Genomic DNA, 144,179 nt, shown 5'->3' with positions numbered 1-144,179 from the left:
AACAAAGAAGTCAAACAAGCTTATATTTGGGATTCTGATGGGGTAGGACAGTTGAACTAAGCTCATGAGTCATTTTTAAGTTATATTCTTCAAAACTCAATGGGTATATTTCAATCAATTCCAAAAATGGCATGGCAAACAAACCAGTAGGTTGAGAAATACACTTTAAGAGCAAACAAAACGCAGATAAAACATTTATTTCCATAATTTGTCTTGATTTGAATAAAGGAAAAATCTCAAATTTTAAATATAATTTAATGCCCATTCAAGCCAGATAACCAATTAAACAGCTGGAGCGCGTAGCCTTGCCATTCCATTGTGACAGAATCAGAACAACCTTATTACTGCCACTTTTAATGAGTTTGGTACACATCCGGTGGATAGAGAGCCGTTTATTATGTTCAACCTAGGAGGGCCAAGCACCAGAAGCAGCTAATTCAGTAGTTTAGTTGGAATAGGGTCCAGTAAACAGCGTGAAGGTTTAGAGGCCATTATTATTTTCCTCATTGTGTCAAGAGATATAGTACTAAAATGCTTGAGTGTCTCCCTTGATCCTAGGTCCTGGCAGAGTTGTGCAGACTCAGGACAACTGAGCATTGGAGCAATACGCAGATTTAAAGAGGAGTCCGTCATTTGCTTTCTAATGATCAGGATCTTTTCCTCAAATAAGTTAATGAATTTATCACTGCTGAAGTGAAAGCCATCCTATCTTGGGGAACTGCTTTTTACTTTGCTTTGCGACAGTATAAACAGTTTTTTTGGGGATTGTTCTTATTTTCCTCAATTAAGTTGGAAAAATAGGATGATCGAGCAGCAATAAGGGCTCTTCGATACTGCACGGTACTGTCTTTACAAGCTAGTCGGAAGACTTCCAGTTTGGTGTGGCGCCAATTCCATTCCAATTTTCTGGAAGCTTGCTTCAGAGCTTGGCTATTTTCTGTATACCAGGGAGCTAGTTTCTTATGACAAATGTTTTTTGTTTTTAGGGGTGGGACTGCATCTAGGGTATTGCGCAAGGTTAAATTGAGTTCCTCAGTTAGGTGGTTAACTGATTTTTGTACTCTGATGTCCTTGGGTAGGCGGAGGTAGTCTGGAAGGGCATCTAGGAGTCTTTGGGCTGTCCGAGAATTTATAGCACGAATTTTGATGATCCTTGGTTGGGGTCAGAGCTGTCATGACGTTGGCCTCTTTGGGTATAGCAAGCCCCATCCCCCTCTCCCTGCCTCCCCCTTGCCTCCTTCAACTAGGTGACTGTGGTCAGAGAGACGTCGTAAATTCCTGAGGATCTCCTCATGGACACACAGTATAGAGAGAGTAAATTTTCATAGAGAACAAAGCAATTCATTCCACCTCAAAGAACTTGAGGTACGAACAAATTTCATGTTCCGGAGAAAGTATAAAAGATCGGTGAAGAATCCAGCTATGAACTGGTCCGTTTGTCACAACTTGGTGAAGCTCATAGGAGACGGTGTGGCCACATTACCATAACGCTATTTATATAATAGCCTTAGATATGAGGTTTACATCTAATTGTTGTATAAGATGAATGAGTGAGTATGATACTGTTTGTATAATTGTGTAATATGATTTTGGACTGTTTAATGAGGAAAAATACAATTCCCTTTTGATTTGAACTAAATCAGAGGACCGCCCCTGAGCCCAGTTAGGGTCAGACATCCTGGGACAGCCCTTTTCGGCCCTTCCGAATTAAACCCCCACTCGGGTTTTCGATCAGCAGACCGACTTTACCTCAATTACGAGATGGCTAAAGGTTGCAGACCATGTTTCTCTCAATCAAGGGAGTACAAAGTTTGTAGACCATTGCTGTATCTTTTAACCATACCACGTGGTTAAACTCTTAGACTATTGATACCGACAGAATAAGAACAAGTCTTTGATATTAATTACTAGTCTGCAGCTATGAACTCGGTATCATTGACAGCGAAGAACGACAACCGTCGAAATATCCATACTATAACGAATATATATTGATTGCAATTGTTCCCGAATGAGTGAGCATTCATGTTTAAAGAATAAGCATTTCAATTGTTATAATTATTAACTCTGTAGCGACTTCTTAGTCGACCCCCACTTCCCCTTTTGTCTAACAAGCTGCCATGCCAGTTTAGCCCACTAGGGTACATTCTCCTATCATTTCATGTAACCACATTTACCTTGTTTGTTTGTTTGTTTATGTATTTCTGTGAATTACTTAGTTAGTAATAAATCAATTATTTAAGACAATTGATGTATGGATGACTCATAGTGAAGACTGGGTTTGTGCAGATAACCAACAATTTACGACATTTGGAATGAGACTAACGTGAGGTAAAGTAAATAATTCATTAATCAGAAGACTATGGATCAGATATGAACATATTTGAAAGGTCATAGTAGGAAATTCTAACCTTGTAATCTGAATATTTTTCCTTGGTTTCCCCCGACTTCCTAGTTAATTAGTTACATGATTAAGGACAACAAAGTCAAGGTATTGGAGTGGCCATCACAAAGCCCTGACCTCAATCGCATTGTAAATTTGTGGGCAGAACTAAAAAAGCGTGTGTGAGCAGGGAGGCCATCAAACCTGACTCAGTTACACCAGCTCTGTCAAGAGGAATGGGCAAAAATTCACCCAACTTATTGTGGGAAGCTTGTGGAAGACTATCCAAAACATTTGACCCAAGTTAAACAATTTAAAGACAAATCTAAAAAATACTAATTGTGTGTATTTGAACTTCTGATACACTGGGAATGTGATGAAAGAAATAAAAGCTGAAATAAATCATTCCCTCTACTATTATTCTGACATTTCACATTCTTAAAATAATGTGGTGATCCTAACTGACCTAAGACAGAGACATTTTACTTGGTTTGAATGTCAGGAATTGTGAAAAACTGAGTTTAAATGTATTTGGCTAAGGCGTATGTAAACTTCAGACTTCAACTATATATACTTCGCCCAAGGTAACCCCGCTATGTACCCTGGCAAATGTCTTCTCCAACAAGTCAACTTTTTCTTTATCAGTTACGGATGTTGTTTTTTTTACCCACAGCCAAAACTGGAATTCAAGTGGACATGCTTCTTCCAGTCATCTTCTTCAACATAGTCCATACATCCCCCAGCCCAGTACCCCTGCCTACTGTAGAGCAGAACAGTCTCCATGTATTTCTCTAGACAGACTTAATGACCCTACGTGCTAAACCACGTGTTTGATGTTATTGATACCTTTTCTATGATTCTGCTCCAGCCATTACCACATGCCTTTATCGTCCTCCCCAATTAAAGTGACACTAACCTCCTGTGCATCACGCATTCATATACAGTTAGGGCAGGTATATTACAATATACAAGACCTTTTCTTATGAACGTAGCACAACCGCCATCCTGTCCAGTTGATCTATTGAACAATAACAAGGAATAACAAAATCAGGATATGGTCTAAACCATGTTTCTTGAACCCATATCACATCAGATTTGATCCCTCCATCAATTACATATTTCTTAAACTCCTGTCTGTTAGCAATAAGGCTTCTGTCATTCCACTGAAGGATGACAAGAATCATATCTATAATTGTTATCGTACTGAGACATTAGTGTTATTAGGAATCAACATATCAACAATCATGGCGACAGTAACATCTGTTACTCTTAAATCTCTGGTGCTGCTTCCACAATGATCTTCAACCTGGCAGTTCTTCTTTCCACAAACGCCGTCAGGTTGATAACCTTTCCAAGGAAGGCTATGAAGTCAATCTGATTAACTATCCTTTGACATGACACATTTGTAAGAGCATGATTTCTGAACAGGTCTCGTAACCGTGTCAGGGCTAGCTTAAACAACATTTCCTACAGTAGGTCCACTTATTCCAGGAGTAGCCCTATTATCTCCAACATTCTGACTAATAGTTCCACCAATCTGCCTTGCAGCCTCTGCATAAGATACATTATGAGTGATGTTATATCTTTCGGCCTCTCTAGCCTCTTTCTGCACCTGGCATCCACCAAATGCTGCACTATGCCCTGACAATGCTCACACAGTCACCATAATCATGTTCCCCTCTACACTTCGCACATATTTTCTGTCCTTTGCACTGAGCAGCTACATGTCCCATTGTTACTCTAACTTCCGCGACGCATATAAGGCCCTGCCCCGCCCCCCTTTCGGAAAAGCTGACCACGACTCCATTTTGTTGATCCCTGCCTACAGACAGAAACTAAAACAAGAGGCTCCCACGCTGAGGTCTGTCCAACGCTGGTCCGACCAAGCTGACTCCACACTCCAAGACTGCTTCCATCACGTGGACTGGGAGATGTTTCGTATTGCGTCAGATAACAACATTGACGAATACGCTGATTCGGTGTGCGAGTTCATTAGAACGTGCGTTGAAGATGTCGTTCCCATAGCAACGATTAAAACATTCCCTAACCAGAAACCGTGGATTGATGGCAGCATTCGTGTGAAACTGAAAGCGCGAACCACTGCTTTTAATCAGGGCAAGGTGTCTGGTAACATGACCGAATACAAACAGTGCAGCTATTCCCTCCGCAAGGCTATCAAACAAGCTAAGCGCCAGTACAGAGACAAAGTAGAATCTCAATTCAACGGCTCAGACACAAGAGGCATGTGGCAGGGTCTACAGTCAATCACGGACTACAGGAAGAAACCCAGCCCAGTCACGGACCAGGATGTCTTGCTCCCAGGCAGACTAAATAACTTTTTTGCCCGCTTTGAGGACAATACAGTGCCACTGACACGGCCTGCAACGAAAACATGCGGTCTCTCCTTCACTGCAGCCGAGGTGAGTAAGACATTTAAACGTGTTAACCCTCGCAAGGCTGCAGGCCCAGATGGCATCCCCAGCCGCGCCCTCAGAGCATGCGCAGACCAGCTGGCCGGTGTGTTTACGGACATATTCAATCAATCCCTATACCAGTCTGCTGTTCCCACATGCTTCAAGAGGGCCACCATTGTTCCTGTTCCCAAGAAAGCTAAGGTAACTGAGCTAAATGACTACCGCCCCGTAGCACTCACATCCGTCATCATGAAGTGCTTTGAGAGACTAGTCAAGGACCATATCACCTCCACCCTACCTGACACCTTTGGCATTTGAAAAACTTTATTGGAGGTGGGACAAACTCTAGCACTGAACGCCAGGAAGGTCATCTGTACTTTCGTAAGCAAAACCTTCTCAAACATGAATTGTACTTAAAGGCTTTCACTTCTCTTCCCTTCTTTCTTACTGCAGCCTTTTGGCTTCAACCACTATGCCCCTCTGTACATTTTATTTTATATAATGGACATAGATATTGGAACCCCAGAAATGACAAGGCCAGTATCCAAGTGCATTGCTGGATAGTTCTCCCTGCAATAACTGTCACCATAATACAAAAAAATAATCATAGTTTAAGATTGCTGAAAACAGGGAAAGAAAACACAAGCCTGATCTACCCCACTCTTGATGGCTTTGGTCTTAATATGAGTAATGGTTCTGGTCACCTCTCTTGGCAAGGGCATCAAAGTCTAGTGTAATTTTTGACGTAGAGATCTTCAGAACAGCTGACAAGTAGTTGTTGCGACGAGGTCCCACGAGGGGGTCATGCCCAACAGGGGTGATTTCCAATTACAACTTAACACAGGAACCAGGGTCACCCTTCCTCTTTGAGGGGTTTACCAGAGCTGGAATGTAGGTCCATAATATGGTGGGGCCATAAAGGCCACCAAGGACAATAGCTCATCTGTAACCCCTACCACCCCCCCCCCCCTTCAAAACATCAGATTACCCTGTGATCTGCCTGGGTTGCTACACAAGAGGGGCGGGGGGTGGGGTTGGGGGTGGTTATGTGAACACTTATGGGGAAATCTCAGTTTCATCGCATATGAACATTAAATGTGGTGCGTTCTTAGGACCAACAGAATGGTCCTATGTCACACTGTCCCGCCAGTAGAGCCCTGCTAGAGCTGCCACGGTCAACTGTAAGTGCTGTTATTGTGAGGTGGAAACGTCTAGGAGCAACAACGGCTCAGCCGCAAACTGCTAGGCCACACAAGCTCACAGAAAAGGGACCGCCGAGTGCTGAAGTGCATAAAAATCTTCCTTCCTCAGTTTCAACACTCACTACCGAGCTCCAAACAGCCTCGGGAAGCAACTTCAGCACAGGAAGTGTTCATCGGGAGCTTGACTAGGCTATGAAGATGGACTGGAGTAAATTGGATTATAATGCCCGGAGGGAAAAAGCAGCAAAGAGGGTGAGTCTTCTGTCAGCTCAGAGAGGTCCTGGAAGGTGCTCTGGAAGTTGATGGTACAGGTCAAGACCCCAGCGTGGAAGATATGGACATGTCTGATGTAGAAGTGGCAGATTGGGAGGTGTCAGGTGTTAACAATTTGTCAGACAGTGAGAGAAGTGAGACAGACAGTTCTACTGGTGATGAGAGTGGTGGCTTGATGTGCAGACTGGGCTGTAGAGTTTAGGATCCCGTTGATTGCTTTGTCTGCCTTGTTGCTAATTCTTCGATTTATATACCATACTTTTCTTGCCAAAATGTGTACAAAATTGAGACACAGGTTGGTGGCTCATTTCACTACTTTAGAATAGTCAATGCGCTTAACAAACTATTGCAAAGACTATTGTCTTATGTTCCGGACAAGCATGCTTTTAAGTTGCAGCTTAATTTTGATGGCCTTCCTCTTTTTAAGAGCTCTGCCATTCAGTTATGGCCAATACTCTGAATAATCCAAGGAAAAGTCAAAAAGTCTGTGATTATTGCTTTGTTTTGTGGGTCTGCAAAACCAACTTCTTTGAATGAGTACTGAATGAGTACTGAATGAGTACTGAATGAGTACTGAAGCAAGCAGGTCACTGAGTTAAAAAGCATAAGTGGGGGTTTTCTTTTCATGTGATTTCTTTATTTCTTAAATGTGTCTTCTGTAATATGTGATGCCCCAGCTAGAGCATATATAAAAAGTGAAGTCCCACACTGGATATAGTAGGTGTGACAAGTTCTACCAAAGGGGTGTCTACACAGGCAACCATGTGGCATTTCCTGAGGTTAATGCCAGGCCTAGAATCAACGAGGGCTTCAAACAGTCAGTGGACGAAGAACACTTCCATAACCAGTCTCCTCTTTTGAATTCTAACATGGTAAGAGTCTTCCGTTATGACTACATGCATTTAGTTTGTTTGGTGCTCATGAGACACCCGTTGGATCTGTGGATGGGAAGTAGTGGTCCACTGCGTTGTCGTATTTCATCCTGTCAAGCTTTCTCTATCTCGGAAACGCTTGTAACTTTAAGGGAGTACATCCCTATGGAGTTTGCCAGAAAACCTTTTCCACTTTCTGACAGATTAAGATGGAAAGCGACAGAGCTGCATCACTTTTTATTCTACACAGGTCCACTTGTTCTCAAGGATGAGTTGCAGTCTCCTGTGTATGACAACTTCATGCTCCTTTCTGTTGGTGTATATCTTTTAGCAAGTCCTGAGTATTGTTTTACAATGAATGACCTAGCCAACACTTTGCTTGTCTCATTTGTTCAGCATTTTGGACAACTGTATGGTCAGGAGTCATCGTTTATAACATACATGGCTTAGTACATCTGAGCGAAGATATCAAAGTACATGGACATTTATATCTGATTTCAGGCTTTCCCTTTGAAAATGCATTCGAAAAACAAACAAAAAATGGTCCGAAGGCTACACGGTCCTTTAACTCAAGTGATCTGCTGACTACCAGAATTTGATAGGTTAAAGTCTAGTTATGATGTTAAAGAAGAGCAGCAAGAACTATCATTGAGGAAGCCTGTGCCACAGTGTTTTGTTTGAGTAGTGGATCAGTCCAAGGAGCTGTTGATTGATGGATTAGCTGTCAGAACCTCAAAGAGAGATGACTGTATCAGAATTGATAAAGTTGTTTCTGTCATGAATGTAATTTCTACAGAAGGCAAAGAGTACATTGTGGGGAAAGAATACAGACTGAAAGCACAATTTTTGAGTATCCTCTTGACTCCAGGGAGTTAGAAATCTATGTGGGTTCTAACCTGTCCTCAAGAATTCAGTGCTTTCAGGTAAAACACCTGAAGAAATATGTGTGGTTGCCACCATATAACAGATATGTGGTTTATCCTCTTTTGCACTCAGTCCTAGGACTGGAACTTGATTCAACCCCCTGTAATATATTTTTTTGCAAGTATACCTACTTTAGCCCAGAAAAATGATGTTACTACTAACTTAGTTTATGGGTGCATGTGAGCATATTTAATTTTTATAGCCTGGAACACAGCAGGGGTGTGGTTGAAGCCAAAAGGCATGACCAGATACTCGCTGGTTGTGTTGAAGACAGTTTTCCACTCGTCTCCTTCCTGTATCCGCACCAGGTGGTAGGTGTTCCGTAGGTTCAGCTTGGAGAACATGGTTTATCCCCTGAAGCGGCTCGAAGGCCGAGGAGATGAGAGGTAGAGGGTAGCAGTTCTGCACCATGATGTTGTTGAGACCTGGTCCTCGTCCTTGTCGTTAAGACCTTTGTCCTTCTTCTCCACAAAGAAGAACCCTGCCCTGGCGGGGGAGGCAGAAGGACGGATTAACCCAGCAGCTAGGGAGTCCTCAATGTAGGTCTCCATAGCCTTGGTCTCTGGACCCGACAAAGAGTACAGTTGTCCCCGGGACAGAGTGATGCCTGGGAGAAGATCAATCCCGCGGTCATATGGTTGGTGCGGCGTCAACGACAACGACGTACTCTGCTGGAATGGTGTAGAGGTCCGGGGCAGCTTCCGAGCATCCAGGAAGATGACACGGGGCAGGCTGCGCTGATTTCAGGCAATGGGTGTGGCAGAATAGGCTCCAGCCCATGATTGCACCGGCAGACCAGTCAGTGAGGGGATGGTGTCGCTGGAGCCAGGAGACTTAATGAGCAGGAACTGGAATGTCTCGCTTTGTTTCCTGACACACGTAGGTTGATGGAGATGGTATTGTGGGTGGCCCGGCCAATAGAGCGCCCGTCAAATGCTCTAACATCCATGGGAATGGAGAGGGGCTGGGTGGGGATATCCAGCTCGGAAGCCAGGGTAGCATCCATAAAGCTCTCATATGCCCCAGAGTTCATGAATACCAGGAGATATTTTGACTGGTTTCCCCACAGCAACATGGCATGAAAAAGAATGCGAGTAAGGGGAGAGGAAAGTTCTCGATATAGCCCACCAGAGTACTCGCTCCTACCGGTGAGCCTGGTCTTTTAGTGGACAGGTGGACACGAAATGACCAGTAGTCCCGCAATACAGGCAACTCTTAGTGTGAAGCCTGTATAGCCATTCAGCTGGAGACAGCCTAGCTCTGCCAAGTTGATTGGGCTCAGGAAGAGGTGAATCGTCAGTCTTCAGAGGATCTCATGAGAACTCGGTTAGTAGCCTCGTGTTTTCTCGGCAACAGAGCCGTCTGGGACTTCCGGGATAGTGGAAGTGGAATCGACTCTCCTCTCCTTCCTTCGTTCCCGTAGTCGTCCATCGAGCCGAATGGTCATGGCGATGAGTGAGTCGAGATCCATCGGTTGTTCCCGGGCTGCAAGCTCTTCCTTAACTTTATCCGATACTCCGTGTAGGAACGTGTAGGAATGTGTCGAACAGCGCTTCCAGGTTCCAAACACTCTCTGCTGCCAACGTGCAGAAATCCACCGCGTAGAGTCTTGACGTAGCTGGAGCAGCTTACGAGCAGCATCTCTCCCAGACAATGGAGAATCAAACACCTTCCGAACTTCCTCCGCGAGCTACTCCAGACTGAGTCAGGTGGTGGATTGTTGCTCCCACACCGCCGTGGCCCAGGCGTGTGCCCTCCCGGACATCAGTGTAATGATGTACGCTATCCTTGAGCGGGCCAGGGAGAACGAAGAAGGCTGCAGCTCGAAAATGAGGGAGAACTGGGAGAGGAAAGCCCAGCAGTTTCCGAAAACTCCATTGTAGCGCTCCAGAGGAAGTAAGCAGGGTTCTCGGGACACTGGGGTGCCAGGGAGGCGGCGCTGCTAATAGCCAAGTTACTGAGGGGCTGGGAGGTTAACGTCGTGGTACTGCCTTTTAGACAAGCTGCGGAATTGCTCCAGCAATGTGTTCAATGCATGGTCATGGCGTTCGGCCAAGGTCTGGAACCCCTCCGACGACACAACAGTGGTAGGCCGGATCAACGACAATGAAGAGACTATAAGGAGGAGGTCAGAGACCTGGCCGTGTGGTGACAGGATAACAACATCTCCCTCAACGTGATCAAGACAAAGGAGATGATTGTGGACTACAGAAAAAAGAGGACCGAGCACGCCCCCATTCTCATCGACAGGGCTGTAGTGGAGCAGGTTAAGAGCTTCAAGTTCCTTGGTGTCCACATCACCAAACTAACATGGCCCAAGCACACGAAGACAGTCGTGAAGAGGGCACAACAAAACCTATACCCCCTCAGGAGACTGAAAAGATTTGGCATGGGTCCTCAGATCCTCCAAAGGTTCTACAGCTGCATCATCGAGAGCATGATGGTTGCATAACTGCCTGGTATGGCAACTGCTCGTCCTCCGACCACAAGGCACTACAGAGGGTAGTGCGAACGGCCCAGTACATACATCACTGGGGCCAAGCTTCCTGCCATCCAGGACCTCTATACCAGGCATGTGTCAGAGGAAGGCCCTAAACATTGTCAAAGACTCCAGCCACCCTAGTCATAGACTGTTCTCTCTGCTACCGCACGGCAAGCATTAACGGAGCGCCAAGTCTAGGTCCAACAGGCTTCTAAACAGCTCCAAGATTGAAGAAGAAACGTGCCAGACCTCACAATCTCACTAACTCTTCCACACATGGGGTGGCAGGGTAGCCTAGTGGTTAGAGAGTTGGACTAGGAACCGAAGGGTTGCAAGTTCAAATCCCCGACAAGGTACAATTCTGTCGTTCTGCCCCTGAACAGACAGTTGACCCACTGTTCCTAGGCCATCATTGAAAATAAGAATTTGTTCTTAACTGACTTGCCTAGTAAAATAAAAATGTTACTTTAATGCAAATACCTGGGAGACCTAGGAAATTATACAAGTGATGGCTCCATAAAATAAACTAAATGAAACATACAAAATATGACCATACATATTTGTGCGTGTCAAGGTTGACATCTCTGATCTGCTTGCCTCAATAAATTAATGCTAGAACATTGGTAGCCAGGGTTAGATATTTGTATTTAGTCTCTTAATAATTGCATAACTGTGCAAGTTCGACACATGTTCTCTTTTGTTTGCATGTGAGCATGTATGTTTTTGTCTGTCCTGTCAATGTTGCGTGATCACAAATGCCTCAGCACGCATAGAAGGTTACTTTGCCTGCTTGCAAATGTGTGCTAAAAGTGGGGATGTTTCATAGTATTTCTGATTATGTTATCTACCCACCACCAATTAACCACTTTTTGGTTTTTTACAGAGAACCATTGAGCCACCACTGCAATATAGGCCTAAACTCAGGAAAAAGTGCTATCTAAAACCTAAAAGGATTCTTCCGTCTGCAACCATAGGAGAACCCTTTTTGGTTACAGGTATAGCCCCTTCTGTGCCTACAGTAGGTAGAACCCTTTTGGGCTCCATTCCACAGCAGGTTCTACATGGAACCAAAAATATTTTTACCTGGAACTTCTACCTGGTGACAGCCAAATAAACCCATTGGTACCCCTTTTTCAAAGAGTGTACTCAACAAGTTCAACCTGTTAAGCTTACAATATTTAATTCTGTACTCAAACATCTTCCTGGTATTCAAGATAACATGCAACATAGCACCACAGTCTTTGAAGGTTTTTGTCAACCTCTTTTCAGACTTGCAGTGTTCCAAGAACCTCCACCAGGGGTGACTGTAGACTGTAGTATCCTAAAACGAATAAAAATAAGACACAAGAGGGCACCCCATACTAATTTTAAACCCCAAGGGGTCTTTATTTTCATACTGCACGCTCTCACTCCCATCACTATCTCCTTTGACATCTTCCATTTATGACATTCCAAATCAAATCAAATTGTATTAGTCACATGCGCCGAATACAACAGGTGTAGGTAGACCTTACAGTGAAATGCTTACTTACGAGCCCCTAACCGACAGTGCACTTTCAAAAAATATAAATAAGAATAAGATACAAAAGTAACATGTAACTAAAGAGCAGCAGTAAAAATTAACAATATATACAGGGGAGTGCCCGTACAAAATAAATGTGCGGGGGCACCGATTAGTTAAGGTAGTATGTACATGTAGGTAGAGTTAATTAAAGTGACTATGCATAGACGACAACAGAGAGTGGAGAGGGGAGGAAGGGGAGGGGGACAATGCGAGTAGTCTGGGTAGCCATTTGACTAGATGTTCAGGAGTCTTATGGCTTGGAGGTAGAAGCTGTTTAGAAGCCTCTTGGACCTAGACTTGGCACTCTGGTACCGCTTGCCGTGTGGTAGCAGAGAAAACATTCTATGACTAGGGTGGCTGGCGATGGCGCCGGAGCAGAATGCAGACGTTTTATGTGTCCCCAACCAATTGTGTTTTTTTGTTTGTTTATCTGCGTTGTTTGTAAATTATTTTTTTACTATTTTTGTACATAATGTTGCCGCTACCATCTCTTATGACCGAAAATAACTTCTCGACATCAGGACTGCGATTACTCACCACGGACTAGCAGAACATTTCAACATTGAGGGGCACATCACACTCATGTATTTTCTTAGAACTCACACACACACACCACACACACACACACACACACACACACACACACACACACACACACACACACACACACACACACACACACACACACACACACACACACACACACACACACACACACATGTAGCATCTTGTTTACATTTCTCACATTGTAGGCATCCAGCTGAGGCCTTGGATGGATCATGTTGCAATGAGATGGGCCCAGGGGTATGTACATACAATCCTTTTCAGTGTGGTGGCAAATTAGTTGAACAGGAGAAGAGGATGTGGTTGTTTGTGGAGGAAGAACAGTGTGAGTGGTAGGTAGAACAGCTGAAGTGATGCTGATTGGTTGCTCTGGCTCATCACTTCTTGACTAAAAGAAAGATAGATTTAGAAATGTGTTGACATTGCCGTAGTTCAACAGCTGAAAAGCCTTTATTAATATATTCCCAAAGATAGCAAGACATTCAGTATTCACTGAATGAAGTAGCCTATCCATCCTCATTTACAATTTAATTAATCAATTAAATACATTATACTAGCACATACATACATGTATACAGTGGGGCAAACAAGTATTTAGTCAGCCACCAATTGTGCAAGTTCTCCCACTTAAAAAGATGAGAGAGGCCGGTAATTTTCATCATAGGTACACTTATATCATGACAGACAAAATGAGAAAAAAAAATCCAGAAAATCCATTGTAGGATTTTTAATGAATTTATTGGCAAATTATGGTGGAAAATAAGTATTTGATCAATAACAAAAGTTTATCTCAATACTTCGTCATATACCCTTTGTTGGTAATGACAGAGGTCAAACGTTTTCTGAAGTCTTCACAAGGTTTTCACACACTGTTGCTGGTATTTTGGCCCATTCCTCCATGCAGATCTCGTCTAGAGCAGTGATGTTTTGGGGCTGTTGCTGGGCAACACGGACTTTCAACTCCCTCCAAAGATTTTCTATGGGGTTGAGATCTGGAGACTGGCTAGGCCACTCTAGGACCTTGAAATGCTTCTTACGAAGCCACTCCTTCGTTGCCCGGGCGGTGTGTTTGGGATCATTGTCATGCTGAAAGACCCAGCCACGTTTCATCTTCAATGCCCTTGCTGATGGAAGGAGGTTTTCACTCAAAATCTCACGATACATGGCCCCAGTCATTCTTTCCTTTACACGGATCCGTCGTCCTGGTCCCTTTGGAAAACAGCCCAAAAGCATGATGTTTCCACCCCCATGCTTCACAGTAGGTATGGTGTTCTTTGGATGCAACTCAGCATTCTTTGTCCTCCAAACACGACAAGTTTAGTTTTTACAAAAAAGTTATATTTTGGTTTCATCTGACCATATGACATTCTCCCAAGCAAACTTCAGACGGGCCTGAACATGTACTGGCTTAAGCAGGGGGACACGTCTGGCACTGCAGGATTTGAGTCCCTGGCGGCGTAGTGTTACTGATGGTAGGCTTTGTTACTTTGTTCCCAGCTCTCTGCAGGTCATTCACTAGGTCCCCCTGTGTGGTTCTGGGATTTTTGCTCACCGTTATTGTGATCATTTTGACCCCACGAGGTGAGATCTTGCGTGGAGCCCCAGATCGAGGGAGATTATCATTGGTCTTGTATGTCTTCCATTTCCCAATAATTGCTCCCACAGTTGATTTCTTCAAACCAAGCTGCTTACCTATTGCAGATTCAGTCTTCCCAGCCTGGTGCAGGTCTACAATTTTGTTTCTGGTGTCCTTTGATAGCTCTTTGGTCTTGGCCATAGTGGAGTTTGGAGTGTGACTGTTTGAGGTTGTGGACAGCTGTCTTTTATACTGATAACAAGTTCAAACAGGTGCCATTAATACAGGTAACGAGTGGAGGACAGAGGAGCCTCTTAAAGAAGAAGTTACAGGTCTGTGAGAGCCAGAAATCTTGCTTGTTTGTAGGTAACCAAATACTTATTTTCCACCATAATATGCAAATAAATTTGTTACAAATCCTACAATGTGATTTTCTGGATTTTTTTTCTCATTTTGTCTGTCATAGTTGAAGTGTACCTATAATGCAAATTACAGGCCTCTCTCATCTTTTTAAGTGGGAGAACTTGCACAAATTGGTGGCTGTCTAAATACTTTTTTGCCCCACTGTACATATATAGCACACACTATTGTAGAACAGGCTACTGTTGTATCCACACTATATTAGGATACCGTTATGATTTCATTTTCAGGCATGATTTTAGATATTTGATCGTAGTTGTATGTTATACCTCATTTCCCTTCTTCAGTGAAAAGTAGTTATGCATCCCCCATTCAATTCAGTTTGAGTGTGAATGTGTAGGCCTAGTGACAGTGGAAAAATTAACCCACAGCTCCAGCACACAATGGCATGTAGGAGTAGTGTTTTATAATGTAGAATATGTATGTTTCCCATAGCACCACGTGTGTATATTTTCATTTACAATTGAATTCATCCATTAAATAAATAATACTAGCACATCAAATTATGTTATTATTGTACACTAGACTACTCCCCTATCGACACAGTAAATCAACTCGTTTTCAACAAATAAATCAAATTTGTCTTGTCAACACAGTAGGCCTAAATATTTCCTAATGATGTCACAACTTAAATATAGCCTACTTATTCTTCAGTTGGATCAAGGACATCTTGGTCATTATTTTCATGGTCTCTAAGGAAACTATCTGGGGTAGACTCTCTCGAAAAGTGCGTCTGCCGCTTGTAAACAAACAACAAACTTCTGTGTCGCTGCCGAGCTCTTAAATACCGTGCCAATCTCTTACTCTATGAACGGTCACTGCTATCCAGACGTCTCTACCCTGAACCCTAAACTATAACCCTTAGCTAACACTAAACTCAACTCTTACCTTAACCATTTTACATTTCTACTTGATTGAGGTCCTGATATCCCAAGAATTCTAAATAGCATGGACCCTCTGGAAAAGCCTATCAACTCCTCTATTCAACTGAAAACTATGGACACAACTCTTATTGGTTGTCTGAAGTAGGCTACTTACTGGAACTGGTAACAACACAGTCTGTGATTGGCTAACAACATTTAGATCTGAATACAGCAAGATAATACCATCCCATGAGGTGTTGAGGGAAAGACAGATTACCTATAGATTGGACATAATATTTTCTAGGAATTTAGCAATAACCCGGAAATACACAGCCGTAGACTACACTACAGCTCAAGGTGGCTACTGTGGAATTTTGGCTTTCTAACATTTATGGTTGAGATTGAATTAATATAAATATAAATTATGCATTTTATGACTTTCAATAACACACAGGTGTCACGCAGACATTAGTAAGGCATTGGTATGATGACATGTTAGTTACACGTTCAATGGTAGGCGAAAGCCACACGGTTAAAACTTAATGCATGCTCTTCAACCGATCGCTGCCCGCACCTGCCCTCCCGTCCAGCATCAGTACTCTGGACGGTTCTGACATAGAATATGTGGACAACTACAAATACCTGGGTGTCTGGTTAGACTGTAAACTCTCCTTCCAGACTCACATTAAGCATCTCCAATCCAAAATTAAATCTATAATTGGCTTCCTATTTCGCAACAAAGCATCCTTCACTCATACTGCCAAACAATCCCTCTTAAAACTGACTATCCTGCCGATCCTTGACTTCGGCGTTGTCATTTACAAAATAGCCTCCAACACTCTATTCAGCAAATAGGATGCAGTCTATCACAGTGCCATCTATTTTGTCACCAAAGCCCCATATACTACCCAACACTGCGACCTGTATGCTCTCGTTGGCTGGCCCTCGCCAAACCCACTGGCTCCAGGTCCTCTACACTGCTCAAAAAAATAAAGGGAACACTTAAACAACACAATGTAACTCCGAGTCAATCACACTTCTGTGAAATCAAACTGTCCACTTGGGAAGCAACACTGATTGACAATAAATTTCACATGCTGTTGTGCAAATGGAATAGACAACAGGTGGAAATTATAGGCAATTAGCAAGACACCCCCAATAAAGGAGTGGTTCTGCAGGTGGTGACCACAGACCACTTCTCAGTTCCTATGCTTCCTGGCTGATGTTTTGGTCACTTTTGAAAGCTGGCGGTGCTTTCACTCTAGTGGTAGCATGAGACGGAGTCTACAACCCACACAAGTGGCTCAGGTAGTGCAGCTCATCCAGGATGGCACCTCAATGCGAGCTGTGGCAAGAAGGTTTGCTGTGTCTGTCAGCGTAGTGTCCAGAGCATGGAGGCGCTACCAGGAGACAGGCCAATACATCAGGAGACGTGGAGGAGGCCGTAGGAGGGCAACAACCCAGCAGCAGGACCGCTACCTCTGCCTAGTGGTCGCAGTTTAAATGAGAACTTGTTCTCAACTAGCCTACCTGGTTAAATAAAGGTGAAATAAAAACAAAAAATTATGTTGCCTAGGTTTGTTAACATGCAGGTATCACGCAGACGTTAGTTAGGCATTGGTATCGTCATGTGAGTCAGACTTTCAATGGTAGGTGATAGCCATATGGTGGTACTGTGGCCTAGGCTGAATTTAGACCTTTAGACCTTTATCACCACCCATAGGTACTTGCTAAGCAAGCAGCTGACTGCCCTCCTGAAGCATCTTACCAGTCAGTGCCACGCAAAAAACGATCTATTCGCTGGTGTGAGTCCACTTTAGGCTGAGGAGTAAGTTTCCCACATCCCCATGTGCTACAAAGTCGATAACGTCATTTGGTTTCTCCTCCCCGTAAAATGTTGTGGGTAACAATGCAACGCATCAGATTAGGGGAGACCGAGTTGGTTGGGTCATGGGGTGAGGGATATCCAATGAGTTGGTTCTGAGGCTGTTGGAACCAACTCGGATGGTTGTTGGTTTTATTTAAATTGAGCTTTCACGTCACCTCATAGTCATAGTGTATATACTCCATATAAATTATAGTCTCTCTGTGGATACATCACCACTTTCTATCAACAGTTAAGAGCAACCTGGAGATCATCTAGACTAGCCTTATTATCACTCACATGGAGAGAAAGAGAGAGAAGGTAAGAGAGAGTATGAATGAGAAAGTGGTGCCTGTGCCATAAGACCGCCTCCTTCACTTAATATTCTTTATTCCGTTAATGGAGCCTGCCTCAGTAATTGATGGCCAGTTTGTGGGTGGATGTTGACTTTGTCGTAACCCGGCACAGGGGAGGGATGGGTATAGAAACGTACATAGTTTCTTATGCTGGTGTAATCACTTCAATTAATCATAGTTAAACATTTTAAAAGCGCCAATCTGCATGAAAATTTGATTTCTCGCTGTGGGTTCACATTTTATTGGTATTCACGCTTTTATTGGTATTCTGCTGAAAGTGTACTCTGAGCTACATGTGGAACTACACTTCCACTTTATAACCAGTAGGTGGAGCTATGAGTCACTAGAAATCCAGAGATTTCTATATTTTTATCTGTTAAGTGCCTTTTCCACTGGGAGTTGAGTAGAACCAGTGTAGCAAAAGTGTGTGTGTGTGTGTGTGTTTGTGTGTGTACTCTGCTTTAGAACAAGTGTGAGCATGCAGTGCAACAGGGATTCTCTTCAAGTGTGTGTTCAGTACAGAACAGGTAAACAAATCAATCCTGGGCAGGAAGCGGGCGTGATTGTCCCCTACTGTACCTCCTCCAATCTCTCTGTAGTCTCTGTAATCTGCACAGTTCCATAGTAAGGTCCCTTCATCAGTGTTATGCACATATTTAGGCTTTAGGCTTTAGGCTTTAGCTCTCTGATTAACTCCGTGAGATTATGGTATATCTGTTATATTTAAGTGACACAAGGCCATGTCTATGCCTTTATACTGTGAGACAATGATTATGTTGACATCTGCGGAGCCACACCTAATGTCGTAGAAAATCGGTTCAAATATGACACTTGCAAGAACCTGTGAAATCAATATAGGCTTTTAATATAACGTAAAGCAAGCCGGAGTGGTCCGCGGAACACACCTTTCAGAGCACTGGCTCTGATTTATACACATACAACATATGAGTCCATCCCACATGCAAATGAAGTTACTTCCCTCAGTCCATCTGCCACCATTATATCCCAATCTGTGTGCATCCTGCTTGTTCAGCTGTCCTAGGCGCCTATGTGTCGCCTTCTCTTCATGTGGTTATTTACGATCAGCAGACTATGTGTCTCCATCTTTAGTGTGTCCAGTTGCCCTAGGCGCCTATGTGTCGCCTTCTCTCATGGCCTTACTCTGGCCTCCTGTCCTATACAATAGACAATGCATTTTACCAGAATGGCAAATGCACTCTAAGTGTATCTTTCTCTTGTGGTACAGTATTATGTTCCTCCATATATGTACATCATTCTCCCATACTAACCAATCATAGACACGCCCAACAACACACACACACACACACACACACACACACACACACACACACACACACACACACACACACACACACACACACACACACACACACTAGTGTTCAACCAGGGGGTAATTGACTGTCTATGCTCAGCTGAAGATGTCTGATGGCCCCTCCAAGGTGTCTCTCATCAGTCTGGGTAAATCCAGGGGCAGGAAATGGAGAGAGGGAAGAGAGAGAGCAAGGGGGTAAAAGGCAATGGATGGATGGATGGAAAGATGGAGTGAGTGTAATCAAACCATAGGGAGAAGGTCAATGGAGGAAAGCCCACTCACTGCATCCCAATCTCTCCCTCACCTTCTCTCTCTCTACCCCTTCGAGAGTCATTGAAAACAGAATTACTAGACCTAGAAATCATTCCTTTGCTCACAAGCCATTGTCCTCATAATGATGTCTACCAGGGTAAACTATAAGAGAGTACATTTCTTCAGCACTTGGAGAAGGGTGGAAAAGGGTCACTGCAGATGAAACGGAGGAAGAGGAACACAGAGAAGAGCGGGATGCACACACACACACACACACACACACACACACACACACACACACACACACACACAGAGCGTTGCCCTGTCCTCGGTAATCTTATTCCAGCTCAGCTAGAATCAGACTGGGGGAAATCATAGCGAGAGTGAAAGGAAGAATAAGGTTGCCTTTTTACTGTATTTTAAAGGTCAGAAAAGAGGATATTACCTTCTGATTCAAATCTTTAGAAAATTGGGCTGGAGATTGTGAGTGTATTCTGAAGGCAGAGTGGAGTGAAGAGAGAGATGAGTGATTTAGACCAGCAAGCCCATTAATAAGTGAAATATGGCAGAGAAATTGAGACACAAGATGGAAGCCACAAATTCTAACCAAATAAAAAAGGTGAATGGTCATGAAAACTAAGGGACAGTTGTGATTCACTGCTGTTTTAATGAGGCTGTTGTTTGAGACCGCTCCAAAAGATAGGGCTCCAGAAAGATTGTCTTCTCTCCTCTATTGTACTCTCTTTTCCTCCCTTATACTTCTCAACATCCCTTCCCAAGACATATTTTCTCATTCAGTTTATTTTACTATTCTCTCTCTGTCCCTTCACTCTCTCTGCCCTCCTCTCTCTCTTTCTATCTCTCTCCTTCTTTCCTTCCTTCCTTCCTTCCTTCCTTCCTTCCTTCCTTCCTTCCTTCCTTCCTCTGTTCCAATCTTTTTTAACCCAGGCCCAGGCTTCACCAGGCTGTCACCCAGCAGTGTGTGGGTATCTGTCTTGCAGAGTTATTTTAGGATACGCTCCTGTATCTGTCGTACATTGAGCAGTAACAGGTTGCATTGAGGCAGAAAGAGAGAGGATAACTCAGCCTCATCCCACATTGCAAGATGGAAAGAAACATTTATCATCCTCTACATGTGTGCTTGTGAGTGAACATGTCCTATTTCTCTGCTCTCAAAATACACTACATGACCAAAAGTATATGGACACCTGCTCGTTGAACATCTCTTTCCAAAATCATGGGCATTAGTATGGAGTTGGCCCCCCCTTTGCTGCTATAACAGCTTCCACTCTTCTAGGAAGGCTTTCCACTAGATGTTGGAACATTGAACATTACCTGACTTTGCATGAGGGCATTGTCATGCTGAAACAGGAAAGGGCCTTCCCCAAACTGTTGCCACAAAGTTGGAAACAGAATAATCTGGAATGCCATTGGAACTAAGGGGCCTAGCCCAAACCATGCAAAACAGCCCCAGACCATCCTCCTCCACCAAACTTTTCCGCTAAACCCACATTCGTCCGTCGGACTGCCAGATGGTGAAACGTGATTCATCACTCTAGAGAACGCGTTTCCACTGCTCCAGAGTCCACTGGCGGTGAGCTTTACATCACTCCAGCCGACGCTTGGCATTGCACATGGTAATCTTAGGCTTGTGTGTGGCTGCTTGGTCATGGAAACCAATTTCATGAAGCTCCAGACAAACAGTTCTTGTGCTGACATTGCACAAGGCTCAGCACTCTGTGATTTTACGCGCTACACGCTTCAGCACTTGGCGGTCCCGTTCTGTGGGCTTGTGTGGCCTACGACTTCGTGGCTGAGCCCTTGATGCTCCAAAACATTTCCACTTCACAAAGCAGCACTTACAGTTGACCAGGGCAGCTCTAGCAGAGCAGAAATATTATGAACTGACTTTTGAAAAGGTGGCATCCTATGACAGTGCCACATTGAAAGTCAATGAGCTCTTCAGTACGGACCATTCTACTGCCAATGTTTGTCTATGGAGATTGCATGGCATTCTGCTCAATTTCATACACCTATCAACATTGGGTGTGGCTGAAAAAGCCTAATCCACTAATTTGAAGTGGTGTCCACATAATTTTGCTGATGTAATGTATACTGTATATGGACATAGTTTAGTGCCTAAAATAAGGGGATAAATACATGTAAAAAAAAAAAATTAAATTGTTTATTTCTTATGTATCTCAGGTACAGGACAGACATTTTAGAACAAACTTTCTTTGGATTTTTGTGGATCTGTTTCATCTCATAATTTTTGTATTGATTTTTTTTTGTACCTTAAGGGGTCTTAAAATTCAAAATCAAATAGCTAAATTATCCTTGTCCATCTTATCCATCTTAAAACAATTTTGTCACCAAAGCCCCATATACTACCCACCACTGTGACCTGTATGCTCTCGTTGGCTGGCCCTCACTTCATACTCGTCGCCAAACCCACTGGCTCCAGGTCATCTACAAGTCTCTGCTAGGTAAAGCCCCGCCTTATCTCAGCTCACTGGTCACCATAGCAGCACCCACCCGTAGCATGCACTCCAGCAGGTATATCTCACTGGTCACCCCCAAAGCCAATTCTTCCTTCGACCGCCTCTCCTTCCATTTCTCTGCTGCCAATGACTGGAACGAATTGCAAAAATCTCAGAAGCTGGAGACACTTACCTCCCTCACTAGCTTTAGCACTAGCTGTCAGAGCAGCACACAGATCACTGCACCTGTACATAGCGCATCTGTAAATAGCCCATCCAATCTACCTCATCCCCATACTGTATTTATTAATTTATCTTGCTCCTTTGCACCCCAGTATCTCTACTTGCACTTTCATCTTCTGCACACCCTACCATTCCAGTGTTTAGTTGCTATATTGTAATTACTTCTCCACCATGGCCTATTAATTGCCTTACCTCACTCATCCTACCTCATTTGCACATGCTGCATGTAGATGTTTCTATTGTATTATTGATTGTATGTTTGTTTATTCCATGTGTAACTCTGTTATTGTATGTAACAGTATAAGTTTAAACCGTCCCCTCGCCCATACCCGGGCGCGAACCAGGGACCTTCTGCACACATCAACAACTGACACCCACGAAGCATCGTTACCCATCGCTCCACAAAAGCCGCGGCCCTTGCAGAGCAAGGGGAACTACTACTTCAAGGTCTCAGAACAAGTGACGTCACTGATTGAAACGCTATTTAGCGCCCACGCTAACTAAGCTAGCCGTTTCACATCCGTTACACATGTGTCAAACTGCTTTGCTTTATATGGGCCAGGTCACAGTTGCAAATGAGAACTTGTTCTCAACTAACCTACCTGGTTAAATAAAGGTGAAATAAAATAAATAAAATTACATATGGCAGGGCTTGGACTCTAGAGGGTTAACTAGTTCATGTTAGAAGCCTGAGTTACTTATGGATTTTATCTTTACACATTTTGAAGTGAACACTGTAAATAATATGTGGGAAATGATACCATTGTAATCAAATACCTAACAGTTACTGCAGGTTCCACACAGAGAAACATTGGGATGAATCCTTAGAAATGAAGACACGGGAGCACGTCACTAGAAACTAGCAGTGTCTAAAGGTATTTTTTACTGTAAATAACACAAAAGCATTTGCTACATTGGTTCTTTAATTAATAGTTTTGCGTCTTCAGGTAGATTGTGGTACAGTACAATAAATTATGTCACCACAAGGGGACGTTAGAACGCTGATTATGCTTTCGGGTTCAGTGTAAAGCGTTGGAACCCAGGCGCTAATGGTTTTCTCTCCTCACTGAAGGAATGACGTGAATTGATGAACGTGTGATAGAAACCACATAGAAACTGACAATTGTGCACTTGAATTCACGATTGAATGTGAATTAACGGAATGATGAGGATGAAAAAGAGGGTGATTGAATTTAGAACAATAGCAGAAGAATTGACCTTCCTCTGTCCCGTGTGCACACCTGGAAAAAGACACCTCTTTTTTTGTTTCTACTTTGTCAGAAGAAGCTGTATCTGAACTGTGGTCTATTACTTGCTATAACTGTTGTTACTCTGAAATGTTTAATGTTTAATTTAATTCTAAGAGAAATTAAGATGTTCTGTTATATTCTTAAAATATATGGGTTGACAGAATATACGCAAATGATGTCTGCTAAATTAACAAGTAGCCTTGGCAACTGAGCACAGATAAATAAATAAAAAAGGTTTGTTTTATTTATTACATTTACATGTGGAATATCACCAATTATACAACGGGTGGGTTTAATGCTGATTGGTTAAAAGCACATTCCAGCCGGTGTCTATTCCACAAGTAACCACCGGATAAATATATGACATTAAAATGCCTATTTACTCTGTTCCATCTGACTGCGCAATGTCATCAGCCAAGCCAGGCAATTTATAAACTTGATCGCCACTATAAAAAGTATATAGGCATTGCCCAACGTTTCTTTTAGAGGAACATGTCATTTTCAACAGCGGAGATTTGTATAAACATTGCTGAATGTCTATATTGTTTTAATATTCAATTTCGATCTCCAGCTGTTTATAGTGGCGATCCAGCTATAGTAATGAACGTGTAGGGTTCGGGAGTCGGGATGAGACAGGTAGGCAGGCAGGGAGCGTTTCTTAGCCAGTCGAAATAATGAATCACCTGGCATCATTGTTATATGTATACTGTAATGAAACAGGTCGAACCCCCGACCTTGTAGCCCGAGGTCCGGCGCGCTATCGACTGTGCCGCGCTTATAAACCCAGGGTCGTTACACTACTCCCTCCTTTCAACGAGCGCGTCCTCGCGCTAGTTTGCGACTCACCTGCCAAGCACACGCACTGTAGTGGATGCAAATTTAACCGGTGCTGTAACGCTGCGTTGTGTGTGGTTGATTGAGACTATAGACGTGGACTTTTGAGATCAGGTAGTTTTAATCAAGCAGAACTCACTCTCTGCATCCTGCATCTGCATCCAAAAGGAAATAAAACATTTGTAGAGCACATATGTTCTGAGAATCGTCGCCTCTTTCTCTCAGTGCATCAAAATTATTTTCGAATACAAAAATTAATACAGTCTCGCGTCCTCGCGCTAGTTTGCGACTCTACGTTTTACAGGAACGCGCTCACCGGCCAAGCACACGCACTGTCGTGGATGCCAAATCCGATCAATTCCGACACCAATGTAATCTAATCTAATCTACCAATGTAGTCTCGAACCCTCGACCTTCTAGCCCGAGGTCCGGCGCGCTATCGACTGTGTCACAAAAGCATGCTCGTGCGGCAGAGTCGATTTCCGCGTTTATAAACCCAGGGTCGTTACAATACGTACAAATAAATGTCAATAGCTTGCAAGCAAGGGATAATAACGTTGCCAGCCTGTATGGCAATGGAACATTTAGAACGAACGACTTGGTCGCGTCCGTAGATACAGAACAAAAAGGCTGAACGACTGGGTCGCCTCTCTGGCAACCGAAACAATAAAATGAACTTAACCCTAGATTTGTGTCGGCACTGTATCTTGTGAAATGATGAAATAGCATTAATAAATTAATCAAGATAACGTTTTTAATTAAAATATGTCAATCATTATTTAAATATGTTGGTAACCTGTTGTATAAAAGTTATAATGCCCCTGAAGCCGGTGTTTGGAGGATATATTGGTTTATATACCGGCTTCAATGGCATTATCACTTAAATAGATAACAATAGAATGAAGGGGTTAACCAAGGTTGCGGCTGGCTTCCGGGTTGAATGTATCGGGTGACTAGCTATGAGGCAAGATAGTATCTAAAACAATTGGATACCACGAAATTGGGGAGAAAACAGCAACAAAATGAAAAGCTGAAATCTCTAAGTATTGAATTATTTTGTTATGCTAAATAAGTTCGGGAGTAAAAATGTGCTTACATCATGATTTTACATGAGGCAAGATAGTATCTACTAAAACAATTGGATATCATATCTGTAAAAACAAGTATCTGTAAGGTACCGCAGTGAATTTCAAACACTGATTCAACCTACAGGGTGGTTTTCCAATGCCTCCCTGGTAGATGGGTAGAAAAAACAAGCAGAGAATGAACTAACTCAGTTGCCGTTTGGGCTCCTGAGTGGCGCAGCGGTATTAGGCACTGCATCAATGTAACAGTATAACTTTAGACCGTCCCCTCGCCCATACCCGGGCGCGAACCAGGGACCCTCTGCACACATCAACAACAGTCACCCACGAAGCATCGTTACCCATCGCTCCACAAAAGCCACGGACCTTGCAGAGCAAGGGGAACTACTACTTCAAGGTCTCAGAGCAAGTGACGTCACCGATTGAAACGCTATTTAGCGCGCACCACTAACTAAGCTAGCCGTTTCACATCCGTTACACATCTCAGTGCCGGAGGCATCACTGCAGTCCCGGGTTTGAATCAAGGCTGTATCACATCTGGCCGTGATTGGGAGTCCCATAGGGTGGCGCACAATTGGCCCAGCGTCGTAAATAATAATTTGTTCTTAACTGACTTGCCTAGTTAAATAAAGGTTAAAAAATAAAATTATAAAAAATATATGTTAACTCTCAGGGATTTCACCATGAGGCCAATGGTGACTTTAAAACAGTTGCAAAGTTTAATAGATGGGATAGGAAAAAACTGAGGATCGATCAACAAGCTTGTAGTCACGACATAATGCTAACCTAATTGACAGAGAGAAAAGAGGGTAGCCTGTACCGAATAAAAATATTCCAAAACATGCACCCTGTTTGCAACAAGGCACTAAAGTTATACCGCAATAATGTTTGGGGGAAATCCAATACAACACATTACTGAATACCACTCTCCTTGTTTTCTAGCATAGTGTTATGGGTATGCTTGTAATTGTCAAGGACTGGGGAGTTGTTCAGGAAAAGAAATGGGATGGAGCTAAGCACAGGCAAAATCCTAGAGGAAAAACCTGATTCAGTCTTCTGGGAGATGAATTCACCTTTCAGCAGGACAATAACCTTAAACACAAGGCCAAATCTACACTGGAGTTGCTTACCAAGAAGACAGTGAATGTTCCTGAGTGGCCGAGTTAGTTTTGACTTAAATCTACTTGAAAATCTATGGCAAGACCTGGAAATAGTTGTCTAGCAATAATAAACAACCAAAAAATGTTTTAAGAATAATTGGCAAATCTTGCACAATCCAGGTGTGGAAAGCTCTTAGAGACTTACCCAGAAAGACACATAGCTGTGATCGCTGCCAAAGGTGATTCTAACATGTATTGACTCTGGGGGTTGAATACTGTATCTAGTCAAGATATATTAGTGCTTTATTTGTAATTTCTTTCAAAATTCCACACATTTCAAATAACAATAAGTAGTTTTCCGTGTTCAACACAACTATTATGTCCAATATGGCTTGGTTGAAGGAGTTTATCATTGTTTGGTAATGCTGTAACCTGATGTTGTCCCAACTGAGCTCGAGAGAGAAAATCCCAGCATAACGTAAATTCCACATATCAAGATAGAAAAGGGCTAATTGTAGCAATGAATCATATTTTATGTTCTATTTACAACATTAGACTGTTGTTCTACCGTACATACGTAAATGCAGCCACATACACTTGAGGTAGAGGTTTTGATTCTCATTATCTGAGGTCTCAGCCAAATTACCCTTGCCCTGACTTCCAGATTGATCCAGGGTTGGGGGTGTGATCTGTCTGTCAGTCGGTCTATCTGTCTGTGTATTTGTTACAACCTAGGTTGTAACAATATTATACATTTTAAGATAATGCTAGACTGTCATTTTGGCAAAGTGGTTGTATGCTAATATTACCGTGAGAAAGACAAGCAGGTTTTTTGGTTGCTTACCAATGTGTAACTTGGATGGCACCAATGAGTTGCAAATATTTGCAGAAAGGCTGACAAGTATTGAGGTATGGACACCCAGCAGGGACTGTATAATTGCATACGCAAACAGACGCATATGTTAAGCACCTGTGTTTCACCACATAAGGTCTTTCCGTCCAGAACTGTTTTCACAAATCTGAGTGACTGTTTCCTGACACTCCCTGCGGGCAGCCGCTCCACCTGTGTATCTAGAGGTGGGTAGGGCTTTTGAACCAGTACCTTGTCATTGGTCGTAGAACCCAAAGTACAAACTGATGAACGAACATTCCACAATTCATCAAACCCTTTTTTGAGGATTCTAAATTCTTTATAGCTACATGTATGTATAGAAAAACTCTTTAACAAACATTTGAAGGATATTGTTAGTTTGAGAGATTAACCAAGCCTTGCATAGTATTAATTCATTTTCTCAGAACTAATATAGATAACAGAATTAAGATATCAAGTGGGAATGAAAAGCTTCCACTTGTAAAGTTAATATATGCAAACAGAAATTTGCTTGACATACAAACTAAATAACTAAAAACATTTTTGTTTTTGTTGTTGTCTGCATCATAACATCACACCAAATGTAGAGTATACCATATGTAGTTACCCCACTTTGTTTAGCTATGTTTACGTATTGTTTTGTCTGCTTGGTTACAATAAAGACGTAGACTGACGCCCAGGTTTGTTTGGCTCTCAGTGACACACCATGTACATTGGCAATCTCGTCCCAGAAAGAAATCCAGACTCCACCCATGGAGTTTTAACCACAGACCTATGGGTTCCAACTGTAAAATCAAAATCTCTGTGTGTAAAATATCGACACGGTGTGGAAAGAGGGACACGTTGCTGATCAGGGTTTTCACTGAGCAAATGTTGTATTAGGCTGAATTTATACTCCCCTAGACATACTCAGTAGAGGCTTTGTGACTTCACCATGCACCACAAAGAGGGCTAAGTACAGAGATGTTGTTGCATGCTGTATGTTAAAGCTTTAAGTACTTGTGTCTTGCTACGGTGAACGTTTGGTGGAGTATAAACCCAGCCTTAGCAAGACGTCATACTCACTAGCATGGGCTGTGCATTTCCCCTTAGGACTAAATAGCCCTGTCACAGATATGGATTAAGACATTCCAAATCAGGAAGGAGGAAGTGATAGTGATTTTTAGTAGGTATTGTTTGATGCATGTATATTTCCTTCTTCTAAATGGAGTCGGGGATTATTAATCATTCACAAACCTTATGGTTTAAAGAAATAAATACTTTTAGCTCTGATGTTGCATCTTTACTTTTTCTGGGATTTTGCATCTTTGGGACCTTGTCTAAGTTACCGATGTTCTTTTTGACTTGAATAAGTCTAAAATAACATATATACAGAGACTTAAGAAACCTTGAATCCCATGCAGTTATGTATGTACTCTCCCCTACATATTTATTTGGACAGTGAAGCTAAAACTTTTAGCTCTATACTCCAGCATTTTGGATGTGAGATCAAATGTATTATTTGAGTCAACTGTTCAGTATGTCACCATGTCACCACATCTTGACTTGTCCAAATAAATACGAATGGGAGTGTATGTATAGCAGGATTGTTTGCAGGATTTATTGAATAGCTAAGTCTCTGAGACTGTCAGAGTGATACTCCTTTGCACTACGCTTGAGAAATTGTTGTTCTGATATCACTCATGGCTAAATGTAAGGCCTGCTGACCTCTCACGGAGGTCCCCCATCAAATGATTAGTTTCAATCATAATTATATGATAATTATATCACGTCAAGGACATCCAATACATCTTTATAACTTATTAAATGGGTGCATCATTATGAGTGCCGGGATCCAGATCCTAATCTTGAAAGTGTAATGCTGACTAATTTTGGCAGTGCAACCATTTGGTTAGTCTAAGGAGTGGCAGTGAATGAATTGGGAATGACCAATCAATGGCACATTTTTCAGGTGATTAATGAACTATGGAGTGATTCAATTGTCACACCTTCAACCCTTAGCATACAATTTCTGTGCCCCCACAGAAATCAAATTAAGATAATAAAAAATACCCATCAAAATGCGACTAAGTGAAGAGGTTGAGTCCAATTTCTCTTGTCTTATATGGCTAGACGGGCTGACATTTCTTCCTAATTTCAAGATGAATTGAAAGTTGCTATACAGTACATACAGCAAGACATAAAGCAAGACAGGCTTTATTAAAGGGGAAGTTCAGGATTTTACAACTTGTCATTAGATGGTTCCTCATCCTAAAAGTAGTCTGTGGGCCAGGAGAAACTGTAATCCGTTCTCTAAACAGCCACTACAAATTTCAGCTAACTTTAGCCACTGCTAGCTAAACATCTATGAAAGGGATGGGGGCATGTGTGCAATTGTCAAAATGTCAAATACATTGAAATAAACTTAATATTTAGTTTGATGTCACTAAAAGGTGATTAAGTCATTTTAAAAAACATGCACATGTAAAGGATGTCACACTGCTTGCTATGTCCTGATTCGGCTCACACCGAGGCTCAAACCCAGGACCTCTGCCTTGCTAGTAAGCATGACTGCCCTCCTATTTGACCCAGGTCTGATATTTTTCTTGGTTCAACTCTTACGCAACTACCTTTGATGTATGGTATATGTACAGTCCTGGATATCTGTACCGATGACACAACATTATTATTAAGTTAATTACTGGCCATAGGGATACATGGCATAGAGTTGTTGTGTCCAGGTGTGAATGGCCCTTTGGTGTCTATTCTAGTGTTTAGTCTCCATGGCTCTATGGCCAAATGACTAAAGCCAATTATTTTTGCAACATGTTATGGAAAAATGACACATTATTCTTCTTGTGGCGTTAAACATGAATGCTGGAATAATATACAAACATATTTATTTGTTAACACTTCACTTTAAGGTAGACTACACATACAGTATAAAACCACTTGTTTTTAGTTTATACGTGTGTATATAAGTAGCTAAAATGCCTTTATTGTGTCTTATTAAGTCCTTGTTTAAGTGTTTTCCTATTCACACAAGTCATGTGTTATCCATAATAAAGACATTACTATTTAATAAAGAGAAAGTTACACAGGAAACATACTCGTAGTAGCTGTCTCAATGTGGAACTAATAAAGACAGTGTGTTATTTGCAGAAACAGCAGCAAGTGCTAATACATAGTTGCCTTTCATATTTAAAGATACTTGCAGAAATATTGTCCAGAAATGACCTCATTTGACACATTAAATTCATATGGAGAGCATCACTGTCCAAATTTACATGGAGACCACTGTACAGTATACTAGCAGCAAGAGATAATACATAGTGGTCATTCTAATTTAAAGATACTATGGAAATAAGTTTAGTTTCTAATTGTTATTAGGTGCGTATGTACTGTACATGCTGATGAACTACATATTAGTTAGTGGCTAATATGTGTACCAACATATAAAATGTTACCATTTATTTACTTTCAGGATACGACTATATCAATATCCTTAATGAGAACTTGTTGTCAACTAGCCTACCTGGTTAAAAAAAGGTGAAAAAATAAATAAATAGTCTTGTCAAAGACTATTAATCTTTCTAACCCTTGTGTGAAATTAATGAAATGGAACACAGCTTTCAACAATACATTATATTAATTCATAGTTTTAATGGGTGTATTTTGAAGCCAAAAAGGGGTTTTCATGCCAAAACTCTCGTTTTGAACCTTTGTTCTGGGTCGTTCCATTTGATTTCAATCCGTTTTTGACCGCACCCCTTTTGATTTGAACAAAACTTTCCATACTTATTTGCTGTGGTAGAAGCTGTCAGAAACATTTAGGAGATATAGGTTGACCCATTTTTCCTACCCCACCCTAACATGAGACATCCATGTCTTCAGCACTGGAAAAGATAAACGGTTGAGTTTGATATCATTTAAAACCTTACAAACAGGGTTGTAAAACAATTTGATAGAATCTTGAAAATATATTTTTAAATTAAACAAAAAAAATGTAATCCACAAAGAAGGCTTCCAGTCCACACACTGTCGAACATCAACTTAAATAGGAATGGCTATTCTATTATGTATATTTCTATGATTTCAATAGGTTTTATGTGGAAGATTGACAGCATAATTTAAAACAACTGATATTCCCATTCATTTCAACATTCTGTGATATGTGGAACTCCAACCAAATTTTGCTGTCCTTTAAAAGTTAAAATGTTGATTTTATCAGCCGAAACATTACACACAAACTATATTCAAGAGCATACTGTGTCGAAACCGATGTCGAACACAAACACATCAGATGATATAAAATAGGGTCTAAGCTACAACATACGCAAAAAAAATAATTTTTGAATCAGTTCATGCATTTTGGGAGGATAATTGATGTTGAAGGTAAATAAATGCCAATTTTTATAAAAACAAAAAAAATCTTCAAGGTATTCTAATTATTTTTTTGGACTACCCTGTTTGCAAGCTTTTAAATGATATCAAACTCATGCCGTTGGTCTTTTCCAGTGACAAAGACATGGATGTCTCTTGGTAGGGTGGGGTATGCAAAATGGGTCAACTGTGAGCACCTATATCTCCTAAATGTTTTGGCATTCAGTTCCAAAAAGTTTGTTTCTGACTATTTTATTTAACCTTTATTTAACTAGGAAAGTCAGGTTACTGGCCCAACGCTTTAACCACTAGGCTTTAACCACTAGGCTACTACTTCTATGATGGGCAAAGTTTTGTTCATGTTAAAGGGTGTGCAGTCAAAAAGTTATTGAAATCAAATGGAACGACCCTTCTACAAGAATATTAACCTAAGGACATGAGATGGTGGAGTCACATTACACAGCACCACATAACCACATTGTGCATTGTGCATTGCAACAATACTAATGGCATTTTGAAAATGTTTCGTGTTTATAAAACAATTAATTACTAAAGTAAACAAGGGTTTTCCTTCATATCAAGTCATGAGCAATATTGCCATTGTGTGTAAAAACTCTTTGTGACAGGAGAAACAATAAGACATTTCAGCCTCAGTGTAAGGACAATAGATTGAATCAGTAATCACTCTTATCATAGGAACACACCTGCATTGTGTTATGTTGGTCTATTAAATTAGTCATAAGAGATAAACAAATGAACACAAACACTTCATGACCTGTTTTGGTGTTTTATTTAATCTATATATATATATATATATATGAATTAATAAATACAATTAATCTAATAGATTAACTAATGCAATAATCTAACTAATGCAATAATAATGGTTATGAACATTGTCTATGGACACTGTGTCTCCTGAATGATGGGTCAGGGCTATATCCTCCTGGGTTGTGGCTCAACTCAAGACTAGGTTGACATATACGGTTGGTTTATTTGGTTGGTCGCGATAAATATTGGAACTTGGTCAGAAGGTTAACAAATCTAGGAACCACTTGTTTATTACACCTTTTTCTGTGCAATGAGAAAATGGGGTTTAAGCCTCTCATACCGGTATTAGAGGGCCATGAAATGCTTGGAACAGAGCCAACCCTTCTGCCACACCTTCACGTCCAGAAGAACCAAGGACCTTCCCTTCACTCAGGTGGTATAAAGCCAAGAACCAACAAGTACCTTTCTCATACCACCTGTGTTCACTACCCAGAGGATGACCATGGGGACAACACAGACACCCACATGGGTGTTAATATGGATGGCTCTGGCGATTGGTTTAACTGCCTCTCAAAGTGGTAGGTAGAATCCATGATTTTGTTTTACATGAAACCTTGTACTTTAGTGTTGACAGGGCTAAACTGTATGTTACTGTATGTCATAGCACTCTCACAATAGCTCCAATGTTTATCTCATTGGACAGCCTAACAATGAGGGAATATTTGACCATGCTTTTAAGCATGAGTTATGATTGATGAATAGGTAAATGTAGGATTGGCAAGATAACTACATAACAGAGCCTGAAATACACAGGATTCCACAATGATTTACAGTACAACTTAATGTAACTTATTAACATACACTTTGATTTCAGAGGATACAACAAAGGCCACAGTTAACATCATCCCCTCAATGTCAAGGATGCCTGAGATTGCAGGTAAGCTTCATAATACATGTGCTATACAGATGTGAGCCCTGAGGATGGTGACAATGATTAACACTGCAGCCTTACATATCCACAGACAATGGTGAAAGGACAATAACCATGATGGAGACAGTCATAGCAAGTTGTGCAACAAGTTTTGTGGATTAGCTGTTTTTGAAAAGCATGAAGTAGCCTAAATAATTCAGTTCATAAAAATGATAGAGATTGGATGTACTTTGAAAATTCTTAGTTTTTAGTTGATCAAATATTGAATTTGGCCTTAGAAACGCCTTGAATAACACGTTCATAAATGCCCAAAAAATGTATCCTAAGGAATAAGGTTTAGAAATGTCTGGAGAGATAAGAAAGCTTAGGATATATTTGTGGTTTTTTTACACATATTTAACCAATTTTTTTTGTTGGCACAAAACTATCGCCATGCATCCATTCAGTGACACTTGTGGGGGTTGTAGACCAAACGGTTCGGACGCTACAGACAGAGGTTGGCACATCTGTGGTACTGACATCAGACGAGTCCCGTGACACCATGGAGTGGTGATATTAGTTCGTAGGCCAAATCGTTCGGACGCTAAAGACGTTTTCGTGAGAATACCACATTTTTAGGATGTCCCCTGGTGTGACAAACAGCTCTGTAGCTCTGCCACTTTCAACCTCAGATGCGGAAGGTCGACATACTGTAGGTGAATGTGGTGGATTGAGACGCAGCCCATGCAAAAAAACAGATATCTTTAGCTTAAAATGACAGATTTTGATGAGGATGTTTTCATTATGTTAATTAGGTTGACACACGGGTGCGTCAGTAGACTCTTATGGTGAGTGAGTGAGGCCAATCTTGCAGTCAACCAATGGACTACTAGATAAAAGCAAGATCTTACAAGGGGCAAAAAATTGAAATAATTCTGCTCACCGTTGTCTACACATTTCTTTCTCTGTATCTAAAGATAAAACCTGCTGAATTGTATGCTATCATAGCTGAATTGGTTATCCGTTTCCTCAGGAGTGAGTCCTATGCACAATGGCCAGGTCTGCAGCACGTGGGGTAACTACCACTTCAAGACCTTTGACGGAGACATCTTTCAGCTCCCCTCCACCTGCAACTATGTTGTGACCTCACTGTGCCATAGCAGTTATGAGGATTTCAACATCCAGATGAGGCGGCAGGTGGTGGACAACCAGCCCACCATTAGAAAGATCACCATGAAGCTGGATGGTGTAGTGGTGGAGCTTTCCAAGGGTTCCGTTGTTGTTAATGGGAAGAAGTAAGTTCCTCAAGAATTTCTCATGTAGCTGTATTTCTCAATCAGTGCTCAAGTAGTTGGATGTCATATTGTTGTCCCAGTCATTTTGACTTAAAACATTAGAAACAACTGTATACTGTGTAAGTATGCTCCAGCACATATTTACAGCGATTGAGATGAGATTACAGTTTTTATACTACTAATGAAAATGTCTTAAAATGAAGTCAATTGAGCTAATGTCAAATTGGTTGGTCTGACTAAGTTCTAGTTGAATCTAATGCTTTGTCTTCCTCTTCCTCCAGTGCCACCTTACCATTCAGCCAGTCTGGTATTCTCATTGAAGAGACTCCCTCCTACATCAAGATCAAAGCAAAACTGGGATTGGTAGCCATCTGGAACCAGGAGGATTCCTTCTTGGTACTACAATAATTATGCATTTATGAATATTTCTGTTGTGGAATTAGGTTTTTGCAGTGTGGTCAATGTCTACATTTGAAGGCCTGTGCTATGGTGGGCACTTGGAATGAATGTAGGCACTTGGAATGACTATAGGTAGTACTAATCTAAAGTTATTTTAAGGAATAGGTTGTCACTGCGGTTAAATGTTTGTTTTGTTACAGTCATTTCCCATTTTTGTTGAGTGTTATGCGGTTATGGAGGTAAACTGTCTCCCTAAAATGTCTAATGGTCTTCTATTTCAGGTGGAGATGGACATCAAATTCAGAAACAAGACCTGTGGTCTATGTGGAGATTTTAATGGAGTTCAGCAATTTGATGAGTTCTATAGCCATGGTACATTTTCACTGACATTATCAACACGTCAACCATAGCCTATTATTTGGAATACAGTTGACATTCAACAATAATTTGATTTATTTTTTTGCCAAAGGTATGAAATTGTCCCCTGTCGACTTCGGAAACTTCTGGAAATTGGATGGTCCAACTGAAAGCTGTACTGAAAAAACACTGCTTTCGAATCATAAATGCCCCAATCTGGTAGGTTAAACTTTATCGCTTATGATAAGAATAGGATGTTGGCTGCTGTGTACTTAACAACATTTAAAGTGGGGTCCGAAATTACTGACTCCCTTGATAAAGATTAGCAAAAAGGACTATACTGTATACTGCTACAGTATATATGCTCCATTTCTTTGAAAAATATATTATTTTATACTAATACAATTGCTCTGAGAAAGAGATTTTTTTTTAAAGTCATATTTTCTTTCTCTCCAGTCAGGGGTCAAAATTATTGACACCCCTGTTTTCAATACCTTTCAATACCTTGAGAGAATAATAGGACTGAGCCTTTTTCTAAAATGTTTTATGAGTTGGTGAACATATTGGGAGGGATTTTAGACCATTCCTCCATAGAGAATCCTTCCAAATCATTGATATCCTTTGTCTGTGCTTATGGACTGCCCTTCAATTCAAACCACAGGTTTTCAATGGGTGTCAAGTTCGGAGACTGCAAAATAGCCCCTTTTTGCAATGGCCGTCTCAGTCTCTGTTTGAAACCCACTGAAAATCTGTGGTTTGAATTAAAGAGGGCCATCCATAAGAACAGACGACGATTATCAAGGATCCTAATCAGTGGAGGCTGCTGAGGTAAAGACGGCTCATAATAATGGCTGGAACGGAGTAAATGGAATGGCATCAAACACATGGAAAACATGTGTTTGATGTATTTGATACCATTACACTAATGCCGCTCCAACCATTACCACGAGCCCATCCTCCCCAATCAAGTTCCCACCAACCTCCTGTGCTCCTAATGTGTTCTTCAACTCATAAAACATTTTAAAAAAGGATTACTGCAGTTTTCCTTACAAGGTGAGGTATTGAAAGATAGTGAAAACAACGATGTCAATAATTTTGACCCACCTTTTAGAGATTTTTTTTGTATGACTTTTTTAGACAAAATCTCTTTCTAGAAGCAATTGTATTAATATAAAATAAAATATTTTCCCAAATTTGTTTTGCATACAATATAGTTACATTTTTTAATTATTTATTTTATACAGTCCTTTCTACTTGTCTTTATCAAGGGTGTCAATAATTTCAGACTCCACTGTATATGTCCTAATTATAACATCTCTCTGTTTTTTGTTTGATAGAAACCAGTTTGTGAGCAGTTGCTCTCCGGTCCTGCCTTCAGCAGCTGTAAGGACTTGTTGGCCATCGACTCATTTGTTGAGGCCTGTGTATCTGACCTGTGCCACTGTGATAACAGCACCAACTCCTTCTGCCTGTGTAACACCATCTCAGAGTACTCCCGTCAGTGTGTTCATGCAGGGGGGAAGCCCCAGCAATGGAGGACTGAACAGTTCTGCTGTAAGCATGCCATTACTCCCCATATCAAAAATCTAATCGCACATTGGTTAGTTGCAACAGTATACTAATATTTTGAAATAACCTTATCTTTGCAGATAAAACATGCCCCTTCAACATGGAGTACCAGGAGTGTGGAAACCCCTGTGTTGACACCTGCTCCAACCCTGAGAGAGGCCAGATGTGTGAGGAACACTGCTCAGATGGCTGCTTTTGTCCTCCAGGTAGGCAGACATATTTAAACGTTCTCTGCACATCCTCTTCTTCAAAGAGATGTGATGAATGCATTGGAATGTAGCAGACTGTATACTGATAGAATGCAAAGCAATTGATTCCATATTGTGAACCGGACTCTGTTGCGTTACAAAGGCAACTACACGTTTGGTCAAAAAATGTTTGATCTGTTGTAATGGCCAGGTATACTATCTGATTCATGTGGTATTTAGTTTCCTGACACAAACATGCCAATTGATCAGAATATATTATGGCGTGTCAGAAATTATTGTCTGTCTAGACAGAAAAATACTTTGAATTCAGAATTTGGAGTAAAAGAAAACATATAGTTACTGAGTTTTGCCTTTGTAGGGCAGTATGGTGGGATGGAGACATAATAAACACATGTATGCTCTCACCCAAAGGCACCGTTTTTGATGACGTCAACAAGAATGGTTGTATCGCCTTGAGTCAATGCTCCTGCCGCCACAATGGAAAAACCTACGCACCCGGAGAGTCTTATTCAAGCACTTGTAAAGATTGGTAAGAAAACCAGGCTAAGAATTTTGACTTGAGTCTAAAAGTTATTCCAGCAGTGACAATTTGTAAGTTCCATTGAATAATTGATGTTGCCCTTAGCTCCTGTGGTGGTGGTCAGTGGAAGTGTGTGGACAAGGACTGTCCTGGCACATGTGCTGTGGAGGGAGGATCCCACATCAACACCTATGATGGAAAAGCCTACACCTTCCACGGGGACTGCTCTTATGTTCTGACCAAGGTCCATATGCAGTTTCCTCACCAAAGATCTGTGTGCATCCATCTCATCCACATAAGACATCTTAACACTTGTCAACTTTTTTCTAGTTATTATGTCTGTATTACAGCTTTGTCTCCAGCTTCTTTACTTTTATTCTAACAAATCCAGGATTATGAAGAACATCGTAATCAAACTATATAGAACAGGGCTCTCCAACCATGTTCCTGGAGAGCTACCGTCCTGTAGGTTTTCACTCCAACCCTAATTTAGGGCACCTGATTCTACTAATTAGCTGGTTGATGAGCTGAATCAGGTGAGCTACAACTGGGGATGGAGCAAAAACCTACAGGAGAGTAGCTCTCCAGGAACAGAGTTGGAACAATAATATTCATCTTGCATTCATACGTTTATCTATGGAGAAATCTGGGTTGTTCATGTTTACTCTGTCTCTTGTTTTACACTGAGATATTGATTTTTCCTTTTATTAAGGCAAATATTTGTAACAACTTATTCATATTTTTTTCAGGACTGTGATGGGATGCAATTCACTGTACTGGGTGATCTGGTGCAGTGTGGGCTTTCTGACAGTGAGACTTGTCTAAAGGCTGTTATCCTGTCCCTCTCAGAAGGAGCCACTGTAAGTATTCTTTGACTGACATGCTATCAGCCTTTGACTGCAGTAAATGTTTTTTCCCTAGTGTTGTTAGGTTTTAGACTTGAATGTATAATTTGAATATCATGAATAAGCATATGGTTAAACAATGCCCCTCTATGCAGGTGATCAACATACAACCCAATGGAAAAGCCTTTGTAAATGGAATCTATTCTCAGCTGCCCTTTTCTGTTGGTAAGTTAGAGTTGCACAATAAACATACCGTACTATCAATGTAGTCATGACTAGGCATACATGAAACTTGTGTCCTACAGTTAAAGCACATCATTGTATGGGGAATACATAATGATAATTGGGAATGTCGTGATGGCGATGTAGCTTTATCATTCAACACTGACATATATTTTAATGCAGCATCTTACTCCTTCCTCTTCACTTTGTTCCTTATAGCTGGAGTAACTATTTTCAGAGCCTCCTCATTTTTCATCATCGTCCAGACCACCTTTGGCCTCCAGTTGGAAATCCAACTCTCACCAATCATGCAGGTCTATATTGCTGCAAGCACCGTTTGGCAGCAGAGAACTTGCGGTATGTCTCATCATCCGTTGACCAACCACCACAGTCCACTGAGGTGTTCATGTTCTGGGAATGATTTATATTCCCTGTATATAAATACATGTTCACCCTACAGGTCTTTGTGGAAACTTCAACAACAACCAAGGAGATGATTTCAAGGTCCTGAGCGGAGTGACTGAGGGCACAGCCATTGGTTTTGCAAACACCTGGAAAACACGAGCCAGCTGCCCAGACATCAAGAGTAGCTTTGAAAGCCCCTGCAGTTTAAGTCTTGACAATGGTAGCAGCATGGTTTATCCCCTCTCCATGCCAGTTTTAAATGTTATGGAGAATGGTGCAAGTGTTTCTTAAAGTTGGCCTAACTAATTCCTGTGGTTTATTTTTTCACTATTTCAGAGAAATATGCGCAGCACTGGTGCTCTCAGCTGGCTGATCCTAAAGGGTTGTTTGCTCCATGCCACGCAGCGATAAGCCCAGACATGTACAAAGATGTGAGACCCCATCACCATACTATTCATTTCTTAATATTTCATGAGCATATCTAATACACAAATGTATGTATCATGTGATTACAGTTGTTATGGGGCAATTGAGAATCATTTTGCTTGCTGTTAAATATTGTTTGCACACACAATTCATTAAAACTATTGTACAGTATAATATGGATGCTGTTCTGACTGTGGTTTTCTATTCAGAACTGCATGTATGACAGCTGTAACTGTGAGAAGAGTGAGGACTGCATGTGTGCTGCCGTCTCCTCTTATGTCCACGCTTGTGCTGCCGAGGGTATCCAGCTCAGCGGCTGGAGAGACACTATCTGCAGTGAGTGACAATCACACAGTAATACCTAAGAAGATGTGTCAATTGTGGAAGAATAAGATATAAATATGCTACATCTAACAGTAATTGTTGCCATCCCCAGACAAATACTCCACCTCGTGCCCTAGCACCATGGTCTACAGCTACAGCATGGAAATCAGTGATCGCTCCTGCCGCTGCTACAGCGACTCTGACTTTACCTGTTCAATCACCTTTGAGCCTGTGGATGGGTGTGTCTGTTCTGAGGGAACCTACCTGGATGATGAGGGCAAGTGTGTTCCACCAGCCAGCTGCCCTTGTTATTACAAGGGCTCAGTGGTGTCCCCTGGAGAGGTCATCAGCAAGGATGGAACCATGTGGTATGGACCGAGTTATTTACCTACCTACACTCAAACTGTATATCAATGTAATTCACAACACATTTTATTTTAAAGGCATATTTTTTTTGACTTTATGAACCAAGGGCCTTGGGCCTTGCTTTCCTGCAGTGCGCATAGGGACATTCAAGTACCATTAACATACTTTTATTTCAGCACCTGCAAGGAGGGAAAACTCCATTGTATTGGAGATTCACCTGATCATCCATGTAAGTTCATGTATATAAAATGTCAAAACATCTCACAATTTTGAGATATTGTACTGTGCCAGGCAACACTGAATTTGAAATAAGTATATTATTTTAATGGCACTCTGTCAAATCCTATATACACATGTGGTGTGTGGTAGTAGTATGCTATTTGCAACAGAACCAGGCTATGTGCATGTTGAATTATCATCTCTCCATCCTAGTACACACTTTACAGAGTATACTGATTTTGTGAATGACACAACAGAGTCATGATACATTAATTCCCTTTATTTCCACAGCATGTGTTGCACCAATGGTTTTCGTCAACTGCTCCAATGCAAGCCCAGGAGTGAGAGGGTTAGAGTGTCAGAAGAGCTGCAATATTCTGGATATGGCCTGTGTAAGTCCCCTGTTTACTTTGTCTCCAGGCCATTTCGCACAGTGGATATACACCTGTGTACAAAACATTAAGAACACTTTCCTAATATTGATATTAATACACAATCCGTCTCAATTGTCTAATGGCTTGAAAATCCTTCTTTAACCTGTCTCCTGCTCTTCATCTACACTTATTGAAGTGGATTTAACAATTGACATCCATAAGGGATCGATGCTTTCAGCTGGATTCACCTGGTCAGTCTATGTTATGGAAAGAGCAGGTGTTCTTATTGTTTCCACACTCAGTGTATCTAATGCCCAAAGGATTGTGAATAAAAATCAAGTGTAAAATATAAACTTTCAGTTTTTTATATATTGGTAAAGTTAACATAGACTCCAAGCTATTGTGCACAGGCTAAGGCTGGTACATCAACGATTCAATTTTGTCCTTAGTGGGAGTGATCATATGATTCTATGGGCGTTTCCTTATTGAGTAAAGTATTTGTCATCAATTAATTTGAGCGAATCACACGACTGCAAGGCTTGGTTCTGTGCTTGTGGTGTGCTAGTGTATGGGGGAGGGTTATTGGGAAGGTTTTGTGGGAGATGATTGTTTGGTAGAATAAGCCAATACCTATGCGCTGGGAGTTTCTCCTGGTCTCTCTGTATTGACTAATGGCTAACGAAGGCCAAGTTTGACCTTTTGGTCCACCAGACTCTTCACTCATTCATGCATAGCCTGGAGAAGCCCACAAATCTGCTGTGAGTTTCTAACACCATTTTTACACAACAGATTTTCAAATCAATAATTTTCACTTTACAGATCAGCACAGAGTGCATTTCAGGCTGTATGTGTCCCCCTGGACTGGTATCCGATGGAAAAGGAGGCTGCATCAAGCCAGACCTTTGTCCTTGTTCTCACAATGCAGCTACTTACCAACCAGGAGACAGCATCAAGGTCGACTGCAATACCTGGTAAGCTCATCTTGCCTTATTTGGGGTTTTAGACCAATTAAGACTTCAGTCTGATATCTGTTTTTGCCACTTTCAGCACTTGTAAAGACAGAAAATGGCAGTGCACAACTAACCTGTGCCATGGAACCTGTGCCATTTATGGAGATGGACACTACATTACTTTTGACGGGAAACGATTCACTTTCGAAGGAGACTGTGAATACACTCTTACAAAGGTATGCTTGCAGGGTAACGTGATAGTCTAAGTGATCAACACCAATATGATTTGTTTTATTGTTTAAGTATTAATACATGATGACCAATAAGGGTTTGTGTTCATTTTTTAAAAGGTATATACTGTAGGTGTTTCTGGGGAGTCTGAAAAGCAATATTTGAAACTGTTTGGACATTATCTGCTGTTGCTTTGTGAATACTACTGTAGCATTCCCAACGAGATTAACATTTTCATTATTTCATTGATTGACTTACCGCATGTGTGGTTGGAGACAATGTACCATCCACCATAATACTGTGTTGGCTGTTGTTACATTTATGACTGAAATTGAGTCTACCTTAAACAGGACTACTGTGGAAACAACAATGCCAATGGCAGCTTCAGAGTCATCACTGAGAACATTCCCTGTGGAACAACAGGCACCACCTGCTCCAAGGCCATCAAGCTCTTCCTGGGGGTAACTAGATTCCTGCTTCCTGCCTGGCACATACCATTACTGAAGCCAAGACTACTACTTTTCAGTCATACATACATACATACATACATACATACATACATGATATAAAGCATACGTTACAAAATACACACATCAAAGCTTCATGAGGCTAGGCAAAAAAACAAACATTATAGCATACATTATAACAATCAGTAATTAGAGAAATTGATATTTTTTTAAATCTCTTTCAGAACAATGAATTAATCCTGACAGAAGGGAACTACCAAGTCATTGAGAGAAATACAGGGGAGGTGGTTCCTTACCAGATTCGTACAATGGGCATCTACCTTGTGATTGAAGCCAATAATGGGTTGATTCTCATGTGGGACAGGAAAACAAGCATGTTCATCAAACTGAACCCACAGTTCAAGGTACATTTCAACTTTTATTGGATGACAAATTAGATATTAAAATATGTTTCTAGTATTCCATCAACTGATATTCACAAGTCTGTTATGACTCCTTTTTATCACTCAACTGAATCTAATGCTATGTCCTCTTCAGGGACATGTCTGTGGTCTGTGTGGAAACTATGATGGCAACGCAAACAATGACTTCACTACCAGGAGCCAGGCAGTAGTTGTCAACCCTCTAGACTTTGGAAACAGCTGGAAAGTCTCTGCAAGCTGCCCCGATGCAAAGAACAAAAGGAGCCCCTGTACTGCCAACCCTTACAGGCAGTCTTGGTCACAGAAGCAGTGTAGCATCATTCAGAGCAAAGTTTTCACAGACTGCCATTCTAAAGTAGGTTTAGACTTTAGTCGTTCACTGAATGTTTTGGAATTTGATATGATCATGTTGACTAAATGATGTTCTCCAATTAGGTGGACCCCTCTTCTTTCTATGATGCGTGTGTGACAGACTCGTGTGCTTGTGACAGTGGTGGAGACTGTGAGTGTTTCTGTACTGCTGTGGCAGCTTATGCAGAGGCCTGTAATGAGGCTGGAGCCTGCATAGCCTGGAGAAGCCCACAAATCTGCCGTGAGTTTCTAAATGTCCCATTCATTTAAGTGCTGACATAAAAACAGGCTTAATCCAGTCAGTTTAAACCGCATTGAAGATAGTACTTACAGAGAGCTTTTGTCCACCACATACAGCACTGTTCTGTGATTACTACAACCCCCCTGGAGAATGTGAGTGGCACTACAAGGCATGTGGAGCTCAGTGTATGAAGACCTGCAGGAATCCCTCCGGGAGCTGCTCAACTCAGATACCACCTCTTGAAGGTACAGTAGACATTCATTTAGGATCTATTTTCGGCAACAACAATTTTCCATAACAGGTACTTAGTATTTATTTAATGTTGAAGCTAGAGTCCTTAAATGAAACAATAACAAAGTCGCCACCCCGCCTCTGTTTTGGTAAAAAGCTGAGGGAAGGCCCAGGAGAATTGTAACCACTCTCAAATTCATACAGGGCTATGGATGCAAGGGCTTTCATGATATAAATTCATGATGTAAAAATTATTGTTTTAACCATGTTTTGAGGCTACACAGTGTTTGACTTAATTTGTATTGTTTACAAACATTGTGGTAAAACAAACGTGTATTTGGGGTTCTTATGGGGTACGACAGTTGAACTAAGCTCAGGAGGCATTTATAAGTTATATTCTTCAAGAATGAATGGGTATGTATTATTCATTTATTGGTAAAAACAAAAATGGCTGTAGCAACAAAAGATTATAGCTTTAAATTACCTCTATCAATCAATAGCTTTTTGATCATTAATATTTGAATATTTTTCTTCTTCTTTAGGTTGCTATCCAAAATGTCCTCCTGCTCAACCCTTCTTTGATGAAGATATAATGAAGTGTGTGGAGAAGGAGCAGTGTGGCTGCTATGGCAGAGATGGAAAACACTACAATAATGGAGAAAAAGTTCCAACCACAGAAAACTGCCAGACATGGTATGTCTTTAGTAATACAGAGAATCTTGGTCTTGGCTAAAATTGTGAACACCCTAACTTTGTTTGAATGTTTGAATGTCAAGAATGAAACTAAGTAGAATTGTAAATGTTTCTTTTTCCAAAGCTATTGTAATTCAGTGACAGTGGACTGCAAATACGATGTACAAGGTATGAATGCATCCCTCAACAAAAACGAAAACACAGTAATAATGTTTTCAACATTCCAGTACCCTAAAATATATCTTATCATTTCAGCTTGCACTTGCACCTACAATGGGAACAAATACCCCTATGGGCATATCATATACGATACAACGGATGGACATAGCAGCTGTATGACAGCAGTTTGTGGGAAGAATGGAACCATTCAAAGGGACATGTACACATGTTCAACTACAACTCCATCAACTTCTATTCCATCTCATCCAACTCCATCTACGAATGTTCCTACCACTACATCATTCTCTACAGTGACAACAAATGTTTTCACTTTCTCAACACCAACGCCAACTGGTGGGTACCTGAAACGGAGGCTTTAGTGACTAATATGACTTGGTTATATATCAGAGTAGGCTGATGAGGGGAGGACGGCTCATAATAATGAGTGGGAAAGAGTAAATGGAATGGTGTCAAACACAAGGAAATCAGGTGTTTGTGTTTGAGACCATTCCATTTATTCCATTCCAGTTATTACTATGAGCCCGTCCTCAATGTTTAACGTTCCACCAGCCACCATTGTTGCATATGAAATGTGAACACTACAGCAAGTATCTCTTATGATCAGAATGGCTGAAGACATTGCTAACTAGGTACCTTCCTTAGATTGTGTTACATTACCACCAATCTAAAAGAAGAAAATATATTTTTTAAATTTTTGTATTTAACTGACTAACTGTAATGTAATCCCTGATTCTATAGAGCCAGCCACATCTTCAACAGAGACAACAGTGTCTCCAACAACCTTTACTACTACATGTGGATATCCATGTGTGTGGTCACAGTGGTTTGATACCACATTCCCTACACTTGGAACTCCAGGAGGAGACTCTGAAACCTACAACAACATAAGAGCAGAGGGACACAATATATGTGAGAAGCCAAGCAACATCCAATGCAGAGCCGAGAAGTACCCAAATGTTAGCATAAGCCAAGTAGGCCAAGTGGTGCAGTGTAATGTAGCAGAAGGGTTGACTTGCAGAAATGAAGACCAGTCAGGTCCATTCCCACTGTGCTTTAACTACCAAGTCCGAGTCCTCTGCTGTGATGAAGATCTTTGCACATCTAAGCCTACAACCATTTCACCAACAACTACAAGACCACCTGTTACGACGACAACAACAACTACAACAGCAACCACCTCCACTATATCAACAACCACGTTGAATACAAAAACCCCTACCTGCACAGTTTGTGAGTGGTCACCTTGGTATAATGTGGACTATCCTCAATTTGGTCCTGGGGGTGGCGACAATGAATCAATTAAAAAGATTCTAGAATCTGGAAAACATATTTGTGAAACACCAGTGGATGTCATATGCCAAGCAGTGCGATATCCAGGGGTCCCAATGTCTGAATTAGGACAGAAGGTAGAATGTAATACAAAGGTTGGATTAATATGCCAGAACAAAGATCAAGGTATTCCTCCAATATGCCTTGACTATGAAATTAAGGTAAAATGTTGTAAGACTGTGAAATGTCACACTACAACACAAGAATCTACAACTACACCTACTGTCACAACTACAATAATGTCAACATCCACATTAACTACAATAACAAGTAAACCAATGACAATCACTACTCCTTCAACCTCAACTCAACCTCTGACCACAACTACAACTCCAACAACCACAACAACACCCACTACTACGATCTTGACATCGCCTGCTCCAGCTACCACATCAACAACAATTCCTTCAACCACGACTCCTATACCCACTACTACAATCTTAACTTCGACAGCTCCATCTACCACAAAAACAACAACTCTGCCTTCTACTACAACTCCAACCTCTACTCCTACATCAACCTCAACAGGAGCATCAACTACCCAGTGCACTGGTGAAGAAAGTTGTGTGTGGTCAGACTGGATCAACCTTGGTCAGCCAACCTCTGGCTCTGAAGGTGGAGATAATGAATCCATTAAGAACATCATTGCTAGTGGTTATCACATTTGCTCAGCTCCAGAGGCAGTTGAATGTAGAGCAAAACAATACCCTGGACTTCAGATCTCTCAGCTTGGCCAAGACGTGACTTGCAATCCATCCGTTGGACTGATTTGTAAAAACAATGAGCAAGGTCTTCAGCAAAAGTGCTTCGATTACGAGATACGAGTGAAATGTTGTCAATGTCCTCCCACAACACACATCCCGACAACAACAACAACAACAACAACAGTTCTGTCGACCACGACTCCTACACCCACTACTACAATCTTAACTTCAACAGCTCCATCTACCACAAAAACAACAACTCTGCCTTCTACTACAACTCCAACCTCTACTCCTACATCAACCTCAACAGGAGCATCAACTACCCAGTGCACTGGTGAAGAAAGTTGTGTGTGGTCAGATTGGATCAACCTTGGTCAGCCAACCTCTGGCTCCGAAGGTGGAGATAATGAATCCATTAAGAACATCATTGCTAGTGGTTATCACATTTGCTCAATTCCAGAGGCAGTTGAATGTAGAGCAAAACAATACCCTGGACTTCAGATCTCTCAGCTTGGCCAAGACGTGACTTGCAATCCATCCGTTGGACTGATTTGTAAAAACAATGAGCAAGGTCTTCAGCAAAAGTGCTTCGATTACGAGATACGAGTGAAATGTTGTCAATGTCCTCCCACAACACACATCCCGACAACAACAACAACAACTACAACAGTTCTGTCGACCACGATTCCTACACCCACTACTACAATCTTAACTTCGACAGCTCCATCTACCACAAAAACAACAACTCTGCCTTCTACTACAACTCCAACCTCTACTCCTACATCAACCTCAACAGGAGCATCAACTACCCAGTGCACTGGTGAAGAAAGTTGTGTGTGGTCAGACTGGATCAACCTTGGTCAGCCAACCTCTGGCTCTGAAGGTGGAGATAATGAATCCATTAAGAACATCATTGCTAGTGGTTATCACATTTGCTCAATTCCAGAGGCAGTTGAATGTAGAGCAAAGCAATACCCTGGACTTCAGATCTCTCAGCTTGGCCAAGACGTGACTTGCAATCCATCCGTTGGACTGATTTGTAAAAACAATGAGCAAGGTCTTCAGCAAAAGTGCTTCGATTACGAGATACGAGTGAAATGTTGTCAATGTCCTCCCACAACACACATCCCGACAACAACAACAACAACAACAACAGTTCTGTCGACCACGACTCCTACACCCACTACTACAATCTTAACTTCAACAGCTCCATCTACCACAAAAACAACTACTCTGCCTTCTACTACAACTCCAACCTCTACTCCTACATCAACCTCAACAGGAGCATCAACTACCCAGTGCACTGGTGAAGAAAGTTGTGTGTGGTCAGACTGGATCAACCTTGGTCAGCCAACCTCTGGCTCTGAAGGTGGAGATAATGAATCCATTAAGAACATCATTGCTAGTGGTTATCACATTTGCTCAGCTCCAGAGGCAGTTGAATGTAGAGCAAAACAATACCCTGGACTTCAGATCTCTCAGCTTGGCCAAGACGTGACTTGCAATCCATCCGTTGGACTGATTTGTAAAAACAATGAGCAAGGTCTTCAGCAAAAGTGCTTCGATTACGAGATACGGGTGAAATGTTGTCAATGTCCTCCCACAACACACATCCCGACAACAACAACAACAACAACAACAGTTCTGTCGACCACGACTCCTACACCCACTACTACAATCTTAACTTCAACAGCTCCATCTACCACAAAAACAACAACTCTGCCTTCTACTACAACTCCAACCTCTACTCCTACATCAACCTCAACAGGAGCATCAACTACCCAGTGCACTGGTGAAGAAAGTTGTGTGTGGTCAGACTGGATCAACCTTGGTCAGCCAACCTCTGGCTCTGAAGGTGGAGATAATGAATCCATTAAGAACATCATTGCTAGTGGTTATCACATTTGCTCAGCTCCAGAGGCAGTTGAATGTAGAGCAAAACAATACCCTGGACTTCAGATCTCTCAGCTTGGCCAAGACGTGACTTGCAATCCATCCGTTGGACTGATTTGTAAAAACAATGAGCAAGGTCTTCAGCAAAAGTGCTTCGATTACGAGATACGAGTGAAATGTTGTCAATGTCCTCCCACAACACACATCCCGACAACAACAACAACAACAACAACAGTTCTGTCGACCACGACTCCTACACCCACTACTACAATCTTAACTTCAACAGCTCCATCTACCACAAAAACAACAACTCTGCCTTCTACTACAACTCCAACCTCTACTCCTACATCAACCTCAACAGGAGCATCAACTACCCAGTGCACTGGTGAAGAAAGTTGTGTGTGGTCAGACTGGATCAACCTTGGTCAGCCAACCTCTGGCTCTGAAGGTGGAGATAATGAATCCATTAAGAACATCATTGCTAGTGGTTATCACATTTGCTCAATTCCAGAGGCAGTTGAATGTAGAGCAAAGCAATACCCTGGACTTCAGATCTCTCAGCTTGGCCAAGACGTGACTTGCAATCCATCCGTTGGACTGATTTGTAAAAACAATGAGCAAGGTCTTCAGCAAAAGTGCTTCGATTACGAGATACGAGTGAAATGTTGTCAATGTCCTCCCACAACACACATCCCGACAACAACAACAACAACAACAACAGTTCTGTCGACCACGACTCCTACACCCACTACTACAATCTTAACTTCAACAGCTCCATCTACCACAAAAACAACAACTCTGCCTTCTACTACAACTCCAACCTCTACTCCTACATCAACCTCAACAGGAGCATCAACTACCCAGTGCACTGGTGAAGAAAGTTGTGTGTGGTCAGACTGGATCAACCTTGGTCAGCCAACCTCTGGCTCTGAAGGTGGAGATAATGAATCCATTAAGAACATCATTGCTAGTGGTTATCACATTTGCTCAATTCCAGAGGCAGTTGAATGTAGAGCAAAACAATACCCTGGACTTCAGATCTCTCAGCTTGGCCAAGACGTGACTTGCAATCCATCCGTTGGACTGATTTGTAAAAACAATGAGCAAGGTCTTCAGCAAAAGTGCTTCGATTACGAGATACGAGTGAAATGTTGTCAATGTCCTCCCACAACACACATCCCGACAACAACAACAACAACAACAACAGTTCTGTCGACCACGACTCCTACACCCACTACTACAATCTTAACTTCAACAGCTCCATCTACCACAAAAACAACAACTCTGCCTTCTACTACAACTCCAACCTCTACTCCTACATCAACCTCAACAGGAGCATCAACTACCCAGTGCACTGGTGAAGAAAGTTGTGTGTGGTCAGACTGGATCAACCTTGGTCAGCCAACCTCTGGCTCTGAAGGTGGAGATAATGAATCCATTAAGAACATCATTGCTAGTGGTTATCACATTTGCTCAGCTCCAGAGGCAGTTGAATGTAGAGCAAAACAATACCCTGGACTTCAGATCTCTCAGCTTGGCCAAGACGTGACTTGCAATCCATCCGTTGGACTGATTTGTAAAAACAATGAGCAAGGTCTTCAGCAAAAGTGCTTCGATTACGAGATACGAGTGAAATGTTGTCAATGTCCTCCCACAACACACATCCCGACAACAACAACAACAACAACAACAGTTCTGTCGACCACGACTCCTACACCCACTACTACAATCTTAACTTCAACAGCTCCATCTACCACAAAAACAACAACTCTGCCTTCTACTACAACTCCAACCTCTACTCCTACATCAACCTCAACAGGAGCATCAACTACCCAGTGCACTGGTGAAGAAAGTTGTGTGTGGTCAGACTGGATCAACCTTGGTCAGCCAACCTCTGGCTCTGAAGGTGGAGATAATGAATCCATTAAGAACATCATTGCTAGTGGTTATCACATTTGCTCAATTCCAGAGGCAGTTGAATGTAGAGCAAAACAATACCCTGGACTTCAGATCTCTCAGCTTGGCCAAGACGTGACTTGCAATCCATCCGTTGGACTGATTTGTAAAAACAATGAGCAAGGTCTTCAGCAAAAGTGCTTCGATTACGAGATACGAGTGAAATGTTGTCAATGTCCTCCCACAACACACATCCCGACAACAACAACAACAACAACAACAGTTCTGTCGACCACGACTCCTACACCCACTACTACAATCTTAACTTCAACAGCTCCATCTACCACAAAAACAACTACTCTGCCTTCTACTACAACTCCAACCTCTACTCCTACATCAACCTCAACAGGAGCATCAACTACCCAGTGCACTGGTGAAGAAAGTTGTGTGTGGTCAGACTGGATCAACCTTGGTCAGCCAACCTCTGGCTCTGAAGGTGGAGATAATGAATCCATTAAGAACATCATTGCTAGTGGTTATCACATTTGCTCAGCTCCAGAGGCAGTTGAATGTAGAGCAAAACAATACCCTGGACTTCAGATCTCTCAGCTTGGCCAAGACGTGACTTGCAATCCATCCGTTGGACTGATTTGTAAAAACAATGAGCAAGGTCTTCAGCAAAAGTGCTTCGATTACGAGATACGAGTGAAATGTTGTCAATGTCCTCCCACAACACACATCCCGACAACAACAACAACAACAACAACAGTTCTGTCGACCACGACTCCTACACCCACTACTACAATCTTAACTTCAACAGCTCCATCTACCACAAAAACAACTACTCTGCCTTCTACTACAACTCCAACCTCTACTCCTACATCAACCTCAACAGGAGCATCAACTACCCAGTGCACTGGTGAAGAAAGTTGTGTGTGGTCAGACTGGATCAACCTTGGTCAGCCAACCTCTGGCTCTGAAGGTGGAGATAATGAATCCATTAAGAACATCATTGCTAGTGGTTATCACATTTGCTCAGCTCCAGAGGCAGTTGAATGTAGAGCAAAACAATACCCTGGACTTCAGATCTCTCAGCTTGGCCAAGACGTGACTTGCAATCCATCCGTTGGACTGATTTGTAAAAACAATGAGCAAGGTCTTCAGCAAAAGTGCTTCGATTACGAGATACGAGTGAAATGTTGTCAATGTCCTCCCACAACACACATCCCGACAACAACAACAACAACAACAACAGTTCTGTCGACCACGACTCCTACACCCACTACTACAATCTTAACTTCAACAGCTCCATCTACCACAAAAACAACAACTCTGCCTTCTACTACAACTCCAACCTCTACTCCTACATCAACCTCAACAGGAGCATCAACTACCCAGTGCACTGGTGAAGAAAGTTGTGTGTGGTCAGACTGGATCAACCTTGGTCAGCCAACCTCTGGCTCTGAAGGTGGAGATAATGAATCCATTAAGAACATCATTGCTAGTGGTTATCACATTTGCTCAATTCCAGAGGCAGTTGAATGTAGAGCAAAACAATACCCTGGACTTCAGATCTCTCAGCTTGGCCAAGACGTGACTTGCAATCCATCCGTTGGACTGATTTGTAAAAACAATGAGCAAGGTCTTCAGCAAAAGTGCTTCGATTACGAGATACGAGTGAAATGTTGTCAATGTCCTCCCACAACACACATCCCGACAACAACAACAACAACAACAACAGTTCTGTCGACCACGACTCCTACACCCACTACTACAATCTTAACTTCGACAGCTCCATCTACCACAAAAACAACAACTCTGCCTTCTACTACAACTCCAACCTCTACTCCTACATCAACCTCAACAGGAGCATCAACTACCCAGTGCACTGGTGAAGAAAGTTGTGTGTGGTCAGACTGGATCAACCTTGGTCAGCCAACCTCTGGCTCTGAAGGTGGAGATAATGAATCCATTAAGAACATCATTGCTAGTGGTTATCACATTTGCTCAATTCCAGAGGCAGTTGAATGTAGAGCAAAACAATACCCTGGACTTCAGATCTCTCAGCTTGGCCAAGACGTGACTTGCAATCCATCCGTTGGACTGATTTGTAAAAACAATGAGCAAGGTCTTCAGCAAAAGTGCTTCGATTACGAGATACGAGTGAAATGTTGTCAATGTCCTCCCACAACACACATCCCGACAACAACAACAACAACAACAACAGTTCTGTCGACCACGACTCCTACACCCACTACTACAATCTTAACTTCAACAGCTCCATCTACCACAAAAACAACAACTCTGCCTTCTACTACAACTCCAACCTCTACTCCTACATCAACCTCAACAGGAGCATCAACTACCCAGTGCACTGGTGAAGAAAGTTGTGTGTGGTCAGACTGGATCAACCTTGGTCAGCCAACCTCTGGCTCTGAAGGTGGAGATAATGAATCCATTAAGAACATCATTGCTAGTGGTTATCACATTTGCTCAGCTCCAGAGGCAGTTGAATGTAGAGCAAAACAATACCCTGGACTTCAGATCTCTCAGCTTGGCCAAGACGTGACTTGCAATCCATCCGTTGGACTGATTTGTAAAAACAATGAGCAAGGTCTTCAGCAAAAGTGCTTCGATTACGAGATACGAGTGAAATGTTGTCAATGTCCTCCCACAACACACATCCCGACAACAACAACAACAACAACAACAGTTCTGTCGACCACGACTCCTACACCCACTACTACAATCTTAACTTCAACAGCTCCATCTACCACAAAAACAACTACTCTGCCTTCTACTACAACTCCAACCTCTACTCCTACATCAACCTCAACAGGAGCATCAACTACCCAGTGCACTGGTGAAGAAAGTTGTGTGTGGTCAGACTGGATCAACCTTGGTCAGCCAACCTCTGGCTCTGAAGGTGGAGATAATGAATCCATTAAGAACATCATTGCTAGTGGTTATCACATTTGCTCAATTCCAGAGGCAGTTGAATGTAGAGCAAAACAATACCCTGGACTTCAGATCTCTCAGCTTGGCCAAGACGTGACTTGCAATCCATCCGTTGGACTGATTTGTAAAAACAATGAGCAAGGTCTTCAGCAAAAGTGCTTCGATTACGAGATACGAGTGAAATGTTGTCAATGTCCTCCCACAACACACATCCCGACAACAACAACAACAACAACAACAGTTCTGTCGACCACGACTCCTACACCCACTACTACAATCTTAACTTCAACAGCTCCATCTACCACAAAAACAACAACTCTGCCTTCTACTACAACTCCAACCTCTACTCCTACATCAACCTCAACAGGAGCATCAACTACCCAGTGCACTGGTGAAGAAAGTTGTGTGTGGTCAGACTGGATCAACCTTGGTCAGCCAACCTCTGGCTCTGAAGGTGGAGATAATGAATCCATTAAGAACATCATTGCTAGTGGTTATCACATTTGCTCAATTCCAGAGGCAGTTGAATGTAGAGCAAAACAATACCCTGGACTTCAGATCTCTCAGCTTGGCCAAGACGTGACTTGCAATCCATCCGTTGGACTGATTTGTAAAAACAATGAGCAAGGTCTTCAGCAAAAGTGCTTCGATTACGAGATACGAGTGAAATGTTGTCAATGTCCTCCCACAACACACATCCCGACAACAACAACAACAACAACAACAGTTCTGTCGACCACGACTCCTACACCCACTACTACAATCTTAACTTCAACAGCTCCATCTACCACAAAAACAACAACTCTGCCTTCTACTACAACTCCAACCTCTACTCCTACATCAACCTCAACAGGAGCATCAACTACCCAGTGCACTGGTGAAGAAAGTTGTGTGTGGTCAGACTGGATCAACCTTGGTCAGCCAACCTCTGGCTCTGAAGGTGGAGATAATGAATCCATTAAGAACATCATTGCTAGTGGTTATCACATTTGCTCAATTCCAGAGGCAGTTGAATGTAGAGCAAAACAATACCCTGGACTTCAGATCTCTCAGCTTGGCCAAGACGTGACTTGCAATCCATCCGTTGGACTGATTTGTAAAAACAATGAGCAAGGTCTTCAGCAAAAGTGCTTCGATTACGAGATACGAGTGAAATGTTGTCAATGTCCTCCCACAACACACATCCCGACAACAACAACAACAACAACAACAGTTCTGTCGACCACGACTCCTACACCCACTACTACAATCTTAACTTCAACAGCTCCATCTACCACAAAAACAACTACTCTGCCTTCTACTACAACTCCAACCTCTACTCCTACATCAACCTCAACAGGAGCATCAACTACCCAGTGCACTGGTGAAGAAAGTTGTGTGTGGTCAGACTGGATCAACCTTGGTCAGCCAACCTCTGGCTCTGAAGGTGGAGATAATGAATCCATTAAGAACATCATTGCTAGTGGTTATCACATTTGCTCAGCTCCAGAGGCAGTTGAATGTAGAGCAAAACAATACCCTGGACTTCAGATCTCTCAGCTTGGCCAAGACGTGACTTGCAATCCATCCGTTGGACTGATTTGTAAAAACAATGAGCAAGGTCTTCAGCAAAAGTGCTTCGATTACGAGATACGAGTGAAATGTTGTCAATGTCCTCCCACAACACACATCCCGACAACAACAACAACAACAACAACAGTTCTGTCGACCACGACTCCTACACCCACTACTACAATCTTAACTTCAACAGCTCCATCTACCACAAAAACAACAACTCTGCCTTCTACTACAACTCCAACCTCTACTCCTACATCAACCTCAACAGGAGCATCAACTACCCAGTGCACTGGTGAAGAAAGTTGTATGTGGTCAGACTGGATCAACCTTGGTCAGCCAACCTCTGGCTCTGAAGGTGGAGATAATGAATCCATTAAGAACATCATTGCTAGTGGTTATCACATTTGCTCAATTCCAGAGGCAGTTGAATGTAGAGCAAAGCAATACCCTGGACTTCAGATCTCTCAGCTTGGCCAAGACGTGACTTGCAATCCATCCGTTGGACTGATTTGTAAAAACAATGAGCAAGGTCTTCAGCAAAAGTGCTTCGATTACGAGATACGAGTGAAATGTTGTCAATGTCCTCCCACAACACACATCCCGACAACAACAACAACAACAACAACAGTTCTGTCGACCACGACTCCTACACCCACTACTACAATCTTAACTTCAACAGCTCCATCTACCACAAAAACAACAACTCTGCCTTCTACTACAACTCCAACCTCTACTCCTACATCAACCTCAACAGGAGCATCAACTACCCAGTGCACTGGTGAAGAAAGTTGTGTGTGGTCAGACTGGATCAACCTTGGTCAGCCAACCTCTGGCTCTGAAGGTGGAGATAATGAATCCATTAAGAACATCATTGCTAGTGGTTATCACATTTGCTCAATTCCAGAGGCAGTTGAATGTAGAGCAAAACAATACCCTGGACTTCAGATCTCTCAGCTTGGCCAAGACGTGACTTGCAATCCATCCGTTGGACTGATTTGTAAAAACAATGAGCAAGGTCTTCAGCAAAAGTGCTTCGATTACGAGATACGAGTGAAATGTTGTCAATGTCCTCCCACAACACACATCCCGACAACAACAACAACAACAACAACAGTTCTGTCGACCACGACTCCTACACCCACTACTACAATCTTAACTTCGACAGCTCCATCTACCACAAAAACAACTACTCTGCCTTCTACTACAACTCCAACCTCTACTCCTACATCAACCTCAACAGGAGCATCAACTACCCAGTGCACTGGTGAAGAAAGTTGTGTGTGGTCAGACTGGATCAACCTTGGTCAGCCAACCTCTGGCTCTGAAGGTGGAGATAATGAATCCATTAAGAACATCATTGCTAGTGGTTATCACATTTGCTCAGCTCCAGAGGCAGTTGAATGTAGAGCAAAACAATACCCTGGACTTCAGATCTCTCAGCTTGGCCAAGACGTGACTTGCAATCCATCCGTTGGACTGATTTGTAAAAACAATGAGCAAGGTCTTCAGCAAAAGTGCTTCGATTACGAGATACGAGTGAAATGTTGTCAATGTCCTCCCACAACACACATCCCGACAACAACAACAACAACAACAACAGTTCTGTCGACCACGACTCCTACACCCACTACTACAATCTTAACTTCAACAGCTCCATCTACCACAAAAACAACAACTCTGCCTTCTACTACAACTCCAACCTCTACTCCTACATCAACCTCAACAGGAGCATCAACTACCCAGTGCACTGGTGAAGAAAGTTGTATGTGGTCAGACTGGATCAACCTTGGTCAGCCAACCTCTGGCTCTGAAGGTGGAGATAATGAATCCATTAAGAACATCATTGCTAGTGGTTATCACATTTGCTCAATTCCAGAGGCAGTTGAATGTAGAGCAAAACAATACCCTGGACTTCAGATCTCTCAGCTTGGCCAAGACGTGACTTGCAATCCATCCGTTGGACTGATTTGTAAAAACAATGAGCAAGGTCTTCAGCAAAAGTGCTTCGATTACGAGATACGAGTGAAATGTTGTCAATGTCCTCCCACAACACACATCCCGACAACAACAACAACAACAACAACAGTTCTGTCGACCACGACTCCTACACCCACTACTACAATCTTAACTTCAACAGCTCCATCTACCACAAAAACAACTACTCTGCCTTCTACTACAACTCCAACCTCTACTCCTACATCAACCTCAACAGGAGCATCAACTACCCAGTGCACTGGTGAAGAAAGTTGTGTGTGGTCAGACTGGATCAACCTTGGTCAGCCAACCTCTGGCTCTGAAGGTGGAGATAATGAATCCATTAAGAACATCATTGCTAGTGGTTATCACATTTGCTCAATTCCAGAGGCAGTTGAATGTAGAGCAAAACAATACCCTGGACTTCAGATCTCTCAGCTTGGCCAAGACGTGACTTGCAATCCATCCGTTGGACTGATTTGTAAAAACAATGAGCAAGGTCTTCAGCAAAAGTGCTTCGATTACGAGATACGAGTGAAATGTTGTCAATGTCCTCCCACAACACACATCCCGACAACAACAACAACAACAACAACAGTTCTGTCGACCACGACTCCTACACCCACTACTACAATCTTAACTTCAACAGCTCCATCTACCACAAAAACAACAACTCTGCCTTCTACTACAACTCCAACCCCTACTCCTACATCAACCTCAACAGGAGCATCAACTACCCAGTGCACTGGTGAAGAAAGTTGTGTGTGGTCAGACTGGATCAACCTTGGTCAGCCAACCTCTGGCTCTGAAGGTGGAGATAATGAATCCATTAAGAACATCATTGCTAGTGGTTATCACATTTGCTCAATTCCAGAGGCAGTTGAATGTAGAGCAAAACAATACCCTGGACTTCAGATCTCTCAGCTTGGCCAAGACGTGACTTGCAATCCATCCGTTGGACTGATTTGTAAAAACAATGAGCAAGGTCTTCAGCAAAAGTGCTTCGATTACGAGATACGAGTGAAATGTTGTCAATGTCCTCCCACAACACACATCCCGACAACAACAACAACAACAACAACAGTTCTGTCGACCACGACTCCTACACCCACTACTACAATCTTAACTTCAACAGCTCCATCTACCACAAAAACAACTACTCTGCCTTCTACTACAACTCCAACCTCTACTCCTACATCAACCTCAACAGGAGCATCAACTACCCAGTGCACTGGTGAAGAAAGTTGTGTGTGGTCAGACTGGATCAACCTTGGTCAGCCAACCTCTGGCTCTGAAGGTGGAGATAATGAATCCATTAAGAACATCATTGCTAGTGGTTATCACATTTGCTCAGCTCCAGAGGCAGTTGAATGTAGAGCAAAGCAATACCCTGGACTTCAGATCTCTCAGCTTGGCCAAGACGTGACTTGCAATCCATCCGTTGGACTGATTTGTAAAAACAATGAGCAAGGTCTTCAGCAAAAGTGCTTCGATTACGAGATACGAGTGAAATGTTGTCAATGTCCTCCCACAACACACATCCCGACAACAACAACAACAACAACAACAGTTCTGTCGACCACGACTCCTACACCCACTACTACAATCTTAACTTCAACAGCTCCATCTACCACAAAAACAACAACTCTGCCTTCTACTACAACTCCAACCTCTACTCCTACATCAACCTCAACAGGAGCATCAACTACCCAGTGCACTGGTGAAGAAAGTTGTGTGTGGTCAGACTGGATCAACCTTGGTCAGCCAACCTCTGGCTCTGAAGGTGGAGATAATGAATCCATTAAGAACATCATTGCTAGTGGTTATCACATTTGCTCAATTCCAGAGGCAGTTGAATGTAGAGCAAAACAATACCCTGGACTTCAGATCTCTCAGCTTGGCCAAGACGTGACTTGCAATCCATCCGTTGGACTGATTTGTAAAAACAATGAGCAAGGTCTTCAGCAAAAGTGCTTCGATTACGAGATACGAGTGAAATGTTGTCAATGTCCTCCCACAACACACATCCCGACAACAACAACAACAACAACAACAGTTCTGTCGACCACGACTCCTACACCCACTACTACAATCTTAACTTCGACAGCTCCATCTACCACAAAAACAACTACTCTGCCTTCTACTACAACTCCAACCTCTACTCCTACATCAACCTCAACAGGAGCATCAACTACCCAGTGCACTGGTGAAGAAAGTTGTGTGTGGTCAGACTGGATCAACCTTGGTCAGCCAACCTCTGGCTCTGAAGGTGGAGATAATGAATCCATTAAGAACATCATTGCTAGTGGTTATCACATTTGCTCAGCTCCAGAGGCAGTTGAATGTAGAGCAAAACAATACCCTGGACTTCAGATCTCTCAGCTTGGCCAAGACGTGACTTGCAATCCATCCGTTGGACTGATTTGTAAAAACAATGAGCAAGGTCTTCAGCAAAAGTGCTTCGATTACGAGATACGAGTGAAATGTTGTCAATGTCCTCCCACAACACACATCCCGACAACAACAACAACAACAACAACAGTTCTGTCGACCACGACTCCTACACCCACTACTACAATCTTAACTTCAACAGCTCCATCTACCACAAAAACAACAACTCTGCCTTCTACTACAACTCCAACCTCTACTCCTACATCAACCTCAACAGGAGCATCAACTACCCAGTGCACTGGTGAAGAAAGTTGTATGTGGTCAGACTGGATCAACCTTGGTCAGCCAACCTCTGGCTCTGAAGGTGGAGATAATGAATCCATTAAGAACATCATTGCTAGTGGTTATCACATTTGCTCAATTCCAGAGGCAGTTGAATGTAGAGCAAAGCAATACCCTGGACTTCAGATCTCTCAGCTTGGCCAAGACGTGACTTGCAATCCATCCGTTGGACTGATTTGTAAAAACAATGAGCAAGGTCTTCAGCAAAAGTGCTTCGATTACGAGATACGAGTGAAATGTTGTCAATGTCCTCCCACAACACACATCCCGACAACAACAACAACAACAACAACAGTTCTGTCGACCACGACTCCTACACCCACTACTACAATCTTAACTTCAACAGCTCCATCTACCACAAAAACAACTACTCTGCCTTCTACTACAACTCCAACCTCTACTCCTACATCAACCTCAACAGGAGCATCAACTACCCAGTGCACTGGTGAAGAAAGTTGTGTGTGGTCAGACTGGATCAACCTTGGTCAGCCAACCTCTGGCTCTGAAGGTGGAGATAATGAATCCATTAAGAACATCATTGCTAGTGGTTATCACATTTGCTCAATTCCAGAGGCAGTTGAATGTAGAGCAAAACAATACCCTGGACTTCAGATCTCTCAGCTTGGCCAAGACGTGACTTGCAATCCATCCGTTGGACTGATTTGTAAAAACAATGAGCAAGGTCTTCAGCAAAAGTGCTTCGATTACGAGATACGAGTGAAATGTTGTCAATGTCCTCCCACAACACACATCCCGACAACAACAACAACAACAACAACAGTTCTGTCGACCACGACTCCTACACCCACTACTACAATCTTAACTTCAACAGCTCCATCTACCACAAAAACAACAACTCTGCCTTCTACTACAACTCCAACCTCTACTCCTACATCAACCTCAACAGGAGCATCAACTACCCAGTGCACTGGTGAAGAAAGTTGTGTGTGGTCAGACTGGATCAACCTTGGTCAGCCAACCTCTGGCTCTGAAGGTGGAGATAATGAATCCATTAAGAACATCATTGCTAGTGGTTATCACATTTGCTCAATTCCAGAGGCAGTTGAATGTAGAGCAAAACAATACCCTGGACTTCAGATCTCTCAGCTTGGCCAAGACGTGACTTGCAATCCATCCGTTGGACTGATTTGTAAAAACAATGAGCAAGGTCTTCAGCAAAAGTGCTTCGATTACGAGATACGAGTGAAATGTTGTCAATGTCCTCCCACAACACACATCCCGACAACAACAACAACAACAACAACAGTTCTGTCGACCACGACTCCTACACCCACTACTACAATCTTAACTTCAACAGCTCCATCTACCACAAAAACAACTACTCTGCCTTCTACTACAACTCCAACCTCTACTCCTACATCAACCTCAACAGGAGCATCAACTACCCAGTGCACTGGTGAAGAAAGTTGTGTGTGGTCAGACTGGATCAACCTTGGTCAGCCAACCTCTGGCTCTGAAGGTGGAGATAATGAATCCATTAAGAACATCATTGCTAGTGGTTATCACATTTGCTCAGCTCCAGAGGCAGTTGAATGTAGAGCAAAACAATACCCTGGACTTCAGATCTCTCAGCTTGGCCAAGACGTGACTTGCAATCCATCCGTTGGACTGATTTGTAAAAACAATGAGCAAGGTCTTCAGCAAAAGTGCTTCGATTACGAGATACGAGTGAAATGTTGTCAATGTCCTCCCACAACACACATCCCGACAACAACAACAACAACAACAACAGTTCTGTCGACCACGACTCCTACACCCACTACTACAATCTTAACTTCAACAGCTCCATCTACCACAAAAACAACAACTCTGCCTTCTACTACAACTCCAACCTCTACTCCTACATCAACCTCAACAGGAGCATCAACTACCCAGTGCACTGGTGAAGAAAGTTGTGTGTGGTCAGACTGGATCAACCTTGGTCAGCCAACCTCTGGCTCTGAAGGTGGAGATAATGAATCCATTAAGAACATCATTGCTAGTGGTTATCACATTTGCTCAATTCCAGAGGCAGTTGAATGTAGAGCAAAGCAATACCCTGGACTTCAGATCTCTCAGCTTGGCCAAGACGTGACTTGCAATCCATCCGTTGGACTGATTTGTAAAAACAATGAGCAAGGTCTTCAGCAAAAGTGCTTCGATTACGAGATACGAGTGAAATGTTGTCAATGTCCTCCCACAACACACATCCCGACAACAACAACAACAACAACAACAGTTCTGTCGACCACGACTCCTACACCCACTACTACAATCTTAACTTCAACAGCTCCATCTACCACAAAAACAACTACTCTGCCTTCTACTACAACTCCAACCTCTACTCCTACATCAACCTCAACAGGAGCATCAACTACCCAGTGCACTGGTGAAGAAAGTTGTGTGTGGTCAGACTGGATCAACCTTGGTCAGCCAACCTCTGGCTCTGAAGGTGGAGATAATGAATCCATTAAGAACATCATTGCTAGTGGTTATCACATTTGCTCAGCTCCAGAGGCAGTTGAATGTAGAGCAAAACAATACCCTGGACTTCAGATCTCTCAGCTTGGCCAAGACGTGACTTGCAATCCATCCGTTGGACTGATTTGTAAAAACAATGAGCAAGGTCTTCAGCAAAAGTGCTTCGATTACGAGATACGAGTGAAATGTTGTCAATGTCCTCCCACAACACACATCCCGACAACAACAACAACAACAACAACAGTTCTGTCGACCACGACTCCTACACCCACTACTACAATCTTAACTTCGACAGCTCCATCTACCACAAAAACAACAACTCTGCCTTCTACTACAACTCCAACCTCTACTCCTACATCAACCTCAACAGGAGCATCAACTACCCAGTGCACTGGTGAAGAAAGTTGTGTGTGGTCAGACTGGATCAACCTTGGTCAGCCAACCTCTGGCTCTGAAGGTGGAGATAATGAATCCATTAAGAACATCATTGCTAGTGGTTATCACATTTGCTCAGCTCCAGAGGCAGTTGAATGTAGAGCAAAACAATACCCTGGACTTCAGATCTCTCAGCTTGGCCAAGACGTGACTTGCAATCCATCCGTTGGACTGATTTGTAAAAACAATGAGCAAGGTCTTCAGCAAAAGTGCTTCGATTACGAGATACGAGTGAAATGTTGTCAATGTCCTCCCACAACACACATCCCGACAACAACAACAACAACAACAACAGTTCTGTCGACCACGACTCCTACACCCACTACTACAATCTTAACTTCAACAGCTCCATCTACCACAAAAACAACTACTCTGCCTTCTACTACAACTCCAACCTCTACTCCTACATCAACCTCAACAGGAGCATCAACTACCCAGTGCACTGGTGAAGAAAGTTGTGTGTGGTCAGACTGGATCAACCTTGGTCAGCCAACCTCTGGCTCTGAAGGTGGAGATAATGAATCCATTAAGAACATCATTGCTAGTGGTTATCACATTTGCTCAGCTCCAGAGGCAGTTGAATGTAGAGCAAAACAATACCCTGGACTTCAGATCTCTCAGCTTGGCCAAGACGTGACTTGCAATCCATCCGTTGGACTGATTTGTAAAAACAATGAGCAAGGTCTTCAGCAAAAGTGCTTCGATTACGAGATACGAGTGAAATGTTGTCAATGTCCTCCCACAACACACATCCCGACAACAACAACAACAACAACAACAGTTCTGTCGACCACGACTCCTACACCTACTACTACAATCTTAACTTCAACAGCTCCATCTACCACAAAAACAACAACTCTGCCTTCTACTACAACTCCAACCTCTACTCCTACATCAACCTCAACAGGAGCATCAACTACCCAGTGCACTGGTGAAGAAAGTTGTGTGTGGTCAGACTGGATCAACCTTGGTCAGCCAACCTCTGGCTCTGAAGGTGGAGATAATGAATCCATTAAGAACATCATTGCTAGTGGTTATCACATTTGCTCAGCTCCAGAGGCAGTTGAATGTAGAGCAAAACAATACCCTGGACTTCAGATCTCTCAGCTTGGCCAAGACGTGACTTGCAATCCATCCGTTGGACTGATTTGTAAAAACAATGAGCAAGGTCTTCAGCAAAAGTGCTTCGATTACGAGATACGAGTGAAATGTTGTCAATGTCCTCCCACAACACACATCCCGACAACAACAACAACAACAACAACAGTTCTGTCGACCACGACTCCTACACCCACTACTACAATCTTAACTTCAACAGCTCCATCTACCACAAAAACAACTACTCTGCCTTCTACTACAACTCCAACCTCTACTCCTACATCAACCTCAACAGGAGCATCAACTACCCAGTGCACTGGTGAAGAAAGTTGTGTGTGGTCAGACTGGATCAACCTTGGTCAGCCAACCTCTGGCTCTGAAGGTGGAGATAATGAATCCATTAAGAACATCATTGCTAGTGGTTATCACATTTGCTCAGCTCCAGAGGCAGTTGAATGTAGAGCAAAACAATACCCTGGACTTCAGATCTCTCAGCTTGGCCAAGACGTGACTTGCAATCCATCCGTTGGACTGATTTGTAAAAACAATGAGCAAGGTCTTCAGCAAAAGTGCTTCGATTACGAGATACGAGTGAAATGTTGTCAATGTCCTCCCACAACACACATCCCGACAACAACAACAACAACAACAACAGTTCTGTCGACCACGACTCCTACACCCACTACTACAATCTTAACTTCGACAGCTCCATCTACCACAAAAACAACTACTCTGCCTTCTACTACAACTCCAACCTCTACTCCTACATCAACCTCAACAGGAGCATCAACTACCCAGTGCACTGGTGAAGAAAGTTGTGTGTGGTCAGACTGGATCAACCTTGGTCAGCCAACCTCTGGCTCTGAAGGTGGAGATAATGAATCCATTAAGAACATCATTGCTAGTGGTTATCACATTTGCTCAGCTCCAGAGGCAGTTGAATGTAGAGCAAAACAATACCCTGGACTTCAGATCTCTCAGCTTGGCCAAGACGTGACTTGCAATCCATCCGTTGGACTGATTTGTAAAAACAATGAGCAAGGTCTTCAGCAAAAGTGCTTCGATTACGAGATACGAGTGAAATGTTGTCAATGTCCTCCCACAACACACATCCCGATCACCACAGAATTTGTTCCCACGACAACAACAACAACAACTCAGCCACCCATAACTAGTACTTTTCCTACAACCTCATTTCCTGTAACATCTGGTGGAACAACATCACCAACAATTACATCCACTGAACCCGTTTGTTTTTGCCATTTCAATCATCGTGATTTCTCCATTGGTAAGTTTTTATTTTCCACCTTTTCACATTTGAAACCTTTTGTATTTTACCATTAGTTCAGTCATTCATAATATTCAGTTTATATTGAATTATGCATGTTCAATTGTACAAAATGTAATACTCTTCAAAATACTTTCAGGCTCAATTGTTTACAATGTCTCTGACCATGATGGATGGTGCTACATTGGTCTCTGCAACAAGACTTGCAAAGTAGAAACCCGTTCCTTCAGATGTGATGTAACAACTACCCCAGTTACCACTACTTCACCCACCACTACACTGCTCCCAACAACAACAACAATACCACATACAACAGAAAGACCAACCACCACCCCAAAATCTACAATTGAGCAACACTGTCCCCATGAACATCCTCCAAGACAGGTATTTGCTCTTCTATAGATAAAAACTTTTGTGGAAACATTCCATAGGAATTATTATTTACAAAATGGTGATTCATAAAAACACATAAAAAATTGTATGATTTTGTAGACATTTCCTGCAAGCCTAATATTTGTCTGTGTTTGTAGAACGGTGACAGCTGGAAACATAACCAGTGCACCAACGGAACATGCGCCAACGGGAAAGTTATTTATGAGCATGTACATTGTGAGACTCCGAAGCCAATAGCATGTGAAAATAACTATCCTCCGATCAAAGTGTATGACGAATCTGGATGTTGTTTCCACTATGAGTGTCAATGTAAGTTCACAACAAAGTTTTAAAAAAAGTTTAGTCTTTGTTTTACAAATTGTACTTTATCGATTGATTTTAGTTCAAAATCTGAAAAATAATCCTTACTCTTGACTGGTTTAGAGTTATCTTATAGTTAATAGCAGTACATGCACATGAATGTCTCACATTGGAAACATTTCAGCACCACACTATTCATTTAGCATAAAACATTCCATATCCGTGTCCTTCTAAATGCTAATTGTTCTCTTCTTACTAAGGTATCTGCTATGGTTGGGGAGACCCTCACTATGTCACCTTTGATGGAACATACTATGGCTTCCAAGGAAATTGTTCTTACGTCTTGGTCAAAGAAATCCTGCCAAAGTACAACTTCAGTGTTGTAATCGACAATTACTATTGTGATGCCCCAGATGGACTTTCCTGTCCTCAGTCTCTGACAATTTATTACCAATCTTACAAGATATTCATGACCAAGAAGGACGTTGATGGAGTTTTCACAAGTCTGGTAATTAAAATATCTCAAATGCTGTATCTTCAAGAAATTTTTCCTAGAATAGAGATTAGATTTTCGATTAGCTTAAATATTTATTAGCTTTCATTTAAGATGGATATACTTCCTCTATGTATTAGATATAGGAGACATTGGGTATAGAAATTATTGTAACCATTTTGTCGATCTCTTAATATTTTTGTCTTAGATTTATGTAAACCAGCAACGCATCATCCCAGCATATGAGACCAAGGACTTCCGCATCACAGACAACGGAATTGAGACCCTTTTAGTCATACCAGCAATTAATGCCAAGGTGTCTTTCACTGGTCTTATGTTTAGCATATACCTGCCCTGGGACCAGTTCAGTGGCAACACTGAGGGACAGTGTGGTGAGTACAGGTGTTTTATGGTCACTCTGTTGCCATGATTACCCCATGATGTCTCATTGTCTAACGATGGTTTTCAATCTTATTCAGGTACATGTGACAACAACCGGACAGATGACTGCCGCTTGCCAGATGGAACTATCGATTCATCTTGTCCAGACATGGCACACCAATGGCATGTTGCTGACCACAATAACAGTCAGTGCACACCACCACTACCACCACCAGAACCGACACCAACACCACCAACAGGCTGCGATCCACCCATTTGTCATCTCATTCAAAGCAAGTAAGTAGCAATTAGTATTCACAATACATCTCCTCTGTAGTATCGATAACCTCTCAATCAGAATAATCTCAGTGCGAACAGTAACTTGACATACTAAAACACGGCAATCATTTGACAAAGCCTGATGACAAAACAAAGTGAATTAACATATTTAAATATCTACTCTAACTGAAGCATGACATCTTTTCAAGGGTCTTTGAGAGTTGCCATAAGATAATCCCCTATGAGCCATTCCTTGTGGCATGTTTCTTTGATGTGTGCCATATGGATGATGTTACCATTGGCTGCACCAGCTTGCAGACCTATGCTGATGCATGTGCACAAGCAGGAGTCTGTATTGAGTGGAGAAATTATACAAATGGACAATGTGGTAAGTAGGTCACTCCTCAAGACCATAAAGCTCAGACAACCTCTCTATGATGTAGCTTATTGGTAATTAACCTTTTTATCTCACCTGCTACAGACTTCACATGCGAGAAACCCAAGGTTTATAATGCCTGCGGTCCACAAGTTGAACCAACCTGTAATGCCTGGTATGTATAATGCTGTTGTTGTTCAGTGGATGGGTATAACGACTAGGAAAAGTCTCTCAGCTATTGAAACTTTTTTTGAATATCTCTGCAGGTACAATTTTAAATTCATCCAGACTCAAAATGAGTTCAGCGTCATGGGAGATATACAATTGGAGGGATGCTATTGCCCTCCTGGTACCACTTTGATGAGTTCCAGCTCAAACTACTGTATCCCCAGCTGTGGTAAGAATGGTCAAATAACAGCATTGTATATTGAGGGTGTGGGGACCTACAGTATTGTGCTGTGATAGTAGCTACATCCTGCTGGCCTTCACTTTGGGAAGCACAAAGTGTTAATTGTTCGTTGCTACTGTAGTTGTCTTTTGAAATTGATTTTTTTTTTAAATGTCCACAGCATTTTTCAGATACTTCAATGGTGTGGGTTTTGGTTTATTTTGATTGATATTGATTTTATCAAGTGATTCCGGTACATACAGTACATTATCAAAACAAAGTAGTGGAATGGACTTCAATGACTTCGTTTTTGAATGTATTTTTTTCTCTTTGGTTCATCAGATATTTGTCCGTTGCCAAATGGAGAATGGAAAGAGGTAAAATTGTGTTTGAATTTCACTCACAGGTTTTAGTAGGGAAGAACAACTATTCATTTCTGATATACACATTAACATCATGTGGGTAGTTCACTTTTGACAATCATGTATAATAATGTATGCAATAATAATAACTATAATAATAACAATAATGTATTACATTTCTATAGTGCTTTTCATAGAACAAAGCACTTCAGTAATTTATGATTCCACACACTAAATGATTAAACCTTGTACTGGTAGTGTCCATACAAACCTTGATGTGCTTAAAATATTCCTCATTGCAGGCTAATGAGACCTGGGTGAGCAACTGCCAGGATTGTGTATGTGACCCATACAGTCTGGAAATCCAGTGCCAGCCGGTGGCATGCCAACATCAGCCTCCTCTCACCTGTGATCAGGAGGGCCAAGTTAAGGTCGTAGAAACTGTTGACTGTTGTCAAAAGGACAAATGCGGTGAGTGACTTCCTTGGATAATATTCTCTTTATGGGGGCTTTGGAACAACTCTTTAAAAACATTTATATTTTTGGTGATTACCTAATATATCCAACCAATGTGGCTACTTGCATATTTTTTAAAACAATAGTTGTTTCTTTCCAAACAGAGTGTGATGTCACACGATGCTCTACTTCCAAGATAACTTGTCCAGTCGGATTTGAGATAGAGGCAACTATGGGAGTCTGCTGCCCAACTTATCAATGCGGTGAGTATGAGTTTGCATGTGCTTGAGTGTGTGTGTACAGTATTTGTGCATATTACAGAAATCCCAACATGTTACTTGCAGTATTGAGTGATTATCCATGTTCTTTGCCCCACAGTGCCAAAGGATGTCTGTGTGTTTAACAACACTGAATATCAGGTGCGGATGCGTTCTATGCTATGTTATTTGGCCTGTCCCACCACTTATAAATTATCAACACTTTTGAATGTAACTTATTAAAAGAGGACAATGTTATTTTACTTGCATACGCAAAAAAAATAAAATAAGTTAAACTAAACAAATACCTTCATTAAGCTATCAGGGTGCCAACAAAAAATGTTTTGGTCAATCCATGTATGAGATTAGATAGGACAAAAAAAAGCATCTCAATTCATAGATTTTCCATTGAAATATTGTATTTTCTCATTCCAGCCAGGTGCCAATGTTCCTGGGGACAAGTGCAAGAATTGTGTGTGTGGTGACAGGGTGGATGCCCAATCCCATCTACATATCATTGAGTGTCAACCTACTGAATGTGACACTCACTGCCAGCAGGTAAGTGATCTCCATTGACACATCTACACACTTTAGCCTCATTATGTAATTCAACATACTTAGTGTAATGTGAGTCCTTATCCATGTAAAAATATTATAATAACACTGATTCCTCTGCGTTCACTATTGGACTACTACTGGATAAGTGTAATTTACTAGTGAGTTACCAGGATCACAAATTGGTATAAGAGAGATCATGTGCACATCATAAAGGTTTTCTCCTCTCTGGTCTGTCTTCTTCCTTTCAGGGCTATGATCATCAAGCTGTTCCTGGGCAGTGTTGTGGGAAGTGTGTACAGACAAGCTGTGTGGTTATGCTGCCAGATAATACCACACACACTATTCAGGTAAAATAGCATCAGGCAGCATTATTTATCTCTCACACAGATTCACAATTTTTTGTTACTTTTTACAATTCATAAAACATACAGTCCTATTTCCCTTGATTATTTAAAAAGAGCAACATGTAATTTTAATCTAGCACTCAAGTGTTACACAAAATAACTATCTTAGCGATGATATAGTATATCTTATCTTTTATCATTTGAAGAATCTCCTGTTAATATATTTCACATTCTCACCTCTATAGCCTGGTTCCATCTGGATACCATCTGGAGACAAGTGTCTCAAGTTTGAGTGCGTAAAGATTATGGACCAATTCATCCCAATTGAGGCTAAAACCGTGTGCCCTGACTTCCACCCAGAAGATTGCATACCCGTGAGTTACAATAACTATCTGGCAAATTATCTGGGTCTGGGAAACTGGCCCATTTAAAAACTGGACAATGTGCAAATTCATACTTGTGAAATACAGTTTAAATATGCCCAGTCGCTCAGACCAAGGCCTGTTGCGTACCTACTGTGTATTTATGTGAGGTTATTTACACCTGTTGCGTAAAGTGAACAATGCAAGAACACTGCACTGAAAAACATGTGGAGTGAGTTTGGTAAACGCTACGCCAGTGACTTAAAAATGTTCTTGTTTTTTCTTCTATTTTCTTGTTTTTAAGGGAACTGAAGTCATTGCTCCAGATGGTTGCTGCCATGTCTGTGAGTGTATTTTTAACACCATCCTTTGTGATAGACATTTGTAAATCATTCTTGCCCTTTATCAGGTATTGGAAAATGTCACTTTTGTGTGCAGGTGTTCCAACATATAAGCCATGCAACGTGACAAAGGGAAAAGTGTACCTGGACAGCAATGGGTGCAAGTCTGCAAACGAGGTGGAAGTGACAACATGCGGAGGATCCTGTGGCACCTACGCCATGTGAGTATTTTGATCATTCCTGAAATATTTCAGGAACACTAACACATTAATCCTCCCAATTAAATAGAATTGGGCTGCCTGTCTAAATGCAAACTACAAATTATATTTTCACTAATATGTTATGTTACAATGGCTGTGTTTACAAAGGCAGCCCTATGCTGATATTCTGCCCAATTATTGTCAAAAGAGCTCATCTGATTGGTCATTACATCAGAATTCGGCTGCCTGTTTAAACACAGCCAATGTTATATAATTACAACTGCTACCATCACTACATCCGCATAATAACATCGCCTCTCCTTTATGTTTTCAGGTATTCTCTTGAGGCCAACATGATGGAGCGCTCTTGTACCTGTTGTCGGGAAGTATCCACCACCAAGAAGGAAGTGGAGATGATCTGCCCAGACGGGTCAAAGTTCAACCACTCCTACATTCACATCAATAAATGTGGCTGCCAGAGGACAGAGTGCGTGACCCCAGAGGCGACCCAGGTCGCAGGGTCACGACGCAGGAGAAGATGAATGACTCTCCACTACTATCCCTTTACTGCTTAGATTAGTTCTCTATTTATGCTCAAGTTGTTCACTTTCCTGCAAAGTAATCTCCTAGAAGGAGAAAAAGTTTCAGCTTTTTTGTCAAATTTAGTTTTGTTTTAGCCATTCAAAACACATAAATAAAGTTGGCAATAGGCTATGCATACATACCACGTTCTTGTTTTCATTCCTTTTGAAAGTCTGTTGAGAAATATTTGAAATATTTGATTGCAGACACCCAGTTCAACAATGGCCTATCCTCTTCCAGATAAACAACCACAATTCAAAGTGTCAAACACTTATTTACATTTGAGATGGTGTTAGTTCAGAAAAACGGATCAGTAATCAGAAGGTTGCTGGTTTCAGATCCCTGGCGCCACTTCCTACTGTTGTCCTTGAGCAACGCACTTAGCTAACCTCTAGATATATCCAGGGACAACACTGTGGCTGACCCTGTGCTCCTCTCTATACAGTACTAAAGACACATTTTCATCTTTGATGGACTAATAAAGTAATAAAGTATTATGCACTTAAACAATTTATTTCAAATGTTTTTGATAGTGTTTGTCAAACTGCGTGAACAGAAATGAGAAGGTTCCCACCTTAGTTGGAGGGAATTAAATAACAATTTTGCTATTATAACCAGTCCTCTGTTACAGATGACTTACCTTACCAATGATATAACCTCACAAAAATCAGACAAAATGTGAAATAAACTTGATTCAAATCAAAACTAATATTGCAGAAAAGAGCACTCTGCCTGCTTTATAACATGATCATGTTGTACTGACTTGTCTACAACTGGCACAACAAGTGTCCAAAAGGACAACAAAATGTTGAGGCTGTTTAAAAGGAAAAATACTTTCTACAGTTTTTTTGAAGCCCCTAATATGAAAGAGAATGATTTTCAAAAACATACCATTTATTTAAATAAAAGTCTGTGTGGTGCTATGGGCAGGGTAGACAGATTTTTAGAAGATCATGCCTTGAGGTGGAGTGGATTAGATACACTTTTCAATGCTAATTGTATTGACGCTGAATCAACATTGAAAGTCCCACCTATGTAGGCAAACAACATTCCTGTGAGATTAAAAGTAAGCAGTAGAACAGGTAGGGTCACCTTAATAGGGACCCCATTGCACAAAGGCCATAATACTAGGACTGTTTATTAGTTTTACCCATCTCCAGGCACTGTATACTTGCTGCCAAGTCATCAAAAAGGAACTCTGAGCTCACAAAAAGTGGGTCATATGTTTGACATAATTAGACCAGGGGCAGTAAAATACCTATTAATATAATAAATAAATGAGTCAATTAATTAAGCAATTTTTTTTATTTTTTATGTAAACATTTCTCAAACATGGTGTTGTTAGGGAACCTCTCTTTACTAGCCTATATAGCCAATAAACAGTAAACATATGTTGCTTAACTGTGTGCTCCACCCTGGATAGTTAATCCTGAGTCATTTCTCCCACTTTATTCAACATGTTTTAATATTACACTTACTTTTACATAAAGGTTCCTGTATCAACCTACCTTAATCTAACCTTTAGTTACACTTAACATTAAGCTGTCACCCATAAATCATCACAGTTTGTTTGAGTTATTCAAAGTGCTCATCAACTTGCGCTGTTTAATATTACTTCAGTACGCTGAATTGAGTTTACACTCAACCTCAATCTATTTACCCAGAGCTTGTGTAATAATGGTTCTATACATAAACCAAGTATAGCTATGACGATAGAGCAGTCAAATACGCAACCCAGAGCTGCTAAAATCATCAAACATTGTTGAAGCCTTTGGGTAAGGTGGAGCCGCACACAGCCTCTGGCAAGACCAAGGTGGGGATGGGTGGGGAAGGATGGATAGGCTATTCAGTCAGCGATGGCTTTGTTAGGAAAGAAACCACCTAGGCGGTGTGAAAGACATTTAAAGGCTGGGCCAATTATCAGTCATAAATCAGTCAATAGCATTTTGGTAGAGCGCCCTAGGTACGATAGTGAGGTTTGAGCTCTGTATGAATTCCAGATTGACCACTATGAATATTCCATTGTCCAATGTAAAGATGGGTCAGATACAAAAAGTACTAACCTACAAACCTGCAACAGATTCTTCCCTATAGTAGATGAATGTAGACATGATCATACACAGATATGATCATTTCACACATACGTCGGCTCTGTCGGCTCTGGTCGGCTCTGTCAGCTCTGGTCGGCCCTGGTCGGCTCTGGTCGGCTCTGGTCGGCTCTGTTAGCAATGGATGATAAAAAAAAGTTAGATGATTGACCTCATAGAAAAAGGCAATTCTTCCACAAATGTTGATCAACTGACGGTACAATATTTAATGTCATGTGTTACATTCATGGCAGGAAAACCACTAAAACCAAGCAGGATTTAGATTGACAGAACTGCCAAAATGAAGGAAACACCAACATAAAGTGTCTTAATTGTGCGTTAGAACATAAAAACTTCAATGCGCCTCAGCATAAGTTCTACAGGTGTCTGGAACTCTATAGGAGGGATGCAACACCATTCTTCCATGACAAATTCCATAATTTGTTGTTTTGTTGATGGCGGCGGAAAACACTGTCTCAGGCTCCGCTCCAGAATATCCCATAGGTGTTCAGTTGGGTTGAGATCTGGTGACTGAAACACACACACACACACACACACACACACACACACACACACACACACACACACACACACACACACACACACACACACACACACACACACACACACACACACACACACACACACACACACACACACACACACACACACACACACAACCATGTTAATTGCTTAATTAACTCAGGAACCCCATCTGTGTGGAAGCAGCTGCTTTTCAATTTGTATCCCTCATTTACTCAAGTGATTCCTTTATTTTGGCAGTTACATGTACATCTGTGGTAAAATAAGTTAGTATCAATGTAAAATGAAATATAGAAAGCCATGCAGGTATAGCAAACTTGTTTAATGGGTTTTAAGTCAAATGTGTACTTTCTGGTCATTTAGTGTGATATTTTACATGTTATTAAAAAAATGGCACATATTTATGTTGAGACACGTAACATATTGACGTTTTTAAAATGTATGCTTAAAGTGAGGGTTTGAAGGTATGTTGAATCTTAACAATAACCATAAGCCTTAAAATGACAACCATCAATTGAACAAGGAACGTTTGACAAAAAAGTTTTAAAAAGTAACATTTTCAAACATGAATTTGGAAAAAATAGATATGCTATGAAACATAAGAAATGCTAATGTGTTACTAAAGCTCAGTTAATTTTGCAACAGCATGGGCTGTATGTGCTATATACAAACTAGTTATTCCTGTTGAGTTTAAAAACACCCCAAAAATAATAGGTTGATACGGTTGATAGACTTAGTGGCCATATGAGAAAGCTGAAGTGATTAATGTTCTAATAGTTGTGAAATAATACTTACAATAGTTGTGCAAAAATGCACATTAGTGTGTTCAAATTATTTTTTCATTATTTTCAATTTAATATATATATATATTTTTTAATCAGGATGCAGTTCCTGGATAAGCTCGGTGAGTCACACTAGTCCATGAATACTACTATGAATACAATTAGCCCGATCGCTCCTTTGAGCAACAGCAGCGAGACAAATGTTTGCATTTGGACAATGTGTGCTCAAGATACTGAGCCAATAGAGAGGATGAATGTATTTTTAATCCGCAATACATTGGCTGACTTTTTGATGGCTGTGGGGATACATTGTTTTGTTCTATCAAACCTCACTACTTATTCATTATGAATGTATCTGTAATTATACATAAAAATTTACATTACATAAAGAAAATAACATGTATTGTGTTGTGGATACCAGGAGTAGTATCTGCTGCATTTGGGATAATGGGGATCCTAATACAATACCAAATACCAGTAGCTCAAACCACTGTAGAGGAGATGCTGCCTGAGGTGAATAGATACTGAATGAGGAAGGAAGGCACCTCTCCCTGTAAAAAAAGGAATCACATAAGACTATTAAGTAACTTCTCTTGTGCAATATAGGTGTATAGGTCTATAATAAAGGACATTATGAACCCCCTGAGTTTATAATAAAATATGGGTACACAACTAATCCCAATAATAGAATACTTAATGAAAATATCTAAATCTATATATAAATGTTCATGCTTAATATACTGTTAATGTTCTGAAAAACCTCATAGACAGAACATTGAAGTCTTAAAGTCGTCATTGAGCCATGTTTAACCTTTGGCCCCACCTTTGTGTTAACCTTTAAGGTCCCTCCTCAAATACAGGTTGTTATAAAAACCAGATCCATCCTAAGCACCTCTCTCATATCACCTGTGCAGGACCTGTTCACTACCCACAGGATCACCATGGGGACAACCAAGGATGCACCGATATGGAGGCTGATATGCCTGGTACTACTGATCAAATCAACACAAACAGGTTGGTAGAATATTCATGCATTAGCCTAAATCAGAAACTGTTCTGATTATTACTATAATATAGATTTTTCTACATTTTTTAAAGTCTGACAAATCTGTCAAATATACATATTATTTCATAAATTAGACTGATTGTTAATTACAAATAGTAAATATTCAGGACAACGCCAAATGATTATGATGATTGACACTCGATAGGTTTTAAAAGCTGTAACCACAAGTTTAGTATGATTAGGTCACTTTCAGATTTGATAACATACACTATATATTTTATGTAAAATCTCATTATGTAAAAAAAATAATGTATTAGCTTTTCAGAAATGTACTAACACACAGAAAAATGATTACATGTATTATACATGCATTTTAAAGAATTCAACAGTAGGCATACAGTAACAGTTTTTACTCAATCAGTAATAACGGTTTTCCTTTTTTCTCATTTACTACGATCATATGAATACATTATTCATTTAAATGTTCATCCTATTTCTGTTCCTTATACACATTTGTTTATGAGATTGTTCCTGTCTAAATTTGAAAATGTTACACATATGTGTTGAAAAATCTGAAACTCCGTAGAAATCGTTATCATTTGTGATTGTTATCATGAGTGGTTGTAGCGTAGTTTATAGTGTTATAAGTACATAAAGCACTCCCCAAAATGGGCGTGTTCAATAAACATTTTGATTGGGAATGAAAACAAGAACAGAATACAGACAAAAACTAAAATGTATATCGTTAAATAATAGTTGTGGTAAGTATGTTTGATATTACTCAAATAATACTGACAGGAAAAATGTGATGAATAAATATGTAAAATAGCAACTGAACTGTCATTGGAATTCAATGTGTTTAGTTTACAAAGCAGATGACACTTGATAAAGGAAGCTTCAGGCCCGTTGCATGTGTCGGATGACCTGTCAGCCAGGGCTGACAATTCCAAAAGCTTTGACCACACCTACACAATTCATAGAACATCAAAGTAGTTCAGGCACAGAAGATTGACCCTCAAACATTGATTTCACAATTGTTATCCCCTTGCAGCTGTTTGAATCAATTGTCAAGTGAAATGAAGTGCCACATTAACCATGCAGCTTTTGGTAAACTAGGGTCTCGATTCAATCCCTATTGTCGTACTTGAAATGTGAAGGTAATTTCTGATTGAGCTGACATATGCAGTGTTTACCATGAACGCAAACTCTGCGAACGCAGGAACATTCTCATTTAAATTCCATTGCACGATAGCGCTTAACTTTGGCGATACGGATTGAATGGAGCTTTAGGTTCGCCGTAAATATTGAATGGTGTGCTTCATGCTTCAAATGTCCCTTCGTCTGGACATACTGCTGTGCAAATCAAATACACTTCTAAAAGTGCAGTGCAACAATCTAAATCTGCAATGATTGAATTCCATCTGGAATGTACAGATAATATTGTAAAATACTCATGAATTGCTTTTATTTCAGTGAGCCCCACCACAAGTGTAACAATCATCCCGACAATGATCACAACGATACCCACACTTTCAGGTAAATCTCTGACCGATTGCACACCGAATAAAAGACTGGGTATCCATCAATACGCTAAGATGGAACTGACATTTGTATTCCTTGTCCCTCAGGAGTGAATGCCTCACACAATGACCAGGTCTGCAGCACATGGGGTAACTACCATTTCAAGACCTTTGACGGGGACTTTTTCCAGCTCCCTTCCACCTGCAACCATGTTGTGACCTCACTGTGTAAGAGCAGCTATGAGGCTTTCAACATCCAGATGAGGCGGCAGGTGGTGGACAACCAGCCCACCATTAGCAAGATCACCATGAAGCTGGATGGTGTAGTGGTGGAGCTTTCCAAGGGTGGTGTTGTGGTCAATGGGCAGACGTGAGTTTCCCTGTCATTTGACTGATTCGCCATTCTGCAAGCACCTCTCTTGGGGATTTTATGTGCTACATTCTGTAATTTAATATTACTTATAATCATAATGTATAGGATGACCTTTAAGTATCATCTTCCTCCTGAAGGGTGACCCTGCCGTTCAGCTTGTCTGGAGTCAGCATCGTGAAGACTACATCCAATGTGAAGGTCATAGCCAAACTGGGGCTGGTTGCTGTTTGGAACAAGGATGACTCCCTAATGGTAAAATACCTGCATTTCTAATTTTCCTCTTCAATGGTTGATTAGTTAATAATGTTACATTTTTCTTTAGATTAAAAGCATATCAACTTTGCCTTCAATGGCAATGATCAGCAGTTGATCGTGAGTGAGAGACATCTGTTTTTTGCTGCTCCTTGTCTCATGTTGGTTGAAGCACTGTCTACTCCCCTCCTAAAATGTTAACATTGAAAGGCAGAATTACCTGAAGAATGAGGATGAATTAAACAGGATATGTGAAGATGTATACCCTATACACATACAGGCTAATGTTCCAATGTTTATTTGATGAAGTGTTTGCAAATATTTGTAGATTTGAATTACATTTTCTGTCACTTCCTAATATAAAGACAAATACTTTAATAAAAATACTTTGATACAAAGACTTTAATAAAAATAAAGAGTATTAACATTTAGGATAGCCAAGACTGAACATGTGAATGGTGCTGAACAGGATGAGATTTTGTGGACAAAACACATTGTATCTGGTCATTCTACAGATTGAAATGAACGAGAAGTACAGAAACCAGACCTGCGGACTGTGTGGTGACTTCAATGAAGTCCAAACATACAACGAGTTCGTCATCAATGGTAAAAACAAATCTGACCAAACTATTGAAATTTAACTACATTACATACTGTAGGTGGAAAAGCTAATTGTCAATGTCTGTGTTGTTGCAGGTGGGGAACTCTCTAGCTCGGACTATGGAAACCTCTGGAAACTGGATGGCCCTCTGGAAGCCTGTGAGGAGCCTACGCTAACTTCTGTGGAGAGTTGTGGAGATGAGGTATTCCATTTCACACCACAGAAGAAGAATACAAAACAATGTTAATAGAATTTAGAAATAGCAATTATTCCATGTGATCCAACAAATGTTTTCTATATAGTAACCTTTTATGGTTTGTCTCTATTTGTAGGAATTTTGTCAGCAGCTGTTCTCCAGTGCAGCTTTCAGTAGCTGCACTAATTATTTGGACATGGACTCCTTCATCAAGACCTGCCTGGCAGACCTGTGCCACTGTGATAACAACACCAACTCCTTCTGCCTGTGCAACACCATCTCAGAGTACTCCCGTCAGTGTGTTCATGCAGGGGGGAAGCCCCAGCAATGGAGGACTGAACAGTTCTGCTGTAAGTATGCAGATACTCTCCAACATGACCACCAAACTCTAAATGATCATGTTCACAATACATTTTAAGAAAACTGTTAATCACAATGTTTATTTTCTCAGATAAGACATGCCCCTTCAACATGGAGCACCAGGAGTGTGGAAGCCCCTGTGTTGACACCTGCTCCAACCCAGAGGCCAGCCAGTTGTGTGAAGACCACTGTACAGACGGCTGCTTCTGTCCTCTAGGTACCACATAGGTTCAACTCTGTTGTAAAAGTTAACCTCAAGCACATCATGAAAACACCACACCTTTTACCCATTATGCCTCTTATGTCAATGTGTGCAAAAGTCTTTGATAATGAAATAAGTAAATATTGAATGTTTCTCTCAGTTACTTTCTCGAGTCAATGAAGTTCTCTGTGTAAAGAACACATTAGAATAACTTAAATCTACTGAATTCTGCCTGATCTCTCACCAAATAGGTACTGTTTTTGATGATGTCAGCAACAGTGGCTGTATTCCATTGAGTGAATGCCTCTGTGTCCACAATGGACAAGTATACAAATCTGGAGAATCTTACACCAGCAACTGTAAAGAATGGTAGGCCAAGTACATCATCTGATTTAAACATCACATATCCCATGCCTCATTTTCATGAATCATGCCAAAATCTACATTGTGATTATAGAAACTATATCATCAATATTTCTAAAATACTGTGTGAATGCAGTTGTGAGATGAGCCTGTAAATGTTCCCTTTAGCACCTGTGCTGGTGTTCAGTGGGCCTGTACAGACAAGGACTGTCCTGGGACCTGCTCTGTGGAGGGAGGATCCCACATCAACACCTATGATGGGAAAGCCTACACCTTCCATGGGGACTGCTCTTACATTCTGACCAAGGTCAGTCCATGTGGTGCAGTATAGCAAAGCAATAGAAGCAAGTAGAAACTCTTGATACGTTTTCAGTGCAAACTAAGGTGAAAAGGTGAGGTAAAATAGCTTTTCCTCAAGCCATATGTTGACATAGAAATGGGTCCAAACGAGTCACTCTCATTTCATGTTTTTGCCTTCAAAATCATGCTTGTTTTCTTTCAGCAATGCAATGGAACTGAATTCACCGTGCTGGGAGACATTGTGAAGTGTGGGTTGACTGACACTCAGACCTGTATGAGGGCTGTTACCCTTGCCCTCTCCAGCAGATCCACCGTAAGGCAACTCCCCAAATATGTTTCAGAGAAAATAACACAATGACCTGTCAACTCATTTCAAAACCAAACCACTTCTTGAAGATAAATATACTGGCTTGCAAATAAATGTCCCTAAACCTTTTTGACTACACCCACAATAACCTTCTTTAAAATTGCCCTGATTTGGCAAATATTGCCAGGCTGTTTGCAATCTTTTAAAATGCTCATGCATGGTAATGTTTGTGTCTAGAGGAGATTATTCAATAAACATATATGAACCAATTAGAATTTTATAGAATCCATTATCTTATCTAATTCACAGGTGATCCGAGTCCAGTCATGTGGAAGTGTTTTTGTAAATCAGATTCTTTCTCAGCTCCCACTCAATACAGGTGAGACAATCCATTGTAATGCCAAATTAAATTGTAGTGTGGATCAGTGTATGAGCTCCATATCATTTATATTCACTAGATGAAGCCTTAATGATGTCCATCTATTTATTTCATGTATTGCAGCTGAAGTGACCATCTTCAAGCCCTCCTCATTCTACATTGTTATCCAGACAACTCTTGGAGTTCAACTTCAGATCCAGCTTTCACCAGTTATGCAGATCTACATAACTGCCATCTCATCCTACAAAGGAACAACCTGTGGTATGCTTCAGATTCATCCACCAGTTTCATACCTTTTTCTTCAGTATCTCTATTCATAAAAATCTAATAGCATCATATGGCTTCAATTATTTTCCACAGGCCTTTGCGGAAACTACAATGACGTTCAGGCAGATGAGTTCAGAGTCATCAGTGGATTGGTGGAGGGCACAGCTGTAGCTTTTGCCAACACATGGAAGACCATGGCCAGCTGCCCTGATGTCAAGACTAGCTTTGAAAACCCCTGCAGTTTGAGCATCGAAAACGGTACATATTTATTAAGCCTATAGATCAATCACTTATTGAATGATTATAACAAAGTTATATAAAATAGTATATGCTTATGTTGAAATTATGATTGTCTTTTTCACAGAGAAATACGCCCAGCACTGGTGTTCCATGTTATCAGATCCTAAAGGAGTGTTCTCCCCTTGCCATTCTGAAATAAGACCAGACACCTACAAAACCGTAAGTTAGTTAAGAAGGATATGATCTCAAAGTAAAATCATTAAACTCTCATGTGATGAGGTTATAGTCTTGACACACGTTGACTCTTTTTCCAACAGAACTGCATGTATGACAGCTGTAACTGCGAGAAGAGTGAGGACTGCATGTGTGCTGCCGTCTCCTCTTATGTCCACGCTTGTGCTGCCGAGGGTATCCAGCTCAGCGGCTGGAGAGACACTATCTGCAGTGAGTAGACAGCACGGCACCATGGAGACCTCTTGCAATGTGTCATTATAATGAGTGCTGCAAATTTATTAGAATATAATGATTTTACTGAAACAACAGTAGTTACTAAGTACAAATAATCTGAAGAAATAACTGCACAAATACAAAGATATAAGGAAATCAATATCTTGCTAATACTACTCATATCTAATTACTTTTCTCAGATAAATTTGCCGCCTGTCCCAGACAAACAGTTTATACCTACGACATGACCAGCTGTGGACGCACCTGCCGCTCACTGAGCATGACAGACCAATCTTGCCAGGTGAAGTTTGTTCCGGTGGACGGCTGTGGCTGTGCAGAGGGCACCTACATGGACGAGGCTGGACAGTGTGTTGCCCCCACCAACTGTCCCTGCTATGACAAGGGCTCAGTGGTCCCTGCAGGAGAGACTATCAGCAGAGACGGTGCCACCTGGTAAGCACCTCCCTCATACATATAAAGACAGCAGGAGACAGCAGGAGCGGTAGAGATACTCTCAATGATTGGCTATGAAAAGTCAACTGACATTTACTCCTGAGGTGCTGACCTGTTGCACCCTCGACAACTACTGTGATTATTATTATTTGACTATGCTGGTCATTTATGAACATTTGAACATCTTGGCCATGTTCTGTTATAATCTCCACCCGGCACAACCAAAAAAAGGACTGGCCACCCCTCAGAGCCTGGTTCCTCTCTAGGTTTCTTCCTAGGTTATGGCCATTCTAGGGAGTTTTTCCTAGCCACCGTGCTTCTACACCTGCATTGCTTGCTGTTTGGGGTTTTAGGCTGGGTTTCTGTGCAGCACTTTGGTATATCAGCTGATGTAAGAATGTCTATATAAATACATTTGATTTGATTTGATACGTATAAAGATAGGAGACCAAAATAAATACAAGTACAAATGAAACTTCATGGATATATTCAAAACTGTGTATTAAATCATGTCATAATGATATTTGCTGTTAATTTCATTGTCTTACTAACTGTAACTATTTTACAGTACTTGCAGACAAGGGACACTGAGTTGCACTGGGGGAGCAAGACCATTCAGTAAGTTTTATCTTTGCCTTCAATTTATTAATTTAATTTATTAATTAATTTATAAAATACATGGCTCAATATGATTTAACCCTTTACATGCATCCTTCACAAAACAGGTACATTTGAAATGAACCAAGAGGATTCAAGCAATTCATGTAAGACAATGTGATTAATGATGATGATGAATGTGGATATTTCTGGATATATGGTCATTATATTCTGCTTGTTTGAGAATTGAAAATAGTTTTTTAAACGTGTATTCTCATATATCCCCAGTATGCACAGTGCCAATGGTTTTCTTCAACTGCTCAACTGCACCTCCAGGAGCTTCAGGTTCAGAGTGTCAGAAGAGCTGCAAAACTCTGGATATGACCTGTGTGAGTCCCTTATTCACTCTAAATGGGATTGTCACATACTGTCACTATTATACTGAGTTTTGTGTTGACTGAACAAAAACTTTTGAGAATCTCAATTATGTAAAATACCCACCCCCCTCCTCCCCCGGTGTACAAAAACATAGTCCATATCTCTTTAATTTGTGTGCACTTTGTTCAATCACTTTAGATCAGCACAGAGTGCACATCAGGTTGTATGTGCCCCACCGGACTGGTGTCTGATGGGAACGGAGACTGCATCAAGGAGGAACTTTGTCCTTGTGCTCACAATGGAGCTACTTACCAAGCTGGAGAGACTCTTAAGGTTGACTGCAATACATGGTATGCCTGTTTTATGTCTTACACCTCAGGGTGGAGAAAACATAAAGAACACAGATGTACAAATAATGAAGAAAATGTCAGGCAATTTTTGTGACAGTATGTGTGTGTTGTTCACAGTACTTGCAAGGACAGACAATGGCAGTGTACCACACATCTTTGTGATGGAGTTTGTGCAATCTACGGAGAGGGTCACTATATCACCTTTGATGAGAAAAGGTTCAACTTTAATGGAAACTGTGAATACACTCTCATTCAGGTTTGTGTCTCTTTATTTGATAGAATTGTATCAGCATTGAAAAGTGTGAATTTTAACCATATTAATAATATTTTTCATTCTCACAGGACTACTGTGGCAATACTAATGGCAGTGGCAGCTTCAGAGTTCTCACTGAGAACGTTCCTTGTGGAACTAAAGGCACCACCTGCTCCAAGACCATCAAGCTCTTCATGGGGGTAATGAGCAACTTGACTTCACACAATACTGTACATTCCATCCCTCGTGTAAAGAACAATCAACAAATCATCAACCAAACATCAAGTTGAGATCCGATTTCAGACCAAGTTATGTATGAAAACATATTTTCCTCTTCAGACCAGTGAGCTCATATTGGCAGATGGGACCGCTCAAGTTGTCAGAAGTACTCCAGAAGAGCAGTTTCCTAAACAGATCAGCCTTCTGGGGAATTATCTGGTTATTGAAGTCAAAAGTGGTCTAATCCTCATGTGGGACAAGAAGACCAGTCTCTTTATCAAGCTTAGCCCACAATACCAGGTACATTAAGATACTCTGATGAAGAAATGAATTCAGTATTCAGTCAAACCTGATATTACCGAGACTTTTGTATAACCCTGCCAAGTCAATCATTTTAATTCATGATCTCTTTTCTTCAGGGGCAAGTGTGTGGTCTGTGTGGAAACTATGATGGCAACGCAAACAATGACTTCACCACTAGAGCCCAGGCGACAGTTGTTGATCCAGTGGAATTTGGAAACAGCTGGAAAGTTTCATCAAGCTGCCCAAGTGTATCCGCTGTAGTGCACCCATGTTCCTCCAACCCGTACAGAGCATCTTGGGCCCAGAAACAGTGCAGTATCATTAACAGTGATGTCTTCACAGCCTGCCAGAACCGGGTATGGATATATTCAAATAGGATTTAATAATTGTTAGATTACTTGTTAGATATTACTGCAAGGTCGGAACTAGAAGCACAAGCATTTCGCTACACTCGCATTAACATCTGCTAACCATGTGTGTGTGACCAATAACATTTGATTTGATTTGATTTTAATACTAGTAAGATATGTGGATTGTCTTTTGTGGACAAAGAAATGTGCTTCACCATGCAACTCCTGTATATCTTACAACACATTGCTGTGCTTTTAAGGTGGACCCCTCTCCTTACTACGATGCTTGTGTAAGAGACTCATGTGCTTGTGACAGTGGTGGAGACTGTGAGTGCTTCTGTACCGCAGTGGCAGCTTATGCAAAGGCCTGCAATGAAGCTGGAGCATGCGTAACCTGGAGAACCCCTCGAATTTGCCGTAAGTTTCTTCACAATCATTATTGAATGTGATTTTCAACTACATTACGGCACTTGTCAATTCATTACTGGACTAGGTTAACACATTATCGTATTGGACAGTTGATCATGAAAAGGGATCATTATTCTAGTTCAATTAATGAAATATATTTTGTCCACCATATTTTGTCCACCACAAACAGCACTGTTCTGTGATTACTACAACCCCACTGGAGAATGTGAGTGGCACTACAAGGCATGTGGAGCTCAGTGTATGAAGACCTGCAGAAACCCTTCCGGAGACTGTTCTAGTTTAATTCCAGCATTGGAAGGTAGGGATATGACCGTCTAACTCATATTTTGTCTCACGTGGATGACTTCTGAATAACAATTGTAATTGAAACTGACCCCAACAATGGTTATAAATATACATGCTTTGTGTTTGAGCAGCCTCAGGCTACATTTACACTGACTACTGTTATCCTTAACAAGACTTGACCTTTTGTAACCTCTTGGCTATTGTGGTTATTACAGGCTGCTATCCTAACTGTCCTGCGGCACAACCTTACTTCAATGAGGAGACAATGAAGTGTGTGGAGAGGGAACAATGTGGCTGTTATGACTATGAAGGAAACCAGTACACCAATGGACAGAATCTTCCGGCACAAAACTGTGAAACATGGTATGTTAAAATCATTCATTTCACAGTAACTGTGCTATTTCAGAGCATATTCTGAATGTTCTAACTGTGAAAGTATTAGGTTTTCTGTATTGCATTAATTTTAGGGAAGAGGGTGGTAAGGGGTTTGTCTAAGATGGGAAAGTCATGCTAGTTTTTCCATAGTGATGCCAATTATGGCTATATGGCAATCTGAAAACATGCCCTGCTCCCCATGCATTTCACAACTTACAGTACTTTATTACCAAGTCCTGATTATTTATACCTCTATAATAGTATTTTGAACAAAACATTTATATCTATATAATTTAAAACTGGGAATATTTAAAACATTTACATCATTGTTCTTCTTTTAAAGCACCTGCACAATGACTGGAGTGAGTTGTAGTTATGATGTAAATGGTAAGGATGACATCATCAAATAAAAATAAAATATTTAGCAATGCCCAAAGCAACATTGATTGAATCTAATTTAAAATACTTTGTTTTATTGCAGATTGTACGTGCTTGTATAATGGTAAACAACACCCATATGGAGCAACCCTCTACAATACAACAGATGGGATTGGTAACTGCATTGTTGCTGTTTGTGCCGCGAACGGAACCATTACCAGGAACATTTCCCCTTGTCAAGTGACCACAACTCCAGTACCAACTACAACATCCCCTCTGACAACAACAACTGTCCATGCAACAACCACACTAAAACCCACAACTGTCTTCCACTTCACAACATCTGGTAAGGAGAGAAACTCTTGAATGATTAAAGGGCAGCCCAATTTGTGCTAAATACCATACTGATAAATGGAAATCTTGATGGAAAATAGCAATTTGTATGGAAGATGGTAGTAGAGGTCTTCTCGGGTCCAAAACTCGAGAATCAGACCCGGACCTGAACGGATACAATCATTTAAAATGAAGGGGGACCTGGACGCGAACAGACCCGAGAACAATCAGACCCAAACACGAATGGACCCGACGACAACCAGATCTAGACCCGACCCATACTCTAACTGGTCCAGGATTAGACCAGACCTGATTGGACCCGAGTGACAAACTAATTATATTTATCAGCCAAGATGCTCCTCTGGTTAATTTGTATATGTTGTATATTTTGTCTAGGCCTTCTAGAAGTCAATAAATTCAACATATTATAGTAAAATAAATATGGTACAGGCTATGCAGAGCTGTTGTCGGGTCCATTCAGGTCCAATCAGGTCAGTCAGCTGTAAGACCCAATGACAATCAAACATGACTCGATCCGGACCAGAAGGAAAAGTTTGAATTTTGGACCCGTAGCAGCTCGGGCCCCTGGTGGAGTCTCAGGTATTCAGGTTCAGGTAGACCCTACTGTAGGTGGTAGTGATGAGCTTAATTCATATTGACGATATGTTCAAATTGAATATGAATGATAAGTATTGTAAATATGAGCTATTTGGTAAATTAAAATGTTATTATTCTAGCCAAGTTAACTAAAGGTATATATTTTTCAAAAACAGAACCAACTTCAACTTGGTCTTCTACAACAATGGAGATGACACCTAAAATCACCACAAGTTCATCATTAAATCCTTCAACTACATCATCAGGATCAAGTACAGTCACAATTCCCAAACCGACAACTGTAACTACAACAACTATGGTAACCACAACAAGTGGAGAAGTAGCTACATTGACCACGGCCGAAACGTCAACAAAGGAAGAAACAACAACTGAGACAATCACATCTACAAAGCCACCTAAAGTAGTCACCACTGGTATGGCAACAACGACATCAAATGTCACAACAAAACCACCAGTAACTTCCATTGCGTCAATTACAAAAACACTACCTCACCTTACAGGTACATTGTGGCCTTTAACATCAACAACACAGCCCTCAACAACAACAGAATCAGTCTTCACAGGTGGAATATTGACAACAGAGCCTCACTCCCAAATTACCAATACAATTACATCCGGGACATTCACACACACCACAGCATCATCATCTACAACTGAAAATGTTGAAGCCTCTACCTCAACATCACAGCCCTCAACTTCAATCACAACTACAAAGGCACCCAAAACAACTGCAGAGGTAACTACATTGACTTCCACTGAAAGTTCCACACAGCCGCCTAAAATTGCCACCGCTGGCTCAACAACTAATGCCACCACAGTAAATGTTGAAACGTCTACCTCAACATCACAGTCCACAATAACAGGTGAAGAAACAACAGGGCCAGTTGGCATTACATCCAGTCCAATGACTTCAACCACAACAACAAAGGCACCCACCACAAATGCAGAGGAAATTACACCTACCACAGGTGGAACTACAAAAGTTGAAGAAACCACAACGGAGTCAATTCCATCTACATCCACAACGCCACCAAAAGAATTCACCACTGGCCCAACAACCACTTCCACCACTGTAAGTGTTGAAACCTCTACCTCAACACCACAGCCCACATCAACAGGTGAAGAAACAACAGGGCCAGTTGGCATTACTTCCAATCCCACGACTTCAACCACAACAACTGCAGAGGTAATTACACCTACCACAGGTGGAACTACAAGGGTTGAAGAAACAACAACGGAGTCTATTCCATCTACATCCACAAAACCACCTAAAGAATTCACCACTGGCCCAACAACCACTTCCACCACTGTAATTGTTGAAACCTCTAACTCAACACCACAGCCCACATCAACAGGTGAAGAAACAACAGGGCCAGTTGGCATTACTTCCAATCCCACGACATCAACCACAACAACTGAAGAGGTAATTACACCTACCACAGGTGGAACTACAAAAGTTGAAAAAAACACAACGGAGACTATTCCATCTACATCCACAAAGCCACCTAAAGAATTAACCACTGGCCCAACAACCACTTCCACCACTGTAATTGTTGAAACCTCTACCTCAACACCACAGCCCACATCAACAGGTGAAGAAACAACAGGGCCAGTTGGCATTACTTCCAATCCAACGACTTCAACCACAACAACTGCAGAGGAAATTACACCTACCACAGGTGGAACTACAACAGCAGAAGAAACCACAACGGAGTCTATTCCATCTACATCCACAACGCCACCTAAAGAATTCACCACTGGCCCAACAACCACTTCCACCACTGTAATTGTTGAAACCTCTACCTCAACACCACAGCCCACATCAACAGGTGAAGAAACAACAGGGCCAGTTGGCATTACTTCCAATCCCACGACTTCAACGACAACAACTGCGGAGGTAATTACACCTACCACAGGTGGAACTACAACAGTTGAAGAAAGCACAACGGAGTCTATTCCATCTACATCCACAACGCTACCTAAAGAATTCACCACTGGCCCAACAACCACTTCCACCACTGTAAGTGTTGAAACGTCTACCTCAACACCACAGCCCACATCAACAGGTGAAGAAACAACAGGGCCAGTTGGCATTACATCCAGTCCAATGACTTCAACAACAACAACAAAGGTACCCACCACAAACAAAGAGGAAATTACACCTACCACAGGTGGAACTACAACAGTTGTAGAAACCACAACGGAGTCTATTCCATCTACATCCACAACGCCACCTAAAGAATTCACCACTGGCCCAACAACCACTTCCACCACTGTAAGTGTTGAAACCTCTACCTCAACACCACAGCCCACATCAACAGGTGAAGAAACAACAGGGCCAGTTGGCATTACTTCCAATCCCACGACTTCAACTACAACAACTGCAGAGGTAATTACACCTACCACAGGTGGAACTACAAAAGTTGAAGAAACCACAACGGAGTCTATTCCATCAACATCCACAAAGCCACCTAAAGAATTCACCACTGGCCCAACAACCACTTCCACCACTGTAATTGTTGAAACCTCTACCTCAACACCACAGCCCACATCAACAGGTGAAGAAGCAACAGGGCCAGTTGGCATTACATCCAGTCCAATGACTTTAACAACAACAACAAAGGCACCGACCACAAATGCAGAGGAAAATACACCTACCACAGGTGGAACTACAACAGTTGAAGAAACCACAACGGAGACTATTCCATCTACATCCACAAAGCCACCTAAAGAATTCACCACTGGCCCAACAACCACTTCCACCACTGTAATTGTTGAAACCTCTACCTCAACACCACAGCCCACATCAACAGGTGAAGAAACAACAGGGCCAGTTGGCATTACTTCCAATCCCACGACTTCAACCACAACAACTGCAGAGGTAATTACACCTACCACAGGTGGAACTACAACAGTTGAAGAAACAACAACGGAATTCCATCTACATCCACAAAACCACCTAAAGACAACGGAGTCTATTCCATCTACATCCACAACGCTACCGAAAGAATTCACCACTGGCCCAACAACCACTTCCACCACCGTAAGTGTTGAAACCTCTACCTCAACACCACAGCCCACATCAACAGGTGAAGAAACAACAGGGCCAGTTGGCATTACTTCCAATCCCACGACTTCAACCACAACAACTGCAGAGGTAATTACACCTACCACAGGTGGAACTACAAAAGTTGAAGAAACCACAACGGAGACTATTCCATCTACATCCACAGTGCCACCTAAAGTTGTCACCTCTGGCCCAACAACCACTTCCACCACTGTAAGTGTTGAAACCTCTACCTCAACACCACAGCCCACATCAACAGGTGAAGAAACAACAGGGCCAGTTGGCATTACTTCCAATCCCACGACTTCAACCACAACAACTGCAGAGGTAATTACACCTACCACAGGTGGAACTACAAAAGTTGAAGAAACCACAACGGAGACTATTCCATCTACATCCACAAAGCCACCTAAAGAATTCACCACTGGCCCAACAACCACTTCCACCACTGTAAGTGTTGAAACCTCTACCTCAACACCACAGCCCACATCAACAGGTGAAGAAATCACAGGGACAGTTGGCATTACTTCCATTCCCACGACTTCAACTACAACAACTGCAGAGGTAATTACACCTACCACAGGAGGAACTACAAAAGTTGAAGAAACCACAACGGAGTCTATTCCATCAACATCCACAAAGCCACCTAAAGAATTCACCACTGGCCCAACAACCACTTCCACCACTGTAATTGTTGAAACGTCTACCTCAACATCACAGTCCACAATAACAGGTGAAGAAACAACAGGTCCAGTTGGCATTACTTCCAGTCCATTTACTTCAACAACAACAACAAAGGCACCCACCACAAATGCAGAGGAAATTACACCTACCACAGGTGGAACTACAACAGCAGAAGAAACCACAACGGAGACTATTCCATCTACATCCACAACGCCACCTAAAGAATTCACCACTGGCCCAACAACCACTTCCACCACTGTAATTGTTGAAACCTCTACCTCAACACCACAGCCCACATCAACAGGTGAAGAAACAACAGGGCCAGTTGGCATTACTTCCAATCCCACGACTTCAACGACAACAACTGCGGAGGTAATTACACCTACCACAGGTGGAACTACAACAGTTGAAGAAAGCACAACGGAGTCTATTCCATCTACATCCACAACGCTACCGAAAGAATTCACCACTGGCCCAACAACCACTTCCACCACCGTAAGTGTTGAAACCTCTACCTCAACACCACAGCCCACATCAACAGGTGAAGAAACAACAGGGCCAGTTGGCATTACTTCCAATCCCACGACTTCAACCACAACAACTTCAGAGGTAATTACACCTACCACAGGTGGAACTACAAAAGTTGAAGAAACCACAACGGAGACTATTCCATCTACATCCACAGTGCCACCTAAAGTTGTCACCTCTGGCCCAACAACCACTTCCACCACTGTAAGTGTTGAAACCTCTACCTCAACACCACAGCCCACATCAACAGGCGAAGAAACAACAGGGCCAGTTGGCATTACTTCCAATCCCACGACTTCAACCACAACAACTGCAGAGGTAATTACACCTACCACAGGTGGAACTACAAAAGTTGAAGAAACCACAACGGAGACTATTCCATCTACATCCACAAAGCCACCTAAAGAATTCACCACTGGCCCAACAACCACATCCACCACTGTAAGTGTTGAAACCTCTACCTCAACACCACAGCCCACATCAACAGGTGAAGAAATCACAGGGACAGTTGGCATTACTTCCATTCCCACGACTTCAACTACAACAACTGCAGAGGTAATTACACCTACCACAGGAGGAACTACAAAAGTTGAAGAAACCACAACGGAGTCTATTCCATCAACATCCACAAAGCCACCTAAAGAATTCACCACTGGCCCAACAACCACTTCCACCACTGTAATTGTTGAAACGTCTACCTCAACATCACAGTCCACAATAACAGGTGAAGAAACAACAGGTCCAGTTGGCATTACTTCCAGTCCATTTACTTCAACAACAACAACAAAGGCACCCACCACAAATGCAGAGGAAATTACACCTACCACAGGTGGAACTACAACAGCAGAAGAAACCACAACGGAGACTATTCCATCTACATCCACAACGCCACCTAAAGAATTCACCACTGGCCCAACAACCACTTCCACCACTGTAATTGTTGAAACCTCTACCTCAACACCACAGCCCACATCAACAGGTGAAGAAACAACAGGGCCAGTTGGCATTACTTCCAATCCCACGACTTCAACGACAACAACTGCGGAGGTAATTACACCTACCACAGGTGGAACTACAACAGTTGAAGAAAGCACAACGGAGTCTATTCCATCTACATCCACAACGCTACCTAAAGAATTCACCACTGGCCCAACAACCACTTCCACCACCGTAAGTGTTGAAACCTCTACCTCAACACCACAGCCCACATCAACAGGTGAAGAAACAACAGGGCCAGTTGGCATTACTTCCAATCCCACGACTTCAACGACAACAACTGCGGAGGTAATTACACCTACCACAGGTGGAACTACAACAGTTGAAGAAAGCACAACGGAGTCTATTCCATCTACATCCACAACGCTACCTAAAGAATTCACCACTGGCCCAACAACCACTTCCACCACTGTAATTGTTGAAACGTCTACCTCAACATCACAGTCCACAATAACAGGTGAAGAAACAACAGGGCCAGTTGGCATTACATCCAGTCCAATGACTTCAACAACAACAACAAAGGCACCCACCACAAATGCAGAGGAAATTACACCTACCACAGGTGGAACTACAACAGTTGAAGAAACCACAACGGAGTCTATTCCATCTACATCCACAACGCCACCTAAAGAATTCACCACTGGCCCAACAACCACTTCCACCACTGTAAGTGTTGAAACCTCTACCTCAACACCACAGCCCACATCAACAGGCGAAGAAACAACAGGGCCAGTTGGCATTACTTCCAATCCCACGACTTCAACCACAACAACTGCAGAGGTAATTACACCTACCACAGGTGGAACTACAAAAGTTGAAGAAACCACAACGGAGACTATTCCATCTACATCCACAACGCCACCTAAAGAATTCACCACTGGCCCAACAACCACTTCCACCACCGTAAGTGTTGAAACCTCTACCTCAACACCACAGCCCACATCAACAGGTGAAGAAACAACAGGGCCAGTTGGCATTACTTCCAATCCCACGACTTCAACCACAACAACTGCAGAGGTAATTACACCTACCACAGGTGGAACTACAAAAGTTGAAGAAACCACAACGGAGACTATTCCATCTACATCCACAGTGCCACCTAAAGTTGTCACCTCTGGCCCAACAACCACTTCCACCACTGTAAGTGTTGAAACCTCTACCTCAACACCACAGCCCACATCAACAGGCGAAGAAACAACAGGGCCAGTTGGCATTACTTCCAATCCCACGACTTCAACCACAACAACTGCAGAGGTAATTACACCTACCACAGGTGGAACTACAAAAGTTGAAGAAACCACAACGGAGACTATTCCATCTACATCCACAAAGCCACCTAAAGAATTCACCACTGGCCCAACAACCACTTCCACCACTGTAAGTGTTGAAACCTCTACCTCAACACCACAGCCCAGATCAACAGGTGAAGAAACAACAGGGCCAGTTGGCATTACTTCCAATCCCACGACTTCAACCACAACAACTGCAGAGGTAATTACACCTACCACAGGTGGAACTACAAAAGTTGAAGAAACCACAACGGAGACTATTCCATCTACATCCACAGTGCCACCTAAAGTTGTCACCTCTGGCCCAACAACCACTTCCACCACTGTAAGTGTTGAAACCTCTACCTCAACACCACAGCCCACATCAACAGGTGAAGAAACAACAGGGCCAGTTGGCATTACTTCCAATCCCACGACTTTAACCACAACAACTGCGGAGGTAATTACACCTACCACAGGTGGAACAACAACAGTTGAAGAAAGCACAACGGAGTCTATTCCATTTACATCCACAACGCTACCTAAAGAATTCACCACTGGCCCAACAACCACTTCCACCACCGTAAGTGTTGAAATCTCTACCTCAACACCACAGCCCACATCAACAGGTGAAGAAACAACAAGGCCAGTTGGCACTACTTCCAATCCCACGACTTCAACGACAACAACTGTGGAGGTAAATACACCTACCACAGGTGGAACTACAACAGTTCAAGAAAGCACAACGGAGTCTATTCCATCTACATCCACAACGCTACCTAAAGAATTCACCACTGGCCCAACAACCACTTCCACCACTGTAAGTGTTGAAACCTCTACCTCAACACCACAGCCCACATCAACAGGTGAAGAAACAACAGGGCCAGTTGGCATTACTTCCAATCCCACGACTTCAACCACAACAACTTCAGAGGTAATTACACCTACCACAGGTGGAACTACAAAAGTTGAAGAAACCACAACGGAGACTATTCCATCTACATCCACAGTGCCACCTAAAGTTGTCACCTCTGGCCCAACAACCACTTCCACCACTGTAAGTGTTGAAACCTCTACCTCAACACCACAGCCCACATCAACAGGCGAAGAAACAACAGGGCCAGTTGGCATTACTTCCAATCCCACGACTTCAACCACAACAACTGCAGAGGTAATTACACCTACCACAGGTGGAACTACAAAAGTTGAAGAAACCACAACGGAGACTATTCCATCTACATCCACAAAGCCACCTAAAGAATTCACCACTGGCCCAACAACCACATCCACCACTGTAAGTGTTGAAACCTCTACCTCAACACCACAGCCCACATCAACAGGTGAAGAAATCACAGGGACAGTTGGCATTACTTCCATTCCCACGACTTCAACTACAACAACTGCAGAGGTAATTACACCTACCACAGGAGGAACTACAAAAGTTGAAGAAACCACAACGGAGTCTATTCCATCAACATCCACAAAGCCACCTAAAGAATTCACCACTGGCCCAACAACCACTTCCACCACTGTAATTGTTGAAACGTCTACCTCAACATCACAGTCCACAATAACAGGTGAAGAAACAACAGGTCCAGTTGGCATTACTTCCAGTCCATTTACTTCAACAACAACAACAAAGGCACCCACCACAAATGCAGAGGAAATTACACCTACCACAGGTGGAACTACAACAGCAGAAGAAACCACAACGGAGACTATTCCATCTACATCCACAACGCCACCTAAAGAATTCACCACTGGCCCAACAACCACTTCCACCACTGTAATTGTTGAAACCTCTACCTCAACACCACAGCCCACATCAACAGGTGAAGAAACAACAGGGCCAGTTGGCATTACTTCCAATCCCACGACTTCAACGACAACAACTGCGGAGGTAATTACACCTACCACAGGTGGAACTACAACAGTTGAAGAAAGCACAACGGAGTCTATTCCATCTACATCCACAACGCTACCTAAAGAATTCACCACTGGCCCAACAACCACTTCCACCACCGTAAGTGTTGAAACCTCTACCTCAACACCACAGCCCACATCAACAGGTGAAGAAACAACAGGGCCAGTTGGCATTACTTCCAATCCCACGACTTCAACCACAACAACTTCAGAGGTAATTACACCTACCACAGGTGGAACTACAAAAGTTGAAGAAACCACAACGGAGACTATTCCATCTACATCCACAGTGCCACCTAAAGTTGTCACCTCTGGCCCAACAACCACTTCCACCACTGTAAGTGTTGAAACCTCTACCTCAACACCACAGCCCACATCAACAGGTGAAGAAACAACAGGGCCAGTTGGCATTACTTCCAATCCCACGACTTCAACGACAACAACTGCGGAGGTAATTACACCTACCACAGGTGGAACTACAACAGTTGAAGAAAGCACAACGGAGTCTATTCCATCTACATCCACAACGCTACCTAAAGAATTCACCACTGGCCCAACAACCACTTCCACCACTGTAATTGTTGAAACGTCTACCTCAACATCACAGTCCACAATAACAGGTGAAGAAACAACAGGGCCAGTTGGCATTACATCCAGTCCAATGACTTCAACAACAACAACAAAGGCACCCACCACAAATGCAGAGGAAATTACACCTACCACAGGTGGAACTACAACAGTTGAAGAAACCACAACGGAGTCTATTCCATCTACATCCACAACGCCACCTAAAGAATTCACCACTGGCCCAACAACCACTTCCACCACTGTAAGTGTTGAAACCTCTACCTCAACACCACAGCCCACATCAACAGGCGAAGAAACAACAGGGCCAGTTGGCATTACTTCCAATCCCACGACTTCAACCACAACAACTGCAGAGGTAATTACACCTACCACAGGTGGAACTACAAAAGTTGAAGAAACCACAACGGAGACTATTCCATCTACATCCACAAAGCCACCTAAAGAATTCACCACTGGCCCAACAACCACTTCCACCACCGTAAGTGTTGAAACCTCTACCTCAACACCACAGCCCACATCAACAGGTGAAGAAACAACAGGGCCAGTTGGCATTACTTCCAATCCCACGACTTCAACCACAACAACTGCAGAGGTAATTACACCTACCACAGGTGGAACTACAAAAGTTGAAGAAACCACAACGGAGACTATTCCATCTACATCCACAGTGCCACCTAAAGTTGTCACCTCTGGCCCAACAACCACTTCCACCACTGTAAGTGTTGAAACCTCTACCTCATCACCACAGCCCACATCAACAGGCGAAGAAACAACAGGGCCAGTTGGCATTACTTCCAATCCCACGACTTCAACCACAACAACTGCAGAGGTAATTACACCTACCACAGGTGGAACTACAAAAGTTGAAGAAACCACAACGGAGACTATTCCATCTACATCCACAAAGCCACCTAAAGAATTCACCACTGGCCCAACAACCACTTCCACCACTGTAAGTGTTGAAACCTCTACCTCAACACCACAGCCCAGATCAACAGGTGAAGAAACAACAGGGCCAGTTGGCATTACTTCCAATCCCACGACTTCAACCACAACAACTGCAGAGGTAATTACACCTACCACAGGTGGAACTACAAAAGTTGAAGAAACCACAACGGAGACTATTCCATCTACATCCACAGTGCCACCTAAAGTTGTCACCTCTGGCCCAACAACCACTTCCACCACTGTAAGTGTTGAAACCTCTACCTCAACACCACAGCCCACATCAACAGGTGAAGAAACAACAGGGCCAGTTGGCATTACTTCCAATCCCACGATTTTAACCACAACAACTGCGGAGGTAATTACACCTTATACAGGTGGAACAACAACAGTTGAAGAAAGCACAACGGAGTCTATTCCATCTACATCCACAACGCTACCTAAAGAATTCACCACTGGCCCAACAACCACTTCCACCACCGTAAGTGTTGAAATCTCTACCTCAACACCACAGCCCACATCAACAGGTGAAGAAACAACAAGGCCAGTTGGCATTACTTCCAATCCCACGACTTCAACGACAACAACTGTGGAGGTAAATACACCTACCACAGGTGGAACTACAACAGTTCAAGAAAGCACAACGGAGTCTATTCCATCTACATCCACAACGCTACCTAAAGAATTCACCACTGGCCCAACAACCACTTCCACCACTGTAAGTGTTGAAACCTCTACCTCAACACCACAGCCCACATCAACAGGTGAAGAAACAACAGGGCCAGTTGGCATTACTTCCAATCCCAACAACAACAAAGACTTCAAGAAACCACAACGGACGACAACAACTGCAGAGGTAATTACACCTACCACAGGTGGAACTACAACAGTTGAAGAAGGAAAATACACCTACCACAGGTGGAACTACAACAGTTGAAGAAACCACAACGGAGTCTATTCCATCTACATCCACAACGCTACCTAAAGAATTAACCACTGGCCCAACAACCACTTCCACCACTGTAATTGTTGAAACCTCTACCTCAACACCACAGCCCACATCAACAGGTGAAGAAACAACAGGGCCAGTTGGCATTACTTCCAATCCCACGACTTCAACCACAACAACTGCAGAGGTAATTACACCTACCACAGGTGGAACTACAAAAGTTGAAGAAACCACAACGGAGACTATTCCATCTACATCCACAAAGCCACCTAAAGTTGTCACCACTGGCCCAACTACATCTTCTACAACTTATATAATTGTAACTTCAAGTTCAACATCACAGCCTTCAACAACAAGTACAGAAACAACAGAGCCAGTTGTCATCACAGGCACATTAACAACAACAACAACTCCTTCAGCATCGCCACAAGTGATTATTACACCTACATCACAAGCAGTCACCACCAGCCAGTGCATTTGCAATGTTAATGGGACACAGTATCTACCAGGTAACATGTTATAAATGTAATTCAGACAATCAAAATAAATGACATTTCACTAATCTTTCAATTAACTTTAATTTGCAAAACGAAATGTTCTAACACTTGCCTTTCTCAACAATCAGGGAACCTAGTGTATAATGTGACCGATGCTTCAGGGTGGTGCTTTACGGCTTACTGCAAAGCAACGTGCCAAGTTGAAGTGGAATCAAATCCATGTCCTTCCTCTACACCACCCACTGTATCACCCACAACATCAGAAGAGCCCACGACCACACCACCAACAACTCAATCCTCGCCAGACTGCACTAGCGTTCAGCCACCAAGAAAGGTCATTTTAAAAGGTTTTTAATAATAAAATGGGTGAATGGGTATATTTGTCTTTGTGGTATAGTGTTTGTATGTTCAACCCTGTGTGTGCATGTTTGAGTAATTGCTTTTCCTTATCAAATCAATGGCAGAATGGAGAATCTTGGCAGCTGAATAGCTGTACCACAGCAGTTTGCCAGGACGGCATTGTTGTCCAGCTACCAGTAAAATGCAAGCCAGTGGAGCCACTACAGTGTGAGAATGGTCGTCCACCTGTCAAGGTCTATGATTCAACTGGATGCTGCTTTACATATGAATGTGAATGTAAGTGGCAACATACAACCCAACAATCTGAATTAAAATAATACATTATTGCTCATTTGTTTTCAATGTCCTCTGTCAATAGCTTTGATTATTATCAACTCATATTTTAACATGTTGCAGGTGTATGCAGTGGATGGGGTGGATCTCACTACATGACATTTGATGGAGTATATTACAATTTCCAGGAGAACTGCTCATACACCTTAGTGAAAGAAATCAACTTCAAATACAACCTTACCATTATTGTTGATAATCACTACTGTGGAAACGCCGACAGTGGATTCTGTCCTCAGTCCCTTATCATTCATTACAAATCCTATGAAGTGATCCTAACCCAGCAGAGATCTGGTGACACAACAGAAAATGTGGTAACTATTTAAAAATATATATATTTTTTTTATTAATATCCATCATTATTTAATGATGCTGCTGCTTTATCATGCTTTATTGAAATCCCATAAATGTAAATGAAAACCAAAAATGCGGTTAACATTGTCCTGTTACTACTTTCAAGATAACACATGACTCAACCATCTAAATGTGTTTTCATTTCTACACAAATGCAGGTATATGTCAACAGTAAACGAATCTACCCAGCTTACAGAATGGGTGACATTGCTCTAACAAGTACTGGTGTGGAGGTTGTGCTGGAGATCACTGATCTTAAGGTTCAGGTGTCTTACAAGGGGTCATCATTTAGCATCAACCTTCCTTATTCCCTCTTCCAAAGCAGCACAGAGGGCCAGTGTGGTGAGTATTATTAAAGAGGGTCAATAAACATTTCACAGTTTCAAACCTTCAGTAGATGCTCCTATCTAGACCATCCTATAGAAATTGCATACAACAAGACAACTATGACTTGTCCTAGCTAACTAGGTTTTACCCTACTTAATATCCGTATTTTTCAAGGTACCTGTGATAATTCCCAGAAGAATGACTGCCAGTCACCTAATGGTCAGATACAGAGCTGCTCAGTCGCAGCTAGCCAGTGGCTGATTCCAAACCAGGACTGTCCAACTCCTCCAACAGCACCACCCTCTACCACCACGGCAACCCCAAGCACATCCCCTACCCCCTGCAAGACAGTCATTTGTGAAATCATGAACAGCAAGTAAGCAACATATCAAACTAAGTTTGAAAAAGGGAACAAGCACACAATAGGAAAGCCTAAATGACAATTCACTTCCTGATGTGTCTTATCAATTGTAATGTTCATTTACTTGTAATTACACCTGTTTTTATCATAATACAGGTACCGTTCCATTGGCATTTCTAGTTTAAGGTTGCACTCCATGCATCTCTTTAAATCACTCTCTATGATATTTTATTTCAAAGGGTCTTTGAGGAATGCCATAAAGCGGTTTCTCCTGATGCCTTCATTCAGGCCTGTAGATCAGATGTCTGCAACAATGCTATTTCTAGCTGCTCTAGTCTGGAGGCGTATGCATCTGAATGTGCAAATAAAGGGATCTGCATTGACTGGAGGAAGTCCACAGATGGAGAATGTGGTGAGCTATGAATCCAAGCATAGTAGTTATGCCACAAATTTATAGGAAGCTACTTTTGTCTTAGGCAGCTACTTAAAAAACATTTTTTGATGGTGTTCAGCATAACTGTGATCCATTTTTGTCCTGCAGAGCATACATGCCCAGACACTAAGGTGTACATGCCATGTGGTCCAGCAGTTGAACCAACATGTAATACAAAGTAAGCTTTAGTCTGATTGGATGTTATATGAATTTCCTTAATTTGTAAATAAATTATCTCCTGCATAATCCCAAACCTCTTTTGTTTGCAGATATAATGAGAAGTATTTGAACAACCAAACCCAAATGACCAATAAGACGAAGGAGGGTTGCTTCTGTCCATCTAAAACCGTCTTGTTCAGCACCTACTCTGATACTTGTGTGGTCTCCTGTGGTAAGAATGGGTTATGGGTCATTTTGCAGGTAGCTATCAATATGAAAATTAGACCTTTCTGTACTTTGAAACCTTAAATGAATCATAAATAATGGCTTACAGGCTTTATTTGTAATGGAACAGTTAACAAAATGTGTTGATGTTGAGGTGTGAAGAATGTGACGCCAACCATGTGAGACAAAACTTTTAAACACACCCTCTATTTATTTTTCAGGCTGCACTGGACCTGATGGCAACCCCAAAATGGTAAGAATTTCCTCCATCTAAATATTCTCCAGATATTCATTCTCACATAGACATATCATGAGATGCATTTCACGTGAGTCAGGGAAACGTACATACTTGAATAGATACTTTTCATTGACATAGTATAGGTCTTGGCCTCTTTATTCCTTCCAATGAACTGACCAGAAGAAAACGTTTAATCTCTGAATAACTACCTCCAACCCATTTCTTCTCACCTAATGATGGTTCATATTAACTGTCATGGTTAAATCCAGTTCATTGCAGAACAAAAACATTTGAGTTACTCTTTTCTGTTTCTGTATTGACCTGACATTACCCTGTTTTTCCATTAAGCCTGGTGATACATGGGAGAGTGGTTGCCAGCAGTGCACCTGTGACATGGACTCCATGATTGTCCAGTGCCAGCCTATCACCTGCCCCACACCAGCCACACCCATCTGCAATGAGACTGGATACAGACTGGTGAACAACGCAGAAGGCTGCTGCCAGAAATATACATGTGGTGAGTGATGGAGCAGACCCTTCAGTAAATCATTAGAAAGCCAACTCTTATTCATACAGTACTAGACCAAGATTATCTGATGTGTTCTGTAGGGTCATAGGGGTTATTTGACCCTCTATCGGCTTGTCTTTTAATCACTTCTCATTGGTTACCTCTGTAACAGAGTGCGATGCACTGCTTTGCCCCAAAGTCATGATGGACTGCCAACCAGGGTGGGAGGCAATTATAAGCACGTCCATCTCAAGTTGCTGTCCAGAGTATACCTGTGGTAAGTCCCCTTGATTTACTTCATCAGTGGTTTTGTAATTCCCCTGTTTCACTGGTTACATTTGTGTTAACTCTGACATGAGTCACTAGTATTACTGATTGATTTCTTCTCAATGTGTGTCTGTTCAGTTCCTAAGGGTGTATGTGTCTACAATAACATTGAGTACCAGGTAAGAATAAATCATTTAAAATAAATTAAATTAAACAAGCTTCTGAAAGATACACCCAGAAATAGCTTAAGATAAGCTGTATTGTGTTTGCTGCCCTCATAATTGGTCACATTCTACTGTAGAACTGCTCCCTTTGCACTCTGACCCTCCTCTATTCAAAGTCTGTTATAGTGGATGATAACTTTTGTCTCTCTCTTTCACTCCAGCCTGGTGCTGAAGTTCCTGAAGGAACTTGTGAGAATTGTATCTGCAGCTCGATCATGGATCCTAGCACCAAGCTCAACAACATTGTGTGCACAAATATCTCCTGCGACACTACATGTTCACAGGTACAAAGATGATCAATTAATTTACATATTTATAAGAAACTTGCAATAGCCTACTCTGGGGGCTGCTGCATGCTTATATAATAAGTGAACAATGATACAATGATGGCTCTCCATCCTCGTCTTAGGGCTTCCAGTATCAGGCCATACCTGATCAGTGTTGTGGGAAGTGTGTACAAACAAGCTGTGTGGTTACTATGCCAGATAAGACCAAACACACTATTCAGGTGAGTACAACAAGAGTGTATGAGGATGCATAATCTGTCTGCATGATCTGAAACTCCATCATAATTCTTCATCATCTTGTCCTTGTGCGATAGGTGAACGAAACGTGGTCACCACCTGGTGACAAATGTGTGAAGTACACATGTGAGAAAACTGGTGGCCAATATATACCAGGGGAGGTGAAGACTGTGTGCCCTGCATTCAGCCCAGAGAACTGTGTCCCAGTGAGTTTCTGTCCTATCTCACCTCCATCGTGGGGACAATCAAGACTGCAGTTACACTGTTTTCCTTTCTCACTCAGAATGTTACTATCATTCCTAGCACTCTTGGGTCATAGCGATATATGTTTCAGTAACATTTAGAATGGAAGGGAGCTCACATAATGAATACAATCTACCACTTATAAATCATCTCTCCTATCTTTCACCCCAGGGCACAGAAAAGACAGACGCAAATGGATGCTGCAAGACTTGTAAGTAACACGTCCAGCCAAAGCATTCCTAATAACCACCTATCTACTGGTTAATACTAGCATGCTATGTCACCTAAACAAGACCAACCGGAAACATTGTGTGACTACATACTGGCCAAAAATGTATATGTTGGCTGTTTCTGCTTCATCTGTGTCATACCAAACAATAGCCTAACTTTTGATGCATCTTCCCTGACCAGGCACAGAACGCAGCAATGTCTGTGAGATGAAGTACACCACCACTAGCATTGTCATCAGTGGCTGTGCGACCGCTGAGCCTGTGGAGATCAATTCCTGCTCAGGAAACTGTGGAACCTCTTCTATGTAAGTACTACAGATGCTGAATGCAGCACTAGTCAATGTCATGCAGGCCCCAGTTAGTGATAATCTATTCACTGTCTAGTGTGCCCTTTATGAACTAGGAGACAATTTGACTTATTTAATGCTCCTGTGCTCATCTTGTCAAGACAACCCAGGGAATTCAAGCCCTCTTTTCAACTTCTCTTGTGTTTATGTGAATGTGCAGGTACTCAGCAGAGGCGAACACCATGATGCACTACTGCTCCTGCTGCCAAGAGGCGACCACTAGCCAGAAAGAGGTGGAGCTGATGTGCCCTGATGGGTCAAAGGTCAAGCACTCCTACATCCACGTTGAGTCGTGTGGATGTCATGTCACAGACTGTGATGCAGGCACGACCACCGCCCCGGGGACAACGAGACCGCGCAGGAGGAGGCGCTAAAAGTCTAGGGAGACAACATGCACACTGAAATAGGAATTATCCTCATGACATCGAATGTTTAGTCCAAATTTGTTTTCTTGTTACGTTTTAATTAAATCTGTCATGCCAGTGTATTTCTACAATCGGTAGCACTTAGCATTATGTTCTTATACCTTCATTGTAAAATTCATGTATTTTCTATGATAAATGTGGTGGAGAATCTCTTTTCTCATTTGTAGTAATTAATAAACAACAGCAGCATCATGTGTATGTTCCTTTGCTCTTTGAGGAATTCTCCCAATCCTTCAAGCTATTCAGTGACCACTATAACAGTAACATTATGCTACTTAGAAGTATGTACAGGTAACTGCCAAAATAACAGTAACAACATAAAGTGTCCTAATAGGGCGTTGGGCCAACAGGAGCCGCCAGAAGAGCTTCAATGTACCTTGGCATAGATTCTCAAAGTGTCTGAAACTCTACTGGAGGGACGCGACACCATTCTTCCAAGACAATTCATTTAAGGTTATTTGTTGATGTAAAAATCTGGCTTTAAATATTGGTGGTCCCAGCTGAAAAGGTTTGAATACCACTGCTCTATGGGTTGAGTGGTCATTAACCATGGCAAAAAAAAACACACCACACACCATAACAGAGACATCAGAACCCTCATTTACTCAAGATGTTCTATTATTTTGGCAGTTACCTGTAGCTAGCTTCTAGTGGCTTTTGAAAATATAGTGACGCAACAAAACTTGCCAAGCAATCACAAGTTAGTAAAGGTATAATAAAATATGTAGCTAGAATAGGGTAGTGACGTTATTGTGTGATTGACAACATGGTGGGGTTTAATGGAGTAATATGCAGATCAGACAGTGTCACCCAGTCTCTATCTCTATTGATGCAAGGACCGACCATCCATGAGATCAAAATGATAGTTTAAGGGCCAGATTCAATCCAATCACATTTTGTCCACAATATGCACATTTTAAAGACAATGTTCCAGTAATAGCAGAGACCACATTAACGGTAAACGCAGCACGTCGGCTCAATCGGAAATTACATTCATATGTCAATTGCGCTGTAACACAGATCTTCCACAGTCCGAATTGAATGTTGGCCTTAATCATGTATTTGTTTACAATTACATCATTTACAAAGAAGTAAAACAAGTTTATATTTTGGGTTATGATGGGTTACAACAGTCAAACTAAGCTCATGAGTCCTTTTTAATGTCAATGGGTATATTTCAGGGGCGGCAGGGTAGAGCGTTGGACTAGTAACCGGAAGGTTGCAAGTTCAAACCCCGAGCTGACAAGGTACAAATCTGTCATTCTGCCCCTGAACAGGCAGTTAACTGTTCCTAGGCCGTCATTGAAAATAAGAATTTGTTCTTAACTGACTTGCCTAGTTAAATAAAGGTTAGGAACCCACTGTTCCTAGGCCGTCATTTAAAATAAGAATTTGTTCTTAACTGACTTGCCTAGTTAAATAAAGGTTAGGAACCCACTGTTCCTAGGCCGTCATTGAAAATAAGAATTTGTTCTTAACTGACTTGCCTAGTTAAATAAAGGTTAGGAACCCACTGTTCCTAGGCCGTCATTGAAAATAAGAATTTGTTCTTAACTGACTTGCCTAGTTAAATAAAGGTTAGGAACCCACTGTTCCTAGGCCGTCATTGAAAATAAGAATTTGTTCTTAACTGACTTGCCTAGTTAAATAAAGGTTAGGAACCCACTGTTCCTAGGCCGTCATTGAAAATAAGAATTTGTTCTTAACTGACTTGCCTAGTTAAATAAAGGTTAGGAACCCACTGTTCCTAGGCCGTCATTGAAAATAAGAATTTGTTCTTAACTGACTTGCCTAGTTAAATAAAGGTTAGGAACCCACTGTTCCTAGGCCGTCATTGAAAATAAGAATTTGTTCTTAACTGACTTGCCTAGTTAAATAAAGGTTAGGAACCCACTGTTCCTAGGCCGTCATTGTAAAGAAGAATTTGTTCTTAACTGACTTGCCTAGTTAAATAAATGTAAATTTAAAAAAAAAAAAATCAAGTCCAGAAATGGCATGGCAAACAAACCAGGTTGAGATCTACACTACAAGACCAAACAAATGCAGATAAAACATTTATTTCCATAATGTGTCATGAGTAAAAGAAACAAGAGCAAATGTCAAATTGCAAACCTAATTTGATGCCAAAAAAGTTTTGTACATTCAAACCAGAAAACCCATTAAACTGCTGTAGCACGTAGCCTTGCCATTCCATTGCAACAGAATCAGAACAACCTTCCCAACATCCACTAGAGTGCCTTCGAACATCCTTGTGCACATTGACCTAATAAGTAGCATGGTTATATAGACGTGACACAATAATGTTCCAAATATGTCTATGGGAATGGGACAAGTACGGGGGAAAACATAGAAGAAAACCTAGCATTTAAAATGAAAGTATTTGCTGTGTCTTCATGAAAGTGGAAGGTAAACAGGAACTTGTTAAATCAAGAGGGGATAGAGCAATCAATCAAACATAAGAGCCCAGAATTGGGATCACTGAAAATCAATTAAGTCTTTTAAATTTAAACAAGAATAATTTTTACATACTGTATGACACCCATGGAGTATGGCCTAAGCATAAAATAAATTAACTATATATTTTCTTTAATGAATCACACCAAAACAGAGGATCTTTCCTTGGAAAAATATATGCACATCTTTGAAGATTAAGCGAATACAAATAGAAAATGAAAACCCCATGTTAAAATCAGACATTTGGGGGGGCAACATCCAATACTTCAATGGATCTTTACAAGTCTCCTCTTTATGTGGGCCTATATAAGGTAGTGGTAGAACATGACATTTTATCTGTATGATAATCATACCAACGTATACCAATTTTCTGAATATCATATCATTTGGTTATGCACACCATTTTAGTTATTAATCCAGCAGGGATTTTCACAGCCTCTAACAATTTGCAATAAAGCCGGTGAATTCAGATAGGATGAAGGGAAAGGATGATTTCAGCAATATGTTTATTTCTTCACTGATTTCAATAATTTTATATTACCATGTCATTATTTGATATTGGATTACCATGATATATTCTTCCATCATAGTTAACAACCACTGACCAGTGATATAGAAACATTCAGAGGCATTTTTGGTTGGAGAAGTACAAAATCATATGACATTATCCAGAGTAGAGTGGAATGGTGGCAAATTAACCTTAACATTTGAGACGTTGATAGGCATTGGCTGTGTGGCTATGCGAGGATTTGCACATCTTCTAAGTCATCACGGTTTGTTATATTGTGATAAGTCCTCTTTCTGCTCTGAACCGCTGCATACCTAAAACTCTTGTCTTCATAATTTATAATCTTTTGAATATATATAACTATATTTATACAGATTGAGATTATATATATATATATATATATATATATATATATAAATAATCAAACACAGATAGGCTCAAGACAGTACTGGTCAATACACATATATAGAGAAGACTGGCTAGGGAGCGCTCAACAATGTCTCACAACAACTGCTATCTCAAAGATCTAAAGCTTCTGGAGGATCAATTCCTTTCATTACCCCTACATTGCACTGCATCAACATTAATTGTACATAATTCTGAGTAAAGTGGAATGTAAAATTGAGAAGCCAACCAGCCATCACAGCACTTATCAGTAGGCAAACCAATTCGTCCCAATCCCAGATATGGACTGGGAACAAAGCTATACATTGATTCATAATACAGATGGTAATGTATACAGATGTATAAATGTGTGACACCTCAGATATGGACATCTGCTTATGGTTGAAAACTGCTGGATTTTATTTAGTGTGAGTGACAGTTGAGAGCTCGCAGGCCTGAGTGCATATTTACAAACTGTGCAGGGTGCTGTTGCTGTGAATGGGCAATGTTCAGGCCGCCACAGTGGCTCTATTTGTGGCTCCACTGTTACAGCTCTTCTGTCATCTGCAGCAGAGTGTTGATGGCGGCATCCTTGTTACCTTGCTGGGCCTCAATTACAGTGCGGATCACTTCCCTGTCCAGATTGGGGAACATGTCCTGCAGTGCCTTAAGATCCTCCTCACTACAAGGAGCTTCTTGTGGGGCGACTGTGGGTGCTGCAGGCATACCCATGGGCACCATTCCCTGGTTGTATACAGTGGGCACTCCTGAGAAGAGCAAACCAGAGAGAAATGGGTAAGCAACAATCTCCTATTACATGTATAATTTAAACAGGTCAACAGTTCTTAAGGGAAACACACACTCTAATAAACATCAGCCTTGCACAGTAAGTAGATCACCTGCTGGGCCCCGATGAGCAGTGGCAATTCAACATGTAGAATAGTCAGGAAAATGAACAGAAAATGACAATGTTCTGTGGTCAGTCAGAGGCGTGGTCTGTTTCGTCCTTTAGTTTCACTTACATAAGGCAAGCTATGACCACTTCCATTTGGAAAGTAGACTAGCAATCAAAATAGAACTGGGCCTTAGATGGCTGCAGTGTCTCTGTCCAAGATTGCCTACAGTTGAAGACTGACTTGAGCCCGTTTTAATATGTTTATAATTGTATAATTAGCCTAGCAGTAGTAATTATTATGTTATGGGTTAGATGGAAAGATTTATGTGCATTGTATTTGGGAAGAGGGAAAGGGGGCCTGTCTCTGAGGGCAAAAATTATTCCATAAGGGTGGAATAGAGCTGATGGAGTTTGAGCTGATAGATCATAATTACTGTTCTATAACACTGTCTTGTATCTTTACTGTTTTATATACTCTGAATATGAATATACAGTTTTTATATATTCTTAAGAGATCTTAAGTAGTGTTAGATTTAGGGTATTTGTGTATGAGAAGTGTAATTATCTAGTGGTTTGCAGTAGCATGTAGTCGTGTTAGTAGCCTGTAGTCGGTAAGTGTGCTTTTGCAGCTGCAACACCAAGTGTGGTGAATTATTCTAGCTTGCGTTTTCTTGGAGTCCATTTGGGTTATTGTATCAAAAATAAACCTAACACTACATCACAGTGGAGAGTATGGTTCTACTCACCTGCAATGGGTATGTATCCTACCCCCTGCTGATAGACTGTGGGCATGAGGACAACGGGTGGAGACATATGCATACCTGCTGTCATGTTCTGAAAGCATGAGAGCCAAAAGGAAGAGATAAGGGGCAAGTTGTTAGATAACATCAATCAATCACTTTCAAACTGTACTACAATGACAATGTACAATTTGAGCATGTGTGTTTTATGAACTCACAGCATAAGACATGACCAGGTTGATCATGCCCTCCTTGTCATCGCCTTGTCTGCCACTGAGGCTGTACCACTCATCAACCACACTGCCCTCTCTCAGGCCTTCCGGGATGGTGACGTGTGTCCATGCAATTCTGTCATCCATGGAGAATGCCCTCTGGAAAAGTGACCAGCACAAACACCTCAAATCAGTAACTTGTCCCTAAAATCAAGGATGATCATCAAGAAGAAATACTCAAAGTATAATGCTATCAATAACTCTAGACAGGCTTAGTTGTCGAGCCAATAACAAGTTATGATCTTCTCATCACCCACCGCCCCCTAATTCCTTCTTTCTTACCTCATCAAAGATCTCCAGGTAGAAGGAGTCTACTCCAGGTGGGACAGTGCACTGGATAACTTTGTTCCATCGTGGATTCTTGGCACCATTATGGGCTGTGGGTGTTTCATAAACAGCATACCCTAGTCGGACCCTGCAGTAAGGGTCCATGCGTGTCATACCATAGTTTTTAGCTAGCTTGGCCTGGAGAAAAGAGGGACATAACAGTGATTCACAGGAAAACATTCCCACTGCATTAATAACCTTGTGTTCCACAATAAGTCTTGATTCTAGGGAAAGACCAAGCAGATGCCGTTAAAAAAAACCTACCTGCACTACAGTGATGCTAAGCCGTCCTACAGTGCCCAGGGATCCCCCATACTGCAACTGCTGCGCTGCTTGGGCATCCAACTGAACTTGTTGCTGCTGCTGGGTGGGAGTAATACGCAGGAAGTCTTGGGGCAACTCCCCAATGTATACCTAAAAAGACAAAAGGAACGGAGGAATTGTGAGTGAGGACAGGTAAACCACACTAGAGGAAGAAAAGGGTCACAATATGCAGCGATTTCTCGGACACACCGTTGACAGCATGTTAGGTGACGCGACAAACAATGGACGCTATGTGAGAATTCTACAAAGAACAGGAGTAAACAAATCTATTTTCACTAAATGTTAATAATATGGTCGTCAAAATACATGAATCATTTGAAAACATTAATGTGGCCATGTCTAAAAATCCCAATACTGTAATGTTATGATATTTACGCGATATGAGCCAAAATCTAAAGCAAGTGCCGTGCTAAGAATTCTGTGGGACAGCCCTTTTGTGAAACCCACGAAATCAGTGTGTTCATATTTGCTTTAGGCGAAAGCTATTCCTCAACCTATCAGAGTAAAATCTGTGTGACATTGTATTGCTAAGAAGTATTGGAAAGTCCTGAGGGTGTTTTTTAAATTTATTTTTAAATTTATTGTAAATTTATTTAACTAGGCAAGTCAGTTAAGAACAAATTCTTATTTTCAATGACGGCCTAGGAACAGTGGGTTAACTGCCTGTTCAGGGGCAGAACGACAGATTTGTACCTTGTCAGCTCGGGGATTTGAACTTGCAACCTTCCGGTTACTAGTCCAACGCTCTAACCACTAGGCTACCCTGCCAACCCATTTCATGGGTATTGGACATCCTTGGACTGAAATATAAGGTAAAACTATATTATTTTGGCTCTATCATTAAAAAATTTCTTCAGAGACACAAAAAAAACATAGCAGGTTACAAAGTAGAGCTTCGTAGCCAGTGTTGCCAACTATTTTTCAGTGAGACCAACTATTGGCTCCTTGATTTGTCGCTAGATGACGTTTTGCCTTGCGGCACAGCTACGTTCGCCGATTAAGCATTTTCTTCTCCCACTTTTGATTTCTGCAGTATTGATTGGGAAAAGTCGCTAAAGGATATCAAAAATGTAGAAGCCCACCGTGTCAAAACTCCCCAAAAGGCAGCCTGAAAAGTAGCTGAATTTGTCGCTAGAATATTTGACCAATAAAAAAGTCACTGGAGGGATCTGAAAACGTACTACATATAGCGACAAAGTCGCTAAATTGACAACATTGCATCGTAGCTACAATTTGATGTAGGGGTTGCTCCAAATTCCTGTTCCCCCCACTCACATTTCCATGATTAGTGCTATCTTGCTAGCTGTGTGGGAGTGCTTGACACTGTTCCATGAGGCAACTGGGGCGAGAGGCAGCGCTGTGCAGCATTGGCAGTATTATGCCACTTTTTGTGATTAATGGTTTTATTCTTTCAAGTAAAAACTACAAGAATTCAGTGGCAACAGGCTTACAATCGATAACAACATAGCTAAGTGAATTTAAAATGTGTCCCAGCTATCTTTCTGTGCAGCCGGCTAGCAGGCAGCTCACTGTCTTTTCTGAGCCTAGGCTAATTCTTTGCTGGGAATGGTGCAGTTTATACTCCCTTTACCAGAGAAATTCATCAACACCAAAAAATAACATTACAATGTAATCCAACTCAGGCGTAGGCCTACCTTAGAAGTAAGCTATGTTATTAGACTAGTAGATTTCTGTGTAACAGTTCAGACTTAGTGAGAAGTGTGTCTGTGTTTGGCTATGTGTGATGTGGTGTGTGTGTGTTTGTTGGTGGGTGCTGTGTGAGGATTCAGAGAAATGTGTGTCTGTGTTAGGCACTGTGTGTGTGTTGGTGGGGGGTGCTGTTTGAGTGTGTGGGGATACTGTGTGTGTGTGGGATATGCAGAATGTGTATGCAGGTGGCACAGGGTTGGGCCTATTATTTGGAACTCTGGGCCTATTCAGTTGGACAACTAACTACAATATAACTGTGATATATACTGCCTAACAGTTGCTAATTGGTAAATACGAAATACTAAGTCTGCTTTTTGTTCATAATTATGTAATTAATGCCAATTATATGTCCTCTTAACACCCCTGGTGTGTGTGTGCACACGGGCATGGGCTCCACATTACTCCTCAGTGTAAACTACCAGTTCTGCATAAAACATCAATATATGTTAACAATGACCACCTTTGTTTAAATCAATGGTCTTAACTTCCTGTATTTTGTGTTTATTCCATATAGATCAATTAGCATATTAAAGTATCACATTTTTATAAATTGTACAAAAAATTATTATAATTTCATAAATTGTTTAAAATTGTTACAAACTCTCAGTTTTGCATAAAACATTCAGATTTGCGAATTATATGACCATTCCTACTTTTAATTATTGGGCTTTAATTATTGTAATTGTGTTTTGCATACTGACTTATTTGCGTATTAACTGCCTAATTTTCAGAATATGGCATTTTAATTTCATACATGTAATTTTATTTGAATCATCTCTGTTGTAGATAAACCCTGAAAATGCATAACAATATGACCACCCTATCTTTAGTTATTGGACAAAAAGTGTCAGGTGACTTGGTCCCTTAAATTGAGAAGGCTTTTCAGTCCAGGGTTCAATCAGTCTGGGAAACCGGACCAACATCATCAGATCTAGCTTAGCCATGCCTCTCCATCACTGCCCTATAGAGGTGGTTCAGTAAAATGTTGCTCTCTTGCCTAGACTTCAACTCAAATTGGCTAACAGACAACAATGGTTTAGCTGTGTCCTAATAAACTCACGCAAGTTTAAATCTGGGCAAGTAACATTAGCTAAGCTGGCCATATAGGCACTAGCTACAGCCATTTGCCTCACATGCTGACCACACCGCTCACATCACATGCGTTGCAAAATAAATGTACACATACAGTTGAACTCAGAAGTTTACATACACCTAGGTTGTAGTCATTAAAACAAGTTTTTCAACCACTCCACAATGTCTTGTTAACAAACTATAGTTTTGGCAAGTCGGATAGGACATCTACTTTGTGCATGACAAGTAATTTTTCCAACAATTGTTTACAGACAGATTTTTCACTTACAATTCACTGTATCGCAATTCCAGTGGGTCAGAAGTTTACATAGTCAATTTAATGTGCCTTTAAACAGCTTGGAAAATTCCAGAAAAAGATGTCATGGCCTCAGAAGCTTCTGATAGGCTAATTGACATCATTTGAGGCAATTGGAGGTGTACTGCCTTCAAACTCAGTGCCTCTTTGCTTGATATCATGGGAAAAACCAAAGGAAATCAGCCAAGACCTCAGAAAAACATTTGTAAACCTCCACAAGTCTGGTTCATCCTTGGGAGCAATTTCCAAATGCCTGAATGTACCACGCTCATCTGTACAAACAATAGTACGCAAGTATAAACACCATGGAAACACGCAGCCGTCAAACCACTCAGTAAGGAGACGCGTTCTGTCTCCTAGAGATGAACGTTCTTTGGTGCAAAAAGTGCAAATCCCAGAACAACAGCAAAGGACCTTGTGAAGATACTGGAGGAAACAGGTACAAAAGTATCAATATCCACAGTAAAACGAGTCCTATATCGACATCATCTGAAAGGCTGCTCAGCAAGGAAGAAGCCACTGCTCCAAAACCGCCATAAAAAATACATACTACGGTTTACAACTGCACATGGGGACAAAGACCTGACTTTTTGGAGAAATGTCCTCTGGTCTTATGAAACATTAATAAAACTGTTTGGCCATAATGACCATCGTTATGTTTTGAGGAAAAAGGGTGAGGCTTGCAAGCTGAAGAACAACATCCCAACATAAAGCACAGGGGTGGCAGCATCAAGTTGTGGGGGTGCTTTGCTGCAGGAGGGACTGATGCACTTCACAAAATAGATGGCAAATGGGTCTTCCAAATGGACAATGACCCCAAGCATACTTCCAAAGTTGTGGCAAAATGGAGGGATGGGACAAAATTCACCCAACTTATTGTGGGAAGCTTGTGGAAGGCTACCCAAAACGTTTGACCCAAGTTAAACAATTTAAAGGCAATGCTACCAAATACGGTTTGAGTGTATATAAACGTCTGACGTGATGAAAGAAATAAAAGCTGAAATAAATCCTTCTCTCTACTATTATTCTGACATTTCACATTCTTAAAATAAAGTGGTGATCCTAACTGGCCTAAAACAGGGAATTTGTATTTGTATTAAATGTCAGGAATTGTGAAAAACGGAGTTTAAATCTATTTGGCTAAGGTGTATGTAAACTTCCGACTTCAACTACACATGTTATTTAATCATTGCACACACACTGCCCGTGAGCGTCTGCGTAGCCAGGCGCTAAAATAGAACTTGGTTCTATTTGTGAAGCTTAACGCGCTGCAAGTCCTGCCTCTCCCATCTCCTCATTGGTTTTTAGGAGCATATACCCACATGGGTGATTGAAAGATTAACTGAGGTCCACACTCCAGTCAGTAGTGGCAATGTACCTTAAAGTTGGTTGCCAACCACCATATAAGGTCAGAAGAAGAAGCAGCCTGGAGGAGAGACTACTAGAAAACAAACTTTTACCCTTTTATCTGTGGATTAGAGGACCTTGGAATTTCAGCTAAAATAACAACCCAATGTTTATATCCCAGGACAAATTGGCTAGCAACAGCAAGCTAGCTAGCTAGATTGCCATAAATCTTTAATGCTTTTTGACCTGTCCCCAAATTAATATAGTTGGTTCAGAGTTTGTTTTGATATTTCAATCTGCGTGTCTTAATCGCGTCTGGGGAGTGGGGACAAAATCAACATGCGTGCGGTCTGGTCAGCATGTAAGGCTCCTGTGAATACAGTAGTTAGCTAGACGGAAGATGGCGGAAACTGAGGTTTTGTTTGAAACTGTTAGTGAGTCGAGTGAAGCTAATAGTACAGAAAGTGAGAATGAGTGGGTGACAGCGGCGAAGAAAAAGCAAAACAAGAGAAGAAAAGCTATGTTGGAAAATAGGAAACCACTAGACTCGTTTTTGGTCTGAGTCAGTGTTTTGGATCAGATTTGGATCAATACTACTTGGGAAACCCATTTCACGTCTCCATGAAAATCTGGAATGTGTTGGAAAAAAGTGTGGAGTCAGTGAGTCACAAGAAGTGGTCTTTTTGAAGACATCGATGGAGTGGTTGGTGCACGTCGATTGACCTGTATGGTATACGGATAAAATAAGTTCCCTACTGTTCTTTGATGAAGAGTGTTTTGCGTCTTCGTGATTTCACAGCCGAGGCAGTGCAAGAAATCCTGTCGTTGAATGTAGCCCCATCACAGGCCCCTGAGCCTGTGTGTAGGGATGTATTTTATGTGGACTGTGAAATGATGATTTATGTATTTTTTTAGTTGAAGTGTTTTATTTTGTGTCTTTTCCCCCTTTCCCGGAATATTTTATTTTTAGTGCTTATTCAATACCCCATCCAGCTGGTGGCGGTAATGCACCATTGCCATTGGATACCAACCGCCGTTAAACCCTATCGAAGAAGAAGTAACGTTAGGTAGCTAGATAACTGGCTAGTTGACTTTAGATTTAACCAGTAGCGTGGTAATTTTCGTAGCTAGTTAGCCTAGTGTTAACCACGCAATTGTGGTTATTGCTTCTTGCAAGCTCTAGCTAAGGAGCGCAAGCTAGCTACCGTTAGCTATATGGCTATATCCAGAGACTTGCCAAACTTTAGTCTTCTAAATTAACTTAGCTGGCTGACGTAAAAACGACCCACCCAGCAAGCTAGCTTGTTGAAGCTAATGCATCTACCTGGAAGTTAATTTGCTACTGTAACTAGCTAACTTTGTTAAATTAACTAACGCTACGGTGTTGTTTGCATTAAAACGTTGCAGCTAGCTACATATAGTGATTATTGAAGCTAACGTTAGCTAAAATGGTGTTTATCCGTGTTCGTTAGCTAATTTAACGCTAGCTAGCTACTATAGCTTGTTATATTTACCTGTCCTCGTTGGGTGCTAATGGTAGTACTCATTCCGTTTTGAAGTGTGTCAGTTTCACAAATAACAAAAGCCTACTGTGACAGTGTACAGTTTGAAAGAAGAGAGGAAATATGACTAGCAAAAAAAGTAAACAACTCAAGCTCGCCAGCTATCCAATCGTGTCACGCCAAGAATCCTGACTAATCAGCTGACTTGACTTCGTTCAGCTTCTGATTGGTGCGTTTCAGGACATCAGTAAGGGTGCAGTCGCAAATTCAGTCTGATTTGGGCGAGAGAAAAATATAGTGCAACTCAATTATCCATAATAGCCAATAGCTTTTCTCCTTAATTTTCACAAAAAACAGGACAGCCAGAATTTGCTTTAATCTGTTTTATTTCTTTCCCAACATGTGCATAGAGGAAAAGCAGATGAGGACAGGAATGCATAGGCTATTCACTCCGTTATTATTTTTATTGTAACGACCCTAGTCCAGGGTCGTTACATTATATTATTATTATAATCCATGATTGTCCTCCTATTAGATTGAAGTGAGTTGTGAGTATCAAATCTTGTTCACACTGCAGGCCTTAATGCTCAAGTCAGTTTCGTTTTCAAATCCACTTGGAACACTGGCTGTCCAAACAGCAAGTTACAAGTGACCAAATCGGATTTCAGACAGCGGTCATTAGTTGACATGGCCAAGCTTGTTGTCATAGTAACGATTGGTGTGCGCACTGGCAGTGGTGTAGGCTGATTGGTGGTGGTGCTCTTACTTCTTCCTATCAATCAGAAGTTATGTAGCAAGCTAAAATGACAACAATGCCTGCCATGTACGTTTCAAAGTTGCTTTGAATGATCAAAATCATAGTGTAAGAAAACTTTTAAAGCTTCGAAGGATAAGATGATCCCACATTCAAAACAAGCCATTTTTGGTCACAGTAGTCAACTAGCTAGCTAGCCGTTTAGCTTTCTAGCACATTCACTAATTTGTTTGTAAACAATTAACAAGCTAGTTAGCTACCACATGCTCTTAGCAAACTGTCAACAAAGCAGCTAGCAAGCAACAAGATATGCCAAATAACAGTCTAAAAACCAATTAAGGGAAAATAAATAAGATTTCAGACACAAGGTACATGGCCAGGAATCAGATTTGTATCTGACTTCAAACCACCTTGATGTGGTTTGATATATCTGATTCAAGCCCCCCAAAAAAGCCATATTACATGTGTTGTGATAACTGTGTTGTTTGCTCTATAACATGTTAGTTCATATGCCTTGCCACTGTGGTATATAGGCCTACGGCCGAAACATTAATATGATGCAATGGGTGTGTTTGTAAATTCAATCGGTAGTGCTAGAGTGCGCTCAGAGTGAGCTCTGGGCGTTTGTAAATTCAGAGTGTTTCATGGGTTGATCTGACCTTTCTGACCTCAAAACAGCAATCAAGCACCCAAGCGAACTGGCTAATGTTGGCTAACTTGCTAGCTACTTCCAGACACAAATGAAAGTACACCTCACTCTGACCTGAACAAATCCAGTCATTGACATTTGCCTACAATGCCACTGTTCACGAGACTACGGGCTATGCTCCATTCTTTCTCATGTTTGGTAGGGTCCCTCGGCTACCAGTGGATGTGATGTTCCGCAATGTTTTGGACGACTCCAGTGTTGTGGATTGCAACAAGTATGTCGAGACTCTGATCACTGGGCTGAAGGAAGCTATGAGTGTTGCCCAAAGGCACACTGACAAGCAACAGAGACGACAAGGTCGGGAGTATGACAAGCGGGTTAAAGGCATCAGTTTGTCCATGGGGGAACATGTCCTCATCGCCAACAAGGGTGAAAGGGTCCGCCGCAAGTTGGCTGACAAGTGGAACCCCGAGATTTTCACAGTGACTTCAGTCAATCCATAAACTCCCACGTACATAATGCAAGACCGTTACGGCAGATTGAAAGTGGTTCACAGGAATCTACTGCTGCAGGTGAATTTCCTGCCATTATAAATTGATGATTCAGTGCACTTCAATGACAGTGATGCTGCAGGACCTTCAATCAATGTAGATGCAGGAGAGGTCACCGACTCCGGTGATGGACTGGACAGGGAAGACATGGAGGACTCTGGGGAGGAAAGTGCATCTTGGGTGGCGGAGGATTCAAGCGATTACTCCGAGCTCTGGACATCGGATGGAATGTCAAAACCAGAAGAACCTTGCTTGCTTGAGGAAAATGACCTGGGAAATACCTCTGAGATCCTGGAGCTGATTCCTTCAAACCCTCCTCTGATCAATGATCTAAGGCCAGAGCCACTGTTAGTCACCATGGCCCCTAGCCCAGTGGCAGGTCGCACAAGGGCGGGGAGGGTAGTTAAACCAGTCGAGACTAATTGAGTCAATCCACCAGAAGGTGCAAGTTTAACATAGTATAGAGATATAATTTAGTACAGAATGACGATTTTTGTAAGGCTAAGTAGGTTGGTATAGTGTAAGAGGCACTATGCATCTAGGGGCAGTTGAAGGCCTGACCAACTTTCACTTGCCCTGAACCCTATGGGTAGCTTTGAGCTGAATTCAGAATTATGCCTTGAGCTTGGTAGGTTATTTTGTTCAGTTTCACAAGGTTGGTGAAATTCAGGAGGGGTGAATGTAACAGTTGTTGAAGTACTGTGTGAATTTCACCAGGTTCATATATCAATATGGCATGTTGATTTGTTATTATGCATGCCTGCAAGCTGGGAGTAGGGGAGTGTGTACTTATGTTTTGCCCTGCGTGCTCGTGCTCAAATCATTTTGATGCACTATGAAAGAAAGAGGCGACGATTCGCAGAACATACGTGCTCTACAAATGTTTTATTTTCTTTTGGATGCTGATGCAGGAAACAGTGAGTGAATTGTGCTTAATTAAAACAACCTGATCTCCAAAGTCCACTTCTATAGTCTCAATCAACCACACACAACGCATAGTTACAGCGGTGCAGTACAGCACAGGTTACACTTACAGCACTTACACTTACACTCCTATCAGGTTTATACAAGTGACGAGAGACTGGTCTAGAGGGTCAGGGCTAGGGACCCTGAGCTAGGGGGTCAGGGATATGGGTTCAAGGCGAGAGGGTCAGGGGCTAGGGACGCTGAGCTAGGGGGTCAGGGATAGGGGTTCAAGGCGAGAGGGTCAGGGCTAGGGACGCTGAGCTAGGGGGTCAGGGAAAGGGGTTCAAGGCGAGAGGGTCAGGGCTAGGGACGCTGAGCTAGGGGGTCAGGGATAGGGGTTCAAGGCGAGAGGGTCAGGGATAGGGTTTCAAGGCGAAAGGGTCAGGGCTAGAGGGTCAGGTCTAGGGTTGAATTTGGGATATGTTCATCTCACACAGGTGTAAGGCACGTTTCTCAGTGTGTTCTTTCTCGGAGGTAGGTTGTTCAGGCCTAATTTGGCAGACTTAATGAGATCTGATGTACCTCTGAAGGTACATTATCTCTTAATAAGGCCTAGTTAAAGTAATTATGGTACAGCGGTCCAGAGAAGTCGACAGGCCTCATCATTACACTGATGAAGGTGGGCCGTCCAAGGACGGGTTGAGGAAAAAAGACACGTGCACTTGTGTGAGTGAATAAACTTTTGGTAGGAACTTTATCTGATGCATTCCAATGTATTCTGTTGAAGGAATTAAATGCAGGAGCACTAAGGTTTCAGATACTCATAATAGTGTCTGTTGATGATGGTGTTCTGTTCCCTGCGTATTTGTCTCCCCCTTCTGGTGGTTTTCTATAAGCAGTTTCTTCCTATTGTGACCGTGACCCTCCCTACCATGTGACCTCATTAAGTTGTTTTTCTAATGGAAAATGCAGAGATGGTGGATAAATAAAGATACTTCACTCAGTCTGTTTACCATTGAAAAAAAATCAGAATTTCTGGTCTACTTGAAGGGATGGCTCTCCCATCAACACCAATGCGATAGCACCTGAGTCTACCTAGTTAATTGACTTCCATTGATGCAGAAAAAATTAGGGAATGGAATGTCTCACTTCCTCTTCTGTCTCTGGAAGAGGGTGGTTGATTCTGCATACAGCACATTTGTAATCTCCATCAATCTGCAATGTTATGCCTTTGGTAGCATTGTTGGTATGTAACATATTCTTTAAAGGTGCAATATGCAAAATTTGCGATGCCATTTCCTGGTTGCTAAAATTAGAATAAACCTCTGTGAAATATGTTATATAGTATTTTCAGCTGTTTGAAGCTGGTGTACAAAACCAAAGTAAAAGACGCAAAAACTAAGCTTAAGAACGGGAGGCATAGAAATATTGCACATAGAAGAGATCGACTGCGTCTTAGACTTGCTTTCAGCAAGAATGACACATCTATAACTCACATTTCTATGTGAATTTGGTTGGGTTTCCCCAAAAGTTACATATTACATCTTTAACTATTTACCTGATATAGTGGATAGTTATTTTGGTGAACTTTTATACAATATATAATGTGATAACTTTGTGAAAAGTGAGAGCTTTTGCTCTATTGGTGTTCATGCTAATTCTTTATCCTTCCTGTTGTTTTCTCATACAAGAGATCTTTTTTAGTCTGGGTCCACAGAGGTGCTCATGTGTAGACCTAGGACCATTACTAGGAGATGGGAGAACAGCCCTTCTCATCATTATATTAAGGTTAAAGGAGAACAGAACAGACAGTGATTATGAAAGGCATGATGATGAGGAGGAGGAGGGAGAGGAGGAGGACAGGGTCAACCCCTAAGAGATACAAAGATACAGACAGACGTTTATTTAAAAAAATATATTTCACCTTTATTAAACCAGGTAGGCTAGTTGAGAACAAGTTCTCATTTACAATTGGCCAAGATAAAGCAAAGCAGTGTGACACAGACAACAACACAGAGTTACACATGGAGTAACCAATAAACTGCACTACACTGCACTGTTTTCTGACAGTCAGCCTCTTCACTCTAGTCTCCCCTCTCTGAAACTCCAGGAATATTCTGAACACTTCCACAGTTGGGGGAAGCTGTGTAATGGAGCGGAGAATCAGTCTCTGTAGTTTTACACAACGTGGACAGAGTCGTGAGGTCTCACTTAAATGAGATAAACGATGAATCATTGGTCCTTTACATAATCCGACAGCTGTGGTTTCCATTTTTAAATACAGTTTGATTCAACTCATCTCCCTCTCATTTGGGTTTAAATGGACAGAGGGCTCCTCAACTTGTTTTCCCTGAGTTCCTGAGTTAATTTACTGTGAAATGAGGGAGCCACCCTCATCTCAGTATCATTGAGTAGACTATCCCCACACTATCAGTGGTTGAAGATGCTATCATGTACTGTACATTAAATCAATTGCAGATAAAGAAACATCACTTCAGGTTCACCATTGATTACTATGGAATCACCACTGTTACTTTAAAATATACAAATGAAGTCCAGCAGACGGAACAGAGTAGCAGTGCATTTATTATTCAACTGGTAGGACAATATCGCCATGCCAGCGCATTACCCATGTATGGTAACGCATTGTCACTTAAGGGTCTATCTGAGTACCAAAGGTGTACGCACAGCTCAATCAATTCCTCCAGCTGTCAACACAATCAAATGAAGAGTGAATGCGTACCAAAATACGCATTGGTTGGGAATTGTGGTGAGGTGCGTGATTGAGAAGTGCATCCCACGTGGATGGTGGTCTATGTTGTTGTCCACATGCTGTTGTGTTACAGCCTGAATTTAAAATAGATTAAATAGAGATTTTTTTGGCACTGGCCTACACACAATTCCCCATAATGTCAAAGTGGAATTATGTTTTTACATTATTTTATTTTTTACAAATTAATAAAAAATGAACAGCTGAAATGTCTTGAGTCAACAGGTTTTCTAACCCTTTGTTATGGCATGCCTAAATAAGTTCTGGAGTACAAATGTGCTTAACGGTGTGCAATAAGTGTTTAAACAGCTTGGAAAATTCCAGAAAATGATGTCATTGCTTTAGAAGTTTCAGGTAGGCTAATTGACATCATTAGAGTCAACTGGAGGTGTACCTGTGGATGTATTTCAAGGCCTACCTTCAAACTCAGTGCCTCTTTGCTTGACATCATGGGAAAATCAAAAGAAATCAGCCAAGACCTCAGAATTTTTTTTGTAGATCTCCACAAGTCTAGTTCATCCTTTGGAGCAATTTCCAAATGCCTGAATGTACTACGTTAATCTGTACAAACAATAGTACGCAAGTATAAACACCATGGGACCACGCGGCCGTCATACCGCTCAGGAAGGAGACGCGTTCTGTCTCCTAGAGATGAATGTACTTTGGTGCGAAAAGTGCAAATCAATCCCAGAACAACAGCAAAGGACCTTGTGAAGATGCTGGAGGAAACAGGTACAAAAGTATCTATATCCACAGTAAAACGAGTCCTGTATCGACATAACCTGAAAGGCCGCTCAGCAAGGAAGAAGCCACTGCTCCAAAACCACCAATAAAAAAGCCAATGGTTTGCAACTGCACATGGGGACAAAGATTGTACTTTTTTGGAGGAATGTCCTCTGGTCTGATGAAACAAAAATAGAACTGTTTGTCCATGATGATCATCGTTATGTTTGGAGGAAAAAGGGGGAGGCTTGCAAGCCAAAGAACACCATCCCAACCGTGAAGCAGGGGGGTGGCTGCATCATGTTGTGTGGGTGCTTTGCTGCAGGAGGGACTGGTACACTTCACAAAATAGATGGCATCATGAGGGAGGACAATTATGTGGATATATTGAAGCAACATCTCAAGATATCAGTCAGGAAGTTAAAGCTCGGTCGCAAATGGGTCTTCCAAATGGACAATGATCCCAACCATACTTCCAAAGTTGTGGCAAAATGGCTTAAGGACAACAAAGTAAAGGTATTGGAGTGGCCATCACAAAGCCCTGACCTCAATCCCACAGAAAATTTGTGGGCAGAACTGAAAAGGCGTGTACGAGCAAGGAAGCCTACAAACCTGACTCAGTTACACCAGCTCTGTCAGGAGGAATGGGCCAAAATTCACCTAACTTATTGTGGGAAGCTTGTGGAAGGCTACCCAAAACGTTTGACCAAAGTTAAACAATTTAAAGGCAATTCTACCAAATACTAATTGAGTGTATGTAAACTTCTGACCCACTTGGAATGTGATGAAAGAAATAAAAGCTGAAATAAATCATTCTCTCTACTATTATTCTGACATTTCACATTCTTAATATGAAGTGGTGATCTTAACTGACCTAAGACAGGGAACTTTTACTTCTATTAAACGTCAGGAATTGTGAAAAACTGAGTTTAAATGTATTTGGCTAAGGTGTATGTAAATTTCAGACTTCAAATGTATGTCATATCATTTGAAAGAGCTGTTTCTCAGCTTTCAAGATATGTTGAATGTTTTCATATATGGTTTGACACCAGCAAATTATGCTAATTCATGCACACAGAGGTCATTTTCTTATTAATTCAGGTATTCCAAAACTCTCCTGCCAGTGATGTAACAATACCAATATGGTGATTTACAATTAAAACAGATCGTTATCAATAAAACGTCCCAAAACAATTTAGATTTGGCAGCTGGGGGGCAAGGAGACCACCAGCTCCGCTAAAACCATTGACAAATTCATGCCGTTTTCAAGGGATTGTTAATTAAATGTTATAACTATTTGGTTTTAATATCATCACCTCTTGAAGAGCATAGTCAGAACTAGACATTTCCAATTATTCCACATTTAGCTCTATGATCAGCGTTGTACAGCAAGTAACTGCATGCTTTTTATGATAAGTAAACATCAATTGATTTTTGAGGGTAGCCGATCCAATGTGTCATTTAGCCGGCGTCATCAGAGATTAGGCTTTTGGAAAGAACTTGACATCGGAAAGACCTCGTCCTGATAAAGTTGTCAGTCGGACTACTGTCATCTGCACTGTAGATGGCAAGCAAATCAAACAATATTTGGATATTGCCATCTATATAGCCTTCGTTTCTCTCCAAATTTGTACACTATGTTACCCGTTTCCCCCAGAAAGCCTATAATTGTCAATCTCCCTTTCGTTGTCTCTCTTTGCCTTTCTTCTGTGGTGGTCATTGTTATGGCAGTATTGAACTGTCCATGGTACCTGTACCAACAGCATCTGTCACAACCTGAGAACAAGCTGAGAACTGCAGTTAGTACAGTTGATTTTTTTAAACATTAGTACTACATTCAATCTTTGCCATGTCAAAACTCAGCGATCTCAATGCTGCAATTCAAACTGGGAGCCAAACAGTGATCAAATGGCTTTTCTACGGATCTATGATCTCTCTGAGGTCAATGTGGATATGTATGCAACCCCATTGAGTACAACTTTTTGTATCTTCAAAACAATGCTGTACACTCTTGTTTTGTGTAGGCTTTGGTTGCGCTATCCACTGCACATCACTCAGAGTGAATTCAACAACATAGCATTGTCTGTTATAGTGGTAAATTAGTCTAAAATTAACAGGTACAGAAATAGTAACAGTAATGCTCCCTAAAAACAGTTAAGGGGAATTTAGATCTAGCCAACTCGGAACAATTAAGTAGCCTTCCATTTCTTACAAGTTCATTCAAATTCAGAGCATGTCGGGAGTGGGTTGGAGGCGGAAATTCTTCCGGATAATCTGATGGTTTCATTGGTTCGACCTCCTTTGAAACTTGACAATCACCACAGAACGCAGGGTGATCCCAAAGCATACATGTTGGTGCCCACATGGAGAGAAAGTGCACTGAACGCAGGGTGATCCCAAAGCATACATGTTGGTGCCCACATGGAGAGAAAGTGCACTGTTGAATTTGATGAACTGAGGGCAATGTCCTCATTTGATTTCTCCTCCCCGTAAAATGTTGTGTGTAACAATGCAACGCATCAGATTAGGGGAGGCCGGGTTGGTCTAAATTGCTAGTTGGTCATGGGGTGGGGGAAATCCAATGAGTTGGTTCTGAGGCTGGTGGAACTGACTCTGATGATTGTGAGTTGTATTTAAATTGATGTTTTGCGTCACCTCATAGTAATAGCACCGCACATAATACTCTGTGTATATATTCTCCATCTACATTATAGTCTCTCTGTGGATACATCACCAATTTCTATCAACAGGTAAGAGCAACCTGGAGATCATCTAGACTAGCCCTATTATCACTCACATGGAGAGAAAGAGAGAGAGGGTAAGAGAGAGTATGAATGAGAAAGTGGTGCCTGTGCCATAAGACCGCCTCCTCCACTTAATATTCTTTATTCCGTTAATGGAGCCTGCCTCAGTAATTGATGACCAGTTTGTGGGTGGATGTTGACTTTGTCGTAACCCGGCACAGGGGAGGGATGGATATAGAAACGTACATAGTTTCTTATGCTGGTGTAATCACTTCAATTAATCATAGTTAAGCATATTAAAAGCGCCAATCTGCATGAAAATTAGATTTCTCGCTGTGGGTACTGGTGCTGGTATTGGTATTCCACTAAAGGTGTACTCTGAGCTACATGTGGAACTACACTTCCACTTTATAACCAGTAGGTGGAGCTATGAGTCACTAGAAATCCAAAGGTTTGCATATTTTTATCTGTTCAAGTGATAAGTGCCTTTTCCACTGGGAGTTGAGTAGAACCAGTGTAGCAAAAGTGTGTGTGTGTGTGTGTGTGTGTGTGTGTGTGTGTGTGTGTGTGTGTGTGTGTGTGCACTCTGCTTTAGAACAAGTGTGAGCATGTAGTGCAACAGGGATTCTCTTCAAGTGTGTGTTCAGTACAGAACAGGTAAACAAATCAATCCTGGGCAGGAAGCGTGTGTGATTAGGTTGTAGTATATATGTTATATTGAAATGACACAAGGCCATGTGTCTATGCCTTTGTACTGTGAGGGAATGATTATGTTGACATCTGTAGAGCCACCCCTCACCTTTCACAGACATGCCCAGCAACAAACACACACAGACACACACAGACACACAGACACACACACACACACACACACACACACACACACACACACACACACACACACACACACACACACACACATTAGCTGTCCTAGCGTTCACCCAGGGGGTAATTGACTGTCTGTGCTCAGCTGAAGAGGTCTGATGGCCCCTCCAAGGTGTCTCTCATCAGTCTGGGTAAATCCAGGGGGAGGAGATGGAGAGAGGGAAGAGAGAGAGCAAGGGGGGGTAAAAGGCAATGGATGGATGGATGGAAAGATGGAGTGAGTGTAATCAAACCATAGGGAGAAGGTCAATGGATGAAAGCCCACTCACTGCATCCCAATCTCTCCCTCACCTTCTCTCTCTCTCTACCCCTTCGAGAGTCATTGAAAACAGAATTACTAGACCTAGAAATCATTCCTTTGCTCACAAGCCATTGTCCTCATAATGATGTCTACCAGGGTAAACTATAGGAAAGTACATTTCTTCAGCACTTGGAGAAGGGTGGAAAAGGGTCACTGCAGATGAAACGGAGGAAGAGGAACACAGAGAAGCGCGGGATGCACACACACACACACACACACACACACACACACACACACACACACACACACACACACACACACACACACACACACACACACACACACACACACACACACACACACACAGCCAAGTGTTGCCCTGCCTTCACTACTCTTACTCCAGGTCATCTAGAATCAGTCTGGGGAAAATCATAGCGGGAGAGAAAGAAAGAATAAGGTTGCCTTTTTAATGTATTTTTAAGTTCAGAAAAGAGGATATTACCTTCTGAATCAAATCTTTAGAAAATTGGCCTGGAGATTGTGAGTGTATTCTGAAGGCAGAGTGGAGTGAAGAGAGAGATGAGTGATTTAGACCAGCAAGCCCATTCATTTAGTGAAATATGGCAGAGAAATTGAGACTCAAGATGGAAGCCACAAATTCTAACCAAATAAAAAAGGTGAATGGTCATGAAAACACAGGGACGGTTGTGATTCACTGCTGTTTTAATGAGGCTGTTGTTTGAGACCGCTCCAAAAGATAGGGCTCCAGAAAGATGACCTTCTCTCCTCTATTGTACTCTCTTTTCCTCCCTTATACTTCTCAACATCCCTTCCCAAGACATATTTTCTCATTCAGCTTATTTTACTATTCTCTCTCTGTCCCTTCACTCTCTCTGCCCCCCCTTCCTTCCTTCCTTCCTTCCTTCCTTCCTTCCTTCCTTCCTTCCTTCCTTCCTTCCTTCCTTCCTTCCTTCCTTCCTTCCTTCCTTCCTTCCTTCCTTCCTTCTTTCCTTCCTTCCTTCCTTCGTCCTCCCTTCCTTCCTTCCTTCCTTCCTCTGTTCCAATCTTTTTGAACCCAGGCCCAGGCTTCACCAGGCTGCCACCCAGCAGTATGTGGGTATCTGTCTTGCAGAGTTATTTTAGGATGTGCTCCTGTATCTGTCGTACATTGAGCAGTAACAGGTTGCATTGAGGCAGAAAGAGAGAGGATAACTCAGCCTCATCCCACATTGCAAGATGGAGAGAAACATTTATCATCCTCTACATGGGTACTTGGAAGTGAACGTGTCCTATTTCTCTGCTAGCCGCTCAAAATAGTTTTAGATAGAGTTGAAATAAGAGAGTTCTGTCTGCGCATTTGCCAACATTTAATGGCTGTTTGTTTGTGTGTTGAAGTGAAAACAAGATGCAGTCTATCCATCAATATCTATCCATTCATCTCATCTGCCCTACTGTAGCCTCACATGTTTCTTTCACAAGATGAATGTGGTGTGTCAGGGAAGGGTTATGTGTTGTTTCATTTAACTTTAACTTTCAAGGTCTCTGATTGCTCTATGTGTTTAAAAGCTGTAGGGTAGATAGTGTGTGTGTGTTTCTCCTGGAGTATGAGCTTGTCTTTAGCATCTGTTCCACCGTTTTGAATTGAACAAATTTACATCCTGATAAGAACAAGGAAAAGTACGTCAGTTGAGGTTTGTCAGCAGAGCGGTGAGGATACAATCAGACCATTTCTGAGATCTTCCACCTGGAACAGGATGACATTTCAAGTGATTCAAGGCTCATACTGTCTATGCCAACAATTAAATTACATGAACAACTTTATAGAGTAGTTCTTTAATACTATACTGAACAAAAATATAAACACAACATGCAACAGTTTCTAGTATTTTACTGAGTTACAGTGCATTCGGAAAGTATTCACACCCCTTGACTTTTTCCACATGTTGTTACATTACAGCCTTATTCTAAAATGGATTTAAAAAAAAAATGTGTTTCCTCATCAATCTACATTTTTGCAAATGTATTAAAAATAAAAAACATATACCTTATTTACAGGTATTCAAATCAGGTGCATCCTGTTTCCATTGATCATCCTTGAGATGTTTTTACAACTTGATTAAAATCTATATAAGGTCCCACAGTTGACAGTGCATGTCAAAGCAAAAACCAAGCCATTATGTCAAAGGAATTGTCTGTAGAGCTCCGAGACAGGATTGTGTCGAGGCACATATCTCGGGCATTGAAGGTCTCCAAGAACACAGTGGCCTCCATCATTCTTAAATGGAAGAAGTTTGGAACCACCAAGACTCTTCCTGGAGCTGGCCGCCCAGCCAAACTGAGTAATCAGGTGAGAAGGGCGGTGACCAAGAACCCGATAGACACGCTAACAGAGCGCCAGATTTCCTCTCTGGAGATTGGAGAACCTTCTAGAAGGACAACAATCTCTACAGCATTCCACCAATCAGGCCTTTATGGTAGAATGGCCAGACGGAAGCCCCTCCTCAGTAAAAAGGACATGACAGCCCTCTTGGACTTTGCCAAAAGTCACCTAAAGGACTCTCAGACCATGAGAAACAATATTCTCTTGTCTGATGAAACCAAGATGGAACTCTTTGGCCTGAATGCCAAGCATCACGTCGGCAGAAAACCTGGCACGATCACTTTGCTGAAGCATGGTGGAGGCAGCATCATTGGAGACTCGTCAGGATCGAGGGAAAGATGAACTGAGCAAAGTACAGAGAGATCCTTGGAAAACCTGATCCAGAGCATTCAGGACCTCAGACTGGGGCTTCACCTTCCAATAGGACAACAATCATAAGCACACAGCCAAGACAACACAGGAGTGTCTTCAGGACAAGTGTCTGAATGTCATTGTGTCCCAGCCAGAGCCTGGACTTGAACCTGATTGAACATCTCTGGAGAGAGCTGAAAATAGCTGTGCAGCAACGCTCCCCATCCAACCTGACAGAGCTTGACAGGATCTGCAGTGAAGAATGGCAGAAACTCCCCAAATATAGGTGTACCAAACTTGTTGCGTCATGCCCAAGAATACTCAAGGCTGTAATTGCTACCAAAGGTGCTTCAACAAAGTACTCAGTAAAGGGTCTGAATAGTAACAGTACCCGTCAAAAGTTTGAACACACTTAGGGTGTTTCTTTATTTTTACTATTTTCTACATCAAAACTATGAAATAACACATATTAAATCATGTAGTAACCAAAAAAGTGTTAAACAAATGAAAATACATTTTATGTTTGAGATTCTTCAAAGTAGCCGTCCTTTGCCTTGATAACAGCTTTGCACACTCTTGGCATTCTCTGAACCAGCTTCATCTGGAATGCTTTTCCAACAGTATGGTTAAGTGTGCCTTGAATTCTAAATAAATGACCGACAGTGTCACCAGCAAAGCCCCCCTACACTATCCAACTGCCTCGTCCATGCTTTACAGTGGGAACCACACATGCAGAGATCATCCGTTCACCTACTCTGCGTCTCACAAAGACACGGCAGTTGGAACCAAAAATCGCAAATTTGGACCCAGCAGACCAAAGGACAGATTTCCACTGGTCTAATGCCCATTGCTCATGTTTCTTGGCCCAAGCAAGTCTCTTCTTATTATTGGTGTCCTTTAGTAGTGGTTTCTTTGCAGCAATTTGACCATGAAGGCCTGATTCACGCAGTCTCTTCTGTGCAGTTCATGTTGAGATGTGTCTGTTACTTAACCTCTGTGAAGCATTTATTTGGGCTGTAACTTGATGGTTTCTGCGACTGCAACTTCTTGAAATTTCTTGAAATTCTTGAAATTTTCCATATTGACTGACCTTCAAGTCTTAAAGTTCTCACGCCCTGACCTTAGATAGCCGTTTTATTTCTCTATTTGGTTAAGTCAGGGTGTGATGTGGGGTGGGCATTCTATGTTTTGTTTTCTATGTTTCTTTATTTCTATGTTTTGGCCGGGTATGGTTCTCAATCAGGGACAGCTGTCTATCGTTGTCTCTGATTGGGAATCATACTTAGGTAGCCCTTTTTCCCTCCTTTCAGTGTGGGTAGGTGACTTTTGTTAGTGGCACTATAACCCTGTAAGCTTCACGGTTGTGTTTCGTTTGTTGGCGACATTTACTAAAATAAAAGGAAAATGTACGCTCACCACGCTGCACTTTGGTCTACTTCTTTCCACGGCCGTGACAGAAGTTATGATGTACTGTTGTTTCTCTTTGCTCTTTTGAGCTGTTCTTGCCATAATATGGAATTAGTCTTTTTACAAAATAGGGCTATCTTCTGTATACCATCCCTACCACTACACAAATGATTGGCTCAAATGCATTAAGAAGGAAATAAATTCCACAAATTAACTTTTAATGCGGGATTGGTGTCCCTATACCGGGACGGTTGAGCTAACTTGCGATAATGTGATTAGCATGACACTGTAAGTAACACCAAACTTTCTGCCCATATAGACATGTCTAATGTCAAATTTACAGTAGCTATTACAGTGACAAAATACCATGCTATTTGAGTGCATAACAACAAAAATGTATCACGGCAACTGGTTTGATACATTCACCTCTGAAGGTAAATAATGTACTTACATTCAGTAATCTTGCTCTGATTTGTCATCCTGATGGTCCCAGGGATAAAATGTAGCATAGTTTTATTTGATAAAATCCATTTTTATATTCAAATGTAGGAACTGGGTTCTACAGTTTGAACCCCTGCTGTCTCTGGCTACACACCCACCCCGCCCAGCCATCTAGATATGTGAAAGTTAGTGTATAAGCTAATGATCCATCATGTGTGACATTCCTGAGAGTGTGTAAACTTAACGTATTAACGTATTACCATTTTATTTTTGTATATGCTCTATAGTTATGCACTTTATGTATCAATTGACCAATTCAGCACATTTGAGCAGAATTGATTCAAAATATTTCCCGGTATTGCAATGCTTCACTGGATCAATCTGAAACTTTGCACACACACTGCTACCATCTATTGGCCCAAATCTAAATTGCACCTAACTGCAATATTATATGATGGCCTTTCTCTTCCATTTCAAAGATGATGGAACAAAAAGAAAAATAGGAAACACCTGTTTTTTTGTTTGTATTATCTTTTACCAGATCTATTGTGTTATGTTCTAGAGTAATTTCACATTTCCACAGACTTCTACGTGTTTCCTTTCAAATGGTATCAGGAATATGCATATCCTTTTTTCAGGCCCTGCGCTACAGGCAGTTAGATTTGGGTATGTCATTTTAGGCAAAAATTGAAAATAAGGGTCTGATCTATAATAGGTTCACAGGGCACACCTGTTAATGGAAATGCATTCCAGCTGACCACCTCATGAAGCTAGTTGAGATTATGCCAAGAGTGTGCAAAGCTGTCATCAAGGCAAATGGTGGTTACTTTGAAGAACCTGTTTAACACTTTTTTTGTTACTACATGATTCCGTATGTGTTATTTCATAGTTTTGATGTCTTCACTATTGTTCTAAATAGTAAAAATAAAGAAATACCTTGGTATGAGTATGTGTGTCCAAACGTTTGACTGGTACTGTATGTAAATGTGATTCAATTGCAAAAATGTCTAAAAACCCATTTTTGCTTTGTCATTATGGGATATTGTGTGTAGATTGATGAGGGGAAATAAACAATTTTATAAATTTTAGAATAAGGCTGTAACGTAACAATGTGGAAAAAGTCAAGTGGTCTGAATACTTTATGAATACACGGTAAGGAAATCAGTCAATTGAAATAAATCATTAGGCCCTAAACTATTTATTTCACATGACTGGACAGGGGTGCAGCCATGGGTGGGCCTTGGAAGGCATAGGCCCACACATTTGGCAGCCAGGCCCAGAAAATCAGAATTATTGTTTTGCCCACAAAAAGGCTTTATTACAGACAGAAATAGTTTTCAGCAGCCGCAAACTATCCTGGGCTAATGTGGTTACACGTGGTCTGCGGTTGTGAGGCCAGTTGGACGTAATGCCAAATTCTCTAAAATTATGTTGGAGGCGGTTTATGGTAGAGAAATTAACATTCACATCTCTGGCAACAGCTGTGATGGACATTCTTGCAGTCAGCATGCCAATTGCACATTCCCTCAAAACTTGTCACATTGCGTTGTGTGACAAAAATGCACATTTTAAAGTGGCCTTTTATTGTCCCCAGCACAATGTGCACCTGTGCAATGATCATGTTGTTTAGTCTGGTTTTTGATATGCCACACATGTCAGGTGGATGGATTATCTTGCCAGAGGAGAAATGCTCTCTAAACAATTTGTGCACAAAGTTTGAGGGAAATACGTTTTTTGTGCATATGGAACATTTCTGTGATTTTGTATTTCAGCTCATAAAACATGGGATCAACAATTTACATGTGTTTGTATATTTTTTTCAGTGTAGATACAGTTTACACTGTATATGTATTTGCACTAGATGACTTCTCCTCACTCTTCTTACCTCTAATATTGCTATGGTGGTAAATTTCTCTTGCACCAAAATTATTTTTAAGATCCATTTTTTGTCCCACTGCTGTTGCTTGGCAGCTGGACAGGTCTTTGATGGACTAGGAGTCCTTATTCACTTTACTGGGCAATGGGCCAAATTGGCTGACAAACACTTGAGGAAGCATTCTGACCAATCAGAGCAAAGCCTTCCTGATTGTCCGGAAATCCATTTCTGTTCCCTGTAATTTGAGAAAAGGACTGAGAGACCTTATTGCAGTAGGGACACACACTAACACTATCACAGACTCATGCACATACACACCCACGCACATACACACACTCACACAGTCCATCCCCAAAATGTATGTTAAAATAAACTAATTTCAAAACGAAAGTGTGTTCTGTCTCCTCTCTCTCTCTCTCCATCGTTCCTCCCCTCTGACCTTCCTCTGCTCTCTCTAGCTCTTATTGAGTCTGTCTTGCCTCTTCTGCTCTGCTGGATCTGTAGAGCATCAACCACCGGCTGATGTAGAGGAGAGAGAAGGAGAGAAGGAGAGAGGGCAAGAGCAGAGAGAGAAGCTGGCAAAGCTCATCAGCCCCCCTATCAGGATTAATTTCCTCCAGACCTGGCTTTGGGAAATTAATGGGTTTTAAGTTCTCCCCGCTTTTTTCCCTCTCCCGCTCTTCCTTCTTGTTCTCCTTCACTCTCTATCCCTCTCTTTCCCCCACTCTCTCTCTTATTCTCCATCTCTTTCCCCCACTCTCTTTCACTCTCTCCCACTCATTCTCTCACTCCCGTTCTCTGGATTTATTGCTCATCGTGTCTGTGCTGTTCAAATGGACACTGTGAGGTTCCCCAAGCAGCTGTTAGAAAATGGAGCAGTCAGCAGGATGACTTCTCTTTCCTCTCTCCCTCCATCTCCTCTCATACTTTCCTCTTCTCCTCTTTCTTTTCCCTCCTTATTTCCCCCCACTGATAGATTGCACTGTTCTGTCAGTCCCTGTTTAGAAGTTTTCTTGGGCATTTGGTCCACCACCACCTTATGAATGGAAAAAGATACCCTGCCTTTACACTCCACAGAAAACAATGGTGGTGTCATTATTTCCTTCATGATTGTCTCAAGGAAACTTGCAGTTTGTTTCCTACATGTTCTCATTAAAAAGTTTCCTTAGGCCCGCTCCACACTTCCCACTTCTTCTCCTCTTCCTAATAAATGGTTCATATTTAGAACCATATGCCATTAAATTGGAAGTGAACACTTTGAAAAGGCTCAAAGCTGTCTTACTAGATCAAAACACACTTCATCACTGTGTTGATATGCCGCTTGAAGATAAAACAGCTCATTGTTCTGCAAGTTTTCACTTGTCAATTAAAATCTGCAGCTTTGCACCATCACCCTCCTCCAGTTTTCTGACTCACATACTCCAGCACACTGTCAGGTAGTTTTCCCAGAATAGCAGTTAGTGTTTGAGGTCCAGTGGCACAGTACAGTGCACCACCCGACTACAGTACAGTAGGACAATGTACTCTCACCTACCTGGGACACCTTGCGTGGCAGTCTACTTTCCACGCGCTGCTTTTCTTAAGGAAGTGATACTGAGGGGAAAATGGAGTGAAAGCCAGAGACCCTTATTGAACACATAAATAACTTCCTTGTTGTGAGCTGTGTTGTTTCACTGCTAATGGATCTTTCCAACAGCACCGTAAATCAACGCATACACACTGAGACACAACACCCCTTCGTACTCTGTGTATGGAAGAATCACTCCTTCAGAGGTAAAGGTACTACTCTGTGCTTTCCTTTTCACTCCCTCTTTCTCTTCCTGTTCCGCTCAAGGGCTTTTTCATTCTCCAACACAACAGCACAAACACTATTCAGGTGTACTCTGTCTCTGCCTCCCACTCTCCCCTTTCCCCTCTCTTGTAATGGGGCAGTTACTCAACTCAGTGGGGTGGCATTAACTGGTGTCAAAGTCACGGAAAGTTCAAAGCTAGCTGGGAGGCCATACTTCCTATTCACAGTACAGTAGTGTCTGGAGTACCTTAAACTTCAGATGATTTCCCAGACTTCCAGAGCCCCACTGTGATGGCTGCTTCTGAATTTGAAATATATATATTTGTTTTCTCTAAAATGACTGTACTTACCTACCAGACAACAGAGGAATTCACTTTCTACATAGAGTAAATTAACTGAGTTAAATTAATCCAGCACACACTGTACTCTGCACTTACACATCTGTCATGACTGGGGTGAGGATCACAATGGGTCAGATCAGCTTGGCAATGGCTGACAATAACCAGACCCTCTCCCACCCACAAAGGGTTGGAGGAGGGAACTGCCGGGTTGACAGCTCACACTCGGTTGTAAATTAAGGCGGGGAGACTCTCTCTCGCTCTTTAGTATCAACCCAAGGAATGTCTTTGTTCACAGACACTTTTGTTCACACAAAACTATAACGTCCAAAAAGTGATAATGGAACAATATTTCTAACACAACCATGTGGTAAATGGTCCTTGTGGAGATTTTTATTTGTTTTTTATTTTGTGATGTTATTAAAAACTGTATGGACCAAATACTGTAACTTGGAAAGGATGCCCCATGTATCCTCTGTCAAGTTTTCATCCAATACTTTGTGCAAATGATATAAAAAAAATATGAATGTGTTTTTGTTAAGATACAAATGTGATTTTAGGGGTCATAAGAGAACTTCTAATCATATCCTTTGCACATTAAGTAGCCATGACGCGAGGGAGGCCAGAGAGCTTGTCAGCATGACGGAAGGCCCCTTTTTACCAAGAGTGCATAAAGGCTTGGAAGAGGAATCAACCTTTAGACCAGGAAACATTTGAAATGGTTGGAACTCTCAACCTTAATATGAGGTGAAGAAAATTAACTTATCAGACCAGGACATGGCCAGTCTGCAGCTTTGCGTGTAAAGTGGTTCAAACTCTCATTATACACATAAGGTGGAGAAAGGAGAAAACTCCCCTCTCAGACAATCACTGGTGCAACTAAGAGGAAGTTCTGAGGAAACATCCCATGGAGACCGGACAACTAAGAAGATTGTGACCTCTGGTGGGCAATCAGAGTGTGTACAAGTGACCCACAGGAAAGGCCCACCAACAACTTTCCAAGAAGGCTTGGTTCCGACCGAGATAAACGGCGAACAAAGGCATTTCACACATAAATACATTCATTATTTCTTATTCCAAACGGACGGTGGTTCATAAGCAAAGTATATGATTCATGTGAGGACAGTCCTAGAATGTATCCGCGATAAGTGTCCTTTTTCTCTATCCCCCCCTTCCATCTATGTTATAACAAGCCGTCATATCTTTTCAGTCCACTATGGACCTTTGTCTCATGTAAAGGGTGTATGTTTATTCTGTGTTATTATTTAGCTAGCTAGTAAATAAATAATTAAACCAATTGGTGTAGTACTGAATAATGAGCTAGGCTGGGTTTTTTGCAGATTCAAGAAGGTTACGAATGGTCAGAATTATAATTTGATAAGAGGTAATGATTAATAAAATGACTGTTTATCGATGTTATACGTAAAGACCTTATACAGTTTAATTCGGGAGATGGTAACGCTCTAAATAACTTTTTCCGTGGTGCCCCAAATCCAAATTAGTTAATTGTTACATGATCAATGTAATCGTATAACAATTAGACATAGTTACTGGATTAAATAAATAACAGTCATCAGATTAATGAAAGTAAGGTAACAACACATCCTTCCTGCTATTCATTTAGTGCAGCTGTGGCATCCTAACCACTCCTTCTTAACTTCTACACCTCCAGGTTTCCTCATTTAATTAACTGGCCTTTCACTGAACATGGTGTGGAGGCTGAAGTAATGAGTCAGATTGATTCACCCAGTGATAGTTCATCCCTGGTCTTTGTTAGGGGGGCTGACCTGAGCCTGATCCCATCTCTCTTCTCTCTCTGCAGGGTGACACTCACACCTTGGTCCCTCCTCACCTGGCTCTCCATGCCTCACTAACCCCGGGAACGGAGTTAGCAATTGCTGAAGCCCTCAGGCGGAAAAGGTTCATTACAGGGAGGAGATAGTTATTGAACCTTGACCTCTGTCAAATGCAGCCGTCGTCTCCATGGGCGTAGCCCCCTCTGCAGGCTGTGTAGGGTTATTTATAACAAGTCCAAGTTTATATCCCTCTCTGTCTCTGTCTCTCTCTCTCTCTCTCTCTCTCTCTTGTTCACACTCTGTTTCTTTATCTCCCTCTTCACACTTGGACTCTCTCTCTTTCTCCCCCTTCTCTCTCCACACAGAAGCTGTCTAGCACTGTAATTACCGTAGAGAGAGAGACAGGGGAGAGGGAGAGAGGGGCGGGGTCAGAGGTGACGTGAGCATTGGTCCTCGTGGCAGAGCATACAGTCATTAATGATGTATGAATGGAGAGTACCAGGGGACCTGCCAAGGAGAGATAGTAATGACGGGGAGCTAATTAGCGTTTAGTGAAATGCCTCTACCGCTGCACGCTTCTTTCTCACTGACCTTATAGCGACTCTCTTCACTGGTCTCTGTCTCCCTGCGTACAGGCTGTCAATCAGCCGCTCAGAACTGATGACCTCGTCATTCTGTTAGGAGGCTATGTTAGGGCCATAGCTACTGGGTAGCTTCCCTAGCCATTTACAGTACACAGCAGCAAAGCCAATGACTAGCTCACTGTACTTTATATATGATATTTACAACAGAGCGGTGTGGCAAATATTGTAATATTACTTCTTGTAGGATATTTGTGAATTATACTGAAGTTACTAGTTACTAATGTGTTTTGACAATCATGTTGGGAAATCCTAGTCTAACAATAAAATATAACACATACGTAACTAGACAACAAACAAGTAATTCAAAACATATATGACATAGGTCAAGGCAACTTTCCTGGCACAAATGTAACAACCTCTACTATTTGAGCTGATACGTAACTTCCTTTTCTCCACAGTGAGTCACAGTCAGCTACACAATAGCATTGAGTCAGTAGCTAGCAAATGGCAGGCTAAGTGCTTTCCCCAAGAATTCACCTCCCGTTATCATTCACAGAACCAATAGATAAGTAATATACTTTACTGTATGATCTTCACTGAAAAAAATATGTTTCTGACTTCACTGTTTTTTTAAATATTCACTTCTTTTCACATGGGAACTTTTTACTGCAGTAAAATAGAGGTGGGTATGACACTATATATTACTCTGTATAGATGTTCGATTTGGTCTGATTAACCAAAACGTACAACTTCAAAGGTGATAAAATGTTGTTGGTCTCCCTGCTATAGCTAGCTTGATAATGAATGAAGGAACCAAAATAAGTTAGTTCTCAAAGTCATTAGCACGCAGTTCTGACAAGGTTGAAGGTTGACTTTCCCAACACCACTGTTTGTGATGACTAAGGGTATTTTTACCCCCCCCCCCCCCCCCCCCGGTCCACTGATACCCTGGTCAGGCTGTGGGTCAGCCCCTTTCCTCTAAACCTACACACACTGATTAAAATAGGCTGTAGAAAAGTCAGAATAAAACCGCTGAGTCTAGCTTGTCTGGCATGTGGCAGGGCTGAAAGGAGGAACATCTCAGAATGGAGAAACAGCTTAGTCTTTGTCAAGGCTAGGCAGTCCTCTGGAGGTGACACTATCACGGACACTTAAAGATGCAAGCTTAGTAGTTTTACTATCCCTCCTTCCTCTCTCCCTCCTCCTCCGTCTGCCCTGAATCTTACGAGGTCAGAGCCCTCATTTGCACAACTTCATCCACTGCATAAGCGAAGGAGGAAGCTGCATATTCCCAGTTATTAAAATGTGTATGGTCGTTGACATTAAAAACACTCATAGATAAGTAGAAACTATTGAGCAGTGTAGCTGATTTTCGGCTTTGAGAAATTAAGATGAATACAGTTAAACAAAGTTTAAAACATTATCTTCATAATATTCGATTAGTCATATATCAACAAGGGATGAACAAGGAATGCCACTAACAAGAGAGAGGGTGGTAGTTTTCAAATGATGACCTCCCACACAGAAACAATCCAAAGCCTCCCTCTCACAGTCATGACCTCCCTCTCACAGTCAGTTCATGACCCTACCAGGACAGAGCCGCCTCTAACCTTTCCACCAATTCTACACATTTTTGCAATGAGTAGGAACAATGTTGCAGCTTTAAAGCTACTTTCCTGCAATTCTACACATTTTGCTATGGGTCGGAGAGAAAATTTCTAAACATTTTAGCTTGACTTATGCCATGTTCATACCATATCTCGGTAACTAACTAAATCAATGCACTACCACATTTTGAAATTGCAACATTGTGTATTCTAACTCCCAGCAGTAACTAGAGACTCGAACTTACTGTAGTTACTTTTTTTGTGGGTTGGGGGCCCCCTAGCAGCTGCGGGGCCTTACGCTCTACACATAGTCTGCATATAGACAGAGGTGGCACTGGATATAGATGTCCTTGTTTTAAAAGAAAAGCACATGTTTGTGCTTTAAAATAACATCAAATTGATCAGAAATACAGTTTAGACATTGCTAATGTTGTAAATGACTATTGTAGCTGGAAACGACTGATTTTTAATGGAATATCTACATAGGCGTACAGAGGCTCATTATCAGCAACCATCACTCATGTGTTCCAATGGCACGCTATGTTAGCTAATCCAAGTTTATCATTTTAAAAGGCTAATTGATCATTAGAAAACCCTTTTGCAATTATTTTAGCACAGCTCAAAATTATTGTTCTGATTAAAGAAGCAATAAAACTGGACTTCTTTAGACTAGTTGAGTATCTGGAGCATCAGCATTTGATGGTTTCGATTACAGGCTCAAAATGGCCAGAAACAAAGACCTTTCTTCTGAAACTCGTCAGTCTATTCATGTTCTGAGAAATGTAGGCTATTCCCTGCGAGAAATTGCCAAGGAACTGAAGATCTCGTACAACGCTGTGTACTACTCCCTTCACAAAACAGCGCAAACTGGCTCTAACCAGAATAGAAAGAGGAATTGGAGGCCTTGGTGCACAACTGAGCAAGAGGAAAAGTACATTAGAGTGTCTAGTTTGAGAAACGCCTCACAAGCCCTCAACTGGCAGCTTCATTAAATAGCAACCTCAAAACACCAGTCTCAACCTCAACAGTGAAGAGGCAACTTCGGCAACTCTCTCTGTGTTCTTTTGCCCGTCTTAATCTTTTCTTTTTATTGGCCAGTCTGAGATATGGATTTTTCTTTGCAACTCTGCCTAGAAGGCCAGCATCCCGGAGTCGCCTCTTCACTGTTGACGTTGAGACTGGTGTTTTGCAGGTACTATTTAATGAAGCTGCCAGTTGAGGACTTGTGAGGGGTCTGTTTCTCAAACTAGAGGACAAATGGCTATAGCACCTCCAGGGGCATCGGTGTTCACTCCACATGAGTGAGTGGTGGCTGGACCGGCGGCCGTGACACCCATGCCAATTAAGGCTGCTGCACTGCCTGATATACAGGATATTTCTGGTTGATCCTGTGGTACTTAGGGAGGGGAGATGAAGTCCAGGCATTGGGGTGCCTCAAGTAGCCAGGCAAAGGTTGGGGAGCCGGTGAGTTCTGGACAGGAGGGGGACTCAGGACCGCCGCTGCAAGGCCTATGTGCCTCCGTAGTGCCGTGTATTCCTACTGTTGACACCTGAGTTGCTCCAGGCTCTGTTCCCTGACGGTGACAATGTGACAGTAGGCAGACAGAACCCCCATGACGGGCCTCTCCATGGTCTCGATGTGCTGGACTTCCCAGTCCTTCCCTTCTCTCCAGCATGTGTGCCTGGTCTGGGAGATGGCATGTGGCATTAACTGCATGATATCGCTACTGGTCATAGTCCAGGACAATTGCACCTATCTGGCTCGAACGACCATGAAAAAGTGTGCCACCAACTCATGGTGTTCTCGAAAGAAGTGCCAGTTTAGAATTTCGGTACAACTGTCCCAGCGTTCCGGTTAGAGGAAATTAACAGTAGGAGACTGGTGTACAGAACGTATGTTTATCCAGCAGACAGGAAGTGGACTAGGGAAAGTGTATAGTAATAGGTTTTTCTGTGATGGATGCACTAACATAGGGAAAGTCCAGTGGAGGATGGGGGCCATAGTTGAGTGGTCTAGCTGTGTGAATGTCCTATTAAGTATATTACTGTAATTTCTTTCAATTAAAATGATAAAAAATAAGCAAAAATAGCTTTTTAGCAAAGAGCAATTTCTCAAGCAAGAATTTAGGTCGGACTGTCTGAGAGTGGTCTGAGTGGGGAGCGGAAAACTGAAAACTAGCTATTATTGTCAGAGCTTTGAAACCCTCTTTTTTGTTGTTGTCTATAAACCCTTTACACTCATACTCATATATGGGTTGAGAATGGCAGCTTTGGGCACTTATAAGAGCCTAAATTGGAACGTACAGTTGAAGTTGGATGTTTACATACACCTTAGCCAAATACATTTAAACTCAGTTTTTCACAATTCCTGACATTCAATACTAGTAAATATTCCCTGTCTTAGGTCAGTTAGGATTACCACTGTATTTTAAGAATGTGAAATGTCAGAATAATAGTAGAGAGAAGGATTTATTTCAGCTTTTAGTTCTTTCATCACATTCCCAGTGGGTCAGAAGTTTACATACACTCAATTAGTATTTGGTAGCACTACGTTAAAATTGTTTAACTTTGGTCAAACGATTCGGGTAGCCTTCCACAAGCTGCCCACAATAAGTTGGGTGAATTTTGGCCCATTTCTCCATACAGAGCTGGTGTAACCAAGTCAGGTTTGTAGGCCTCCTTGCTCGCACACACTTTTTCAGTTCTGCCCACACATTTTCTATAGGATTGTCCATTTGGAAGACCCATTTGCGACCAAGCTTTAACTTCCTGACTGATGTCTTGAGATGTTGCTTCAATATATCCACATAATTTTCCTCCGTCATGATGCCAACTATTTTGTGAAATGCACCAGTCTCTCCTGCAGCAAAGCACCCCTACAACATGATGCTGCCATCCCCACGATTGGGATGGTGTTCTTTGGCTTGCAAGCCTCCCCCTTTTTCCTCCAAACATAACGATGGTCATTATGGCCAAACAGTTCTATTTGTGTTTCATCAGACCAGAGGACATTTCTCCAAAAAAGTACGATCTTTGTCCCCATGTGCAGTTGCAAACTGTAGTCTGGCTTTTTTAGGGCGGTTTTGGAGCAGTGGCTTCTTCCTTGCTGAGCAGACATTCCGGTTATGTCGATATAGGACTCGTTTTACTGTGGATATAGATACTTTTGTACCCGTTTTCTCCAGCATCTTCACAAGGTCCTTTGCTGTTGTTCTGGGATTGATTTGCACTTTTCGCACTCTAGGAGACAGAACAGGTCTCCTTCCTGAATGTTATGATGGCTGCGTGATCCCATGGTGTTTATACTTGCTTACTATTGTTTGTACAGATGAATGTGGTACCTTCAGGTGTTTTGAAATTGCTCCCAAGGATGAACCAGACTTGTGGAGGTCTACAATTGTTTTTCTTCAACTGTAGCCAATATGCTTTACATGTTGTCAGAGCTCTGGCTCCCAGCGCTGCATGGGTTTTGACTTACAGCTGTTCTGTTCTTGAGCAACCTGCGCAACATCAAGTTACCCCCATCCCTCCTGGTAATTGGGAAACGTTTGCACATTTTTTGTTGTCTGAGTGAGGGAAATGCTGTAAATTAAGAGGACTCAATGTATTTTGAATGATGAAACATTGAGGATTGTAATAAATACAGCTTTGATGTAATACTAGCAAGCCAAACACCTGTTAGTCCAAATCTGCACTTCACATTTCCAAATTTTAAAACTCATGTCATGTACAGTGTCAACGTTTAGGATCACTATGCTTGATGTACACATGGCATCATTCCCTGACTTATTTTCAACAGAATGAGCCTATGTTTGTTTATTTTGAAGAAAATTTGCCGTGGCACATGCACCTGAATGCACTCATGACTCCTTTCTATATGCGCCAAAATTACGTTTCTCTAAATTGCGTTGTCAAAGCCTAACACTGTAACATCATATTTAAAAAAAAAACTTTGCTGGTTATGTTGACAATAGAACAAACTTTGAAATTTTGCACACCTGACCCAGATTGTGATTTATAATGGACTGTTTTTGGATTGCCGGTTTATCGATTTGAAGTGCAGCCCAGTCAGCCACTCAAAATGGTCTTGAATGGAAACAAATCTGCCCAATTAGCTGATTGATTTTCAATACACTCACTACTTTCGACACACCCACTTGCTCATACTCCGGTCGCCATATTGGGCTGCAGCTACCCATACGTCAATGGCGCAGGCTCGACTAGCATGCAGCCAGTTCACATATAGCGCTGGTAAGTAGAGACAGATTAACAATAGCCTAAGAAACAAAATATTTACAAACATTGATAATTAGCGACATTGTAGCTTATAAGACTATGCTGTTTGTTCTTTACAATACACAATGTTTGATGGGACCATTTATAACTTAGCAAACAATGTTTGTAGCAAACACTTAGTCTATTCATGTGAAGAGAAATGGAAGGAAAACTCAGACATGTCACGGTACCTTTGGAATCTAGATTTAAAAGAACATTCGTCGTTCCACCTGTCGGTGACCTGCAAGCTGCAGGATTTCATCCACAACAACACACTGCTGAGGGGTATCCTACAAAGCAAGCTAGATCTACTCAGGGTTTTCTAAAGCTAACCAGCTTCAGTTAACTTCACATTCCAGCTCAGGCTTCATCCGTACTACGACGGTGGATATTGCTCGTCCACCTGCCGCTAACTCTAGCATGCAAGCTTGTAAATGCGCGTGCATGTCGCACATGCCTAGTTGAATGCCGAACTCTTCATTGAGACAATGCTGAAACATCAATCAGTGGTCAGTGACACATTTCCATATGTGCCAAAATCAAAATGAAAGAAAAGTTACCTTGCAAATTCAGCTGGCTATGGTGGGAAATTGTATTTTTGAAGTACCTTCTTTACTTTATTACTTATTGTTAATTCTGTCTTTGGTGTGCTTTTCAATTGACGAGCACCTTTTTTTGTGAAGTCATACAAAAGAGTTACATTGTGTGAAGTTTAAAATTAATTCTGTCATTACTAAAAGTGTAATGTGATATATTTTAACATTAAAATGTTTGAAAAAACATTTGATTAATAAAATATTTTACCAGTCATCTTCCTCAAATGAAAGGGATGATGATGCATTCTTTGCAAGAGGGAGGGAATCTGATTTAATTGGTTCTCGACTAGTGGCTCAGTCATTTCATTCAGAGTAAGTGGAGTTAGCTGTGAGTTAGTTCTGAAGGATTCGTTGGCATAGAAATTTACCTGGCTAAAAGGTGAAACACTTTCGTATGACCAGTTATCCCGAGTTATCCCACTTACTCCTCAAACCTGCTTTGTAGGATACCCTTCCGGTGAATTGCATTCTAGTCCACCTGACTGTGGGGGTATGTTTATTCATGGTTCTTAAAATGGAAATTAGGTTTTGGAAGGGCCTTCTATTCTGCTTTACTACTGTGTAGGCTATTTTCACCCTGCAGCATTCAGATGATATTTTTTTAATGACTGCCAATTCGGGTCCAACTCTTGGACCTTGGTTCGGAATATTCTGCTTCCATTATGACCCCAGTTTTAGAAGAGGCATTCTCCTGATTGTTTCCACATTCTGGGATAGTGGCAAGTGAATGAACGGAGGAGAAGAGCACAATGAGTCTGCCCCTCCCCTGCCCCTTCATTAACTGCTGGAATACTATACAAAATACCATGTACATTTACCTGCAGACTTCTGCTGTAGAAAGAATGGAATAATGCTATTGTCGTGGTGGTGATTTGATTTATTGCAGAGAGAAAGTGTGTACAATGAGATCCTCTGCCCCTCTTGCTCATTATTCATCTACATTTTCCGAAGAATGCATTTTTGTGCCCGCTACCTTTGTGTTGCTTTGTATTTTGGTCCTCATGGCAGACTAGAATGTTGTTCTTTAATTTATGGGACACAAAGGACACAATAAGAACCTGACATTGCCTGACATTTCAGGGCTCCCTACGTGCAACGGAGATTAAATCAAGTCCATTCATATTTCAAAGAGAGAAATGGCACAATTTTCTGCTTATT

General features: G+C 41.7%; 4 protein-coding genes and 1 long non-coding RNA gene across 5 annotated transcripts; 4 read left to right on the top strand and 1 right to left on the bottom strand.

Annotated features, from left to right (window-relative positions):
- Window positions 1-32,690: 32,690 nt before the first annotated feature.
- On the top strand, window positions 32,691-66,755 carry LOC139412437 (mucin-5B-like). The gene is made up of 65 exons (XM_071159227.1): window positions 32,691-32,771; window positions 34,254-34,540; window positions 34,822-34,936; window positions 35,221-35,311; window positions 35,409-35,515; window positions 36,634-36,850; window positions 36,946-37,071; window positions 37,486-37,603; window positions 37,700-37,838; window positions 38,344-38,454; window positions 38,595-38,664; window positions 38,881-39,018; window positions 39,122-39,286; window positions 39,403-39,497; window positions 39,702-39,828; window positions 39,929-40,184; window positions 40,359-40,411; window positions 40,693-40,793; window positions 41,595-41,746; window positions 41,823-41,961; window positions 42,307-42,417; window positions 42,648-42,827; window positions 42,961-43,200; window positions 43,281-43,437; window positions 43,554-43,682; window positions 44,211-44,361; window positions 44,486-44,529; window positions 44,617-44,872; window positions 46,181-46,870; window positions 47,714-47,880; window positions 48,217-48,346; window positions 48,680-48,762; window positions 49,147-49,300; window positions 49,661-49,843; window positions 50,212-50,310; window positions 50,698-50,796; window positions 51,184-51,282; window positions 51,670-51,768; window positions 52,156-52,246; window positions 52,500-52,625; window positions 54,504-55,132; window positions 55,487-55,618; window positions 55,955-56,161; window positions 56,530-56,628; window positions 57,016-57,114; window positions 57,502-57,600; window positions 57,988-58,086; window positions 58,474-58,572; window positions 58,960-59,058; window positions 59,446-59,544; window positions 59,932-60,030; window positions 60,418-60,516; window positions 60,904-61,002; window positions 61,390-61,488; window positions 61,876-61,974; window positions 62,362-62,460; window positions 62,848-62,946; window positions 63,334-63,432; window positions 63,820-63,918; window positions 64,306-64,396; window positions 65,089-65,271; window positions 65,418-65,589; window positions 65,841-66,088; window positions 66,282-66,465; window positions 66,553-66,755. Exons 1-65 carry the CDS (start codon window positions 32,691-32,693, stop codon window positions 66,753-66,755), a joined length of 9,609 nt encoding a protein of 3,202 aa, XP_071015328.1.
- On the top strand, window positions 44,962-46,152 carry LOC139411808 (mucin-5AC-like). The gene is made up of 3 exons (XM_071158550.1): window positions 44,962-44,965; window positions 45,400-46,041; window positions 46,142-46,152. Exons 1-3 carry the CDS (start codon window positions 44,962-44,964, stop codon window positions 46,150-46,152), a joined length of 657 nt encoding a protein of 218 aa, XP_071014651.1.
- A 2,253-nt stretch (window positions 66,756-69,008) lies between the features above and the next one.
- Window positions 69,009-69,849, top strand: LOC139411537 (uncharacterized). Its single transcript, XR_011634608.1, has 3 exons — window positions 69,009-69,130; window positions 69,379-69,477; window positions 69,720-69,849. It is a non-coding gene; the product is annotated as an uncharacterized lncRNA (long non-coding RNA).
- Window positions 69,850-75,289: 5,440 nt separating this feature from the next.
- Window positions 75,290-103,699, top strand: LOC139412436 (mucin-2-like). Its single transcript, XM_071159226.1, has 49 exons — window positions 75,290-75,385; window positions 76,851-76,913; window positions 77,006-77,267; window positions 77,408-77,522; window positions 78,038-78,128; window positions 78,219-78,325; window positions 78,456-78,669; window positions 78,771-78,896; window positions 79,133-79,250; window positions 79,413-79,551; window positions 79,747-79,857; window positions 80,161-80,230; window positions 80,354-80,491; window positions 80,591-80,755; window positions 80,862-80,956; window positions 81,055-81,181; window positions 81,385-81,637; window positions 82,206-82,255; window positions 82,523-82,623; window positions 82,811-82,962; window positions 83,080-83,218; window positions 83,305-83,415; window positions 83,555-83,734; window positions 83,854-84,093; window positions 84,348-84,504; window positions 84,686-84,814; window positions 85,017-85,164; window positions 85,520-85,563; window positions 85,658-85,900; window positions 86,661-87,577; window positions 97,380-97,962; window positions 98,079-98,284; window positions 98,415-98,586; window positions 98,707-98,954; window positions 99,153-99,336; window positions 99,496-99,697; window positions 99,922-100,094; window positions 100,224-100,293; window positions 100,385-100,506; window positions 100,721-100,752; window positions 101,086-101,254; window positions 101,418-101,522; window positions 101,651-101,691; window positions 101,898-102,020; window positions 102,146-102,244; window positions 102,338-102,466; window positions 102,675-102,714; window positions 102,915-103,038; window positions 103,241-103,699. Exons 1-49 carry the CDS (start codon window positions 75,313-75,315, stop codon window positions 103,452-103,454), a joined length of 7,914 nt encoding a protein of 2,637 aa, XP_071015327.1. The 5' UTR covers window positions 75,290-75,312; the 3' UTR covers window positions 103,455-103,699.
- A 2,090-nt stretch (window positions 103,700-105,789) lies between these two features.
- On the bottom strand, window positions 105,790-115,548 carry LOC139411536 (toll-interacting protein-like). Its single transcript, XM_071158010.1, has 6 exons — window positions 115,368-115,548; window positions 109,350-109,499; window positions 109,041-109,223; window positions 108,705-108,857; window positions 108,493-108,580; window positions 105,790-107,618 (listed from the first exon to the last, which is right to left on the bottom strand). The coding sequence occupies exons 1-6, from the start codon at window positions 115,398-115,400 to the stop codon at window positions 107,398-107,400; spliced, it is 828 nt and encodes a 275-aa protein (XP_071014111.1). The 5' UTR covers window positions 115,401-115,548; the 3' UTR covers window positions 105,790-107,397.
- Between the last annotated feature and the right edge of the window lie 28,631 nt (window positions 115,549-144,179).

This window comes from Oncorhynchus clarkii, chromosome 6, assembly GCF_045791955.1.
Source record: "Oncorhynchus clarkii lewisi isolate Uvic-CL-2024 chromosome 6, UVic_Ocla_1.0, whole genome shotgun sequence".
Lineage (NCBI taxonomy): Eukaryota > Metazoa > Chordata > Actinopteri > Salmoniformes > Salmonidae > Oncorhynchus > Oncorhynchus clarkii.
Note: the sequence above shows the minus strand (reverse complement) of the source record. Positions and strands in the feature narration are given on the sequence as shown.

Coding starts and splice junctions, on each gene's coding strand:
- LOC139412437 (XM_071159227.1), top strand. CDS start 32,691: ATGAAATGCTTGGAACAGAGCCAACCCTTCTGCCACACCTTCACGTCC. Junction 51,283..51,669: donor ATCAACTACCCAGTGCACTG/GTGAAGAAAGTT, acceptor TAACTTCAACAG/CTCCATCTACCACAAAAACA. Junction 64,397..65,088: donor ACAGGAGCATCAACTACCCA/GTGCACTGGTGA, acceptor CTCTGCAACAAG/ACTTGCAAAGTAGAAACCCG.
- LOC139412436 (XM_071159226.1), top strand. CDS start 75,313: ATGGGGACAACCAAGGATGCACCGATATGGAGGCTGATATGCCTGGTA. Junction 79,552..79,746: donor GCTCTTACATTCTGACCAAG/GTCAGTCCATGT, acceptor GTTTTCTTTCAG/CAATGCAATGGAACTGAATT. Junction 99,698..99,921: donor TGTGAAATCATGAACAGCAA/GTAAGCAACATA, acceptor TTTATTTCAAAG/GGTCTTTGAGGAATGCCATA.
- LOC139411536 (XM_071158010.1), bottom strand. CDS start 115,400: ATGAGTACTACCATTAGCACCCAACGAGGACAG. Junction 108,581..108,704: donor ACCTGGTCATGTCTTATGCT/GTGAGTTCATAA, acceptor TCATGCTTTCAG/AACATGACAGCAGGTATGCA. Junction 107,619..108,492: donor AGGATACATACCCATTGCAG/GTGAGTAGAACC, acceptor TGCTCTTCTCAG/GAGTGCCCACTGTATACAAC.